The sequence below is a fragment of the Muntiacus reevesi genome, chromosome 2 (assembly GCF_963930625.1).
Source record: "Muntiacus reevesi chromosome 2, mMunRee1.1, whole genome shotgun sequence".
Classification (NCBI taxonomy): Eukaryota; Metazoa; Chordata; class Mammalia; order Artiodactyla; family Cervidae; genus Muntiacus; species Muntiacus reevesi.
This window is the reverse complement of record NC_089250.1, coordinates 23,511,201-23,655,379: the sequence shown is the minus strand read 5'-3', so window position 1 is coordinate 23,655,379 and position 144,179 is coordinate 23,511,201. Positions and strand designations below refer to the sequence as shown.

The 144,179-nt window shown below is 39.6% G+C and overlaps 1 protein-coding gene across 1 annotated transcript; it reads right to left on the bottom strand.

Annotated features, from left to right (window-relative positions):
- Positions 1–28,218: 28,218 nt before the first annotated feature.
- On the bottom strand, positions 28,219–114,917 carry ARMC3 (armadillo repeat containing 3). The gene is made up of 19 exons (XM_065919559.1): positions 114,687–114,917; positions 111,051–111,099; positions 97,275–97,392; positions 91,028–91,153; positions 87,735–87,803; positions 87,320–87,495; positions 85,144–85,338; positions 82,354–82,537; positions 74,044–74,196; positions 73,694–73,799; positions 54,709–54,958; positions 51,089–51,225; positions 50,103–50,271; positions 47,369–47,469; positions 46,637–46,738; positions 46,130–46,225; positions 35,345–35,545; positions 33,125–33,287; positions 28,219–28,460 (listed from the first exon to the last, which is right to left on the bottom strand). Exons 2-19 carry the CDS (start codon positions 111,096–111,098, stop codon positions 28,251–28,253), a joined length of 2,604 nt encoding a protein of 867 aa, XP_065775631.1. The 5' UTR covers position 111,099; positions 114,687–114,917; the 3' UTR covers positions 28,219–28,250.
- Positions 114,918–144,179: the final 29,262 nt, after the last annotated feature.

Below are 144,179 nucleotides of genomic sequence, written 5' to 3'. Positions count from 1 at the left end.
TGGAAGTGGTTAGTTTTACTGCCTTAGGAGGGCAACTACAGAAAAGCAGGGTATAGAGCAAACCCTGATTGTCCTGCTTGTGCATCTCCCCAAAGAGTACTCTTAATGCTCTTGAACATCCATTCACCGATCTTGAACTCATGTTCAAATACATAGCAGCAGCTCAAAGTGCCAGAACTGGTTCAAGCATCTGCTATCGTTGAATCTATAGCTCTCCTGCCTTTGTTTTTTCCGGTACCATCTCTGCATCCCTGTTTACTCTATAGTCTGTTTCACTCTGTCTTTTTGTTAGGGAATCTTACTAGGAACTCTCGACAAATTGGGGGGCTTCCCGGGTGGTGCTAGTGGTAAAGAACCTGCCTGTCAATGCAGGAGACACAAGAAATGCAAGTTCAGTCCCTGGGTTGGGAAGATCCCCTGGAGAAGAAAATGGCAACCCACTCCAGTATCCTTGCCTGGAAAATTCCATGGACAGAGGAGCCTGGTGGGCTATAGCTCATGGGGTCGCAGAGAGTTGGACATGACTGAGGGACTGAGTACGCTGGACAAATTGAACACTGTTGTAGAGTGAGGTGACTCTTAACAACTTTCTCTTCTTCTTATCTACTTAGAAAAATATTTTGGAGAGGGAACAGAGGTTTCCAGGGCTTTGTTGTATTATTGAGACAGAATTATTATTTTGTAACCTTCTTGCTCCTCCTAATCTTCCCTGGTGAGTAAAGGATTATGTCTGTGGGACTTGGTACAAGGAAGAGCCCACTAGAGGGCGCTGAGAGCCTCAGGATACTTCGTCTCTGTGCAGAGAGAAGGCCGGTTGCCAGCCTTGGTGCTGGGAGGCCTCTTAACTCCAGAGGCTCTGGAGCTGCTCCTGGAAGGTCTTCCTTCATCTGTCTGTTAATGGGTTTGACAGAGAAGAGCGCTGCCAGCCCCGAGATGGGAGGGTGAGGAGGGTTATTCAGAGAAGGGAAGGGAGGATGGGCAGGAAGGATGATTTTTGTAGCACTGGGCACTCCAGAGACCTTGGAATATGGTATTTTGGTGGACCATATTGGGAAGCGGGGAGGAGATAGGGAAGGAACCAGGTATGAGCTGAATTAGGAGACCAGGATGTGTGTCCCAGATGCAGGAGGTCTCAGGCATCCTATGGGCCTGGCTCTCCAGATCTCTCTAGGGTCCTTCCAGGCCCCTGTGTCAACCTGCAACTTCCCTGATTTTTCTGTTGTTTTAGAGTCACAACTTGCCTTGCTCACCTCCTTCTGCTGGAAAATAACAATGACCATTTTGACTTCCATGTGTGCCCGACAGAAGCAGGACATGAAGATGGAGAAGGGCATTCTTACCGCTTCCAGCCCTTGAGAATCACACATAGTTGTTAATATGATGGACAGTTTTGAGCCACAAGATGAAGAACAAAGAAGGAATTTTATTTTCCTATTTTAAAATGCTTGAAGGACTTCCTTCGTGGTCCAGTGGTTAAGACTCCATGCTTTCATTGCAGGGGGTGTGGGCTAAAAAAAAGAAAAAAAGTTTTAGACTCATAATAGTTGCTCTTTCTCTGCTGCAGGAACAGTTGTTAGCATCTATAAAGGATAATACCAGTTAATCCTGGCAGCAACCAGATGAAAGTGTATCATATTCATTCATATTTACAAAAGTAAAATGACTCACCTGGAGTCACACGATTAGCAGGCAGTGGAGCCAAAATTATGACCCCAGATACTCGGACTTTGGAGCCTGCCCTTACATAAGTTACCAAAAATCAAAGTCAGTTTGGTGATGGAATTTGAATTTGAATTTAGAACTTCTATCTTCAAATCCTGTTGTATCCTATCCACCACCATTCCACAGAAGTTTTTGCCTCAGAACCTCTTTGCACTCTAATTACTGAAGGTTTTAAATAGTAATTGTTCCTGTAGGTTATATTAGTCACCATTTACTGTGCCAGAAATTACAACTGAAATTCAATTATTTATTGGTTCATTCAAAATAATAGTAACAAACCCATTCATGTGTACAAATAACACATTTTTACCAAAAATATCTAGTTTCTGAAATAATTTTAAATATTAGTGATAAATTTCTAACTATGTGAGGTGATGAATGTTAACAAACTTATCGTAGTGATCATTATATATGTATGTCTATATTACATTGTACATCTAAAACTAGTACAAAATTCCATGCCAATTATATCTATTTAAAAGTTAGGAGGAAATTTCAATTTTCTATTCAGTATAAAGATAATATTATTGATATAGAATACTTTGTGATAATAGAAAAGCACAAAGAAAAGAAAAAAAGCAAAAATCCCTTGAAACCCCACCACCTAAAAGTGAACCATGGTGAATATTTTTTGTATATTGTTCCAGTCTCCCTTAAAGACTATAAATTCCAGACATTGTGTCTTCCAGAAACTAAAACAGTAACTTCAGTTCAGTTCAGTCGCTCAGTCATGTCCAACTCTGCGACCCCATGAACTGCAGCGTGCCAGGCCTCCCTGTCCATCACCAACTCCCGGAGTCCACCCAAACCCATGTCCATCGAGTCGGTGATGCCATCCAACCATCTCATCCTCTGTCGTCCCCTTCTCCTCCTGCCCTCAATCTTTCCCAGCATCAGGGTCTTTTCCAATGAATCAGCTCTTCGCATCAGGTGGCCAAAGTATTGGAGTTTCAGCTTCAACTTCAGTCCTTCCAGTGAACACCCAGGACTGGTCTCCTTTAGGATGGACTGGATCTCCTTGCAGTTCAAGGGACTCTTTAGAGTCTTCTCTAACACCACAGTTCAAAAGCATCAATTCTTCGGCGCTCAGCTTTCTTTATAATCCAACTGTCATATCCATACATGACCACTGGAAAAACCATAGCCTTGACTAGACGGACCTCTGTTGGCAAAGTAATGTCTCTGCTTTTTAATATGCTGCCTAGGTTGGTCATAACTTTCCTTAAATCGCACCAATTAAGAAATTCATACAAAATCAGAGTGGGATATCTCACGGCTAAGCTAAGACCTATAGGGGAAAGTGAATGACTTTTGACCACATATTTCTCCATAAACAGGTCAGAATCACAGACCCATTCTTTACAGTCTAAGTGACCCTGAATTGGACAAGTTATCTAAATTTCCAGCCTCAGGTTTCATTTCTACAGGGAAGATAATAATAGTACCCTCAAAGAATTGTAATTATAATTAAACGAGGAATGTATACAAATGCCAAGAACAGTATCTGGAATGTAAGTATTCAAAATGTTAGTATTATCACCATGTTAAATGATTCTGACACCCTATATATTCCCTATTAAATCATATGCTCCTTTTGGCTTTAATGTCTGCTGTATGTAGGTATTGTTGTTATTGTTTCTTAGTTGCTAAGTCATGTCCAACTCTTTCTGCAACCCCATAGACTGTAGCCTGCCAGTTTCCTCTTTCCACAAGGTTTCCCAGGCAAGAATGCTGGAGTGAGTTGTCATTTCCTCCTCCAGGGGATCTTCCTGACATAGGGAATCAAATCCACATCTCCTGTACACATCTCCTGCATCTCAGGCAGTTTCCTTTACCACTGAGCCATGAGGGAAGTATATTGGTATGTTTATTGGTATGCTTAATCTTAAATAATCAGGCAATTCTGGAGACAGAGATAACACCCATCCTGGCATAATATTTAACTCCACAAGATCATGTCTGTTCTAAGCATTATCATTTGCAGTTTTCTTCCCATACCGGAGTCTCTGATGAAGACATAGATGTTGTGGATCTTCAGGTTGGGCAGAAAAAGATGTGCATTCCTCCTATCATTAACCTGTTATATGGAGGTGAGGACAGACTATGTGATCTGTGTGTGAGGAAGGGACTGACACTTGTTATTACTGCTTGTCCATTAAACAGACAGGTCAGGGGAGCACAGTCTAGCTTTTCAAGCAGCCTCCTTCAATAGTCTGGACACTGGAAATCCTCCAAGGGTGGACGACCAGAGCAGAGGCCAGGAGGACAGCCCTGTATAGAAGTGGTCTTCTCTTTGTAAGGTATTCACTTAGCAGGGACAGTGCTGGGAGAGTGAGCCACCTTTCATAAACAATTGTACACCTTGGCAGTCCGGTGAAGATTCCCACTTGTGGCCTGCCAGCAAGATGAAAAAAGCAGAAATGTTTCCCAAAGACCAATTAATCTACCTAGTGCGTCAAGTAACCATGAATTGTTGGCACCAGGGAACAGACAAAAATAATGAATCTAGTATTTAAAATTTTTTTCAAATGTATTTTTAATTGGAGGATAGTTGCTTTACAATGTGGTATTGATTCACCACGTCAATCAGCCATGATGTACATATATCCCCTCCCTCTTGAACCTCCCTCCCACTGCCCCCATCCTACCCCTCTAGGTCGTCACAGAGCAGCAGGCTGAGCTCCTGGCGTCACACAGCAGCTTTTCACCAGCCGTTTACACGTGGTACTGCGTCTGTGTCAGCGCTACTCTTTTACTGCCCTCTTCTCCCCCACTGCATCCACAACTCCATTCTCTACACCTGCATCTCTATTCCTGCCCCGCAAGGAGGTTCATCAGTACCATTTTCTAGTTCCATATATATGTGTTAATGTATGATATTTGTTTTTCTGACTTTCTCTTTCTGACTTGTTTTTTCTCTTTCTCTTGTGGATCTAATATTTTTGAAAGAATTCCCAAATTATATTCCATTGTTAGCAAGCCAGTTTCTCCCTTTCCTGCACCATGATAGAGTCTGTCATTGCCCCCAGATCTTTCCCCCTCTCTGTATTCATTCCTTTTGCCCTGTGACTTTGCAGTTTCTCACACCAATGGGGCAGAGTGTATTTCCCAAACCTATGACCTTGTGTTTAGCCATGTGACTTGCCTTAGCCACATGGCTAAAAGAATAAGGTAGAAGTAAGAGGATGCACCTAGGTCTTAAGAAGACTTGTGTGTTTTCACTTGCTCTCTTGTAATTCAGCCGTTTCCATGAGAACATGGCTCAGGCACGCCTTCTGGTCTGAGAAGGGGAGCTAAATAAATGCTCCCAAGTTTGATGCCCCTAAGATATACAGTTGTTTGCTACACAACAAGAACTGATGCACTGATCCATCATGAGGCTGCAGTAAGGAAGCAGGCAGATATGATGACAAAAGAAAAGCCTGTTCCCTTCACTGGTTGAACCTGGGGAGTCAGAGAAGTAAGATGGGAAGGTCAATGTCAAGCTACTTACTTTCTCCTTGTTCTTGAGTATGAGGGCTTGGAAGGGTGAGGTTTTGGAAAACCTGAGAACGTCAGGACCCAGAGGTCTGTTTTCCTGGGTATGGTACGGAGGAATCTGTCATAGTGGACACCAGGGAGTTGTCATCCGGCTTTGGCAGAGGGAGATGTCTGGGCCACTGGCCGTAGCATGTGGTGCTCCTGGCTCTCCCAGTCTTCATAAGTGTTTGATGAGGGTCTCGAACTTACTGCACACCCCAGCAAGGGGCTGAAGAAGTCCGTGGGTTGACTGAAGACAGAACAGAGAAACCAGAGAGCACAAGAAATTTGTGACCAGAGACAAATAGCTGGGATCATGGTGCCGCCATAATATTCTCTCCCTCCTTAAAGCCAGATGCCAGCAGCTCCCCAACTGTGGTCCCCTGCAGACCTGTGATCACCCAAGTGTCATCCTGGGGAGAAATGGGGTGGGAGGCAGTGCAGGGGTGAAATTTGCCACCTTGGGCATTTACCTGAAAGATGCTGGATCATCCTAAAAGAAATATCCAACCACAAGTGGCAAACCTTAACTTTTCTCCTTACTACTCTGGATATCATGGGGAATGCACTTAAGAAGAAGTTTAAGCCAGGGAATTCCCTGGCGGTCCAGTAGTTATGGCTCCATGCTTTCACTGCTAAGGGCCCAGGTTCGATCCCATAACTGCAGCATGACAAAGAAAAAAAAAAGTTTAAGCCATACATCAACTATGTACATTTTAGTCACTCAGTTATATCCAACTCTGCAACCCCAATGAACTGTAGCCTGCCAGGCTTCTCTGTCCGTGGAGTTCTCCAGGCAAAAAAACTAAGTAGATAGCCATTCCCTTCTCCAGGGGATCTTCCTGACCCAGGGACTGAATCCGGGTCTCTTGCATTGCAGGCAGATTCTTTGCCATCTAAACCATGGGTGGCTCTCACATCAACATAATATTTCAATTTAAAAACTAAAAAGAAAAATAGTTTAAACCAATTCCTGAGCACAGTTTATTTTTTCTTAGAACTCCCTTCTTGATAATTCTCTGTTTTCTCCAAATGGTAACACATGGAGGGTTTTAGTTTACAAAGCAAGCCTAAAATGCCATAACCCATCCAAGACTTCAGCATACAAACATTTGCTCACCGCTACTAGTTAAAACGTCTTCCTTCAGCTGTTGGCTGTCAGCAGCTCTTTGCAGGCTGGTTTAAGTTGGACAGGACCGATTGTAAGGGAGGGCTGTGTGGTATTACCCATATGCTGTGTAACCGAAATTGCATTTTCACGGCGGAGGGAACAGGAGCGGGATCCCAAGTGGATTTCAGGTCAGTTCCTGATTCTCAGGCCAATGTCCTATATCCAGTTTCCCCTCCCTCGTTTTACATTTCAACAAAAGGCAACAGCGCCTTGCGATACCAGAGTTTATTTGGCCAATGTCATCTGAGTATGCGACAGGGTGATTTGTGGTGGGAGAGATGTGTTAACTGGGCCCAAACTGCTACCCAATACCCCAGACGTAAACCGCTTCCTGCGGGGTTGAAAAAGAGACTGAGGCTTTCAGAAAGTTTACCTTTCATTCTCTGAGGCCTTCCAATTTCTTGGTTGCAGCTGGATGTGCTCTCAGGTCAGAGGATATACCCTGGGAAAGAACAGGGAAGACCAGCCCAGCTGGGGGCAGTGGGAGCAGGGGCCTGCCTGGCTCCCAGCTCTGGGGCAGCTCATGGGGTGCAGGAGCTCAGCCCTGGATGGGGGAGGAATCCTTCCTTCAGGAAGAGCCTTGAACAGCAAAAGGACCTTCCAGTTCCTGTATATTTTATCTCCCCAGCAAGCATCCTTTCACTAGTAGTTATCACAGACCGCCCATGTGGCAGCCACCAAGTCACACGAGACACTCAGGAGCCTTTTGCATTATTTCCTTGGAATTCATTTTCTAGGCAAAACATGTTTATATACAGCAGAGTTGCTCGGCTGTGTACCTGAAATTATCACAGCTTTGTTAATCGGCTATACTCCAATGTCAAATAAGAAGTTAAAAAATAAAAAAAAAAATTAAAAGTATCCTATAATTAAAAAACAAAGTAGAAGACATCAGCAATATTAATAATTATAGCAAATAAAATGAGAAGAAAAAAAAGATCAGACATTGGAGATGAGCAGCGACCCCTACTTCCTTCCCCTATCAGCTCTTGTTCTAAAATGCTTAACTCTGTGACTTTCAAACCAGTGTCCTAGGTTTACATGTGACGGGTAGAGTCCTTGTGACTTGTTCTGAATCCAGTTGAGAGCTGAAGGGATTTGTGAGAAATGCAGATTCTACTTTGAAGGATTCCCCTCAGGGATTGGGAAGGTGCCCTCATTGGCAGACAGGACTCTCCCTGATGGGGAGAGTTGCTGGGGGTGTGGGTGTGAGGGAGTTGCACTGGGAATCATTTGGGTGACTTGCAGGGAGGAAATCCTGCACAGCCGTCGCATGCCTGCAAATTTATCTCTCTGAACTACGGCCTCCCCATCTGTTCCAGCCTCTAATTACAAATGCAAGAAATAGCTAATTTGCAATGGCATCATAAAAAGGGGAAATATAAGTGATTTAAGAGCTGCTCTATGGTATGTTGCTCATGTTTTACACACTCTAGGCAAAGAGAAATTGTGCTCTCCCTGTGTTAAGAGAGTTCCCTCACATCAGCCAGTTTCTTATTTGGCTGAACTGTGGGAGAATTTCTATGAAGGTCTCAGGGCAGAGGACCTGGCCCCCACGACAGGACGCGCCCAATGTGATTCTGCTTAGGAGAGGAGGCTGGCCACTGTGGTTACTGTTTAAGGCCAGTCATCTGCCATGATTTCTGGATTATTTGAGCTCCCTGGGGAAATATATAATGTAGACATAGTGCTGTGAGTCTATCCAGGATCACTATAAATTATTTTCTTTTCAACTGTGCCAGTGATGAAATAAGGAGGGTTTCTCATGAATCATCTCAGTAAGGAGATGGGGAAAGGTAGATGCAATTCCTTTTTCTTTCCTCCTCCCTCCCCTCCCCCTCATTCTCCTCTATCTTCTGTCTCTGATGTTAGAAGACCTTGGAAGTCACCTAGAGTGGCATCCATGTGGGAAAGAGGGAAGAGCACATGGTTTGGAGTCAGGGGTTGTTGTGCTCCTGGCTCCCAGTGGTTATGGAAAAAGGGGGCCAGTGACAACCTTGCTGAACCTCACCTTCTCTTAGGTGTGGATGGAATGAGCAGCATCTGCTGTGCTCCCCAGGTCTCTGCAACCATCAGGTGACTCGCTAGGTGACAGAGCTTGATAAACCAGGAAGTACATGCAGGGGTGTGCCCACTGAGCCAGCCCTTTTATTAGGGAAGTGAGGAACTCAGTCTCCTGCAGTGCTCAGATGAGGGTCTCACTCTTGCACTTGGTCCTGATACTCACCCCTCACCCAGAATGCAAAACGCCCAGAATGGTGCTAACTCCTGGGGGAGGAGGCTGGGTGTGAGGGCAACAGGCTCTGGTGAAGGCCACCAACAAGAAGGCACTGCTTCTGAATACAGCATTACTGACACCTGTGTTCAGAATCAGCATTGCCAAGGACTTAGAAACTTTGAACAAATCAGTTTGCTTTTCTGGTTCGCAGTTTTTCTCTGCTGTCAAATGAGAAGCTTGTACAAGATGCTTTCTAGGAATTCTTCAAGCTTTAAAATTCTATCTTTGTATTGATACTATATCAATATTATTGAATGCCGTGCACTAGTCTTTGATTTACTAACTGTGAATCTGAAACACACATTTGATCTGGGATCCTTTGATTTCTCTAAGCATATTATGAATGTCATCTCCATCTTTATTGGTGGTATATCTGCAGTGAGGAAAATAATGTGAAAAACCTCTTTCTGAAAAAGTAAAAAACAAAATATCCAGTGGATAATTCATATAGTATGTGTCAGTTGCTCAGTCATGTCCTACTCTTTGTGACCCTGTGGACTGTAGCTCACCAGGCTCCTCTGTCCATGGGATTTTCCAGGCAAGAATACTGGAGTGGGTTGCTATTTCCTTCTCCAGGGGATCTTCCCAACTCAGGAATCGAACCCAGGTCTCCTGCATTGCAGGCAGACTCTTTACCATCTGAACCACCAGGGACATTGGTCATATAGGTGTGCTCTAAATAAGAATATTTGGGAGATGGTAGGAAAGAATTATTTTTACATTTGTTAAAGCGGTGAGGAAGACTTTATTTTAAAATTTCTTTAAAAATAATTTTATTTACTTATTTATTTTTGGCTATGCTGGGTCTTTATGGCTTTTTTCTATTTGTGATGAGTAGGGGCTGCTCTCTTGTTGCAGAGCTTGGGCTCTAGGTGTGCAGGCTTCAGCAGTTGTGGTTCCCCAGCTCTAGAGCACAGACTCAGTCGTTGTGGTGCGCAGGCTCTGTTGCTCCAAGGCATTAAGGGATCCTCCCAGACCAGGGATCAAACTCCTGTCTCCCGCACTGGCAGGCAGATTCTTTACCACCGAGCACCAGGGAAGCCCTAAGGAAAATTTTATTCAGGACTGTTGCAATAGAGGAGAGAGATTGGGCTTAACTGCAAATACCGTAATGGTTGCTGGCTGGTTATAGTTAAGTAGAGTGAGTGAATCAATGGATAGAAAGTAACTAAGAGGAGATAAATCAAGGGAGATTCTCACTCAATTCAGTTCAGTTCAGTCCCTCAGTCGTGTTTGAATCTTTGCGACCCCATGGACTATACCACACCAGGCTTCCCTGTCCTTCACCATCTCCCGGAGCTTACTCAAACTCATGCCCATTGAGTTGGTGATGCCATCCAACCATCTCATCCTCTGTCGTCCCTTTCTCCTCCTGCCTTCAATCTTTCCCAGCATCAGAGTCTTTTCCAATGACTCAGTTCTTCACATCAGGTGGCCAGAGTATTGGAGTTTCAGCATCAGTCCTTCCTATGAATATTCAGGACTGATTTCCTTTAGGATGGATGGGTTGCATCTCCTTGCAGTCCAGGGGACTCTCAAGAGCCTTCTCCAACACCACAGTTCAAAAGCATCAATTCTTTAGCCCTCAGCTTTCTTTACAGTCCAACTGTCACATCCATACATGACTACTGGAAAAACCATAACTTTGATTAGATGGACCTTTGTTGGCAAAGTAATGTCTCTGCTTTTTAATATGCTGTCCAGGTTGGTCACAGCTTTCCTTCCAAGGAGCAAGAGTCATTTAATTTCATGGCTGCAATCACCATCTGCAGTGATTTTGAAGCCCAAAAAATAAAGTCAGCCACTGTTTCCACTGTTTCCCCATCTATTTGCCATGAAGTGATGGGACCGGATGCCATGATCTTAGTTTTCTGAATGTTGAGTTTTAAGCCAACTTTTTCACCCTCTTTCACTTTCATCAAGAGGCTCTTTAGTTCTTCTTCACTTTCTGCCACATGGGTGGTATCATCTGCATATCTGAGGTTATTGATATTTCTCCCGGCAATCTTGATTCCGGTTTGTGCTTCATCAGTCCAGCATTTCTCATGATGTACTCTGCATATAAGTTAAATAAACAGGGTGACAATATACAGCCTTGTCATACTCCTTTCCCTATTTGGAACCAGTCTGTTCCATTTCCAGTTCTAATTGTTGCTTCTTGACCTGCATACAGATTTCTCAGGAGGCAGGTCAGGTGGTCTGGTATTCCCATCTCTTGAAGAATTTTCCACAGTTTGTTGCGATCCACACAGTCAAAGGCTTTGGCATAGTCAATAAAGCAGAAGTAGATGTTTTTCTGGAACTCTCTCACTTTTTTGATGATCCAACAGGTGTTGGCAATTTGATCTCTGGTTCCTATGCCTTTTCTAAATCCAGCTTGACTATCTGGAAGTTCTCAGTTCACGTACTCTTAAAGCTTGGCTTGGAGAATTTTGAGCATTACTTTACTAGCGTGTGAGATAAGTGCAATTGTGCGGTAGTTTGAGCATTCTTTGGCATTGCCTTTCTTTGGGATTGGAATGAAAACTGACCTTTTTCAGTCCTGGGGCCACTGCTGAGTTTTCCAAATTTTCTGGCATATTGAGTGCAGCACTTTCACAGCATCATCTTTTAGGATTTGAAATAGCTCAACTGGAATTCCATCACCTCCACTAGCTTTGTTCATAGTGATACTTCCTAAGGCCCACTTGACTTTGCACTCCAGGATGTCTGGCTCTAGGTGAGTGATCATACCCTCATAATTATCTGGGTCATGAAGATCTTCTTTGTATAGATCTTCTGTGTATTCTTGCCACCTCTTCTTAATATCTTCTGCTTCTGTTAGGTCCATACTTTTCTGTCCTTTTTTGTGCCCATTTTTACATGAAATGTTCCCTTCGTATCTCTAATTTTCTTGAAGAGATAGCTAGTCTTTCCCATTCTATTGTTTTCCTCTACTTCTTTGCACTGATCACTGAAGAAGGCTTTCTTATCTCTCCTTGCTATTCTTTGGAACTCTACATTCAAATGGATATGTCTTTCCTTTTCTCCTTTGCTTTTCTCTTCTCTTCTTTTCACAGCTATTTGTAAGGCCTCCTCAGACAACCATTTTGCCTTTTTGCATTTCTTTTTCTTGGGGATGGTCTTTATCTCTGTCTTCTGTACAATGTCATGAATCTCCATCCATAGTTCTTCAGGCACTCTGTCTATTAGATCTAATCCCTTGAATCTATTTGTCACTTCCACTATATAATCATAAGGGATTTGATTTAAGTCATACTTGAATGGTCTAGTGGTTTTCCCTACTGTCTTCAATGTAAGTCTGAATTTGGCAATAAGGAATTCATGATCTGAGCCATAGTCAGCTCCCAGTCTTGTTTTTGCTGACTGTATAGAGCTTCTCCATCTTTGGCTGCAAAGAATATAATCAATCTGATTTCGGTATTGACCATCCAGTGATGTCCATGTGTAGAGTCTTCTCTTGTGTTGTTGGAAGAGGGTGTTTGCTATGACCAGTGTGTTCTCTTGGCAAAACTCTATTATCCTTTGCCTTGCTTCATTCTGTACTCCAAGGCCAATTCACCTGTTACTCCAGGTATTTCTTGACTTCCTACGTTTGCATTCCAGGCCCCCATATAATGAAAAGGGCATCCTTTTTTGGTGTTAGTTCTAGAACGTCTTGTAGGTCTTCATAGAACCATTCAACATCAGCTTCTTCAGCATTACTGGTAGGGGCATAGACTTGGATTACTGTGATATTGAATGGTTTCCTTTGGGATGAATAGAGATCATTCTGCTGAGATAAATCAAGGGAGATTCTCACTAAATCCACCCAACAGATTTCTTGCTAGAAGCAGGCTGGGTGATGAAATGTCAAGAATGGGGAATGAGGAATTTGATTAGAGTTCAAGGGTGAGGGGATTCTTGCTGAACCAACTTAGTAGGATTTTGGCTACAACTAGAATAGGCTAAATTTTGGTTAAGGAAAATAATCTTTGTCAGTGGGAAGAAATAATCTAATTTCTAGGCCAGTGTAATCTTTTTTAGGTGACTATTTCAAATAATTATCCAATAATAAGTTCTCCATAATTGTTTTACAAATAAATAATAGAGGAGGAGATGAGGGCTTAGTGGAAGGATAAATTCCTGTTTGGTTAGTAAGACACAATCCTCAGATCTCTAGTTTGATGAGCCCTCATATTTGTAAGTGGCTTGGAATCTTGGATTGCAAGACGTGGGGTGAAACTAAATCTGAATCAACCCCCAGGACTAGTCCAAACTCTACACTTCTATGTAAATAGTGGCCATTACACAATATTTACTATGCAAAGACAACTGCCAGAATGTTTATTGTCTTGCTCATGTTTCCACCATTTTGTAGAGGAAAAAATTTGAATAACCCTGTATACTCTTGACTGGTGTTCAGAAAGTGCTAAGTGAATATCTCAGTATAGACATATGTCACACAGTCTACACTGCATGTTTCAATACCCTGCGTTCTTCATTACTGATCCATCTCCATGCACACTTAGTTAGGATCCTTGGTTTTGAGAGTTCAATGACACTGCCTATGAAACAGTTCAAAACAGGCAATGTGTTTTCTTGGAACTTAATCCACTATTTTAATTCAAGGTTTGAAATGCAGACAATTTTGAGAGACAGATTTTGAACCGAAGGGCGTCAGTACAGTGGGTATCTGTTATTGCCTGTGCCCTCCATCCAGGCCTCTAGTTCCAGGAGAGTTGGGTTGGGCTGATTTTGGACCCAGTAAGGATCAGAAGGCAGGCACACTATCCCTGCCTTCTAGGAGTTTCTGGTTAATATGGGAACGCTGCTCTGAGAGGGAATCTCACAAGCCTGTGAAAGAACATTCAGAACAGATGAAAGGTTAGCACCAATGGAGAGAAGTCAAAACATAAATCACCAATGGTCAAAGTCTAAGAAATAGTGCGAAAAACATCCATTTCCCTCCGGCATCCTCAGGGTGGCCAAACCTTCCAGAAGCAAAACAGAAAAATGGTAGAACAAAAGAAACAGCTTCCTCCTGAAAAGGGAAATGTTTCCCATCACCTGCAAATATAGAGGAAGGAGAAAAGAAAACCAAAGAACCTTTTACATCTCATTTATATGCATGAGTAAAAGTAGGTGCCCCATCTTTCCCTTGTTTTCCTCCAAAGAAAACAGTTTTCAAATTGTATTCAGAGATTGACTTTGCTGCAGAGATGCAGCTTCATTTTATTCCATCGAAAAATAATTCTTTTCGATTATAACCCTATTTGAAGACAATGTCTTTTAAGCTATTGAACAGAGCTTTTGGAGTTGTGGTGGTTCTGTGGCTTGTGGAGCAGTCTGCCAGTTTTGATGTTTGTATTTTCCTCTATTCGTGTGTAGAGTGAAAGGGCCTCCTTAAGCTGTAAATGACGGGAAAAAGAATAAGCTCTCTGCTCTGATCCACAATCAGCATAACTCCAAGACGGCGTTCTCTGCTTAATCTGGACGTGATTAATTCAGCTGAAGTGGATTTTTTAAATGACTAAAAATAAATTGTATTCCAGTTGCTTCCTGCTAAACCATCCTCAGTTCCTGCTCCTCTCTGTGGATGCGGACAGCAAAATGGGGGACTTCTCGAATTCTGACCTAGCATTTCCATAACACCTCAGTGAATTGGAGGAGCTTTCTGCGTAATTAGCATGCAAATGTGCATTTACATGCAGAATGGCAGACAAGCTCTCACTCTCCTGCTGAGGGACTGATTTTGTTAGAGGGCCCCAAGAAGGTGTGTTTTTCAAGACATGCTTGCGTGACTATGAACACAGGCGTAAATTCCATGTCGGCTATAATTGGGAAGGAACCTTATAAGAAATGAGTTCTGGCCCCACAGCAAGTCAAAATGTCTGTGCCCTGGATTGGTCTAGCACAGACTGGCTGAAAGATGCACACTTCCCAAGGAATGTTCATCTGGGGGGCAATTCCTGCTTTTTGTGTATTTAAAATTTTGTCTAAAGGAATTTTTTTGAGAAGCTTCAGTGATTATCTGCAGAATAACTATATTAGGGGACTTTATTAAATCATGGTATCTCATTTCATTTATTATTTCTAAGTGGCTCCCGTAGGGCAGAGGGAATAGGGCCTTTGTTCTGTCTTCTTTTTGTCCCAGGAAAGAGGTTCCCGGGAGACAGGACCGTCAAGGTTTTCTGTGGTGACATTCTCTTCTGTAAACAGTTCTGCTTGGAGTTTCTGAAATGTATATCTTTAAGACCAGATGTCTAAGCTTTCTGGTTTTGTTTTTGTTTGTGGGAAGACATTTTTTCTGTTGGGGGTGTGGGGACAGTCTGTGGTTGGGGTGATACATTCTGTCATACCTGAATAAGACTGAGTAGGGAGGACTTCCCTGGTGGCTCAGATGGTAAAGAATCTGCCTGCAATGCAGGAGAGCTGGGTTCATTCCCTGGGTTGAGAAGATCCCCTGGAGAAGGAAATGGCCACCCACTCCAGTATTCATGTCTGGAGAATCCCCATGGACAGAGGAACCTGGCAGGCGACAGTCCAGGAAGTCTCAAAGAGTCAGACACAACTGAGTGACTAAGCACAGCACAGGGAGGACTTAGCCTCTCAGGCATCAGGGCAGCTAGAAGCTTCTGGGCAAGAAAGGGGCTGCCTGAAATTGAGTTTCGTGTCTTTTGAGCAAGGGAAAGCTGAGTTGGCTCTGAGATGGGGGTAGGGGTTAGGGGAAAGCTTTGTCCTTGAGTGGGTGTCCTTGGGTGGGGGAGGAGGATGAAAATGTACCACTTCTTAGCATCCAGGATGACGGGTAGCAAAATTATTTTTTAAAATCTTTAAGGGGACAAAGGGTTTTCCAGGGGCCACAGTGATAAAGAAACCACCTGTCAATACAGGAGACACAGGAGATGTGGGTTTGATCCCTGGATCAGGGAGATCCCTTGGAGGAGGAAATGGCAACCCACTCCAATATTTCCTCCCTGGAAAATTTCATGGATTGAAAAGCCTGGTGGGCTACAGTCCATGAAGTTGCAAAGAGTTGGACATGACTGAGTGACTAAGCACACACATAAGGGGACAACAAGCTAACAGTGATTAGTTACCTCTGGTCATGGGACTGTGGGTGACAGTAGCTTTTTTATATATTGGTCTACATTTTTAAAGTTCTCTACATTCTCTACAGTGAGAATGTATTACTTTCAGAATCTTAAACACTATTTTTAAGGCTCTCAGTCCTGGCAGAGGTCAGGAGGTATGGAGCTGGCAGTTTCAGGAAGGTGCAGAGACAGGAATGCAGAGCTGGAACCCTGCCAGTGACTCCCCACACCCTGGCATTGCCGCATGGCAGGGGTGGGGCCGTCTGCTCCCCACCAAGCAAATCTCCCATCCTTCACAAGGTGCTCAGAAAGCTGCCTCTGCTCCCCAGCCAACCCTTGCAGGGCTGTTGGGCCTGCCTTCGCTGGGAGCTGCCCTTGACTGTGGTACCAGCTTCCAGCACATTGATTTATGGAGCTATTTGGTGTCAGGTAATTGCCCATCAATATCCTATTTATCACCCAGCTTGTCACGGGTTGTGGCTGCTATTCCATAAAGCCAAGGCCTCTGAGAAAGGGCCAGTGACTCAGAGCATAGGGAGAGGACGTAGGAAATGTAGCACTTTCAAGTTCTTTTCTCCCCAGTTTGTTTCTGCTGCTCAGCCCTTGAACAGAGGGAGGCACAGCGGCTGCACCCAGGGCAGGGAGCTGGGGGTTGTGGGGAGACTTCTGAACGCCCAAGGCTGCTTTCTGCTGGGAGGAACTCCCTTGTCCCCACCCTTCTCCCCAGTATCCTTCCTAAATAAGTGTGCTCTGTGTGGGGTGGGGTGGGGAGAGGGGCAGATTAGGAACAAAATCTGCATATTCAGCAGGTCATTGCATTTTTTAAAGTCCAGATTAATAGAATGGAAAGGAATATATCAAAACACAAATACTCTAGTTTGATAGAAAAATGCTTTTCTTCTTTGCAGTAGTTTCCATAATGTGTAGAACGAGCAGGTATCTCTTAAAAACAAAATAATACGTCTTATATATGTTCACCAATACTTGAAATTCCACAATTCAAGAGCCATTCATTCAGTTTCAAGTTTTTTATGATTTTAAAAATGCAGATTCTCCTAGAAGGTGTCTTTTACAGCCTGGATGAGGAGTTCATTATTCTGGGAAGAAAGCTTCGGAATTGACAGGCCCTGGAAAGCAGGCTCTGATGAGGGGTAGGGGTGGAAGGTTGGGAGGGAAGAGTGGAAGGAAAGCAGCTTTCCTACCAGAGGGTTTGCCAGGGGTGCACCTGGAGGCGTCAAGTATGAAGGTGGAGGTGCTCCTCACTTTGCAGGCAGTGCTGAATTCCTGGGAAGCCCAACTGTTGTCTGGAGCCCTACAGGTCAGGAAACACTGGCCTTTCTGGGCCCTTCCCCTGCCCTTGAGTTTCAAGGGTTCTGTCAAGGCTCTTGCCTCCTCCAGCCCTTACTCTGCAGTGGGGGGAAGAAAAGGGAACCAGAGTCTCCAGGTGTTTGACAACAGAGTCCCATCTCCTGACACTGAGTGATTAAAAGTGATTTTTCTTTTAAGAAAAAAGAAACCTTTTATCATACTCCTGGGGCTGTCAGAAACCACTGAAGGTTTTGCTAGTCTTGCTTTTAGATGCAAAAGTGAGAGGGCATGCCTGTCCTCACCCTAGCTCACCCTTACAAACCTGGGTGAGGAGAGGAAGGAGGTTTTCCGGTTGGTCTGGGAGGTGTTTTGATGGACTGTTCTCATTATATCCAGGGCAGCCCTCACTGAATGAAAGAGGGCTGTGAATTATTTCTACCTGCAGACTCTGCTTTCTATTGATTATGTCTGAAAATCTGGGTCCCTGGGCATGGCATGAACCAGCCAGAATGGGCGAACCGTTCATCTGGTGCTTTCTCTGCGGCAGACACTGTTTTCTTTTCTTTCTTACTTTTTTTTTTTTTCCTGCTTTACGATTATTCATCCATATAATTCTCTCTGCACCCCAATGAGAATGGAGCCATCGTCATTGCCATTTTTCAGGCAAAGAAACTCTGGGCCAGGGAGTCGCTTGCCTGAGACCATCCCGTCAGTGGGTAGCAGGACCAAGCTAAGAACCTGGGTGTTCAGTGATGGCCTTTGGTTATAACCATGACCCACACTGTCTTCCACCATTCTGTCTGCAGATGGTCATTTCAAATTTTGCTTACATCTGTGTGTAAAGTCTTAAAAAATAATTATAATGGAATACCCTTTCCAGGCATTATGCTAATTATAATGTGCCAACAATTTACATCCGTAATTAGGAGACTGGGGAGTGAGTGATTCAGTTGCTTGAGGAGAGGTACAGATATTACTCCCTGTGGAAACCATATTCCCAAATACCAAGAATAAAAATAGCATACCAACAAATACTGGTGCCCACAGAAGCCTGTCATCCAAATATTTTCAAGGTTCAAGTATTTTAGTGATTAATTATCCCAGTGGCATAAATCTATAAAGACAAGAAAGTAGGCAAACCCACTCAAGTCGGCCCACTTCAGTGCAAGGGAAGAAAAAGTCTTTTCACACTACCTTCCTGGGTCCTCTAGCTTGATCCCTATAAATTGGACTGACAAATGCAGATTAACAAAAGAAAGACAGAGACATCTATTTTTATTTATTTTATTTTTTATTTTTGGTGTGCCTGTTTCTTGGGAATACTTTTTTCTGACAGCTCCAGTTATTGTGACAACTGTGTAAATCTTAGTTGATAATTAAATTGAAATACTTGCTAGTATTTTAATTATAATACAATGGAATTATTTTTTAGTATAAAAATAAATATGAACAAATTTAAAAACTTAAAAGCAGACTACTGATCCTGAATTGAGTGGAGATGGCAAAACTAATATTAGGAAAGCAGAGACTGGAAAACAAATATTTTAAACTTCACTGTGAATGGCAATTGCAATTTGCTGCAGAATAAAACAAAGAAGTTTTCTGTTTTATTTTTAGAAAGATAATAGAAAAACAGAGACATTTATATCAAATATGATAAGTTCCTCCTCAAGTCAAAAAATAATTGACTAAATTTGTCACCTGATATCAGAATTGAACATCAGTCAATAAAAATTTTAAAGATTTTTAACAGAACTTGGCCAGCTATGAAATGGCTCAGATTCTTACACATACATACACGGAACCATTTCTTGATAGATAATAAAAGGAATTATTATTTCACTTATTGAAAATTTAAAGAAACTTGTGAGGAAACTACTAAAAGTGATAATTTACAAAAAGTGGAAGATTTTCAATTACGCTGGAAAACAATTGCCGATAGACTGGAAGACCTTTCTAACAACATCAAAGATCAGTTCATACAAAATTGAAATTTTGCAAGGATTTTTTTTCAGCTTTTAATGGGTTGGGAAATCTAAGAGACACTTCCCAATAAATATTTGGGTATATGTTGTCTCAAATTTGCAACAAATGTTATCAACCCCTGGCCTAAAGTATGGAACTTGTGGCATAGATAGTTTTTAATCTTTCTTATACATTTATTTAATATAAGCCTTATGTTACAAAAGAGCTTTCATAAAGAAATGAAGACACCAAGACAGGTGAAGCCTGAGAGTTTTCATTCTAGGTTTGATGGAGACTAGAATTTGTGGGGAAACACTGATGAGAGAAAAGGATATGAGCTAATTGTAGGAAACTGAAAGTTGTTTAGTCGCTAAGTCATGTCCGACTCTTTTGCGACCCCATGGACTGTAGCCCACCAGGCACCTCTGTCCATGGAATTTCCTAGGCAAGAATACTGGAGTGGGTTGTCATTTCCTTCTCCAGAGGATCTTCCCAACCCAGGGGTTGAACTTGTGTCTCATGCATTACAGGCAGATTCTTTACCACTGAGCCACCAGAGAAGCCTGAGGGTAAGTTATCAAGGTCTGTTTGTTCAGAGTCCTGTGAGTCCCTTGATCTTGGGAGATAAGGACTCTCCTTTCCTCCTGGTATAAGGAGGTTGCCTCTCACACAAGGTTCTCATGACCCCTTCAGGGTGATGGAGAAGGTCAGAGAGACCTGCCTGTACCTGCCATTTCTCAGGTTCCTTCAACTAAAAATATTCAGTTTGCCAAGTTGCTGTATTTTGGAATCACATGTTCTCAGCCCTGCTTTCAGCAAACAACAAAGGTGAAATAATAAAACTTTAAAGCTGAAGGCATTCACAACCAAGACATTCTCAAATTTCCTAAACAATTTAGTTCATGTATTTTTAGTTGTCTTTTTATAGACATGAACACACATTAAAACAAAAGTTTAGTTCCAATTTTTTAAAAAAATTGAGGAACAGTTACTTTCAAGTCTCCTGCTTGGATTAAGGTTTTAATACCCACACTTAGCCTTGGATGTGAAAACATGAGCTGAAGAAACACTTTGAGGTGCTCATCAAAGACTGACTCTGACCTTCTCTGTGGAGGTTTCTGATTCATAGCTGAGCTCTGTGTGTTTCTGCACCCTTCCTACATGGCCTCTTTGACAGTGGTGCCAACTGTACATGAAAAATGATACCAGAACATGTCCTTGGAGGAGTCACTTTCCAAGACCTCTGACTCCAAGGGACCTGAAGTTCAGTCAGTGGAAGGCTGAAGGCAGACCTGGCTTCTCTCCCGGGGTGATTTATGTTAAGGCTCCAGACTAGGTTCTCAGCCAGATGCCATCCCCCTACCCTCACCCAGCCCAGGCCTCTGGGACTGTGCCAATAACTCAGTGGTAAACCTGAAACTAAGCAGACAGTCTGTATTAAGAGATTTTCCATGACCCTCTTCATTTCTTCCTTTCCTTTCTGTGGGATTTCACATTCGTGAGCATATCCTCTAAACGTGATGTTGTAACAGCATCAGACTTGGCGATTCTGAGTCCCAGGGCACTCATTTCATAAAGAACATGTGTCAGAAGAGAGCATTTGAGTTATCCTGTAAATGTTTTTAATTCACCAATAATGTTTAGTTAGCAATCATGAATCCTGGGCCTGGAGGGCAGAGGGCTTTCCTGTTGTTAACTTTTGTGCCACTCATTTTTTTTTTTAATTATTTTTTAAAATGTGGATCTTTTTAAAGAATTCTTACAATATAAGAAAGATTTCAATAAGAAATATAAGAAATATTGAATTTCTTACCATATTACTTCTGTTTTATGTTTCAGTTTTTTGGCCGTGAGGCCTGTGGTATCTTAACTCCCCAACCAGGGACTGAACTCACACCCCTTGCCTTGGTAGGTTAAGTCTTTGCCACTGAACCACCAAGGAAATTCCCCGTGCCACTGCTTAAAGCCAGCTAGGATGCATGTGTGTGTTAAGTCACTTCAACTGTGTCTGAGTCGACGCGACCTTATGGACTGTAGCCCACAGGGTCCTCTGTCCATGGGATTCTCCAGGCAAGAACACTGGATGGGTTGCCATGCCCTTCTCCAGGGCCAGCTAGTATGGGTTCCATATTGTTACTTCTGAGAGGGAGCCTACAGTCCATTTCTAGCAATTCTTAGCTTCCTTTTTATTGATTTTTTAATTCTCCTATTAGCTAGGGAAACTGAAAAACTGTACAAGGCAAGTCTCCCTATCTCATTCAGCAGTTCATTTTTTTCCCTTTCATCCTAGTTCTCAAAGAAGTAAATAATTGCATACAAAGGATACAAACCAAGCTTTCTATTCTATAAGCATCTAAAGAACCAGCATATTTATCTTTCTTCCTATCTGTCTCTCTTTTATTTGTATTGATAAAAAGAGATTATTTTTTTTCTAGAAAGCCAGACAAATGAAATCATACAGCTAGAAAATTCTGTATGCAAGATAATGACTATCATTGATTTAGCAGATACATGACTTGATAATACAGATATAAGTGCATTCATCTGGATTTTTCAAAGTTTTTCTAAAAGTAAAGACTATGAAATGAAAGGAAAATATAGGCACTAATTCAGATTTTTCAAAGAAAGGAACCCGTAAATAAACTAATTGGACTATCACTCGATTTGTATGTCAGATATGTAAGTACTTAGGGAACACTGTTTGTTTCAGCTGTTCTCATCACTGTGATTAATGACTACTTAAAAGTGCTCGATTCCATTTGTATGCCAGCTGTTCTTGTGTAAAACAAACTGGGACTTTCTCAAGATAGAGTCGGACTGTCTGCAGAGCTTGGGAGCTGATACCTACCGGTTAGAAAAGGATGCGGGTGGCTCTTAGCTCATCCTGATGAGATCAGATCCAGATGCTCGTGACTGAAATATATTCCTAAAGTGGATGCTTGTTGCTGGGGGCTTGTAAAATCTAGGGCCTGCCCCACGTGTCGGTTCAGCTTAGTGGAAAGGTTGAGCCAATTGGGAGCTTTATGCATGGTTAGCAAGTTAAAAAGACACTAAGTAGCCTTAACTACACAAACCAGTAGTATTTTCAGAGGGAAATATGCAAGATGAGTCTTTCACAATCACAGACAAGCTGGACCAAGCAGCAGTTAAGAAGTCATCAAGCTGTGGAAATAATGTTATGTCCTTTCCCAGAGAAGCGGCCACACACAGATCACATCCTGGGGGTAGGCAAGGTGTTGGTGATGGGGGCATGACTTCACAATTAGAAGATTGTATATGCAGGATCATGACCATCAACAATTTAGCAGATAAATAACTTGAGAGTATAGGTATAAATGGATTCATCTGTGATTTTCGACATTCTTCTCGAAGTAAAGACTATTCAATCAAAAGAAAAGAGAGGCAGGGCTTCCCTTGTGGCTCAGTGGTAAAGAATCAGCCTGCCAATGCAGGAGCAGGAGACGTGGGTTTGATCCCTGGTTTGGGAAGATCCCACATGCCATGGAGCAACTAAGCCCTTGCACCACAACTATTGAGCCTGTGCTCTAGAGCTGGGGAGCCCACACAAAGCAGCTAGTGAAACCCACGAGCTCTAGAGCCTGTGCTCCGCAATGAGAAGCCACTGCAATGAAAAGCCTGAAAACCACAACTAGAGAGTAGCTCCTACTTGCCGCAACTAGAGAAAAGCCCATGCAGAAAAAAAGACCCAGCACAGCCAAAAATAAATAAATAAAATTACTTAAAAAAAAAAAAGTAAGAGAGAGGCATCATGGGGAATGATTTCAACCATGAACTTCAAAGACAGCAGAAATGCTCACTGCATATTCACTTCCTGTAGAGCAAGTTCAAAAGTAGCTGTGGATCACTGACTGTACCCTCTGCATTGAAACGCAAAAGGGAGTCTGAGATGGGAGTGATTTTCTTTACCACACAACGGCTTTCAAAAGGGTCCATGTGAAAATGAAAACCCTATTGTAGTCTTTAAGGTGAGTTAGTTTAAGACACAAAGACAGTCAGCAAATATTGTTCAGGCTGTCTCTGTGCTGGTCACTCTGCCTGTAAGGTGGATGCTAGACCTAAAATAGCTTTTTATCTTACTGGAAGAGATCAACACTTAATAGCTAACAGTTGTCAAATGCTTACTGTGTTTAGAGCTATACTGAATATGTCCATCCTCATTTATTCCTCAGAGCAACCTTATGAGGTCATTATTATAGCTACATCCCTATTTTAGAGACAAGGAAGCCAAGATATTTGCTCAACATCTCACTATTAGGAATGGCAAAAGCAGGATTCTTGCACCCAAGTCTCTCTGATTCCAAAGACCAGGTGTGGTCTCAGCTGCTACATGGTGGCCATGTGTATGAGGAAAGTGGCAGTGCCAGGCAGTAAGCATGAGGGAAAATGTTAAGATGAGTGTCAATGGCAGTGTCATGGCAGGTCATCAGAAGAGCAGAGAGCATCTTGAGGATGCTTAGGGGAAAAGGTGAGGCTTAATCTGAATTTGGATTTGAATTTGTAGTCCAAAGATTGAAGTGAAGTGAAGTGAAGTCGCTCAGTCATGTCCGACTCTTTGTGACCCCATGGACTGTAGTCTACTAGGATCCTCAGTCCATGGGATTTTCCAGGCAAGAATACTGAAGTGGGTTGCCATTCCCTTCTCCAGGGGATCTTCCTGACCCAGGGATCGAACACAGGTCTCCCTCATTGTAGGCAGAAGCTTTACTATCTGAGCTACCAGGGAATTGAGGATGACTACCATACTTTCTCACTAATGCTCCTTTTGTGCTGCCAGAGAAAAGAAAAAGTTGGCTCGTGAGTCACTGAGTTGATCTATTGTCACTTTTCTTGAAATAACATAATTATAAATGGAATTGACTTTATACGTGTTCATAAAATTTTAAAAATTTTGTATCAAAATGTATCAATATCTCTATTTTATAGATGAGAAATTCCATAAAGCCTCACATACTCGAAGAAGTGATGTAGCTATTGGGAGATAGTTCTCCCTGGATCTCTTCTCTTTTCTGTCTTATGAAAAGAGGCTTCCTGACTGCCCTTTGCTCTAGACCCTGTCTTCAAGGATGCTAGTGAACAAGCCTGGGGAAGATAGTGAAAAGGGTAGATGCTTCCTGCCCACATAAAAATTAGGTTCTCTGAACTCAGGGTTCCTCTCCTGGAACACAACCCATTGTACTTGCAGGCATCCACTTGGGTCTGTCCATGAGACTTGAGAGCAAGGGCACCTGATATGATATGCTGTCTCATGCTGCTTGCTGTGCAATGAAGAATAAAGTCTTTTGTCTCTGACCTGGGTATCTCATGTTTATGCCAACAAAAATGGCAGCACTTAGCTTGCAACTGGGGTGAAACCTCAGACCCTTCACACATCAAAGATAGGGGAATTTATTTACTTTTTTAGATAGGTCAAATTTATCCTCTTTGTTTTTTTCTGTGTGTTTTTTTTTTTTCTTCATTGCACGGCATGTGGGATCTTCATTTCGGACTAGGGGTTGAACCCATGCCCCCTGCAGTGGAAGCATGGTTTCTTACCCACTGAACTGCTAGGGAAGTCGCTGTCCTCATCCTTATTGAGAAATAAGGCAGCTGCTTTGGCATCCATCAGATTACTATCAAGTAGATCCATCTTAGAAGCCAGAGAAACCAAAGAAGACAAAATGCCCTTGAGAGCATCTCTAACAGTTATTCAAGGTGTCCAGTGCTTAGTCGCTTGGTTGTGTCTGATTCTTTGTGACCCTATGGACTGTAGCCCACCAGGCTCCTCTGTCCATGGGGATTCTCCAGGCAAGAATACTGGAGTGGGTGGCCATGCCCTCCTCCAGGGGATCTTCCCAACCCAGGGATCAAACCCAGGTCTCTGGCATTGCAGGCGGATTCTTTACCATCTGAGCTACTGGGGAAGCCCAGGGACTAGGTTAAATACAGTTCTCTCCATGTCCTTACCCTCAAAGTGCTCACCATCTAAAGCAAGGGTTGACAAGCTGGCCTGTGAGCCAAGTCTGGCCCACATCTGTTTTATTAAATAAGATTTATTGTCTAGGTATGATCGACCAGCTGCTTCTGTGCCACAATAGTGGAGTTGAGTTGTAATAGAAACTGTATGGCTTGCAAAGCCTAAAATATTTACTGTGTGACTCTTTAAGGAAAATATTTGCTAACCTCTAATCTAAAAGAAGAGATACATGAAGAATAAAGAATGTCCTCAAATCATGCTAAAGACAGAGGTGTGAACAGAACATTGTGAGAAGAGAATACAAAGCTATAAGCACCTGCATGTACTCACATGACCTCCCCATTCCTCCAGGCACACACACACACATGTCATTTACAGGCATGGTCTTACTTCACCCTTGCAGTAGCTTTATTAGACATATAGATCTGGAGCGTCTCTACAGACAAACTAGGCTCAGATTTAAAGCTTTGCCCATTACTACCTGAGTGAACTAGAGGTAAGTTACTTCTCTGCGCCCCACTTGCCAAACATGGGTAATATCACCTATACGTCAAAGGGTTCCTGGGAGGATTCAGTGAAGGCTTAGAAGAGCCTCTGGTACATAGGAAACAATATGTAACTATTCATTATCATTTATCTCCATTTTCCAGATGAGTAAATTGAGAGACAGAGAGGTTGAGTCATTTTTTCAAAACCACATAAGTAGAAAAACGTAGGTGCAGAACTTATCCCCAACTCTAACTCACAAACCTGGGCTTTTTGCCACTATTATTATATTGCTTCTCAGTAAATAAAGGCTTATTAAATTTATAAGGAAAATCACCACAGTAACATTTCTTTACCTTTTCCAACAGTGCTACTTTTCAAATTGTAATTTTTGGTTTATTGGCATATAGGTCCTTTGTACTGTGTGAGTTCTACCAGGGCCTTGCTTGAATTTGCTATATTAATATATTCATTCCTGACACTTCAATGACTGTCCTTTGAAGTCAAGTCTACTTTTATTATTAAAATAATGATGTTTCTGGCTTTAAACGTATAAGTCTAAGCAAAGCTTTTGCCAATGGTCTATCTAAAAATATTCAGGTAATTTTAGATTAAGAACAGTACTTTTAAATACTAAACTCAAGTAATTTGATACTATTGTATTGCTCTAAAAAATATTCCCCCAAAATATGCCCAATGTGATATTCTCCATATAGTTTTCATATTGTCAGTTTATCTTACCTGTATTATTCAACTGGGTTAAAACAAAAAAGCAAACAAACCACCAGTGAGTGATTTATAGCCTTTCTGGGAATGGTTCTAAAGGGAAATGTATTTCCTGAAACTCCTTACCTCTTATCTTCAGATATCTTCAGATTACTACCTTTGGCAGACAAATAGTATGTGGAAATCTTGCTGAGAAATATGTTACTATTTAAATAATTTTATGTCAATAAAAAGTCAATATCCATTTGATTTGACACATCATTTTGAGCTTCTAGAAAATATTTTCCATCATTGACAGTGCTGCTTCTTTGACAAGGAAATGATATATCTGAAACTTACTAAAAGTGGAGGACAATTATTACCTAGAACCTAAGTGAGAGAGATAGTATACCAAAATTATCTCTAAGATGAAAAAAAAGAATGTGTTTGCTCTGTACCAGACTAAAAAATGTCATGTCTACCTGAACAACATCACAGTGGCTCAGCTTGGAACTTTTCCCTCATTCCATTTTTATGTTTGGCCATTGGCTTATGAAAATTCTTTCCAGAACTTGCCAGGAGGTTGTTTTTCAAAGATGTTATTTTCTATATTACATTTGTCATCTGTATGAAGCTCCCAAAGAAGCTGGTCTTTGTTCCCCTTGAGAAGCTGCTCTGTGCTTTTATCTAGTGGACCCTGTCATCAATCATGTAACTGACAGCATTCCCCTCTGCACTGGCTGTTAGACAGCCGAGTCAGATTTTCACTTACCTCTAACAAGTACGCAGGATTTTCACAGAATGCGTTTTGATTCTGAACTTAGTCAGCCTTGTCGAACTTTCTTTTATATACTTACGCCTGTTGCTCATTTGTTTTTCACCTTGTTACATCTTATATATCTTTGTAATCCATCAAGAGAGACTTGGAAATGCTTTGATGGGTATGTATCCTATAATCTGTGCTCTGGCTCATGAAATTGGGTGATAAATATAATTATCGTACCATTTTAATGTAAGCAACTTTATTTTGAAATAAAGAGTTACACATTCTTTGAAATTACACATTGGTTCACGCAGAATAATCTTCACCTTAATTTCTAAAATCAAACTCACTTTTAAAAGCCTTCTAGTAAAATGATTAGACGGGTTAGCTTTAGACTTCAGGCATGATAAGGAAAATGTTTATACTATATCAGATCCATTTTCTCTTGCCATTTGGAATGTGTGCTTGCTCCCCATTTTGTGCTCAGTACTGACAAAACAATCTCTCCCCAAAGATTTACCCTATTCTTATATTTCAAAACTTTTCAGAAAAGAAGAATTTTTTAAGTTACATGACTTTAATTTTTAAGCCACGTGAATTTGAAATCATATTTTTTAACCCCGCATTAAAATGTGCAAAAAGAAAATCAGAATTTTTGACTGAAGGTATGTTTCCAAGTCAACACAGACAAGTACCGTGTATGAAAATAGTTTTTAGGAATATTTTCAGTTCAGTGAAGTATATGAAACAGTGTTCTTAATGATAAATTTGGAAAAATATAAACCAAAAATTTTAGAAAGGAATTTGTGATACTAAAATAGATCTACAAATGTACAAAATATTAATACTCTTACTTTATGGTAGTGAGAGGAAGTGACTGAAGACATGAAAGACCACTGACTTTATTTAACCAGGTCTTCCTGGAGTGTCCTGAACATGAAGCATAGCAGTCACAGGGCACTCTCTTTCTGTGAACAGTGACTGTGGGCTTTTCACACAGGATTACCAAAGGGCAGAGATGCTCCTCAGGTAATGGGAGGGGTGGGGTGGGTTAATTTCAAGAATAAAAAGCTTTCCTTGAGCATAATATGATCTCATCAGACTGCTTGCCAAAAGCCTGAAATCAGAAGCACAGCTGAGTCCAATCCAGATGACCTCATTTTTACACAAAGAGAGCATTTCTAAGATTTTTATTTAAAGAACTAAAATCCACTGGTGAACTTCATAGAAAGATGTATATAATGCATTTCTTGTTTGAACCCCTTCTGTGTTCATTTGGAAATTTAGAGAAATCTGTAATGATCCGCCTCGCGACTTCTTAACTTTATCAGGGACCCTGGATGGAACATGAGGTCAACTATGTAAACTTCCAGGGGAGGGAGTGCCCCCATCACTCCCTTTCGGGATTCGTTCATCAGCTTAACTTCATTCCAGGCTCTGCCGTACTCCCCGCGAACAAGAGAGCAGCCCACGCCAATTTTATCAGCCAGAGCCTGTGGGAGAAAACATGAGATCAACCAAGAGTGAGGAGGGGAGAGGCAGAGAAAAAGCCTTGGTTGAAAGACCCACCTTGCTTGAAGGTGAAATATACATTCTTGCAAAGGAAAAAAAAAAAAAGTGCTTAGAAAGGAGGCTGGAAAAACGTACAGGGTTGTGACAGGAGTCAGTAAAATGCGTTGTTTCCTTGTACCTCAGGATTCTGTGGAGTTGAAATTTGTGTATAGGTCCTGCTGGGAAGGGACATTTTTCAGGCAGGTATGCTGCATTGTATCAGCACAAGATTGATAATGTAATTGGAGAAAAGCTGTTCCACAGGCTTTCAGCGCGACTGTGTCTATCAATCTTTCCATGCTCCCGGGCTGTTCTTTGGGTGTGATACGCAGTGGGATTGAAGACAGGGATCCGATTGGGGTGGGGTGGGAGGGACCCGTTTGCTCTGTGTGGTGTAGGCTGGCGGAACCAGACCAGCAGAACTGTGAGCAACTGGTCCTTGGGCTGCCTGCTGCCCAGTCCTCAGGAGTCACTTATGTTCCTTGGAAGCTGTCTCTTCCTTCAATTTGTCCTGATTTTAAAAGCACTTTTTGAATAATCTGGAAAGTTCCTAGTCCCATTATAGGTGATAGAGAGCTAGCTGGGTTTGAATTTCAGTTCAGCCACTGACTAGTGTCACCTTAAGGAAATGAATGACTCACTTCTTTGTGCTTCTGCGTCTCCATCTGTGGGATGATAACAATGGTGTAACCATCTTCCTTGTCAGGTGGGTATAAAGTGAACTCATGCTGTGAATGCTGGCACACAGTAAGGGCTCAAAAAACATTCCTAGTACTAGAAGGCAACACTTGGGTTGACTCGATCATCTCTGTATGTCTACATTCATGTCATTATTGATTGCTTACTATGTAAAGACTGCTACCAGGGAGTCTTGGGTGAACCAAGATGATGGAGGTATAGTTGTTATTTTTAGGGCCTTACATTCCAAATAGTCTGATCAACAGTCAGTGGTAGCATAACAGTATCTGGATGTTTGGTACTCCTGTGATATGTAATAAGAAATATATATTTGGTTTTTATCCAGCTCCTGGCAGAGAGCTCCTAAAACTCTTGGAATTTCCTAAGTAATGAGATTCATAAGGTGTCTTTTGTTATGTGAGTGAGGTGACTTTTGGACCCTACCTAAGGATGGGAGCTGGTTGCCAGGAGAATCAATTGTGTGAGTGGAGGGTTGGAACGTTCATTCCTGCCTCCCTGACCTCTAGGGAGGGAAGAGGGGCTGGAAGTTGAATCAATAGCCAATGGCCAATGATTTAGGTAATCACACCTATGCTATACATCATTCATTAAAAACCCCAAACTCTTGGAGAGCTTCCGGGTTGATGAGCAGTGTCTTCAGAGAGCATGGAAGCCCAGAGCTCTTTTCTCACAGCCTGCCCTATGTGTCTCTCCTACCTGCCTGTCCCTGACTTATACTCTTTTATAATAAAAGAGTTATACTCTTTTATAATAAGCCACTGCTCTAATAAAATAATAATAATAATATATTTCTCTACTTTCTTTGAGCCACTCTAGCAAATTAATTGAACCAAAGGAGGAGCTTACTGGGACCTTCAGTCTACAGTCTGGTCACTCAGATGCACAGGTGACAACTTGGGCTTGTGACTGTCACCTGAAGTAGGCAGTGGTAAGGGGGGAAGCGCTCTTTTAGGACTGAGCCCTTAACCTGTGGAGTCTGGGTAAAGAGTATCCAAATTGAGTTGAATTGTAGGACACCCAGCTGGTAGCAAATAATTGCTTGGATGTGTGGAACAAGCCCCTGATCCCCTAGAAATTGGTCCTAGAATCATTTTACACTCACAATAGGGTAGACACTCAAACACACACACACATACAAATATAATCATCTTTTCCAAAATAGTATTTAGTGATCTCTTATTCCATATCAAGCCACTTTAAATCACCAAAACACCCCTGTGGAATACTATCATATTCCCCATCTTTCAGAGTAAGACTGAGGTCAGACAATTTTCCTAAGGTCACCGTAAGTGTTAACCTAACATGAAAGCCATGAAATCTATCTCCAGAGTCTGAGTCCTTGTAGGACCTTAGTTCTCCAACCAGGGATCGAACCCAGGGCCCCAGCAGTGAGTGCACTAAGTCCTAGCCACTGAACTGCCAAGAAATTCCCAGAGTCTTGAGTTCTTATCCTCAGCTGAGTTGAACCTGGAAGTTTCTGTTTACTTCGTAAAATGGGAAAAAAGATCATTTATTCATAGGAAGATGTGAAAATGGAAAGGCTTAGGAAGGAGGTCAGATGTGGGGACATGGCTGCTCAGGAAAATAAGAAAAGTCCATGGCTAGGAGCTGGAAAAGGTGGCCAGACAGCATGCAAACTACCATCTTGAATCCTGAATTGGCTGTGGCAAACCCCATGGTCATGTTCTGCAGCCTGAGTGTCATCGAGGAAAGGGCAGGCAGTTGGATAGGTCCAGGGTGGGCAGGCAAGGCAGAGAAGTGGAAGGATGGGGGGCATGAAGATGAGGGAAATCAGGGAGCAGGTTATAAGGTCTGTGGACAATTTATCTAGGCTGCCATGGAGGAAAGGAACTGGAAGAAAATGTGTATTCCCCCTACAGTATGTGTAGGGGGAATGAACGATTTAGGAGGAATAGAAGGATGAGACATTTTATCAGTGAAAAATGTAAGAACCTTGAGTTCTGGGTCAGGACCCCAACGTTTAAGACAAGGGTGGAGGAAAAGAAGTCTCCAAAGGAGACTGAGATGAAATGACGAGAGGACAGAAGTTACTGAAGAAAGTGGTGCTGAAGAAAGGGAAGGATCAATGACAGATTCTCTGACATATCAAGCAAAAGAGACACTAGATCATTATGATCCTTGTCAGGAGGGAGCAAGGGCCAGAGTGCAGAGAGCTGAGGATAAAAGTGAGATCAAGGAGTTGAGATCACTCAGAATTTTTGACCAGGAATGAGAATTATCTTCAGACAGAAGCAGTGTAGTAGGTTTTGGCTCAGGTAGGCATGGGTTCAAATTCCAGCTGTATCTCTGGGTAAATTCCTTGTCTAAGTACCAATTTTCTTGTCTTTAAAACAAAGGTATTAATTCCAGCCTTTGGCCTATTTGAGACTGTTCATAATTATGTTTATCAAATGCCTGGTACATAAACTCAAGATGACAACTGTCATGTGATGGGACTGTATACAGGAGTGGTTGTAGAGATAATGAAAAAAGATCTACATTTTCTCTTTAGATAGAGTGGACTTAAGTTTAGATTTTAAAGGAGAAACAGCTGGCAGAGTGAAAGAGATTTAATATGGGAGAGAAGAACTGATAGAAGAAAAAATCCCAGGAAATAGCAAAGACTGGCATTTTGGGCTACAAATAGAATTAGCTTGAAACTGGAAGCAAAATGCAATGAAGTTTGTAGGTATTCAGGAGAAGACTGGAATTTTATACATTTAAATCTATGGTTCAGAAACCATTTTCTCAGCCCCTATTATATTTCAGACACTGAATACAATGCAGGGGGAAAAAGATCACCCCCTCCCTTTAACCTCTTCTGGCTATAGTGTCCTCATCCCCGTGAATGATGCCATCATTTCCAGTTGCCCTAACCAGAGTCTGGAAATCATTTTCTTCTTCTCATGCACTCTCTCAGACAACTGTTAGGCAATCAGCAGCTTCTTTCAGTTTTATCTCCCGCATCTCCCTCTGAACTCACTGCTTGTTTGCAGCCTCCTGCATGGCTTTTGTATCTGTCACCCAGACTTCTTGCTCCAGGAACCTTCCAGCTGGTCTTCCTGTCTTCCGTCTTAGCCACATTCTAATTCATTCCCTGTTCTGTAGCCTGAGTGGTCTTTCAAAATCATATTACCATGCTCCCCTTAACTTTCAGTGGCCACTCACAGATTTTAGAATCAAGTGCAAACTCACATGGTGCTTTATTGTCTGGTCCTTTAGCCCATCCAACCCCTCCCTGCTTTTCTGAATCCAGACCTACTCTCCATCCCTCAAGTGGATCACTGACTCTCATACCTATTATTTTGAATAGAATGTTTAGAACATCCTTGTCTTTCCTTCTTTCCTGCTGGAGTCCTATGCAGCCTTTAATGCTGAGGCCACATATCACTTCCTCCCCTGAAACTTTCCCTGAAGTCACCTGAGAACCCACAAGTCTGGCTTCAGACCCTCTTGAGTGCAGGGATTGTCACTTTATTATCCCTATATTCCCGACCTTGGAAGAGGCCCTGGTCTAGAGTTCAGTTCAGTTCAGTTGCTCATTCATGTACAACTCTTTGTGACCCCATGTTCTGCAGCATGCCAGGCTTCCCTGTCCATCAGCAACTCCTGGGACCATGCTCAAACTCATGTCCATTGAGTTGGTGATGCCATCCAACCATCTCATCCTCTGTCGTCCCCTGGTCTAGAATAGGTGTGTCACAAATATAGAATGAATATGCTTCTAACAGTCTGGTGAACTTACATGTGTGTATGTTTATACACATACATATATATGCCAAATATAAGTACATCTAAATGATAGTATTAGTATTACATAGTTAATTGTTAGCAACTGGCTCACTCCACAACGATGAAGACAAAACATTTTTACCTAATTGGAAATGAAGCAAAACATCTTAAATACCTTGAAAAGCAAAGCTCGATGGTAGAAGATTCCTTTTTTGATCAGTCCAATTGGTACAACATTGGATTTAAGTTGAAATTTTAATTCACTTATATGAAGCTCCCAGCTGAAATCCTGTAGTTTTTCTTTTGGAATCTTACCGCCCATTTTTTCAGCCACATACCTGCGTCAATTGCAGTGAGATTGAATCAGTCAAGTTTAATATTTCACTGTCTTCTGTGTAATTATACTTGTAAAACATGTTTTCCCTCTGATTTTTGTTTTACTTTATGTATTTACTATAAGTTAAGATTATGCTTGGGCTTCCCTGACAGCTCAGTGGTAAAGAATCCGCCTGTAATGCAGGAGACACAGGAGATGTGGGTTCGATCCCTGGGTCAGGAAGATCCCCTCATGGAGGGCATGGCAACCCACTCCAGTATTCTTGCCTGGAGAATCACATGGACAGAGGAGCCTGGTGGGCTACAGTCCATGGGGCTGCAAAGAGTCAGACACGACTGAAGCAACTGAGTGTGCACACGTGCACACACACACACACACACACACACACACACACACAGTATTATGATTACTCTCTTCAAGCTGTCACATATAAGCTTAAATTCTAACAGTTTCATTCAGCAGGAGAAAAGAAATGAATGCTAATTTTCCTAATGTTTATACCAAGATAAAGATCAATATCACATTACACTTGTATCAATGCAGTTTTTGAATGTTATCTTACTGTTGGAAAGTATTTTCAAATGTTTGAATCTGAATTGTCCAGACATATGGTCCTTCTTTTAAGGAATTTAGCCTCATCCAAACACATAGGACCACTGCGTACCATTAGGTTCACAATTATTTTCAAGTTTTATCCTCTTCTTTTAAATTTTATCATTATTATTTTTTTAATTTAGAGAAAGACATATAGTGTTTACATAACACTGAAGTTAGAGGAGGGAAGAAGATGCACAAAGGAAAAAATAAGTAACAATTACATGAAGAGGTGAGTTGGGGGTGTTGTGCTTTGCCTGAGAGTTTCTCCTAAAAGTAGGCTCTCACTGAAGATGTCACTCAGCATACCTGCAAAAATCCTTTGTCAACTGAAGCTGCTACATCATGGAGTAAAGGCAGAATTGCGCATCGTTAAGAAAGAATTTCCTCTTGCTGTTTGTGGAACCAACAAAGAAGATCAGTGGTGAAAGCCAAGAGAAAGGATTGGGCAGAACACTGACCTGCGTTGTCAGCCAGCCAGGTATCCCACTAGGAGCCAAATGCATGGGGACACAGCTCTGTATCACCCTCTTGGTGTGGGCTCAGATTAAAAAAAAAATAGGGAATGATGAAAGCAGTTTCTGATAGGAACAAAGTGTGAGGAAATTTGACAAATGTTGAAGTGAGCTAAGTCAGAATTCTGCTTGAGTCATCACTTCTCAAGGACACCAGGAAAACTTCAGTAGCCAAAAAAAAAAAAGTTCCCTTCCAGAGCCAGCTGACAAGGAGTCAATGATCTGGCGGCTGTGTTTCTTGCAGTTGTCACATCCAGGTTTGGTGCCTGCAACTCACTTCTATTTGGAGAAGGTACAAGCTCTCACAGAGACTGCAGCTGTTGCACAAGTCAGGAGCTCACGACTGGCTGGTGTCAGTCAAGAAAGTGAGCCTCCATTTCTAGTTAAGTCTTAATCCCTGTCAGCTATAAGGTCAAGTTCTCAGTCTTCTCTTAGTGGAATCAGAGTAAACGCTCTCATTTAGGAGGCAACCTCACTGGATTATACAGAGCGCTGAACCATCTCTTAGAATACCCAGAATCCCACTTTAGAGCAATGTGAGACACAAAATACCGAACATATAACATAAAAATAGCAGATGTCCATTTGTATTAGGAACCAACTTGTGAGTTTACAAATAATTCACAATAGGATTCCTTCATTTATAACATCTTTAGAATCACCCTGAAAGATGCTTTTCATGGTTTAGCAGGAGAAAATGACAGAAACATTTTTCTTTAAGTAATTTCTAGCTCCTAGTTCTGATTCTTGGTAGAAATATTATCCAAAATAGAAATGGAGGCTTTCTTTCCAAATCTTTGGGTTTCTGCTTCAGAGTCAGAGTGCTGTTAAAGTTCCATTTTATTATGGTGTAGTTGTCTGAACAACTACGGCTAGAACAATGCAAATCACTAACATCGAAAACATTTTTCAGAAACTGAAAATGAGTATGTATACACAGACAGCTTACTTTGCAAGAACCTCAATCTGTTCCTTTATATTGGTGATGGGAAGTATGGATTTAGTCACTTCATACACATAAACACAGAAGTCAGGATCAGAGGGAGGAAACCATTCTTTCTCAAGGCTTCCTTCTCCAGTCAGTTTGGGTGCTACTGCCACCTCTTCCTCCTCCTTCACTTTTTCCTCTTCTTTTTTCCCTCTGCCTTTCCTTAGAGAATAAATAACAGCAAACAAAATAACAGAGTGAATAAGTACTAACTCTGCTCTGAGTTAATCTGAAGACCATCATGGAAATATAGTATTTGCTATATACATCAATAACCATACCCTACTTATTTTTCAAATTTTCCATGACAAGGATAGGAGTTTTACAGTCTCTATATTTGTGGGAGAAATTATTTTTCAAGAGAATACTACATGATTGATACATATTAAGAAAATCATATATTGCTTTTATGCACCATTTCTTATCAAGATATTTGGTACACTGTAGGTATGCAATAAATATTTATTGAATTGGGAGAAAAATAGGTTGCCTCCTCAGGGAGTCTATGCCAGTCTTTTATCATCTCTTGCTTCAGCTGAGACCTTCCACAAGAACAATTTGGATCCCAATTTTCACAACATTATCCAACACATGGGGGCTTCCCAGGTGGCACTAGTGGCAAAGAACCTGTCTAAGAACCTACCTGTCAATGCAGGTTTGATCCCTGGGTCAGGAAGATCCCTGGAGGAGGACATGGCAACCCACTCCAATATTCTTGCCTGGGGGATCCCATGGACAGAGGAGCCTGGAGGGCTGTCCATAGGGTCACAAAGAGTCAGACATGACTTAAGTGACTTAGCATGCACACCTATCCAAAACATGGTAACAGGCAAAAACAAAATAAGGATGGCAGGGAATTTTCATGCCATGTAGGGACAAAGACTCATGCAAAGTTTATCTAGTGAAATGTACTTAGGGAAAATAGAATATACTTAGTAAACAGTAAGGATACTATTTACTCTCAATGAAAAGTTCCAGACTTAGAGAAGTTACTAGTTAACATAGAAATTTTTGTTTAGTACAGATACAAATTATTTCTGTTCAATGAAAAAGATACTCCCAAAGGTTACAGTTTATTGTCCTGTAAGATGTTAGTCATCCTACAAGTGTTTACAATGTAGCTCAGCAATCTTTTTCTAATATTCTTTAATTAAATTGGATATAAATATATATATTCTCAAGTGATCTTTGAACTAGTATTAACATCTCACTAATTCTCTCATTATTAATGAGTTGAGCAAACAATGACTGGAGTTCTCATTCCCAGTAACAGGAAGTAAGTACACTTCACCCTATCTCTCTTACTGAATATAGTCCTAAAACCTGGACAGGGTACATGCAATAGCTATTTGAAAACTCTGAAAAGTAATTCATAGCAGAAAGATCAGAAAAGACCAACATTTTAATGACTACTGAACTGATGGTGAGCTTATCTTTTAATTTTCCTCCACTATTCTCCAAGCTGAAGTAAACATCACCCCAAGTCTGGAAGTGGGCATCAGCACGTAGAGACAGCTCAAGGAGAAGTTTACTTGAGAAACAGGAAAGAAAGAGAATGGAGGAAAGCCCTGACTTTGATTGTTTTTTCTTATTTTTATCCATTCTCTTGTGCTGCAGCCCCTAAGGAATCTTGTGATGGTGGTGGTAGTGCTGACATTAAGGTCCCTAAGAATCTAAAACTACCTTATTCATGCTCAGCCCTCCTGCTGTTTGGCTGTGGATATGAATGCTGTCATGCCAAGAGTGTTGCAACACAGGGTAAATAATTTTTTTTTTTGGCTTAAAGACCAAAAGGGAAGCTCCAAGGAAACAGAACAGACAAGTGAGGTCATGGAGAAGGCGGAGCTCAGGAAAGCAACCCTATAAAAGTGTTTGTGAATTCCTAGGCTTATTCCAAGCTGTGTGCGCGTAGTTCTGACATACACATATTTTGAAGATGGAACTATGGTATAGACCACCACCCAAGTCCCAAATGGATCTTAGTTGGCACACATGCAGGGCTGATCCAAATAGCACTGCAAAGCCTTTGAAAATGGGGCAAACAGTAGAATGACGACTGGTTGGAATTTGAAGACTGAAAGCAACTGGGGCAATTGACTGCTAAAACACACACACAAAAGAAACATTCTTAGAATGTGTCTGAGACCCATAAATAAGAACTGTGGGACTTATAACATATTGCAATCTAATTACTCAACATATGAAGAGCCAGGAAAATCTCACCTCATATGGGAAAAGGCCATCAATACACATCAATGCTGAGATGATACAGATGTAAAATGTCCCAAGAAGTAAGGTCAAACACTCTTGAAATGAACAGGAAGTAAGAAAGTTTTAGAAAAAGAAGATGTAAAAATAGAATTTGGAGCTGAAAAATACAATAACCAAAACTTAAAAATCACAACTCTCTGAATAGATTTCGAATAGATTTCATAGCAAAATGGAGACAACAGAGAAAATCTGTTGAGAAAAGAGAAAAGAACTTGAAGATATGTCAATAAAAATTATGGGATATGGATAACACAGAGAACAAAAGATTGAAAAAGCAATTGACAAAGTCTCAGGGACTTGTGGTGCAATAAAAAGAGCTAATATTAGTATCATCATAGAGTCAGAAGAAGAGGAAAAAGAAGGCAGTACAGGGGAAGAAAATTGAATAAATTAGGGCTAAAATGGTTTCCTCAACTTGGTTAAAGACATAAATCTACATAGTCAAGAATTTCAGTGAATGTGAATAAGGTACACCCAAAGAAATCTACTCCAGACACATTGAAATCAAACTACTGAAAACTAAAGACAAAGCGGATGATATAGTTGCCCACATAGGAAATCCCAAAGAATCTCCTAAAGAAACTCCAAGAACTAAGAAGTGAGTTCATCAAAATCTGAAGATATAAGAACAACACACAAATCCATCATGTTTCTATATAGTGAAAACAAACATGTAGAAACCAAAATTTAAAAAAAAATTTGCAGCACTGACAATTATGCCAAGAAAATGAAATCCTTAGGTATAAACTTCTCAAAACATGTACATGATTTGTGTGCTGAATATTAAAAAGTGTTGTCAAAAGCAATCAAAGAAGATCTAAAGGCATGATGAGACGTCCTGTGTCCATAGATTTAAAGATTCAATATATTAAGATATAATTCTCCTCAAATGATTAACATAACATATTAACATAACAGAATCCCCAACCCCCCACAGGTACACTCAACTATTTTGACAAAGTGAAAGTGAAAGCCGCTCAGTTGTGTCTGACTCTTTGCAACCCCATGGACTATACAGTCCATGCAATTCTCCAGGCCAGAATACTGGAGTGAGTAGCTATTTCCTTCTGCAGGGGATCTTCCCAACCCAGAGATGGAACCCAGGTCTCCCACATTGCAGGCGGATTCTTTACCAACTGAGCCACGAAGGAAGCCCAAACATGTTGTAAGTTTCTTTTCTTATAATGTCCTTGTCTGGTATTAGCATTAGAATAATGCTGGTATCATGATTTGGGAAACATTCTATTTTCTGGAAAAGTGTGTAGAGTTGGTGTTAATTCTTGAAATGTTTGGCAGAATTCACTAATGAAACCATCTGGGTCAGAAGATTTCTCTTTTGGGTTTTATGAAATCAACTTTTTAAATAATTACATGATTATTTAGCATCTATTTCATCTTTAGTAAGTTGTGATAGTCTGTAGTTTTTGATGAACTGGTCCATTGCATCTAAGTTGCTGATTACAATTCTCATAGTAGGATTGACATAGTTACATTTTTAAAAAGCCAGCTTTGATTTCATTGACTTTCTCTGCTGTTTCTCTGTTTAAATTTCATTGATTTCTGTTCTTTAGTATTTTCTTCCTTCTAATTGTATTGAGTTTATTTTTCTAGATTCTTGAACTGAGAATTTAGATTATTGATTTACAACCTCTCTAATAACATGTTAGTGAAGTAAATTTCCCTATCAACATTGCTTTGGCTGTATTTTCATTCAACTCTTTGTATTTTTAAAACCTTTTGAGACTTCCGTTTGTCCCAGAGATTATTTAGAAGTGTATCACATGTTTAAAGATTTTCTTCTTGTCTTTCTGTCATTAATTTCTAGTTTGATTCTATTATGATCAGAGAGCATATTCTGTATGATTTAAACTACTTTAAAATTTCTTTGCTATGCTTTGTTTTATGACCCAGAGTATTTATTATAAATGTTCCAAATGCAAAAAATGTGTTGGTGATGAAATGTTCCATAATATGTCAATTAAATCCTACTTATTTTGCTGTTATTCAAATTCTTTATTTCCTTGGTGATTTAAGTCAAGTAGTTCTATCAGTTGCTCAGAGGGGCATGTTGCAGTCCTCAACTACAATTCTGGATTTACCTATTTCTCCTTTCTGCTCTATCAGTTTTTGCCTCATGTATTTTGAGGCTCTGTTGTTTGGTGCATATATATTAGATTATTATGTCTCCTTCTTGGATTAATTTTACTATACATAATGTCCCTCTTTGTCTCTAGAATTTTTCTTTACTCTGCTGTCTACTTTAATATATATTTGAAAAGCCATTTCTGCTTCTTAAAAAATTAATGTTTACATGGTATCTTCTTCCATCGTTTCACTTTCAATCCATCTAGATGGATAAATTTGAAGTGAGTTTTTTTTTTAAATAGCATGTAGTTGAATCATAACTTTTAAATACACTCTGCCAAATCTGCCTTTTGATTTGTTCCTTTGTTTTTCTTTTCTTGCCTTCTTGTGGGTTACTTGAACATTTTAAAATTATCCATCTTGATTTATTTATACTGTTTGTGAGTGTAGCTCTTTGTATTGGTTTGTTGTTGTTATGGTAAGTACTATAATAGACATATTATATATTACTCATCACAGTCTGCTGGTATCCATATTTTATCACTTTGAGGGAAATACGGAAATGTCACATCCTTGGAGGTCTCTTTACTTTCTCCACTTTTAAATATAATTTTCTTGAGTATCAGATATTATTATAATTTTTGTTTCAATCATCAAATATAATGTATAAAAATAAAACTCATGAGGAAATAGTATATTGTATATATTCATATTTCAGTTCCTTCTTTCTTCCTAATCCTTCCAGATTCTTTCAGCATTTTCTTCTCTTTGGAAGAACTTCCTTTAGTTAGCCAATCTGTAAGGGTAGGCCAGCTAGCAATAAATTGTTTTCCTTCATCTGGAAGTGTCTTTCTTTCCCCCTCTTTATTGCTGAAGGTTAGAGAACACATGGTTGATTCCTTTAGTACTTGAAAAATGTACTGTTTCCTCCTGAGAGAAATCTGTGCATGCCTGTTCAGTCGCTCAGTTGTGTCTGACTCTTTGCAAGTCCTGTAGCCTGCTAGGCTCCTCTGTCCATGGGGTTATCCCAGCAGGGAATACTGGATTCAGTTGCCATTTCCTCCTCCAGTGGATCTTCCCAACCCATGGATCAAACTCTCATCTCCTGCAGCTCCTGCTTGGCAGGCAGATTCTTTACCACTGAGCCACCTGGGAAGCCAGTCATTTAAACAGGTGTTCCTATAGGTAATTGGAATTGCACCTTTATGAAGTCTGTATTCCATGACTCAGATGGGCTTTCTTGGATGGAGCTATGTCACATGAGAAAATTGCCTCCTATGCTATGCTAGCAGATAGGGAGGAAGGACTGGGAAGCCTCTGTGTGACTTCTATTAGCCTTTGTTTATGTGTACCTTTTTCCTGCTGATCTTGCATTGTATCTTTTGCTATAGTAAATTTTAGCCATGATTATATATTTAAAAGTCCTCAAATGGAGCTAGGCTAGTGTAGACAGGTAGATCTCCTAAATTATGTATTCATAAATATAGAGTATTCTGTTCCACTAGCAGTAAATTAGGGGTGGGAATTACCTTTAAGTATTACTTGAAGCATGGGGTGTGAGGGAGATCAACTCAAGACCATTTGAGTTTTCTCTTTAATTTGGAGGGGGAAAAAATACAAAAATAATCCAATCAGCTGCTATTGGAGAATTACACAAAACTCTAATTATAACAAATACTAAAAAAAGTTTTATATTTTCTAATTCAATATTTTGATGATTAGTGATGTTGAGCATCTTTTTACATGCCTATTGGCCATTTGCATCTCCTTTTTGGAAAAAGTGTCTATTCAAATCCTCTGCTCTCTTAAAGTCAAATTGTTTTACTTATTTGTTTTTGTTACTGAGTTTTATTAATTCTTTTTATATTTTGGATATTAACTTTTTATTGGATATACAATTTGCATGTGTTTTCTTCCATTTAGTAGGTTACCTTTTCATTTTGTTGATGGTTTCCTTTACTATGCAGAAACTTTTTAGTTTGGTGTAGTCCCAGTTGTTTAGTTTTGATTTTTTTGCCTTTGCTTTTTAAGTTAGATCCAAAAATTTATTGCCAAGGCTGAAGTAAATAGCTTATCATCTTAAGTCTTTTTCTAGTGTTTTATGGCTTCAGGTCTTACATTCTGAGTTAATTTCTGTTTATGGTATAAGATAGGCATCTAGTTTCATTCTTATGCACGTGGCTGTCCAGTTTTCTGAGGGAAATTATTTTAGAGCAAAAATGTTTTAGGAAGTCTCTGTGATGGGAATCAAAATGATTTAAGTACCAGAAATGTTAAAGTTTATATGCTGTAAAGATCTAAAAACTGCCAAAGATGAACAGACTGGAAGGATATGTATTTCATATCCTTCTATTTGGAGACAGAGAAACATGCTTTTAAGTTTGTATAATAAACTCATGTGCAATCAGATTAAATATTTATGAAAACCAGTCTGAATAAAAAATATACTATAGATAGAACTTATAATTCCTTTCATGAATAGGTATAGTAAATATTTATTGTAAGGAGAATGATCTTTACAAGGAAAAGCTTTGGAGGGCATTGGACATGTTGGTTTCAGTGAAACCTAGGTAAGTATCAAGAGGGTGTCTTAATAAACAAGAAATAAATTAGTCACCTCTCCTAGGAGTGTTGCGCCATAAAAGACAGTGCAATTAAAACCTCTGAAAACAGAAATAAGATGGTGGCTGGTCACCGATGAGAATTTCTTGCTCAATGATTTTAATTTATATGATAATAATATTCATCAGGAAAAGGAAATCCAGATTTTCACTTTCCTTGTCTGGCACCTCACACACAGTTGTCTCCCATCTCATCTTTCCTCTCCCTTTCAAAAATTCCGCCAGTTTGTGAGTCTATATGTTTCATGATTCTTCACCAGTATTGCTCAGTCTTTTTTGTCAATGTGACAATATTCTCTGTGACATTTTCAGATGAGTAGAGTTAAAATATTTTACTCTATATCTAGGGGTCCAAAGTTTTAACAGTCACAAGATGAGAAACAAAAAAGATAAACAACAAAATAAATCATGAAAGATAAACAACAAGATTATAACCAGTCTATCCCCTAGTGGACCAAGGGCTAAGAAGGGGTAAAGAGCCTGAACACATGCTGATCACTTAAATAAGCCAGGTGGATTCTTCCCCAGGACCGCAGTTGGGGAGACCATAGGGAGACACCTGCCTCAGAGCCAGTCAATGTCCTGTCAAGCATGTGACGTTAAGACGGTCTCCCTCACAAATACACATAAGAGATACAGACCATACCTGATCATTGTTATGCTTTAGAATTAAAAGATGGTCTTGCAACTGGGGCCAGTTTGGTCCCATGACAAATTAGAGTCACATATAAGCTACAGTTATGGTGGTAATCAAAAGAAAGTCAAGGTAGATAACAAAGCAATTGTAAAAAGGTGCTGTGTAGGTGGAGAGAGAAAGAGAGGGAGAGAGATGAGCAGACCCTATGGTTATTGACTTGACTCCTAGCTTCTTTTGTGTGCTGGATTTTGGGGTTCTTTACAAGGCTGGAGTGGGTTTGGGCTCCTTGCAACTGGTTCATCTGGTAGTACTAGCATTTGTTGAGTGTCTACTCTTGGCTGGGCTCTGCTCTAAGCCCTTTACATTATGTTTCTTAACTTATTTAATCTTCTCAACACACTATGAGGAACAAACTGCAGGGTTTTTTTTCCTCCATTTTGCTGATGAGTGAGTTCATCCAGAGAGAAGGTAACCTATGTGTTCAAGAGACACAGTTTGTAAATGTGGACCTTTTCCTGAAAAAGTTCAGATTTATAGTGTCTTGAATAAACATGAATGCCTTAAGTATGCTAACCAAGCACTGTATTAAATACTGGGGATGGAAAGAGAAATTATTTGAGTTAGAACATGTTCTTGTCCTCAAGGTGCTCTCAGTCCACTGGAGGAGAAGCAAGAGAAGTCAAGAGAGGAGAGAAAGGAAACAGAAGAGGTGGGGAGGTGATGGGCAGGCAAAAACAATGAGGGCTGGGACAGCAGGAGCAGATCAGAAGCAGAGATCAGAACAGTGAGCCACAGAGACTGACAGGAGAAAATAAAGTCAGAAATTGAAAACACAAGGCTCTGAGGTCTGCTGAGGAAGGCAGACAATTCCTTAGGAGACCTTAGGGGACAGTCTCGGTTTAGAAGGTAGATGCTCAAGTGTTTATGTGTGCACCAAATAGCCTCCAGCACCCCAATGGTTCTCAAGGGCTTAAGTCATCTCTAATTGAAGGGTCATGGAGTGGGGCAGGAGGTCTGAGTGGTTTTCTGAAGAATCCAGGAAAGAGCTCACATGAAAAAGAATATACATAAAAAGATGTCAACATGTCAGTCAGTCAGTTCAGCCGCTCAGTCATGTCCGACTCTTTGCAACCCCATGGATTGCAGCACTCCAGACCTCCCTATCCATCACCAACTCCCAGAATCTCAAATTTATGTCCATTGAGTTGGTGATGCCATCCAACCAGCTCATCCTCTGTCGTCCCCTTCTCCTCCCGCCTTCAATCTTTCCCAGCATCAGGGTCTTATCAAATGAATCAGTTCTTTGCATCAGGTGGCCAAAGTATTGGAGTTTCAACTTCAGCTTCAGTCCTTCCAATGAGTATTCAGGACTGATTTCCTTTAGGATGGACTGCTTGGATCTCCTTGCAGTCCAAGGGACTCGCAAGAGTCTTCTCCAACACCACAGTTCAAAAGCATCAATTCTTCACAGTGCTCAGCTTTCTCTATGGCCCAACTCTCACATCCATACATGACTACTGGAAAAACCAGAGCTTTGACTAGATGGACCTTTGTTGGCAAAATAACATCTCTGCTTTTTAATATGCTGTCTAGGTTGGTCACAACTTTCCTTCCAAGGAGTAAGCATCTTTTAATTTCATGGCTGCAGTCACCATCTGCAGTGAATTTGGAGCCCAAAAAATAGTCTGTCACTGTATCCCCATCTATTTGCCATGAAGTGATGGGCCCAGATGCCATGATCTTAGTTTTCTGAATGTTGAGTTTTAAGCCAACTTTTTCACTTTCCTCTTTTACTTTCATCAAGAGGCTCTTTTCTTCTTCGATTTCTGCCATAAGGGTGGTATCATATGCATATCTGAGGTTATTGATATTTCTCCTGGCAATCTTAATTCCAGCTTGTGCTCCATCCAGTCCAGTGCTTCTCATGATGTACTCTGCATGTTAAGTTAAATAAGCAGGGTGACAATATACAGCCTTGTTGTACTCCTTTCCCTATTTGGAACCAGTCTGTTGGTCCATGTCCAGTTCTAACTGTTGCTTCCTGACCTGCATACAGATTTCTCAGGAGGTAGGTCAGGTGGTCCCATAACTTCCCACTCTTGAAGAATTTTCCACAGTTCGTTGTGATCCACACAGTCAAAGGCTTTGGCATAATCAATAAAGCAGAAATAGATGTTTTTCTAGAACTCTCTTGCTTTTTTTGATGATCCAACACATGTTGGCAATTTGATCTCTGGCTCCTCTACCTTTTCTAAATCCAGCTTGGACATCTGGAAGTTCACAGTTCATGTACTATTGAAGCCTGGCCTGGAGAATTTTGAGCATTACTTTACTAGCGTGTGAGATGAGTGGAATTGTGTGGTAGTTTGAGCATTCTTTGGCATTGCCTTTCTTGGGATTGGAATGAAGACTGATCTTTTCCAGTCCTGTGGCCACTGTTGAGTTTTCCAAATTTTCTGGCATATTGAGTGCAGCACTTTCACAGCATCATCTTTTAGGATGTGAAATAGCTCAGCTGAAATTCCATCACCACCACTAGCTTTGTTCATAGACAGCATTTTAAAATACATGGAACCATATTATAATGGTTCCAACCAAGTCAAGAATGTGATCCTGTTTCCTTTCCTTCTTCTCAACGCTTCTTGAAGGGTCACAGGTTTCTGTGAGCAAGATGGGAAGGGGACATGGAAGTAAGAGGCAGGGGTAAGGAAAGGCTTACACTCCAGTCATTGCAGCTCACTACCTGCAAAGGCAGCCACCAGGGGAGGGTGGAAATGTTCATTTTACATTGATTCCTACACATGGCTAGACTTTTAAAGGGCTGACTGGATACTGCTATTTGCATTGTCATTTCTGAATTAAAGTGACTGTAGGACTTCACAGTGGTCAAAGTGCCCTGAGTTCTCACCCAGAGGCAGGAGAAGAAACTCCCTTTGAGTAAGTTTCAAAGCGACAACAAGAGGCACAAATAAAGGTAATTTTAATTACACTTTGTGAGTCCTGCTTAGTTCTGTATCTTATCCCATGAGAAGAGCTTCCTAGTTAAAAGCCACCTTTCCCTTTCCCCAACTCTGTCTGTAATTAAAACTTGATGGGATTGCAGTTAGAAGGCTACAGTAAGGTGTTTCCTACCTTGATCCTTTCTCTTTAGTGGTGCTTTTGCTAACAGCCGTATTGCGTCCCGAAGTAGGTTCTGATTTCTCTTCAGTGGGAGATCCAAATCCAGCACTAAAATGAAAACTATTTTCTTTTGTCATTTGAAAAAACCACAACCAATGTCAATCATATGAAAAGAACAATATGCTACATTTGCAAGACATTTTATAGGTTATAAGGCATTTTCACTTCCATTTTTATGTTCGATTCCAATCAATGAGAAGAAACAGGGCACCAGGCATTATTCCATCTACAGATAAGGCTGTGAAGCCTGATCACAGACCATGAGTCATGGGCTCAAGATCTTACTCTAGGTTCACAGCAGACAGAATGTCAAGCCAAGTTTCTTGGTTTTCATCCTGAAACTGTGTGGCTGTGAGAAGAATAAAATTAAGCTGCCAAAACCTAAAATCTAAATTTCCTTTTTACTCCCAAATTAAGGGAGAGAATTATTTGAGTGTAGACAAAACATCATTTTCTTACTTGGTCTTTTCTTTACTTGCTCTTCTTAAAGAAGATGAAGAAGAAATACTTCGTCCATAACCAACGTCTGATGACTTATCTTCCGTAGATGGAGGTGGAGAACTAAAATTTTACATATTTGAAATTACGTACAAATTAAAATAATTTGTCAATATTAACTTTGTTCTATAAAATAGATTTTTTTTCTGAAAAATCATATTTGGAGCTGACTTTTTAACAGTGACACATTATTTTAATAGCAGAAAGGAGAGGTAAAGAAAAGATAAAATGAATACTATAAAGCTTTTCATGACCTAGAACTGGAAATAATTTTTAAGATGTGTCACATAAAATATATAGCTTCTACTACTTTTTATTTTTTTAGAAAAATTGGGCATCAGTGGTATTCTTGCATCTAGTTCTGGAGATTTGTAAACATAATTCATCTTGGTTTGCTCCTGTCTGTTTATACTTTCTTCAGTTACTTGATGTTGCCAGAAGGGTAAGAATCCCTGACTGCAGAAATACATGTGGAGTTGAGTGGTAATGTGGAGTCAAAGGAAAAACTATGGTGGTGAATATTCCATGGTCTTTACTATGTTAGGCTATGAATTTACAGACCAGTATTTACTTTCATGGTGGTGCTAGACACAGGAAGGAATAAAAGATACCATACTGGGCACCTTTATGTATTCACATGACGATAGACAAAAATTTTGCTTCCCCATATCCCTGCTCCCCATAAAGACTCACACATCAGAAGATCTACTGTTAATTAAGAGTATAGCACGTTGGTCACTTGGTTCTTGTAAGCAGAGATCCTTCAAAGGCAAAAGTTTGCTGCCAGGATTTATCTGTGGTAGTTTAAGAATTGAAAAGTAATATCTGCACGGGTTATATATTTTTAAAAAGTATACTGATGTAATAGGTTCTCAATTATTTCAAGTATCTAATTTCACACACACACACACACACACACACACACACACACACACAGAGAGAGAGAGAAATAGGAATCTGAAGCTTGTGGATGTCTTGTCTTGTCTTTGGGCAAGATATACTCTCCAGTACCCCCCGCTCCTACCCCAACCCTGCAAGTCTCTATAGCTTGATACTCAGCTGTTTCACACCATAATGATCAGACTGGCTCATGGAAGTATTTGAGTTTGGAAATCCATCTACATATATAAGGGAGAGTTTGTTGTCTGTAATAGTAACTAATTATTCGACAGATCACCAAAAATGTTGTAAGGATGACTAAAAGCAAGCTAGGTGAAGCCCTATACTAGCAATTTTATCAGCCTGGTGAAAAGGTTTAGACCAGATCATCTTGTGAGGTCCTTTTCTAATCAAGTAATAGATACCCCTCTTAGTCATGATTCTTTTAAAGTAAGACAGAGCATGTTATTATTCTGCCCAGAACTCTGTCGTATTTACCCATTTCATTCAGAGTAAAGGCCCTCATCTTTACAGTGGTCTACAAGCCCATCATGAGCTCCTACCTCTGTGATTTTGTCTATTATTCCACCCCTAGTTGACCCAGCTTTAGCTATACTGACTTTGCTGTTTCCTTAAATGTGCCAACTGTGTTTACTCCTCACGCTTTCTGCACCTCCACCTATAAAACTCCTCCATAACTAAGTCCCTCACCTCCTTCAAATTTTTGCTCGTATGTTACCCTTTCAGTGGGGCTACCTGACTTCAGTACCAAATTATGACTGTCAACCCCAGGATCCTCAGCATGATAGAGCCCCTTGTCCTTCTTTGCTCTCCTCCCCAGCAACTATAGTGGTTCTCATTTCGATCGTGTGATACAATTTGTGAGATATACCGTTTGTCATCTGTTTCCTCTCACTGGTACCACGGGAGAAAAGATCTTTGTCTCATTTGTTCACTGACATATTTAAAGACTGAAATATCAGAAACTTAATATTTAGAATTAATCAGAGCAGGGGTCCCCAACCTCCTGGGCTGTGGACCAGTATCCCCTGTCAGATCAGTGGTGGCATTAGATTAGAAATAAAGTGCACAATAAATGTCATGCACTTGAATCACCCCCAAACCATCCTCCCCTATCCCTGGTCTGTGGAAAAATTGTCTTCCGAGAAATTGGTCCCTGATACCAAAAAGGGTGGGAACCGCTGAATCAGGGAGTTCTCCCTCATAAAGAAACTGTCTCATTAAGTTTTGTTCTTTGTTGTTGTTGTTGTTGTTTTAACTCATGAACACATATATTTGCCACAGTTTTTGACCTGTTCCATGGCAACATTTTTCCAACAAGTGCTCTTTGGTGGTTTTTCTGCTCTTTCCCTCATTTTTCTTAAAGCATCTTTGTACTAATAATGTGGCATCTGTTCTTTTAAAATTGCTCATCATTGAATGAGAGCAGTAATTTCTCGGTGGTTTGTGTGTATTCTGGAGGGTATGGTGGTGGCAGTGCTGGGAGAAGCAGAAGGAAGGGATAAAGTGTTAGGCTAGCTGTTCTGATTACTCAAAATGTCTCTAATTCTGTTACCACGATATAGCATTTCCTGCAAATATGGCTTAATTAGCTGTGATTCTTTTACGACCCTGTGTCCTCTGCTTCTTTGAACCAAATTGGTCCAAGAAGGTTTCTGCCACCAGCCCTGCTCACCCCAGTTCCCCAGGGCCTGTCCACCCAGGCCCTGGCAAACCAAGCACATGGCTTTTGAACGTCTGAGTTGTCCATCCCCTCAGGAAGCACTGATTTTGGATGGTGCTCTCTGAGATCGGCTACCACTCCTGTCCATCTCTGTGCTTTTCCCCATTCTCATTCTTCTTTCCATATAGCTTCTGCTTGATCCCAGGGACTTTTAAATGTTTGAAGTCTGCAGATCATACTTGTTTCCTACTTCTGCCTAAAATGGGATTTGTAGGTTTTTAAAAATTTCTCCATTTTCCTTACTGCTTTTGGTTTCCAGAAGTAGAAAATGCTGATTTAGACAGTAATGTCAAAAAGTCTTCAAGATTCTAATGTTTAGCTTCCAATTTCTTTCAACATTAACACTGAACTACACTATAAGTTGTTTTAAAATCATAATAATAAGTGCAGCTAAGTAAAAAATAATATTATTCTGCATTACATGTTATAATTCAGTATTCCAATATGGTTCATTTCAATGAGATTATAATTAATAAAATGAAGACTTATAATTTCTATTGTTAACATTATAATTAACACGGAGCCCCAGAAGCAATATAAAAGAAGTTGATTCTTTTTTATTTTCTCTGAAACTTGACATTGGCATTAGCAAGCTAATTTAAGTACAAGTAATTAAAATCTAGTTAAAACTGTACACAAATGCAAAATCTTATAGCCAAAGTTTAAGGATGAAGTTCTGATTCCCAAGTTTCTGTCTATAAAAACAAAAATTATGTTAGGTGGTTATAAAATTGCAATGTAATGGCATCATGATGAAAGAACTGATCACTATATACTAAAATACAAATTAGTGCTGCCACTTACCCGACCATAATCATAGAATCCATCACTAATTATGTTACTTGATGACAAATAGCCAGTCTGGCTGTATTTCAGAGACAGGTAGTTGTTGAGCAGTTTGTTATAAGCTGCCTCACTGAATTTATTTTTTCGACTTACTGATACATTAATTTCTTCAAGGATATCTAAAGCCCTGTCAATAAAAGCAAAAATGACATTATTTGCCTTATATAAGCAAGCCAACATTAAGTTCCCATTTATGTACCTCACACTAGGATCCTGAATGAGATGGAAAGGTTAAAACTATCCCACCCATTTAGATAAACTAATCCTGACAGAGTTATAAAGACAAATCTGCCCTTTTTGAGAACATATATGCCATGTAGTAACTTACATTCAAACAGTTTGAAAAAGACACCTTCAGAAGAAAAACACTGTTCATTTAAAGCAAAAATTAGTATTGGACTCCAATTTTTTTCAGCTAACCAGGTGATATATGCAAAGAATAAAAATGGTTTATTTCTAACCATTTACACAGACAAGTGTAAACTTGTCTATGGAACCTTAAAACCCTATTGACTGTGATGCTAAAGGCCAAGTGACTCATAGGCTGTTGATAAGGAGAACCAATGCGGTGAAGCTGCTTAAAGGCATAATTGTAGTGGATAAGTTTGACGGGGCAGAAAAAGATAGATGATAGCCATAGCTTGACTTGTTTAAATTCAGTCTTGAAAGTTGAGAGAGCAAACCAGGGGAAAGTGAAAGAGGAGCATTTTTCAAGATGAAAAAGTGGAAAAGGAAACATTGAAGATGATTTTTTAGAGGTGGTGAGGGAGGTCTAGGACCCCACTTCTGCAGACAGTCTCTTCAGAGGGACTGTGACCCACAGAGCTTCTGAATGACACCCAGCAGCCTGAGCATGGGCATGGAAACTCTGCTGCACCCTCCTCCAGCCTGAAGAAAGTGTGTGTCCTTGGTCTGAGCCAGACCCTCCAGGCCGTGCCACCCACCCGAGCCTGCACAACTCCACGGCCATGGGCTCGTCCCCGGCACAGACCATCACGGCCCAGCTGGCGTTCCTCCGGACCTCCTCATTCTTAGAACGCAGGAGTTCTACCAGCGGCTCCAGCCCACCTGCATTTCTCAACTAGAAGTAGAAACCAGAATTTTACACATTAAGAGTATAGAACATAAACGTGTATGCTTAAAAAAAAATCTCATTATTTGATTGTTGAAAGGGTGTTGAGTATGAAGGATGTGTCCATGTTTAGAAAACCTTAAGAGCCCAGTTTTCTGTTCAAAATCAACAAGAGGCCACAGTAAAGTAATTGAGGGAGGGACTTTCCTGGTGGTCCAGTGGCTAAGATTTTGTGCTCCCAATGCAGGGGGACTGGGTTTGATCCCTGGTCAGGGAACTAGAACCCACATGCTGCAACTAAAGTGAAAGTGAAGGTGAAGTCGCTCAGTCGTGTCTGACTCTTTGCGACCCTGTGGACCGTAGCCTACCACTCTCCTCCGTTCATGGGATTTTCCAGGCAAGGGTACTGGAGTGGGTTGCCATTTCCTTCTCCAGAGGATCTTCTTGACCCAGGGATCAAACCTGGGTCTCCCACATCGTAGGCAGATGCTTTACTGTCTGAGCCACCAGGGAAGTCCAAAGCCAACTAAATAAATAATTTTAAAATGGATATTAAAAAATAATGTATTTTATTTGGAGAAAAATTATAATACTGTGATGGCTTTTGCCATACAACAACATGAATCAGCCACAGGTATACATGTGTCCCCCCCACCGTGAGAGAGGTCATTGTGATTTTACACAGGGCAGAGATGGGGCAAAGAGCCTGTCCTCCTTCCCCTAAAGTGCAGTGTCCCATGTTCATTCACTCTGCTTCTCACCACTGCTGGTGCATTTGGTCCTGTGGTGGACAGAACCATGGGCTCCCAGAGATGCCCTTGTACCCTGGAGGGCTCTGGCAGATGTGGTTACGTTAGGGATTTGAAGATGGGAAGATTGTTCTGAATTATCAAGTGGACCCAATTTAATTACAAGAGTTCTTTTAAGAAGAGGGAGATAAGAGTGTGTGGAGTAGGGAAAGGAAATTTGTAGAAACAGATATTGCAGTAATCTGCTTGGAAGATAGAGGAAAGGGCCACAGTCAAGAAATGGAGATGGATGGTCAAAGCTAGAAAGGGTCAGGAAACAGTCCCGTCTAGTCTCCAGAAGGATCGCAGCTCTGTTAATATCCTAACGTTAACCCATAAGACCCATTTTCAGACTTCTGACCTCCCAACTGTGAGATAACAGAATCATATCTGGCCACCTGATATGAACAGCCGACTCATTGGACAAGACCCTGATGCTGGGAAAGATTGAAGGCAAAAGAAGAAGGCAGCAGAGGATGCGATGATTAGATAGCATCACTGACTCAATGGACATGAATTCAAGCAAACTCCGGAAAATAGTGAAATACAGGGGAGCCTGGCATGCTGCAGTCCACAGGGTCGCAAGGAATCAGACATGACTTAGCGACTGAACAACAACAGTTGCTTTAAGCTACTGAGTTGTGGTCATTTGTTATGGCAGCAGTAGAAAACAGACATGGTCTCCAAAGCTGGGCAGGAGTAACCAATGCAGGTAAGTGGCACCCGTGTCACCAGACACTGTGACCAAGCCAGCCGTGTGGCCAAGGCAATGCTGAAGCAGTTCTTCAGAGGACAATCCATTCTATCATTCATATTTCTTCAAGGAGTGAAAAAGAAAAAGAAGAGAATCAGGGAGAACTACATTAATTACCCTATTAAAAGAAATCACTCATGTATAAAATTATTCAGATGGGGGGGCGGGGAGAAAAGATTTGACAGAGCACTTGTCTCCTTGTCTGAAATGTAATACTGCGCTATCTAAGCCTGGAGGACAAAGGAATATTCTACAGGTGTCTCTGTGTAGTATTTGAAAACAGGAGCCCTTATGAGACATGATCCACTTCCAATCATGTTCTTCTCAAACACAGGGGCTCTGATGGAGATTACACATTAGCACAAGTAACTTGGGCAGCTTTGTAAAATTTACTTGAAGCATCTCATGCTTAGCAAGCCAAATTTCTGAACATCTTTATTTCTGAGTATAATACAAGATAGCAATCTGACTCCATGTGCTCTTTTGGCAAATATCTAACTCATTCATGAATTTCTCCACTCATTCCTCCATTCATTTATTCATCCACTCATTCATTCAACAACTGCTTATCAAGCCTATACTGTGTGCCAGATATGTATCAATGACATTAACACAGGGAAAGGAAACTTCAGTTCCCTTCCCTAAAGCCTCAGGGAGTTTATGGTCTTAGGTACAAAAGCTAACGCAAGACTGAGTTCAGGGAAGGCATGCACAGGGAGTGGTGGGGTCACAAGAGCAGGACGTTTGAGTCCCTGTTTGAGGACTGAAGGCAGGCCTCATGGAGGATGGAATGGCTGAGCTGCATGTTGAAGAAGAAACAGGCATTTATCAGGTGGACAAACGTGAGACTAGCTTTCTGAGCAGAGACATCAAGGAAGTATAAATAAGAAAACTGAGCATGCTGACGATTACAAATCGTATGGTATTTCTAGAGTGTAGCGTTACACCTGGGAGGTGAGTTCAGGCTGAGGCAGCACGGGTGGATCGTCTCAAGCCTTTACATAACTGTTCCCATGGGGGAGTGGCACACCACTGGGGACTTGCAGTGATGTGATGAGGCTCATATATTGAAAGGTCAGTTTGGGGACTTCCCTGGTGGTCCAGTGGCTAAGACTTCACTCTCCCAATGCAGAGGGCAAGGGTTCAATCCCTGGTCAGGGAACTAGATCCCACGTGCTGCATCTAAGAGTTCACATGCTGCAACTAAGACCCAGGGCAACCAAAGAAATATATGCCAGTGCCAAGTCACTCAGTCGTGTCTGACTCTTTGTGACCCAGTGGACTGTAGCCCACCAGGCTCCTCTGTCCATGGAATTCTACAGGAAAGAATACTGGAGTGGGTAGCCATTCCCTTCTCCAAGGGATCTTCCCGACTTGGGATCAAACCTGGGTCTCCTGGATTGCAGGCAAATTTTTTACCGTCTGAGATGAATACAAATGAATTGAGTCAATAGGAACAAAGAAGCGGGGGGTAGGAAAAACATCTAAGAGACAGAGGAGATTTGTCAGTTGTCTGAGCAGACAGCACTGTGTGAGGGCAGGGGCTCTGGGCTGAGAAAGATGTTTTCTCACAAGCCTGACTTCCCGACCAATCATCTCTGCTTTACACACATTAATTCTTTTTAGACCCACTTCCTCCTCTGTAAAATGGGGATGACAAATGTACCTATTCCTTTTTTTAAAACTGAAGTATAATTGGTTTACATACTACATGCATTACATATAGTTGGTTATTTATATTAGTTTCAGGCGTACAACGTAGCAATTCAATATTTTTATAGACCATACTCCATTTACGTGAGTGCTCAGTCACTCACTTTCTTGGCTGCATGGGGTCAGTTTGTTTCCCAACATCTTGCATCGAGGGATGGATGCGGTGAAACACTTGAAAATGTTTCAAATGAATGCAGGGTAGGTATCGACCAGAAGAGAAGTGACGCAAACGCTCACCTCTGTGCGGGCGTCCGCGTCACACGCGGTTGCAGCAACGGTGAGGGCGGCTTTGCTCTGCACGATGGTGTTGGCCGACTGCAGCGGGCTGAGCAGGGCGTGCATGACGTCATGGCTCTGGATGCCCAGGCGCAGGGGCTCCTGCATGGCCATGTTCGTCAGCACCGTGGCTGCGTTGGCGATGGCTCCGTCTCGTTTGCTGGACAGGGTGTTGATTAATGCGTCTATACCATCACCTTCCGCAGCAGCTCTGGGTCAACAAAGGAGAAATGAATGCTGTTCACCCCACTTCAAGAACTGATCTTTGGAGCGTACAGCTAAGCTTATAAAACAAACGAGTGCATAAAGACAATTTTAGAAAGAAATTAATTTACGCGGGCGATGAACCTGGCATTGAAGCGCTGGGGATTTAAATGGAGTCTGGGGTGGGACGGGGGATGGGGGGTAATGTCAAGTTATGAATGAGTTTAAATAATCCTTTCCCTACATCTGCAGCTTTGGGTTATAGAAAGATGCATGATTGCTTCTTAGAAACTCTACCTCAGCTGTTCATTTTTTAACTCGGTAATACTTATACGATCCGGAAATTCCAATTCAATAGTTACTGAATTCTATTAAAATATTTCTAACCAGTAAGAAAACAAAGCTTAAATAGGAGGAATGAGTGAACATGGAAATTTAAGATAAAATTCTTCAGTTTGTCTTCTTTTTAAACAGAACTGTTAACTGTAGGTAGATGTTAACACGTTTGAAGGCAGCAAATCATTTTGATGGGCGAATGTTGCTTTTACAAATTAAACATCAAGATCAAAGTCATGATATTGACAAAAAATAATTTTAGTAATGTAGGCATATCCAGTTGTTAAATTTCCTATTTCTAGTATAAAAAGACTACCATCATCCATTAATATATTATTAACATTTTCTCACAATTAGAAATCCTAAACCTTCTTATAAAAACACTATACTTTCTATAGTCCTTGCTTTGTAATCACTCAAAAAGCTCATAAAAGAGTATAAATTAAAAAGACATAATTTTAACAGGTGAAAGATTATTTAATTATGTTCTTTAATGTTTGGAGTTGCTTCACGTATGATGTTTCAAGCAATAAGATATATAGAGCATCCTGGTTTTAAAGGAAGACCCCAAATTGTATTAAAAATCTGTTTAAATCATCATGGGAATAGAAGTAATCAAGACAATAAAAGTACACTTAAGACTGCAATAATACTAACATCTCTTTCAGGTTATATTTGACACTTTAAAAATTTAGGATCATATTAATAACCAAAATTGAAGGGAAAAAAAAAAAAAAACCCTGAGGCTATATAGTTTAGCTCATCACCCTGCATTCTGATGAGTTCAATTTAATTTGGCTTTGTCACCTAAATTTGCTGATAGTGAAGGAGAATTGACATGTCAAAACAGAAGTCATCACAATTATTCATCAGAGAGCAGAATACACATATGACCTCAATAAGGAGACTGGTAGCTCTAGGTAAAAGGAAGCTGTGATTAGGCACAAACTAGCTCTGAAGGAGACTCAACTGCAGCCATTGAGCAGGAACGGAATGACATCATTCTGGAGAATGAAGGGTTCCTTGGTGTTGGCCTTGAAGGCAGCTCCCACCCTGGTTTATATAAATCCATCCAGAAAACACACCATGTTGATTGTCACCAAGGCAGAGTGAGCACTCAGCTCCATGTTTCCCCTCTTCCAGTCCCTGGTGTCTGTTTAACCCTCTGTGTCTTTCTCCCAGTCTTTCTCTGGGAAAGCATCCTTTACAATTTGGTTTGATGACAGGTAGCCAAAATTTGGGAGGAAGTCCAAGAAAAATATCGAGAGGAAGGCCCTGCATCTCACTGTGACAGACTGAGGGAGAGCATTTAATTACCTTTCCTTAAGTATAAAATAAACACTCTTAAGATTATTTCACATTACATCTCTCTCCTATTATTGGCATGGTGGTCATTTGATTTTATGAAGAAGGGAAAATTTGAGGCTCTAATATAGTCTAAATTTGGTGGAACTTCTCATATTCAACTTATAGTAAAAATTGACATAAAAACTACCAGCAGTGACTTAAAATTATGCATATCTTCTAATTAGTATATGCTTCTTGTTTAGTTGCTAAGTTGTGTCTGACTTTTTGTGACCCTGTGGACTGCAGCACACTAGGCCTCCCAGTGCTTCACCAGTTCCAGGAGCTTGCTGAAACTCATGTCGATTGAGTCAGTGATGCCATCCAACTATCTCATCCTCTGTCACCCCCTTCTCCTCTTGCCCTGAATCTTTCCCAGCATTGGGGTCTTTTCCAATGAGTGAATTCTTTGAATCAGGTGGCCAAAGTATTGGAGCTTCAGCTTCAGCATCAGTTCTTCCAATGCTTAAACCTCAAATTATTTTGTTTCCTTTGACTTGTTTTTCATGCAGTTAATGTAATCCGTTCCTTAAACCAAATACTTTGTGATTCTTAATCATTATAAACACACCTTGGTTAAAATGTACTTAGTGGTTTTAGATGTTCACTTTTTAACACATCTTGGAGTGTAAAGAAAGAGCACACAATGGTAACCATGAGAGAAGCCAGAAGTATTTTAAGTAAATGCATTTCAGTAAATTCTCAAAGGCTTTGTCTTTTGTGTGTATCAGGGAGTTTATAGAAAATTTAAGTACATACATAGGATCATACTCCACCATTTTAGTTTCTCCTGGGTCATGGAGACACAGGGATTTTCATCAGGCGTGCCTCTGCTCTCAGTCTTTCTGCCTGGATTCTGCTTCTCTGTTTCTCCTGTACAAAAGCATGTCTGGCCCTGGTTCATTTATACTCTACCTTCTGCTCTTTCTTTGCTCTTTATGGAGGCAGTAAAGGGAAGTGCATTTTTATGTACTAGCTGTTTAAAAAGCTCAAAGATTCTAGACACAGTGGAATATAGCTTTTACTAAATTGAACATAACTGCCAGCACCAAATCATACATGCACAGCTGGGAGAGCAATGTAATAGAATGTATACATATCTGCCCATAATTTGCTATGGGCAGTTCTAAGGGCAAAATGCATAAATGAGATTAAATTATGATATGGAAAATCAAGCTATTAGTCTTACTTAAAAAAACTAATTTCAGTTATAGAAATGGAGTGCAGAATTTGTACTTTAAAAAAAAGAATTGCATTAATTTTGTATCTTTCAAACCCAAGACACTATGTCTTATTTCCCCCATGTCTAACATATACACAAGCCAAATCCTATCCTATTCTAAAACACAATTTTAGTTTCCTAGATGGAACAGCATAAAATGGATAGGGCAAAAGTCAAACTACTTTGTTACAAAATACAGAATTACAGGGTCATATGTCATTTCGACAGTCGGAACCTATTTTCTGATATTTACTATCATTAGTCTCCATCCGGTTGGACTTTAATCAAATAAGAGTTTAAAATGTAAATTGAAAAGTTTAATCAAACTAAAAACCAAATATGGGGATGTATGAAAACATGTTTATATCATATATGTAAATAGAAGTGAAGTTTGACATGTCATGTCTGTCAATTTATTACCAAGTCCTATTTCCCTCCTCTGTATTTCTCAAATCCCTCCCTTTCCTCTATCTCCATCTCTCCCTCTGAATCCAATCCAATATCCTTTCTTATGGATTGATGTAAGTTCTCTCCTAACACACTTTCCCCCTCATCCACTCCAAACTTTTCTCCATCTTACAGTTAGTGATTTTAAGAATATATATATACACACATATATTTATACATATATATATTTGGCTGCACTGAGTCTTACTTGCCACATGTGGGATCTTCTTTCTAAACCTTAGTTGCAGCACATGGGATCTAGTTCCCTGACTAGGGATCAAACCCGGGCCCCCTGCATGGGGAGCACAGAGTGCTAGCCACTAGACCACCAGAGAAGTTACTAAAGTGATTTAAACTTCTTTCACTTTTATATTTTTATTTGGGTATAATTGGTTTACAATGTTGTGTTAATTTCTACTGTATGATGAAGTAAATCAGCTATATATATACATATATCCTCTTCTTCTTGAGCCTCCCTCTCACCCCTCCCTTCCCATCCATCTAGGTCATCACAGCACGGAGCTGAGCTCCCTGTGCTATACTGAAGATTCCCACTAACTATTTGCTTTGGCACAATGGTAAAGAATCCACCTGTCAACGCAGGAGACGCAAGAGAAGCAGATTTGATCCCTGGGTCGGGAAGATCCCTTGTAGTAGGGAAATGACAGGCCACTCCAGCATTCTTGCCTGAAAAATTCCATGGACAGAGGAGCCTGGTGGGCTACAGTCCATGGGGTCACAAAGAGTCAGACACAACTGACTGACTGAGAATGCAGCCAAGTATATTTATGTCAAACCTCATCTCCCAGTTCATCTGACCCTCCCTACCCCACCTCATGTCCACACATCTATTGTCTATGTCTGTGTCTCTATTCTGGCCCTGGAACTAGGTTCATTTGTGCCATTTTCCTAAATTCTGCATACATGTGTTAAATATATAGTATTTGTTTTTCTCTTTCTTAGCCATAAAAGGGAATGAAATTGGGTCATTTGAAAAGATGTGGGTGGGCCTGGAGTCTGTCAAAACAGAGTGAAGTAAAGTTACTTTTTAAATAATAATAAATATAATCATATTTCCCCTCTATTTAAAGCTTCCACCATTCCCCACTGCTCAGGATAAAGCCCCAGATGTCTCATGTGTCCTCTGGGGCTGAGCATGAGTTCTCTGGGGCTGAGCATGAGTTGACCCTGTCCCCTTCACCCCCACGCTCCCTGCCAGCACTCCCTGTTGCTGCATCCCAGGCCTTTCTGGCAACCTTGCCAGGCTCCGTGTCACCTCAGGGTGTCCTCACACTCTGGTCTCCCTGACTGGACATTTCTTTCCCCGATAATTCCCATTCATCTTTCAAAGTTCAGCACTAATATCTCCTCCTCAAGGAAGCATTTCTTGACCCCCATACTAGGTTAGGTCTCTTTTTCACATGAGCTCAGAGCATGCATTTGCTAAACATAAAAGTTTCTTTTTGTTTTAAAAAATGAGATTTTGGTACAAACGCTCACAGTCAGAGAATAGTAACCATCTCAAAATATTATTTCACGGCACATGTTATGGAAAGGAATTCAACACAAAAGTTTTTTTTATATTAAGTCTTCAAGCCCCACAGTGAAAAAGCACTTACAGCAGGGGCGCTGAGAATACTAAGGAAAATTTCAGTTGCAAAATAGCATTTTACGCCTCCCTGTATTTACTATGCTGTTTCATGTCTGTGTGCCTTTGCACTCATGCTCTCTTTGCCCCAAACGCCTTGCCCTATTTCTCCCACACCTCTGCCTGAGGACCACTAGCTCACCCTGCAAAACCGGCTCACTCGCCCCTTCCTAGGTGAAGTTACCCGCATCCGTTACTGCCCCTCCTTATTAATCACCCCTCCTCTGTGTCTAAGCCTGGTACCTACTTCTCAGGCAGTCTTTTTATATCCCCAGTGCTGAGAAGATCAATATATTTTAATTGACTTGAATCACCTCAAGGGGAGTGATGAGAACCTCTGCAGGTGTTGAGAAACAGAGGGAAAAGTACTCAGCTCAGTTTTAAGTTCACAAGGAGGGAGAGGACTCAACAGTATGGGGATCTCCACTTGTATCACTTAAACAGCTGCTCTTGAAAGCAGGTTATTTCCTCCTCTCCCCTGGGCTTCTCTAATTATACAGTGAAGTCATTTTTATAGGAGTGTAATAGATGAATCTTGCACTTGACACAGTGTCTTTGGGATCTACTCCTTTCTGGTATCAAGGGATGTGGACATTCTGTCTTTGCGGACACGGTGGACTGTTTATTTGGGCTCTGTCTTCGGAGGACATGATTTGGTACCTCTCGGATGTTGATTCTTGCTGCTGTTGGGAGGCTCACATTTAACCCATCTGCAAAGGCTGGTTACATGAATCAAGGGTGACCTTGGGCCGCACGGAAAATCTGTTTAACAGAGCCCACATACCGGGGAATATGTGGAACCCGATGGAACAGATGGTAATATTGGCAATCAGAACCTTGTTTGTTAACAGTGATTACAACCATTCCCACCAGCACGGCTTTTCATATGTCTCCGTGAGGTTTGTCACACCAAAGAAAGACATATTGGTGGCAGACACGCTGCGAGTGGGGCGGGGAGGTGCATGTGCAGCAACGACTGGGGGCTGGCGAGTCTAATCGCGGGTTCCCGCGAGTCTATACAGGTGCGAGGGGGGCGGGGCGCGGGCCGCTAAGATAAACAGCTCCTGGTTATCACAGCCAGATCTGGAATGCTGTGAACAGGATTCCTGACTCTCATTCCAGCCAGCTTTTCAAAGGTAATGACCCGAGAAGTCGAGGGTGTTCGTTAAATTGATCGATTTCTGAGTCCCAAACAGCCGTCACCCCGAGGCAGCCCCACAGCTGCAAAGGACAAAGAAATGTGCCCCCCAACTCTGGTTGAACCCTAGGATTGACAAAAGTAGCCAAGAGATTGTCTCTTTTTAAAGAAATATTTAAAGACGTTTATCGTGTAGTAAGGGACTGAATCATGATTAAACTGCAGGCAAAAATCTTAAAGAGTGTAAAGTAATATTATTATTAAAGCGAAACCCATCCATAAAAACAAATGGAGGAAGCTTTGCCTCCTATAGCAAAATAAGAAAAAAAAAAATGTTTTTTTAAGTATGTGAAATCAAATTGTTTCCATCATACCGAGGTGCCCTAGCAAGTACAATTTGGGGGCTTCCAGAATATGCTTTTAACTACAGTTGCTGAGACATCAGGATTTTTCAAGAGAAAACTGCTAGTTGCAAGGAGTCGAGTACACCCTAACCCGGCCCCTCCACAGAGAACACACAGGGTTTTTTTGTTGTTGTTTTGTTTGTTTTTACCAATTACAAGGCAGTCAGTCAAGGTGCAGGGAAATCAAATGTAATTTTCTTACAAGTGACAAGGAATCTTTATTGACCTATCTGTTCAATCAGGATACCTCACTTCCATATATGCCACCTTCTGTCTCAAAAAACTGGAATGCCTGCCAATAATAAACTAGATGCCATCAGGAAAGAACAACTGTCTTCATTTAACATGGCTGACTTGTCTCCTGATAAAATAGGGATAATGGTTAAGGTGTTAGAACATTCATAATCAGTCCCTTCTGTAGCTATCAAATGTTTCTGTTTAGCCTGGAAGTCAGTCTGTTTACATATCTGGATGTAACAGGGGCCACAATCCCAAAGTAATTAGGGATACCACGTTGTTGATTTTCTTAACTAAATAATAAGGATATCTCTAGTGTGACTGCACATAAAAAAAAAAAAAAAAGAAAGAAAGAAAAAACCACTGGCCATTGCCAGGACTACCCTCAGCTCATCAGCTCTAAAGACGCTTCTTCGGAGAGACCCTCTTTGATGAGCTGTGTCATTCCTGTGACTCCTTTCACAACCCTGGTGTCATGCATGCCCCTCTCTATGATAGCATGCTGTTTTATTTAATCCATACTGTTATTGCCTCTGAAATTACCTTAAAATTAATTACTCATGTGTTGTCTGTCTTCCTGTCCAACCTGTAAGCTTTATGGAAGCAGTTTCATGGAACCATTGTCATGTTCCCTACAGTACCCCTACAGCCTAGAGCAGTGCCTGGCACACAAAGAACACCCAAGTGACAGTGAAATAATTTACACAAGAAACCAAAATTCACAGATAATAACTTCCTTAGCCTTTGGGATAAAATGATAAAAGTGGTAAAGAGTGATCCCATCTATTCCTAGTGGAAATTTGTGTTGCAGGCTCCCTGGATCAAGGGTAATCACTTGGACGTGCAAAATAGAATCCAGATTCCATTTTTATTTTGTTTTTGTTTTATAGTTAAGAAAGATAAAATTTAGTGAGAGAATTGCTCAGGGAGCAAGTCAATCAACAGACACAAAATTAAAACCATGGTGATCTGACTTTTAGTTCACTACATTTTTTTTTCAATTATTAATATCTTAAGCTGTAAACAAATATTGTATTTTCGGGGGGGGGGAGTCAGCATCTATTTGGTTTACTTCATCATTCCTTAGGAAATGAGAAATAAGGGAGACCATTTTGACGCACAGCATTTTGGGAAATTCTTACCTTTGAATACATTTTTTTTTTCTTGTTTCTTAATCTCTTATAAAGAGAAAACAAGGATGAGAGGAAGTTAAGTGATAACGGGGAAAGGAACCTGGGAGAAAGGTGGAAGGAAGGAGGAAGGAGAGGAGGGGATGGAAACTCACTTCTCCAAAGGTGCCTTCAGTCTGGTGAAATCCAAAGAGACCAAGAAGGCAGAGGGAAACATTTTGGTGAGAAGATTTGGAGAAGCTCAAACTCAGGGAGATAGTGAGCAGGAGGCAGAGAAAGAAAAATCATGAGTTTTCTCTGGAGGTAGGTAGCTGACTGGCTTGGCATATAGAGTCCATCCCACCTCTGTGACCTTGAACAAGGACTGTTCTGTTTCCTCATCTGCAGAATGGACGTGATGATAAGACTTGATACATCATAGGGAACGCTTCGAGTATTTACTGATACATTCCATTTCAAGTACTTAGCTCAGTGCCTGGCCACACATTCCAACTATCATCATCATTTCATTATTGCTATCAACATCATCATCACCACATCACCAACATTATCACATCATTACCCACACCTACTCTGAGTCACAAGGGCAGAGATTTTCCTATAATCCTGTCTCCATTTCTGGGATCATGGGAAAATAGCATCCTATTTACAAATTTGCATCTATGTATGAACTTTTCATTTTCAGACAACTTTTCAGCTAGACAGTCAAATCTCCAACCCCTGCAGGGCTGGAGTTGAAGCAATTTCCTCAAGCATCACTCCTAAGTCTTTGTTTAGGCAACAAATGAGCAATGAAGGCTGTTTTCAGAGGGATGGAAAATCATGGGAAAAGATTAATATAAAAAGTCAAGGATGAGTAAAAGTGGAATTTATGTAGGTATAAGCATGGCTTCAAATTGAGAGAGAAAAGGATCATACAATATAAAGTTATCCAAACTGTTTGATAATTTCCTCTTAAAATAAGTTACATTGGAAATTAAGCCTGAAAGAGGTACTAGCAAATTTAAAATAAGGTTATGCAAATGTCAGTCTTTGCTTTCCAGGTAATAAAAGCAGGATAGATAATTTTCTAATTGAACATTTCGTGGGATTCATCTAGCCTCAACTGGTAGCTAATAAAATTCAAACTGTGAAGGTCGACTAGGCATCAACTGACACAAAATGGGGATATGGAATTGACTTGTTTCATTGCAAAATTCAGCTTTTCATTTTATATATTCCTTAAAATCAGAGGTGTTTATCAATATACAGTTAGCAGAGAAGGAATCTAGGTACTAAGATGGGTAGAAATAGAAAGTATCCACTCAGTAAACTTGGATGGAAATAAGGAAAGAATACTGCTTAAGTTTACCATGAAGGTGCCTCCCATGTATTTTATCTGTTAATTTCAGAAGGCTTTCAAGATAGTGAATAACACTTTAAATAAGTTTTTGAGGTATCATCCTGAATACAAAAGTTTGATACATCCTTACTACAAAATTAAACTTTGTAAAAGGAACTAATTCAAGTTATCTTGGAGGATTCTCATCTTATGAGCATTTTAATTTAAAGGAGGTAGCATCTGACAATAAAGTGATATAAGTAAGAATTTTAAAATCAAATAATTTCTATTATACAAAGTCAAGAGCAAAAAATTCACCTCTAGAGTAAGTACCATAACAACAAGATTAATTTATGTCTGTTAAGCGTATTATAGTTATCCTATATGGTTATGTAGCACAGGTGATATTCAGCCACCAGGACAATGAATGTGTCAAAATATTTTGAAATGACTTCACCTTAAAAGGAGACAAAGACAAGCATCTATTAACACACAGCAGTAGAATATTATGTTAAAAGCACCACAATGGAATGATTTCCAGATCACAGTCTTTCAGTAATGTTTTTAAATATTATTTTAAACACACTGAAGAATATTTCAGATTAAGTCGATGTGCATTTTCACTAAAATACAGAGCAAATCTCCCATTACCTTTTCTGCCCCTCCCCCAACATCTTCCTAAACTGCCACTAGGGGTCAGTATGAAGACACAGTTACTCCACTGTTAGAGGAAAATGGACTGCTGAAAACATTTTCCCCTGTGAAAAGCCCTAACAAAGACCATAACTGCACAGCTTTAGCATTACCAAGTCCAGCCCATACATCACGTCTGTAACATGAGTTTGCATTTTTCCTGAGGCTGCATTTTAATGTTGTAAATCACAGTGGATTATTACTATGGTCAATATTTCTTTGATTTAAAAAAAAAGTATTGTAAATGACAAGATTACTTATTCCTAAGTGAATCTGTGTGGATTGGTCAAGAAGTATGATCTAGAACAGATGTTAAAGTTTATTTTCAAAGGGTGATGGTATGCATCTCTAGCCATCTGGGAGATAAATATATATATCTTCCTGGAGGGGAATGGCAATGTGGAAGTGAATCTTGTGATGTTTTGCCAACTTTAAGAGAGGTGTTTTGTCCCCTCCTTTGAAATGACCATCATCATTCACTGCACTACAGCCTCAAGTGCACAAGAAAATACAGTACATCCCCTACATAGGAACCTTCAAGTTGTGAACTTTCAAAGATGTACATGTACCCAGAGAAAGGAGGAAGAAGACGTAATTGAAGAGCCAAAGAGATTCACGATGCAGGAAATGGCAAGAGGGTTTTCTTTATTTGAGGAGACACTGTTAGCTTTTGAGACACAGGACCCAAATGTGGAACGGTACACAAAGCTTGCAGCAGCCATTAGGAATGCAATCCAGTGCATCAATGACAAGAGAAAAAGCTACTACCCAGACATCGCTGGATTCTTTTTTCTAGTGGGTAGATAGAACTGAATCCAGCAAGGAACCAAAACCTGGGCTGATTCAGGCATGAATGAAACTGCAGCTTGCCCTCCATCTCCTATTGCTGATGATCCTTCAGCTCTACCAACCTCCCCTTCCTCCTCCAGTCAGTAACTCTTCTTGCCTGTTCACTTGATGCCAGTCCCTGTGTGCCAGCCGTTGTAATGTACTGTACTTTTCAAGGGGCTGTACTGTGAGATTAAAATTGTTTTACTTTTATTTTTTACCTACTATTTGTGTGAAAAGTATTATAAACATATTACTGTATTGTACTATATAGCCAATTGTTAGTTGGGTACCTAGGCTAACTTTGTTGGATTTATCAGCAAAATGAACTTATAAACAAATTGGACTTACAAATAAGCTCTCGGAATGGAACTTGTTTGTATGTAGGAGACTTACTAAAGACTAGCACTAGTCTATACTTAAATCTGCAGAATAAAAGAAAGTAAAAGAAGTATTTGTAGAAATAAATACATAAGTACACTACCTTCCACTCACCCTATTTATTGGGTCGGGGGGAGGATTTTTAAAAAAGCTTTGAAAAGTGGTTTTCAAACACTAGAGAGATTTAACATTCTAAGAAATTATTCAAGGTCAGGCCCTTCCCTGAAAATACTGAATGGATAGAGAGTTGGGTCATCGTGAATAAATGAAGTGCTATGTTTTCTTGATGTTTTATATGTGGCACATCTTTAAAAGATTTTCTCTATATATTACATGACTTTCTTAGGCATGTTCATGTGTGCTTGGTCACTTCAGTCATGTCCTACTCTTTGTGACCCTACGGACCGTAGCCCACCAGGCTCCTCTGTTCATGGGATTTTCCAAGCAAGAATACTGGAGTGGGTTGCCTTGCCCTCCTCCAGGGGATCCTTCCAACCCAGGGATCAAACCCAAGTCCCTTCTCCTTCACTGGCAGGTAGGTTCTTTACCACTAGCATGACCTGAGAGGCCTGTCTTAGGCCTAGCACCCTGATAAATAATTCTACTAGATATTAAAATGATTCAGTCACTGCTTTATTTCTGTGTTAGTAAAGAGAAATATGAACACTGGTAATACAGAATGACAGGTCATCCATATACAATGAGGACACTGAAAAGCTCCCAAAGCACTCAACATGCACATCTGTATAATTCGGGGGCATTCTGTCTTCCTGTAGTCTCTTTGGGGTGTTCTCCCTACTCATCCCCTCACTTCCTTTGTTGTGGTCCTGACCACAGGTCACATGATAGCAGGATGGTCCCTAGAGAAGAGTTGTCTCTGATAGTGTGGAAGCAGCAGTGGCCCAGCAGTCCAATCAAAAATAAAAAAATTTTTTTTTAAAGTAACCACTATATATGCTGCCTTGAGTCACTGCTGTTGTGGGAAGGGCTATTAAAAACAAAAAATAGGGCTTCCTTGGTGGTCCAGTGATGAAGAATTCATCCTGCAGTGCAGGGAACAGCAGTTCAGTCCTTGATCTGGGAAGAACCACATGCTGGGGGACAACTAGGCTGTGGACCACAGCTGCTATGCCAGTGCTCTGGAGCCCGTGTTCTGTGACAAGAGAAGCCACCGCAATGAGAAGCCTGTGCACTGCAACTAGAGAGTAGCCCCCACTCCTCGCAACGCGAGAACCCACTCATAGCAATGAAGACCCAGTGCAGCCATAAATAAATTAATTATAAAGTTAAAAAAATTAAAAACACTAAAAATAAGGAAATGGAGATAACAAATTCTGCAAGATTTAAGGAAATCACCTGGTTTTTATGGAGATACTGTGAAGTAAATATGAAGAATCAAGAGTGAATTAGTATGATCTATATATATACAACAGCAACTTGACTGAGCATTTTCTATAGCAAAACCATAGTTTCAGCTGACCTCTCTATAAACATTAAAGTAACTGTAGTTATTACTTTTTATACTTTAATCTTATTCATGTTTTATTTCTTAAAAAAATTGTATCTTTTGAAAAATGTCTAGTTGGCAATTGCGTTATTTTCTAATCTTTTCATTGTTTACCAGTATCCAAAATTTACTTACTGTTGGCATTGGGAAATGAAAAGCACTGAACACTTCTCATTGTTGGAATGACTGAAAAACTCTAATTCTGATCAGATCCAACAGATGGCAGTGATGCTATAAATTAATAGTTTAAGCTATTCTAATATAGAGAATCTGCCCCTCAGGAAATGTCAACTAAGAACAAACGCTCTCGGTAGTTACATAAATAATGTAAAACTTTGATATGACTAATTGAATTTAAGAAGTACAATGTAAATATGTAGTTTAGCTGAAATAGTACTTCTTTCAAAAATAAACAACTTTCTCCTTTCTAAAAAGTATTATAAATTGAGAATTGTCAAAAAGATCAACAATGAACCAAAAAAGGATAATGGTGTCCAAATTAACTAACTGGTTTACATTTTTAATGCTTTTTTAAACAATTATTTATTTATTTGGCTGCACCGGGTCTTAGTTGTGGCATGTAGGACCTAGTTCCCCAACCAGGGATTGAACTCAGGTCTCCTGTATTGGGAGCTCAGAATCTTAGCCACTGGAACATCAGGAAAGTCCCCTGGATTGCATAATTATATAAAATTCATTGTTGTTTCTCTGTTTCCATTTCCACCTATTTCTTTCTATGGCGGTTGTTTTAACCTCACTTGTTACTTATTCACTTAAAAATGATTTTACTTTTTTCCCTCCTATCACTTTAAATAAGTGACTTTGGCTCTTCTGGTCCTCTTTTCCTGTACCCTCAAGCTTATTCTTATTCATTGCCTTTTGTCCAATTTGAGTTACTTTATTCTGCAGATAATACAGAATGAAAAGTATGGCTAGAAGACTCTTAGAACTAAGTTGCTTTCCACTTTGTGAATGAGATTCTGTGAAAACAAACAACACAATACAGATGATCGCTTTCTATTTTAAGTTATCGGCATTGGTTGATAACTTCTTTCACTGTCATTTTCCTTGTGATTGTGTTGTTGGTGTGCGCCCACTCCCCCACCCTACCCCCCAAATGCTATTATGGGATGGGGACTACTCTAGATGCTTGTTGTGTGTCAGTGAATTAAACAGACAAAGGTGCTGGGAGCTGGTCAGAGAACAGAATGAATGAGCTGTGTGTTGCTAAGAAAATGCTAAGAGCTCTGAGAAAAGGGCAGCAGGAAAGGAGGCTGGAGAAGGTATGTGGGTGGTGTGCTGTGACCACAGTGGTCACCATCGGCCTTCTTGGGGTGGCATTTGTGCAGACTTGAGGGGGTGGGGAACTGCGTGGTAGGCATTCATGGAGTAGGAGAACATTCCATACAGAAAGGATGGTCATGCAAAAGGCCTAAAGCAAAACACTCCTGGGAGGTGAACGGACTTTCAGAATAACTTTATTGTCTATTTTACTCTTCATCATTTTACTCCCTGACAGTAGCTTGTTTGTTTATAAGTAAAAGGGTTTGTGTTTCTTGAATTATTGTTTAAATTACACTTTACTTATCCATAACTCAAAAATACCTGGAGACTTCACATATCCAGAACACACATGAGAACTATCAGAAAATGAAAGAAAAGAAAGAAATGGCCTATGAGGACCAAAACACCACTTAGAGATGTGGCCTCAGGTCCTCCATTATTATCTTTTATACAAAATTTGATAAAGCTAGGTTAACTGGTAGCCAAGCTTTACACTGACTGAAAAGAAGGGATTTCAAGAGACCGTTAGCAGGGTTGGCCCTACCCATCAATTCTAGAGCCAGCAGTGAACATTAACACGGCCAGCCTGTGTAAGGAGTCAATAAAATGTATCAGCCCAAAGGCGCTCCAACCTGGAGGCTATCCTCAGCAACTGGGCAAGCATCCACCTTCCCTAAGGAGCCTGAGTACACTACCATGAGTGGATGATAGCCACTTACTCAAAATGATAACCACAGTGCATCCCCTCTCCTCTCCCAAGTTTAATGACCATACAATCAGAAATTTGGAAGGGGAGGATTTTAGATTTTTATTCAAATTCATTATATATTTTAGAAACCCTTTATTGGTTATAGAATTAAATTTTCAAGTGTCCAGAAGACTTTATCTAGGAAGCCACATTCACTGACAAAAACAACTAAGTGAGATCTTTTGGTACCAATTAAAGTCATACTTATAATTAAAGTTGAAAATCTTCCACAAAGAGGTATGGGTGGTCTGGTGGTTTGTCACTGCTACCAAATTTCTCATCATCATGTTTTTATTTGTCTCTGTTTTTGGTTCTTAGAACTTTGACATTCATTCATTGTCATATTATTTTATTACATTTCAATGTGTTTTCTTTTGGAAGAAAGCAAGATATATGCAAATCTGAATTCATGTATTTTATAAAGTTTTATGCATATTATAAAAATGTTTTTAGATTATAAAAATACTTTGACTTAAAAGCATTTGTCAATTTTTCAAGAAAAAAAAAGTCATCACAAAGTATGCTCCTCCTTCCTCCAGTTGGTTTTCTCTTTTTACTTTAGAAAATTTTGATTTACCCTCAACGTACATAAAGGAAGTTATACCAGGATCATATGTTGTTATAACAAGCCAGTGATCATCTAATTCATGAGGTGAGTCTCCAACTCCAGAAGGTGCCCTGAGTTTAAGAACCAGAAATCCATTTTAGGCACCTTGAGATATGAGTGTAGGGGAAGGGGTTACATTTTAATAACAAAACTGGAATTCTCAGCCCTTCACTGCATTAAAAAAAAAAAAAAAATTAGGCTACCAAATATCAAGTATCCCAACAGCTACTAAACATACCTGGAAGACATCAACTCTGGGTTTTTGCTTTATTCTCTTACTATTAATACTTAGATGTGGTGGAAAAGCGACTTTCTAACTATTTCAATTCCAGTTACCCAGCAGCAGAGCCAGGGACTCAGCCTTCGATCCTGCAGTACATTGCTAGGAAAGGGGATGAAATGGACTGTTTCCAAAAACTGATATTGGAAACACTCACCCATGCCGAGTTTGATATAATTTTTTAAAGGTCATTTGAGTAGGTACTACAAATAACCAATCATTGTTGTGGTCTCTTCTGTTGTAGTTAGCTTAGGAGACCCTAGGAGACTGACTGGAAGGATTGGCAATGGGGCTTGCTTGTTTTCATTCCTTTTGATTGACGACAGAATCTTTTTCAACCCCAGTTCTCAGAGTTTGGCATAAACAGGTCAAATCTGACTCTGTATTTTTCTCAAAACCATTAATTTTCAGTATCTTTTAGCTCAAAAAGTCCAAAGTAAAAGCTACACAGACCTCAAAAAAACCACTTTCAATCAAGTCCCATTTCCCTTAGCAGACATAAGTTGGAAAAAGAAATCAGAATGTACAGTACATGATAGGTTAAAGAAATAACAGCAATTAAAATTGATAAGAAAAACTAAGTAACAAAAGTAAAGTTGATTATCATAGAAGAAAAGTCAGGCACCATCTAGTCCTAATTGACCTCTCTGTGGACAAAATGGAACTATATCGGCAGATAACAAAAATTTGATAAATGGAAAATTGAGAGAAAATCTGAAGGCAGCTTCTTTGAGTATTACTTATCATCCTGATTGTCTAGGATGTTATATAAAACTGTGAAACGAGGTAAGCCAGGCAATCTCACGTCAAATCAAGACAGCTATACACTCTAGAGGCCTTTTAGAGTATTTTAGACAATATATAAATCTAAATGCACTGGAGATTGAAGCGTTTTGGTGTCACTGATAAGATTTTTGCACTGGTGGGACTATACTCGAAAAATCATTGAGTATGCTGTTTTCAAATTGCTACTTACTATGCCCTGATATTCCAGACATGTGTGTGCTTTCATGCACATGATGATGCACGCTGAATTTAGGAAATTATTGTGTCAAAGATTGTAGCTCTTAAAGGAACACAGTTTTGTTTTGATGCTTATGCATTTTGGCCACATATTGGGCATTGTTAGATTTTTAGTCTTTCCATCAAGATCTTATTAAATATTTGTGTGTGAGTAGAGAAAAAGAAAGAAAGGGTAAGAGATAGATGAAACATATGATGGGGTGGAGGAGGATTTATTTCAAATAAGGAAGGGATAGTTTTAGCAGCAATGCCAGAAAACCATAATATGTGAATGTTAAAAACTGACAAAATGACATGGTTAATTTTATGGGTCAACTTGACTGGGTTAAGGGGTGCCCAGATAGCTGGTGAAACATTGTTTCTGAGAGTGTCTGTGAGAATGTTTCTGGAAGAGGTCAGCATTTGAATGAATCAGTAGACTGAATAAAGATTCCTCTTTTCAGTGTGCGTGGGCATCATCCAATTCATTGAGGAACTACACAGAACATAGTGGGGGCTTCCAAGGTGGCTCAGTGGTAAAGAATCTGCCTGCCTATGTAGGAGACGCAGGAGACACAGGTTTGATATCTGAGATGGGAAGATCCCCTGGAGGAGGAAATGACAACCCATTCCATATTTTTGCCTGGGAAATCCCATGGACAGAGGAGCCTGGCAGGCTACAGTCCATGGAGTCATAAAGAATTGAATCATGACTGAGTACACATGCACAGAACAAAGAAGGAGGAAGGGTGAATTTCTTGAGATGGGGCAACCATCATCTGCTTTTCTTGGACATCAGTGGTCCTGGTTCTCACACTGGGACTGACCATCACCACCATCTTTCCTGGTTCTCCAAGTCACAGATGGCAGATCCTGAGACTTCTCAGTCATCATAAGCTCATGAGTCAATTCCTATAATAAATCTCATTACACACACACACACACACACACACACACACACATCTTCCATTGGTTCTGTTTCTCTATAGAACCCTAATACTCATACCATATTTAGGGAGGGTAAATAATTGTTTTTTACTCTTCTTTATTTATTTAGATTATTCATTGAGGTTACATTGGTTTGTAACATTATACAAGTTTCATATTTCTACTTCTGTATACACTATGGTGTGCTCACCACTAAAAATTTACTTTCCATTGTCACTGTACAGTTGATCCCCTTTACCTGTTTTGCAGTCCTCCTGCCCCTTTCTCTCTGGTAACTGCTGCTCTTTTTTTTTTTTTTTTTTTTTTTGTATCCTCAAGTTTTTTTCTGTTTGGTTGGGCTGTTCATTAATTTTGCTGGCTAGTTTTTTATATTCCCATAAGAGTGAAATCAGATAATATTTGTCTTTCTCCATCTGATTTATTTCACTCAGCATGGTATCTTCAAGGCACATCCATCTTATTGCAAATGGCATTAATCACTTTATTTATGAAAGTTTATTTATGTATTTCCTGTACAGATGATAAGATTGCTTCTAGAAATTCTTACTGTTTTATAAGCAACCTTATCATCTGTAGAGGAAATAGCAAGCCTTTGGAGTCCAATAGATCAGACTTTCATTTCCAGCTCCTCTATTTGAATGAATATGTGTACCCAGGAAAATTAGGGAAACCTGCAGAACCTCTGTTTCCTCAGTTAGTAGATGGATTATCCCGACAATTAAAATTTTAAATGAATATAAATTACATGCCACGGTGTTTGGAATACAGAGGACATTCCTTTTCAACTTTTTCCATAGGTATTTACTGACGATACATTGTTTTCAATGGACTTTTAAAGTGTTTCTCGATTTTATCTACTGTTTGTCCCTTTAAAAACTGATTCTTTAAAATTTTTTTCTTGATTTACCAATATTTGTAGAATGTTGTCTTTAGCATTTCCCAGCATTATCCAATTTTCTTTGTTCTGGAACCTTCTACAAGGCTTAGCCTCTTACCTACATCAAATGTCCCACCTGTTTTCCCAACAAGCCCAGAAACCCTCAAGATTTCATGATGTTTTTGGAAAACAGGCCTATCTGCTGACTCTTATTTTCATAAGGGTTCCTAAGGAATAACCCAACATGGAAGCATCTGAAAGGACATGTAAACTGCCTTGAAAGGCAGGAGATTACAATGAGCTCATCTTGGCCTGTTAAACATCCTGCGAGTTGTGTTGATTGAGTCTTTTTGTACTCACTTCGCATTAGCAGGATTGGAGGTGGTCAGATTTGCCAAGGCAAGGGCAGCAGCTTCCCTCACTTCTTCACTGTCACTTTTTAGCAGCTGAATTAACTGAGGGATTCCTACAGAAAAAGAAAAGTAAAATGTGACTGTACAGATATCCATGTGAACTAGAAAACAGCAGCCTAAACATGTTCAGTGGGGAAGGAAATGGCAACCCACCCCAGTATTCTTGCCTGGGATATCCCATGGACAGAGAGGAGCCTGGTGGGCTACAGTCCATGTGGTTGCAAAAGAGTTGGACACAACTTAGAGACTAAATAACAAAAACAACATCTTCAAAGTGGCTTCTCCCAGTGTGCTTACCTTGATTATTGAAAAATTCTTTGGTGCCCGAATTCTCACACATTGCTGAAATAGCTTGGGAAGCGGCAATTTTAGTTCCATCGTTTTCAGAACCCAAAAGGCTTACAAGACATTTTTCGACTTCCAGTTCATGAAAAAGTTTTCTATTTTCAGCTTTCATAAACCAAAAAGGGTAAAAAATATCAGAATTTTGTTACAAAAACTGTGCAAATATAAAGACTTCTCCATCCAAAAATGATGGGAATTCAAACTATTTGTTAGCTTTAATCATAGTCTTAAGCTAGACAAAATATATACTTATTTAATCTTTAGAACATAGTGAATGTGCCAAATGAATTATGGGTATTGCACTTTTTTCTTATTCTATTATATGGTATGAATACTATGGCAGACAAAATTCTATAATAAGAAAGAGGCAAGTTTCAGACTTAGTAAGAACTTACTTTCACTAGTCATGTGCTGTATTCACACACGCTGTCTTCTCACTGAGCACAAAACCTGTTTATTTTAAATACAAAGTCCAATATTTGAAGAATGCCTAAAATGTATAAACCTGTAAGCTAGATGCTCAAGAGAAGAGCAGAGAAAGTAAAAATGAGTAATAAAGTGTGATTCTAAGGAATTAAATTCCTTAAATTCTTAAGGAATTTATAATCATCTTTTTTCTTGTTACAATACATGCTGACATAGCAAAAATGAAAATAACTGCTAAGTTGTCATAAACATAATATAAACATAGTACAATTCAGTCTGCAAACAAATAAAGTACCTGCCATGATGTTCACTCCACTATAAAACACTAGATTGAAAACCAAGGTATTCTTAATGTTCTTTTTGTTCCTGGTGCTTTCCTGTCAATTTAGTTTGATTTTCTAGTAAGTGACAGCCTCATTACTGTACAAAAGCAAATACTACATTGAATTAAATTCAATGCAGTATTTAGAGTATATAGACTATTAAACAATTTTTTGTTTTGTATTCTGTATTTAATCCTAAGTAAATTATTATTTATTAAAAGCATATACTAGGTAATATTTACATTAAATGAAACTCAGTTTTAATGCTATAATAGAAAAACACAAGTTGGAAAAGAAACAGTTTACAAATAATTTCTTGCTAATTACAGTTTCTTAGAAAATTTTGTCATAAGTTTGATTCTCATTAATAGATTGCCAGGAGAAATATCAACAATCTCACATATCAGATGATACAACTCTAATGGCAGAAAGTGAAGAAGAACTAAAGAGCCTCTTGATAAGGGTGAAAGATAACAGTTGAAAAAGCTGGCTTAAAATTTAACATTCAAAAAACTAAGATCATGTCACCAGTCCCATCAGTTCATGGCAAATAGAAGAGGAGAAAGTGGAAACAGTGATAGATTTTATTTTCTTGGACTTCAAAACCACTGCAGATGGTGACTGTAGCTATGACAAACCTAGACAGCATATTAAAAAGCAGAGGCATCACTTGGCCGATAAAGGTCCATATAGTCAAAGCTATGGTTTTTTCAGTAGTCATTGTGAGCATTGGACAATTAAGAAGGCTGAGCACCAAAGAATTGATGCTTTTGAATTTTGGTGCTGGAGGAGACTCTTGAGAGTCCCTTGAACTGCAAGTCAGTCCCAAAGGAATCAATCAATCAATCAAGTCAAACCAGTCAATCCTAAAGGAAATCAACCCTGAATATTCATTCGAAGGACTTATGCTAAAGCTGAAGCTCCAGTCCTTTGGCCACTTGATGTGAAGAGCCAACTCATTGGGAAAGAATCTGACGCTGAGAAAGAGCAAAGGCAAAAGGAGAAGGGGGAAGCAGAGGATGAGGTGGTTAGATAGCATCACCAACTCAATGGACATGAATTTGAACAAATTCCGGGAGATAGGGAGGAGAGGGGAGCCTGGTGTGCCTGGGGAGCCTGGTGTGCCTAGGGCAGCCTGGGGTCACAAAGAGTCACACATGACTTAGCAGCTGAACAATGACGACAAGTCTTTAATAAAGTCAATGTAAATGATTAAAATAGAAGGATGTGTGATATATGCTCTTAGAATGTTAATGTGCAAAAAAAGAATCAGTCAGTCACTTCAGTCGCTCAGTCATGTCCAGCTCTTTGTGACCCTGTGGACTGTAGCACCCAGGCCTCCCTGTCCATCTCCATCTCCAGGAGTTTACCCAAACTCATGTCCATTGAGTTGATGATGCCATCCAACCATCTCATCCTCTGTTGTCCCCTTCTCCTCCTGCCTTCAATCTTTCCCAGCATCAGGGTTTTTTCAAATGAGTCATTTCTTCACATCAGGTGGCCAAAGTATTGGAGTTTCAGCTACAGCATCATTCCTTCCAATGAATATTCAGGACTGATTTCCTTTAGGATGGACTGGTTGGATCTCCTTGCAATCCAAGGGACTCGCAAGAGTCTTCTCCAACACCACAGTTCAAAAGCATCAATTCTTCATCACTCAGCTTTCTTTATAGTTCAACTCTCACATCCATACGTGACTACTAGAAAAACCATAGCTTTGACTAGATGGACCTTTGTCGACAAAGTAATGTCTCTGCTTTTTAATATGCTGTCCAGGTTGGTCATAACTTTTCTTCCAAGGAGCAAGCATCTTTTAATTTCATGGCTGCAGTCACCATCTGCAGTGATTTTGGAGACCAAGAAAATAAAGTCTGTCATTGTTTCCACTGTTTCCCCATGTTTGGCATGCAGTGAGGGGACCAGAGGCCATGATCTTAGTTTTCTGAATGTTGAGCTTTCAGCCAACTTTTTCACTCTCCTCTTTCACTTTCATCAAGAGGCTCTTTAGTTCTTCGCTTTCTGCCGTAAGGGTGGTATCACCTGTATATCTGAGGTTATTGCTATTTCTTGATTCCAGCTTTTGCTTCTTCCAGTTCAGTGTTTCTCATGATGTACTCTCCATGTAAGTTAAATAAGCAGGGTGACAATATACAGACAATATACCAGAAAAAGAATATTTTGGTAGAAAAAAATGTTGATATTAACTTAGATTACATCGACATGTGGAATTAATTACTTGTGCATATTTTAATTAACATTTTTTCCCAGAGATATCTTCAGAAATTATAGCAACTAGGTTTCCACTTTTAGGTTAATACATGATTTGTCTTCTTTCAACAATGTTTTTTTAAAATCGCCCTTTTTCACAGAAGCAGTGTCATGGTCAGATGTCACTATCTTTGCAAATACCCCTTTGGTCTTTGTTCATCTGATACACAGATATATGCCGAGCAATCTGGCCATCACTGGCACAAGGGAAGTCACTAACACTTCTGCTCATTTGTCTTAAACCAATCATGAACCATGTCCTGTAATCCTATCATTTTAATCCTTTGCTCCTTTTATTTAAAATTGGAATTCAGTCAGGCCATGACTGTTTCATTAAAAAACTAATACTTAAATCTCAAGTATGTGGCCCTTAAAATGTTTTAAAATATATGTAGTCCTTATTAGTTTTCCCTGAATAACCAAGATCTCAAACTTTTCCAGAATCTCTAAGTTAAAATGTCAGATGTATAATTAAGACTTCCATTATGGCACTAAATCAACTTTGCTAAACAGAACCTCTGAGTGGACTCCATCAGGAAAACTGACCAAAGGAATTAATTTGAAAAGACTAACTTTGGAGTATGTGGTTGTTGCAATAAAAAAAAAAAAAAAAACACAAAAAACAGTGTATATGCAATTATAGCAACAATTTTTAAAAAATAATTTAAATACTGTGGGCAATTAGTTTCTCAACCCTGCTGGGAGTGTTCTCAAAATCCAGCTGTGCTCACCAAACCTCAAAAGTGCTAACTGCAGTGTGGCTATAATAGATTTAAAAGATGAATTAACATATTAACCAACTACCTTCTTTGAATTGCTACACTGAGAAGTGTTTACATTTTAATTACACTGATAATAAAGATGGCGAGGTAATTATATTACTAACAGCACCATGTCCTTTAAAACTACCGTCGGTTCAGTGTCACTAAGACAAAAAGCACGGGGTTTTGCGTCTGAGGATGAATCTGTGTGGTGACGCTTCTCTTCCCCGTCCTCAGACGCTGCTGGTGGCCGCCTGTGCTCTTGCTGAGGTGTCAGCGCCCGTTCGTAAACCCCATGGCAACATGGTGATTAGCGCCTTCCTCCTCCTGGTGCCAGGTCAAAGGCACGCTGATTTAGGGTGCATGTTAGAACTTTACTCAGCAAACAAAACTTAGAGTGTGTATTATGTGCTTTTGTTTGAACTGTGTTTTTGACATTCAGTGATGATTCTAATCCTAACCCCTAGTCTATAAAAATTTTTTTGATGATGATGGAAAGTAAAAAAAGAATGTTATAAATGAATACTGATCATTACATTGTTCTTAAAAACAGTATAAGGAGCTAAATTTGTAAAAACCTACTTATGAATGGAGTTAAGAAAATATAAACTGGACTACATCAAAATTTAAAACTTCTATGCATCAAAAGATACAATTAATAGAGATAAAAGGCAACCCACAGAATGGGAGAAAATATTTGCAAGTCATAGTTCTGATAAGGAATTAATATTTAGAGTATATAAAAAACTCCCACAATTCAATAACAAAAAAATTTAAACACATTTAAAAATGGGCAAAGGATTTGAATCGACACATCGTCTCCAAGATGTTCTAAGTGGCCGTTAAGCACATGAAAAAGATGCTAAAAATCATTAATTATCAAGGAAATGCAAATCAAGACAGAGAGCTACTACTTCACAGCTGTTAACATTAGTATATACATTTTTAAAGACAGAAAATACCAAGTATTGGCTAGAATGTGAAGAAATTGGAAACTTTGTGCCCCATTGATAAGACTGTAAAATGGTGTAGCTGCTATAGAAAATAGTATGGCAGTTCCGCAAAATAGTAAACATAGAATTACCATATGATTCAGCAATTCCACTTCTGGGTATATACCCCAAAGAATCGAAAGTGGGAACTCAGAGAGGTATTTGTGCATCTATGTTCATAGCAGCGTTATTCAGTGCACCCAAAAGGTGGAACCAATCCAGTGTCGATTAGTGGATGAATGGATCAACCAATGTGGTAGAAGCATACAGTGGCATACTTTTCAGAGTTACAAAGGGAAGGACCTCCTGACACATGCTGCAACATGAACGAACCTTTGTTAGAGGAAACGCTGGCTGAAAGCGCCCACCCTGCAGGCACCATAGTAACCGCTTCCGTGAGTTATTTTACAACAGGAGGTTCTCATAAGGAACGTGGAACTAACAAGCCACCACCAATTGGAAGAATTCGGGAAATGTCAAAAGGAGACACCACATGTCCTACTAACCTCCCAGAATCCTTCCTGCTGGCATCCATCTTGACTGAGCAATGTGTAAGCCACCAGGAAGGACCTGAGTCAGAATGATTGGCCAGAGACAACCCAGAAGCTAATCCCATCACCGTAAAACCCGAGCTATATGGCAGAACAGTTCTCTTGGGGTCCCTTGCCCTGTTGCTCTCCACTGGGGTGCCCCTTTCCAATAAAGTCTCTTGCTTCGTCAGCATGCATGTTTCCTTGGATACTCCATTTCCAGGTACTAGACAAGAGCCCATTCTTAGGCCCTGGAAGAGTTCCCCCCTTCTGCAACACCTTGAGGACATTATGCTGAATGAAATAAGCCGATCACAAAAGGACAAATATTGTATGATTCCACTTATAGAAAGTACTTACAGTCATAACTCAGAGAGACAGAAAGAATGATGGATTCCAGGGATGACAGGGAGGGAGAAGTGGGGGGCAGTTATTGATTCATGGGTACAGAGGGTCAGTCTTGTGAGATGAACCTTCCAACCGGTGGTTGGATGGTGGTGATGGTAGCACAACAGTGCAGAGGAATTTAATATCATTGGACTGTACTCTTAAAACTAGAGGTAAAGAACCCGCCTACCCATGCAGGAGACAAAAGAGATGCAGGTTTGATCCCTGGGTTGGGAAGATCCCCTGGAGGAGGACATGGCAACCCACTCCAGTATTCTTGCCTGGAGAACCCCATGGACAGAGGAGCCTGGCAGGCTACAGTCCATAGGGTCAAAAAGAGTCAGACACGATTGAAGTGACTTAGCATGCATGTACACTTAAAAATGGTGACGATGGAGAAATTTATACTACGTGTATTTCACGGTTTTTCAAAAAGGAAATGCTTTCCTCTCCTTTTCTTCAAACCTGCTCTTCTTCTCCAGTTCCCCATTTCTGTGAGTGGCACCATTCCATGTCCAGCTGTCCAGGCCAGAAACCTGGCCTTGTCCTTGGCACCACTTTCCTTTCCCCCCACCCCACACAGTCATTTCAACAAGCCCGTACGGACACTCCCAGGGTGTCGTGGGATCTCACGGCAAATGCCTCCAAGTCCATCTTGACCCCCATGGCTCTATTTCAGGATCCCTTCTCTCACCTAGGTCACAGCAGCAGTGCCCTTTCCTGATCTTTCCATGAATGGGCGCACACACATCTAATCTCTTCTTCACTTTGTAGCAAGAGTGCTCATTCTTTAAAAAGTGAAAAACTGCAGTGTTCCCTCCCTTCTCTAAGTCATTTGAGTGGCACTTCTTTGCTATGAAAATAAAGTCCAAAGCCCTTCAACTTGGTTCGGGATGCCCATTAGCATTTGATGCCTCATTACAACTCCAGCCTTATCTCTCAGTTTCCTGCTGCATTCTATTCACTGGCCATTCTGAAAACTTCCAGTTCTGAAACTTACCACATTCTGTCCCTCCCTGACCTTTACACACTGTTCCTTCTCCTCAGAGCACTGCCGAGCCTCCCCAACCCCACCAGGACCTTCTCTGCACAGCCAGTTCCCATCGTCCACTCTACATCCTCCCTAGCCAAATCACCTCTTCCAAGAAGGCTCGTCTGATCCGAGTCTGGGTTAGGTGACCCTCCTAGGGGATCTTCTTTGCCCACCATCAGGCACATTGAACACAGCATTATGATTGTCTGCTTACTTGCCTGCCTTGGATTTGTTGACACAAACTGGGGGCTTAATGAATCATTAATAAACAAATTCATCAACAGCTCCAGAGAGGCTGTAGCTCACTCACAGACACATCCCTAGGTCACTGCAGCACCAGGAGTGTTAATTAGTAGTAGAACTCAAACATAAGAGCTCTCCATCCAGTGCTCTTGTCACAGCTGTATCATGTGAAGGGTAATAAACCCACTAAACTCACTATCACAAGAGAGACTGCAACCCAAAGAGACCTTATATAACAATTGTAGATTTGACACTGCCCGTGTCTTTCCACTGCCCTCTCGTCTGGTCTCAAGTAACTAAGAAGGCCTGGGATAGACAGAGAACAGAACTGACCAGGTATGACAGGGCCCAAGTTCCTTTTGGGAGAATTCTGAACTAAGCAATTTTGCCAGCATTAATTTTATGGTCTGTCTTTAGAGTAGGCCTTTATGATACAACTGATGAGGTCACTCTCTCTATTGACTTTGTACTGAGCAGTGAACTTCAGCATACTGCATTAAATCTGGGCTTTGAAGAAATCCAGTATGGGTGGAAAAGGAAATGTTCTTCATAATACACACATGGACATATATACAGATGTGAGTATATATGTTTAGAATATAAATCACTTAAACCAGTCAAAGCTGTCATCATTTATAAGAGGAGTGATGTGGAAGGGGAAAATAAAATCACATCCTTTATTAAATAAAATATGCCAAATATACATAAATTGAAACTATAATTTCATCTTCAGTGCTCATGATGTAATTAATCTCTCATATTTTACAGGTTTATGTCAACATAGCTTGCCAGTGAAATGAAAAGTGTATTTTGTATATAGTATGAGCATATTATTTTTCATAGCTATATTACATGGCACAGCCAGACTCCAGCTGCAACTCAAAATTACTGTATAGATATCATTCCAAATGTGGATTTATTGAAATGAAATTTTCAGGATCACAAACAGTGCATGCATTCTGTAAAATTTCAAAATCAGGAGAAATCAAGGCTTAAAACTTAATTTAGGAAAGAGCTGTTTTTTTAAAGGTATAATTAAATCACATCGAGTTTATTATATCCTTGGTGAAGCAACCTCTATCTTCACTTATGGGCATTGTGATGAATTTCAACCTTCAATATTAAGTATAGCACTATCCTCAAATGCCCATTTAAAAGAAGACAAATAAAAAATAAAAAAATAAAAAATTTAAAAAAATTAAAAAAAGCAGACAAATAGTTTAGCATTTTTTAGTACTAATCGGAATCAAGAATACAGGAGGAAATAGGTATGCTTAGTTTATATAAAATGAGACATACGGTCATAAGCGGCTTTAGCAATTGCTCTTGCTGCGTTCTTCTGAATTTCAGGAATTGTAGAGTTTTCTGCAAATGACAGGAACTTCTTAAGACCCCCTGTTTGCTGAATCAGCACCATAGTATCCATATCTTCAATGCAATTGGCCACCACGGAAAGAGCTTCTATGTGAAGGTCATTCAATTCCTAATGATAAAAACAAACACAACTTTAGAAAACTGTAGTAAAAGCAATTCACACTTGCCAAATTTTACAACAAGAGGGAACTCCGATCAGTCAGAATATAATAAAATTAATTTTGTTGTGACAGAGGCCCAAGGAAACAGTTCTGTTTATTAACATAACATCACTCTCCCTAGCCACTTGTCCCATCTCTTCTCATTTCCCCTAGTTTAAAATATTTCATAGATAAAAAATAATTGCTGGAAACTCCCAGTAGTGGTATCCCAGTGAAGTTGCTCAAACAGCCTTTCATCGACAACAGCTTTATTTTTTTAGTTTTTTTTTTGATTGGAGTGTAATTGCTTTACAATGCTGTGTTCGTTTCTGCTGTACAATGTCAAGAATCAGCTATATGCACACATATATCCTGGACAGTAACTTTAAAATCTAAAAAAAAAAAAGAATGGTTTTTGTTAAAGCAAACAGAAGTTGAAGGGAAGTATATTCCTTAAAACCTCCAGTTGGTAGAAGGAGTTATGGTGAGTGGGCAACTTTCTTGCCTGAGGAACCTCCAGAGTCCCCACAGCAGCAGAAAATTGCAACCTTATATCTGAACAGTTAGAAATGTAAGGTAGAAATCCTTAAAGTGAAAGAAACACAGCAAGGATGCTCCACCGCCATGGTATTCTGTACAGCATTGCTTCTGATCAAGGAACTCACTTCACAGCAAGAGAAGTGGAGCAGCGAGCACATGGGCACAGAGGTCACTGGCCTTCCCAGGGCCCCACCATCCTGAAGTAGCTGGCTTGGTACGGGGGCCTCTGGGAGACTCCGCTACAACAGGGCTGTGTGTGCTCTGAAACAGCATTCAGTATATGGTGCTGTTGCTCCCACAGCCACCGTTCATGGGCCCAGGAACCAAGGAGTGGACATATAGTGGCCCCGCTCACTGTTACCCATACTGATTCAGCAGCAAAATTTCTCTTTCCTGTACCCACACTCATAGGCTCTGCTGATCTAGAAATCTTAGATCCAAAGTGATGGATGCTTCCATCCAGAGACACAGCAGTGAGTCCAGTCCACTGAAATGAAATGAAATGACAGCCACCTGGTCTCTTTGGGGGCCTCCTGCCTCTGAACCAATAGGTGAAGAAGAGAGTTACTGTGTGGATTGGGGTGACTGATCCCAACGATCCAAGGGAAACTGGACTGCTGCTCCACAATAGGGGTGAGGAAGAGCATGCCTGCAATACAGGGAGTCCCTTATATCATCTCTTGGTAATACTATACCCTGTGATTAAGGTTGATGGAAAACTATAATGAGCCAATGCAGGCACAACTACAAATGGTCCAGACTCTTCAGGAATAAAGGTTTGGGTCACCACATCAGGTAAAGAATCAAGATGAGCTGGGGTACTTGCTGAGGGCAAAGAGAATATGGAATGGGTATTGAAAGAAGGTAGTTGTTATTTATACCAACCACAACCATGTGATCAGTTACAGAAAAGAGGACTGTAATTGTCATGAGTATTTCCTTATTTTGTTATGAATGTGTGTGTGTATGAAATATCTTTTTCTTCTCTCTCTTATCCCCTCAGGTAACATGAGATGTACTGACTTTATAATATAGTATTTTTAAAGTATTTTATTTTTAAAATATCTATTTCTTTAGTTGTCGGTGCCGGGTCTGAGTGGCAGCACTCGGGATCTTTGTTGCAGCATGTGAGATCTTTATTTGCGGCATGTGGGATCTAGTTCCTTAATCAGGGATCGAACCTGGGGTCCCTGCTGTGGGAGTGTGGGGTCTTAGCCACTGAACCAAAAGGGAAGTCCCTGTAATACAGTATTTAAGTAGGGGTAGTTTTATATCTTAGTATTTAAATTATGGGATGTGAAGGAGAAGAGTAAACATCACCCAAGGACTTTATACTTTCTCCTCTGGGGAAGGGGAAGGTGTGTTTTTGGTTGTACACAGGACAGTTGTATCATGTTAAGTGGAAGCTTTCATGATCTTTTATTGTTCTTATTTGGAGATTAATGATTTAGGAGCTCTGTATGGATGCCAAATTGACTAGCGATGGATTTGTGAAAACAAATTGTAAAATAAATGATTTGTGAAAACAAATTGTTTGTAATACAAACAATTTTTTGTTTTAACTTAGCTAGGACACAATATCCAGATATTTAGTCAAATGTTATTCTAGGTGTTTCCATGAATGTATTTTTTAGATGAGATTAATATTTAAATCAGTAAACTCACTAAAGCAGATTACTCTCCATCATATGTGGAAAATGACTCTTCTTGCCTTACCCTAGAGAAAACTAGAGCAGACAAAGGGTAGAAGACCAATTGCAGGTATTTCAAGATAAGACCATAAACAAAAATTTAAAAATCTTAAATCTTCTAAATCAGAAGATTAAAAAAAATTATTTTAGAATGGCCACTAGCATTAGGCTGATTTAACTATGCTGGTAAATATGTAGCAATAAGCAGATTAGTCCATTATACTTAATATCATGCTTAAATATAATAAAATTTCAATTTAAAAAATATTCCATAATATGCATTTATAACAACACTTAGGAGAGATACATCTTCTCATAGAGCATTCAATAAAGGTTACAGGTACCTTAGTTTCTAGGATCTTAATAAGCTGATCCACTCCTTGATTTTCTCTTAGCATGGCCCGGGACTCCTTATCATTTGTAATAACACCTAAGGTTTTGAGAGCCAACAACTGAATAATTGGATATTCTGACTTCAAGAGATCTAATATAGGAGGGGTGGCATTTAGTTCTTGAAGTGTTGCTCGGCACTGAAAATCCTGCCAGGAAAGACAAATGTTTAAATAAGTGACTTTTAAAGCAAAATATAGTCTCAAGAATAGAGACACTCTATTTTCTAACAAAGAACGTAAGTTATGTTCCCATCTTTACTTCAGATTCATTTCCAAAATAGCTCACAAACAAATATAAACAAACCCTCAACTGACAACACCAAAATATTCATATTAGCCCTACAGACATTGTCAGTAACAGGAAATACACATGATCCATGACTTCTCAGAAGCTACTATTTCTTTGTTTTGGGCCTTGTTCAGTTGCCAAGTTGTGTCCAATTCTTTGCACCCCCATGGACTGCAGCACCCGAGGCTCTTCTGTCCTCAACTATCTCCATTTCCAGCTTTGCTCTCCTCTATCCATCCCGCAACTGGCCCCTAATATTAAGCTTTCTTTGGACATAAAAATTGTAGGTTGTTGCTTATTATGGGTTGACTAGTATCCCCTCCAAATGTGTTGAAGTCCTAGCTCCCAGAACCTCAAAATGTGACCTTATTTGGAAATAGGATTGTTGCAGATATAATTAGTTAGGATAAGGTCATAGTGGAATAGTGGGTATTTAGTGGTGTCCTTATAAGACCAGTGTCTTTATGAGAGGAGGAGAGCGAGCCAACAGAGGGAAAGATTGCAATGACGAGGCTGCAAACCAGGGACCGTCAAGGATTCAGAGCTGCTGTCAGAAGCTAGGGAGAGAAAAGGAAGGATTCCACCCAGAGTCTGGGACAGCACAGTCCTGCTGACACCTTAAAGTCAGAAATTCAGCCTCTAGAACTGGGAGGGAATAGATTCCTGGTGTTTTAAGCCAGTCTGTAGTACTTCTTTACAGCAGTCCTAGGAAATGAATACACTGTTATTAACTAGTACTTCTGTTAGGAAGAAAAGGGGAGCTAAGTCTTAATAAGGAGATTTAGGATGAAACACACAAACACATCTGCAGGATTATTTAGGCCCGTAGGATGAAGAACAGTCACCAGAGGAGGGACACTGCTGCACTTGCTCTTCAGTAAGGGTAGGGGTAACACCAGTGGGTATCCAGCCACATGGCAAGGACATGCAGGGGCCAGGAATTCATGCTTTTGGGTGCCTTTTGTGATGAGTCCCTTTGTCATCTTTTGCTATTAATATATATTTTCTCTAGATATCTGTCTCTCAATGAACCTTCCCTCACCTTTGCTTTGATATCTCTTCTTTCACATTCTATTAATGGCTATTTAAAATGGTGTCTTATACTTGCAGTTGATCTAAGGCTTATCAAATGTGTGTCGGAATTGTTCAGAAACCTGAGCAGGAAAAGAAGCAGAGAAGGCTGTGCAAAGTGGCAGGGAGCTGACCTGCTGGTGATGTGAGGGTGTGCCTGTTGGGTTGGGGAGTGAGAGGTTGTGGGGGAGCGGCCAGAGGACAGGACAGGTGTAGGCGACGGGGTGGGGGGTGGGGGGAAAGGAAACCAGCATGCTACAAAGGAAGGTAGCATCTTGCAAATGTGAGCAATGAGTTTTGTTCAGCAAAACTCAACTCACTAGGTTTTCACCAACAAATAAACCTAATCCAAAATCTTAGTAAACTGCATAGGGTGCAATAGGGTACAACCCACTGGACCACCAGGATTAGATCAATAGGTAAGCCCAGGTCAAAAATAGTTCAACACTAATATTAGATTTCCTGTTTGGGAAGAAACGCATCTTACCTAGCATAAACCCACCATAGTCTGCAAGCCATTCTGTTCTTTTAAAATTAGGTTATGATTCTAAAATGCCCTTTCACGGAGGACAATTATTTTGTGGAAACTAAAATTCTCAACACTGAACTTCATTTTATTTTATTCTCTAAATGATAACTACTAAATAGTACTGAGATGAACTGATGAATCAAAACTGGAGCCTTCTAATAAGCTTTTTCCTTTTTTAATGGGAAAATAAATTCTATAACCAGTTTTTATCAAAACACATTTTTAGAAGTTAATCTCACCTGGACCAAGTTGTAAATGCACTCGATAGAATTTTTCTTCACATCTGGGTCTGGGCTACTTAGCAGTCTGATGAGAGGCTCTAATCCACCTTGTTCAAATATTTGCACTTTGCTGGTATACTCTACAGACATGTTTGCTAGGCAAAGACTAGCAAATTCGTGGATAACGACTTCTTCTGTGTATCAAAAACAAATAACACAAGTATGTAAAGGCTTATGCAACCATTATTTTAAAGCACACTTTGAAAACCAAAGCTCCACAAATCTTACTTTGGTTGGAGCCCATCTTAGTTTGAGAGATTTTAATGATAATTCACAATTGGTGTTTCATAAACTATTTTCAATAGACACTTTAATCGGAAGTGGATAAGAAACCATTCCCCATTTTTTAAATAGATGTAGGTTGCAGAGTTACCTTCTGGAGCCAGCCGAGCAATCACAGAATTCATGACATCTAACTCTCTTAACAGTTTTTTAACATCATCTACAAAAGAAGAAACAGAATATTAATGTTTAATAATAATAATAATGGCAATGTCTGTGGAATAGTTCTTTATGAGATAGGTTCTAATACTACCTAATTTTACAGATAAGAAAGCTGAAGCTCTAAATCACATAGCAAGTAGGTCTGTCTGACTTCAGACAGACTCTAGCCCATGTTCCTTGATTGCTCAGTTGTCCTACTTTCCAAAACACTAGGAAAGATAACCATAAATGTGCAAAAGTGCCTAGAATACCATCAGTAAAGTTGAGTTACTGTGCCCTACACTTGCTTATTATGTAACAGTAATTATTTTTTTGTTTTTTGGGGGAAGATACTAAAAATATTTTAAAATTTAGATTTTTAATAAAGCTAGTACAGAATGCCAATAAGAATTAACCTCAGCCTTTTTTCTTAAGTACATCTTTTATTCATTCCATTTGATTATCACAAATGCCAAAAGTGTTTAGTTATATTGACTTTTTAAAGTTCACTTTTGTCCTATTTATAGGAGCCTAATTAAAACTAGACAATTACGCCTCTCATTTCTTTCTTGCTCTCCTTAACCCCCTTTTTCTTAGAAATAGACACAGCTGTTACTTCAGTTTTGCAATTTCTCTTCTTGGTTGATTATCTCTTCTGTCAGTCAAAATTAGCACTACCAGAAGTTTGGAAAAGTTCACTTTGCAGCAGCTGAAGCATATGGTCTAGGGGATTCACCACTGGATATATATGCCTTTTCTTAGACACCTTTTCCTGTGGGACTCAGGGATATAGCTGTTTCTCAACCAGTCAAAACTTCTTTCTCTCTGTTCTGTTCAAAATGACTCAAAGAAGGCTAGTGAACTTAGGTACATGAATAGGGTTTCAGTACAAAAGAATAATTGAGTTTTGGGGAAGTGTAGGAAAGACATTCTATGCTCTTGGATTAATTCTTAGTCACAATTTTTTGGTTGCATAATATTCACCATCTAATTTACTCTTGATCATACATACTCTTTTACATCAACCTTTTTCCTAAGACAGTGAGCTCTTCTGATTGCCTTAAGTAATGTAGAGTCTGGGCTTACAAGGCTACTTCTCACAAGGATCCTGATGAAAGCTCCCTCTTCAGCTGACTTAATTAAATGAATCTCGGTTGCATTAAACTAAATATAGGGCTAAGACTTCGCCTTCCAGTGCAGTGGGGTTTGGGTTTGCTTCCTGGTTGGGCAGCTAAGGTCCCACATGCCTGAGGCCAAAAAACCAAAACATAAAACAGAAGCAATACTGTAGCAAATTCAATAAAGACTTCAAAAATGGTCCACATTAAAAAAAAAAAAAAACTTAAAAAAATAAATACTAGCTGGAAGGTAAAAGAAGATAGAAGCTCCTGGTTGATAAAAAGGTTTAACAAAGTAATTTGAGTGCCTATCTTGGATGGCCCAGGCATGGCACAGGCACATAGCTCAATCACTCTAGCCAAAAAAAAAAAAAAAGAATTTATTTGAAACTGCCAAAGGGGAAGACGGTTTTCATAGCAAGCCTTTAGCACCTGAAATGTTGGAACATTCTGTTGGTTCATCCACTATAAGCATGTGGAAAAGTGTATGAAGATACAAATTTTTGAAGAATGTATTTTTATTCTTCAGTTATTTTAAGACTGTCATCAGTTATTTCAAGACTGTCCAAAGATGATGATTTAACCATGCAGCTTCAGAGGTGTATTTATTTATACATTAGTCTGAAAACATGACTTCATTTTAGGTCAAATGACCAGTTGCTCATTTTTTTTTTATTCCAAGTCTCCTTGGACACATATGAAAAGTGAAACAACAGTTATTAATATAATATATAATAGTGTTGGCTCTCTTAGCAAAAAAGGAGGTTCACAAGCAGTTGAGGATGCGGTGTGTCTTATCCATATCACCAGATAGTTCAAACAGAAAATCAGCTAAAGTGAAATTGTTAGTTGCTCATTTGTGTCTGACTCTTTGCGACCCCATGGACTGTACTCTGCCAGGCTCCTCTGTCCACAGAATTCTCCAGGCAAGAATATTGGAGTGGATTGCCATTCCCTTCTCCAGGGGATCTTCCCGACCCTGAAATCGAACCTGGATTTCCTGCATTGCAAGCAGATTCTTTATTGTCTGAGCGTTAACCCCAATAATTGTTTGATTTTTTCACCTACTTCATAGAATCATAGAATTCAGTATACTTGAGACTCAAACACTCAGTGGAGACCCTGAAGACAGCCAAGTTCTTTCCATTCAAGCTTTGCAGTTGCAGACTGCATTGGTCCTAGCACTGGTTACAGCCTAGTCAGCCAGCTTACAGATTGTGGTTTGACAGTTCTAAAAGAGCCATCTCATTTAGCATCCAAATGTAAGAGTATTCGTAACATTTGGGGGCCACAGACTCCCTTAGAAACTCATGAAATTCAATGTAAAAACCTGCTCAGAAAAATCTGCAAACAAATTGTAGGGTTTCACAGATGATAAACTCCTCATATAATGGAAAGATAAGAGTACTAAATAACATCAATAATAGAAACTAAGAACATAAAGAGGAAAAAAAGTCACAGGGACCTAGATATTACATTAGAAAATGTAAATGTAAACAGGAATTTATAACTCTCCTTTCTTCCACAAAATCATTTAGAAGGAGAACCTGACTTAGCGTGGACACTAATGTTAAAAATCATAAGAGATTTACTGAATAGAAAGTCTACTGAACTATTAGAGAGTAAAGTTGTAATTTTAGCTCTTGTCCCAGTTCTGCTACTAGCCATCTGCATGACTTTGGGCAAAGAACCCAATCCTTCAAGGGACCCTTCTGTGTTTAAAATGAGTTGCATAGGAGGCATTATGAAGCACCTTTGGTGTATAAACGCTGTGGTGTGTACACAGAATAAAACAGGAGAAGTTTAAATATTTTCCCTTTTTTGTTGTTTATAAATAATGTAATATGCCACATTCAATATGGCAGAATTAGTCTACTGAACCCCCAGAGATGGATTTATAAAATAAACTTAGGGAGGGGGGATCGGGATGGGGAATACATGTAAATCCATGGCTGATTCATGTCAATGTATGACAAAAACCACTACAATATTGTAAAGTAATTAGCCTCCAACTAATAAAAATAAATGAAAAAAAAATTAAAATGAATCCCTTAAGGTTAAATTTAAACAAGGATAATGCATCAAGTGAGATTACTTGATTATGATTTTAAAAGCAGATACTTACTATTAGAAGCCATAATTCCAAATATCATAGTAGCATTTCTTCTCACAATTTTGTCTTCATGGGTGAGTAGCTTAGTTAAAGGTTCCACAGCTCCAAGTTCAAGGAGGGTGGCTTTATTTTCCTCACCTACCATCACAGGTAAAATAAAATCAGAAATGGATAGCAATCTTATCAAAATTCTTCCTTGTGTCATTCCAGTTAATTTGCCATTTGCCTTTCACATTCCTCTGCTTCTACACATATTTCTCTAGGATAAACTTTAGAGCAAAGGTATACTGGATGCTTGTTGCTGTCCTTTCTCTGGATGTTTACAAGTCATCCTTTTTGGCTTCCTCCTTTGGTTCTCTTAGCTCATACTTAACCATCTGAGGGGTCTCCTCTGACCATCCTAACTACTGTCATCACTACATACCAGTCTTTCTGATTGCTCTTTTTCCTGCTTATTTTCTTCATACCACTTAATGATCTCTGTGATTGTTTGCTTCCTCTCCTGTAACTTGACTTTCCATGAAGACAGATACCCTTTTTTGTTCTATTCTTTCATAACTGCAGTGGCTAGCACAGTGCCAGGCATGTAATGGGCACTCAGTAATACTTACCGGTGTAATTGACACAGAGAATCTCCACCTCAAGTTCAAGTGTGTGTGGTGGAGTTTAGGGTGTTTATTTTTCACCCAACAGGCTTGCCTGCAGCCATCATGGCTACAGCAAGAAGCCCCAGAACCAGAAGGTCACTGAAGGCCAGCATCGAGCCCAATTGTAGAAGCAGATTATCCACACCCTGTAAGTGGGATATCATTCTGCAAAGTCTGGAATAATGTTTAGGTCCTGATTAATTTCAACTTTGCAATTTCTCCAGCTATGAAGACACATATTTCATTTTCAAAATTAATTTAAGAGGAAAATATTTCTTTACCTTAGTTTTGTCAGAAAATGAAGATATTTTGTACCTGAAGTTACAGGTTCATTCTGATAACACTGTTCTCAAAACACAGACTGTATCTTCCTATAGTCTGTGGACTTGCCTTGTGTCTAAACATTTAAATTTGTCACTTGAAAAAAATGTTTAAATATGCATTGTTGATTAATACAAAAATCCTTCTCAAATTTTCCATAATTTTGTATTTTATTGAGGTTCTAAAATTAATTTTTTAGATGAAAACATTTTGTAAAAAAAAAAAATTTTTTTTTTTCCCCGCTGTGCCACACAGCATGTGGGATCTTCCCTCTCACTAGGGATCAAACCTGAGCATCCTACATCAGAAGCATGGAGTCTTAACCAATGGACGGCCAGGGAAGTCCCAAAGAAATTTTAATTTAAGGATAAACTTTAGAATACTTAAATAAATGGTGGCTTCATAGAATCAATGGAGAAATATCCCATCTTTTACAATTTTCTAACAGAATTTTTGTATAATTGGTATTATTTCTTCCATAAGTGTTTGGTAGAGTTCAGCAGTGAAAACATCTGGACCTAGGTTTTCTTTGTGAGATATTTAACTACAAATTTCCATTTCTATAATAGATAAGGGGCTATTCAGGCTATCTATTTTTCTTTAGTGAGCTTTGAGAGATTATGTCTTAAAATGAATTTGTCCAATCCATCTGAGTTGTAGAATTTATTAGTTTTATATTGTTCATAATATTTAATTATCCTTATGATATATGTCAGAGCTGTAGTGATGTCTCCTCTCTCATTCTTCATATCAATAATTTGCCTTATATCTTTTTATCAATCTGACTAGACATTTTTATTATTCTTACTCGTTTCAGAAAACAGTTTTTCATTTTATTGCTTCTGTCCATTGTTTTTCTGTTTTCTGCATTGATTTCTGTTCACATGTATATTATATTCTTAACACTAATGCCTGGGTTTCATTAGCTCTTGTTTTTCTATTTTCTTAAAGTGGAAGCTGAGGTCATAGATTTGAGAGACCTTCTTGTTTTCTAACAGTCATTTGGTACAATAAATTTCTAAGTACTGTTTTAGTAGCATCCTACAACTTTTTATATGCTGTGTTTTCATTTTCAATTTGGATTTTCCTTTTGATTTCCACTTTCATTCTTAGGTTATTTAGAAGTATGTTATTATTTTCTAGCTATTGGGTGATTGTCCGGAGTTCTTTGTGTTATTGATTTTTAATTAAATTCTAATATGGAGTAGCATATATTTTATATGATTAGAATTTTAAATTTATTAAGGCTTGTTTGATGGCCCAGAATATAATCTATTTTGATAAATGTTCTTCTGTATGCACTTGAAGAGAGTGTATACTCTGATGTTCTTCAGTTCAGTTCAGTCGCTCAGTGGTGTCCGACTCTTTGCGACCCCGTGAATCGCAGCACGCCAGGCCTCCCTGTCCATCACCAACTCCCGGAGTTTACTCAAACTCATGTCCATCGAGTCGGTGATGCCATCCAGCCATCTCATCCTCTGTCATCCCCTTCTCCTCCTGCCCCCAATCCCTCCCAGCACCAGGGTCTTTTCCAATGAATCAACCCTTCGCATGAGGTGGCCAAAGTATTGGAGTTTCAGCTTCAGCAACAGTCCTTCCAATGAACACCCAGGACTGATCTCCTTTAGGATGGACTGGTTGGATCTCCTTGCAGTCCAAGGGATTCTCAAGAGTCTTCTCCAACACCACAGTTCAAAAACATCAATTTTTCGGCGCTCAGCTTTCTTCACAGTTCAACTCTCACATCCATACATGACCACTGGAAAAACCATAGCTTTGACTAGATGGACCTTTGTTGGCAAAGTTAATGTCTCTGCTTTTTAATATGCTATCTAGGTTGGTCATAACTTCCCTTCCAAGGAGTAAGCATCTTTTAATTTCATGGCTGCAATCACCATCTGCAGTGATTTTAGAGCCCCCCAAAATAAAGTCTGTCATTGTTTCCACTGTTTCCCCATCTATTTGCCATAAAGTTATGGGACCAGATGCCATGGTCTTAGTTTTCTGAATGTTTAGTTTTAAGCCAACTTTTTCATTCTTCTCTTTCACTTTCATCAAGAGGCTCTTTAGTTTTTCTTCGCTTTCTGCCATGAGGGTAGTGTCATCTGCATATCTGAGGTTATTGATATTTCTCCCAGCAATCTTGATTCCAGCATGTGCTTCATCCAGCCAGGCTTTTCTTATGATGTACTCTGCATATAAGTGAAATAAACAGGGTGACAACATACAGTCTTGACGTACTCCTTTCCATATTTGGAACCAGTCTGTTGTTCCATGTCAAGTTCTAACTGTTGCTTCCTGACCTGCATACAGATTTCTCAGAAGGCAGGTCAGGTGGTCTGGTATTCCCATCTCTTGAGGAATTTTCCACGGTTTGTTGTGGTCCACACAATCAAAGGCTTTGGCATAGTCAATAAAGCAGAAGTAGATATTTTTCTGGAACTCTCTTGCTTTTTCGATGATCCAGCGGGGCAGTTTGATATGCCTTTTCTAAATCCAGCTTGAACATCTGGAAGTTCACAGTTCATGTATTGCTGAAGCCTGGCTTGGAGAAATTTGAGCATTACTTTACTAGCGTGTGAGATGAGTGCAATTGTGTGGTAGTCTGAGCATTCTGTGGGATTGCCTTTCTTTGGGATTGGAATGAAAACTGACCTTTTCCAGTCCTGTGGCCACTGCTGAGTTTTCCAAATTTGCTGGCATATTGATGTTCTTAGAGTGTTCTAAAAATATAAACTAGGTTAAATTCATTTGTATTGCTGTTCAAATCTCTTATATCCATATAGATTTACCATCTACTGGTTCTTTCAGTTATTGAGGGAAGAGTATCAAAATCCTCAGCTATAATTGTGGATGTCTAGTTCTCTTTGCATTTCTAGCTTTGTATAATTTGAAAATCTGATATTAAGTACTTAACACAACTGCTTAGGATTTTTCATAGCATGTTGATTAATTGGTCCCTTTATTATTATTACAAAATGGTCATCTTTATCTCTGATACCATTCCATTTTTGTGGTAGTAACATAGCTACTTCAGCTTTCTATTGATTAGTGCTAGCATAGGTTATCATTTTGGAGAAGGCAATGGCAGGCCACTCCGGTACTCTTGCCTGGAAAATCCCATGGACAGAGGAGCCTGGTAGGCTGAAGTCCATGGGGTCGCTAAGAGTCGGGCACGACTGAGCGACTTCACTTTCACTTTTCACTTTCATGCGTTGGAGAAGGAAATGGCAACCCACTCCAGTGTTCTTGCCTGGAGAATCCCAGGGACGGGGGAGCCTGGTGGGCTGGCATCTATGGGGTCGCACAGAGTCAGACACAACTGAAGCGATGCAGCAGCAGCAGTAGGGTATCATTTTTCCTCCCTTACTTTCAAATTATTTGTTTCATTATATTCTAAGTGCATTTTTTGAAGGCAGAATGTAGTTTAATCTTGCTTATATTCAATAAAACACCCTGTCCTTGTTAATATATACAGACTATTTACATTTGATTATTGATATGGTTAGGTTTAAATATACCATCTTGTTACTTATCTCGTATGTTTCATTGTTGTTTTTCTTTTCTTCATTTCTGCCTTCTTCGTATGAATTGAAATTTTTATGATTCCATTTTACTCCTTTGTTGGCCTATTTGATATCATTGTTTTGTTATTTTCATGGTTGCATTAGGGTCTGTAATATATATCCTAGCACAGTCTTCTTTCAAGTGGTAGTATATATTACTTCACATGCAGTACACTTATATAGTATACTTCCACTTTTTTTTTTTTACCTTTCTACCTTGGTTCTGTTGTGCTGTATCTTACTTTTACACATGTTTCAGACTGCTTAATATATGATTATTATTTTTGTTTAAAATAATTAATTTGTTTTTTAAGTGATTCAAATAATAACCAAAAAACCTTATATGTTACAATTTCTAGTGTTCTATCTTCATTCTTTTTTCCATATTTCCATCTGGTATCATTTTCCTCCTGCCCAAAGGACCTACTTAATATAGTTAGTAGTGTGGGTCTCCTTGCAAAGAGCTATTTCAGTTTTTGAATGTTTGAAAAAGACTTTATTTCACTTATGATTTTGAAAGATATTTTTTCAGGGTGTAGAAATCTACGTTGAAAGTTTTAATTTTTTTTTTTTTTTTAGTACTTTAAAGACGTTGCTCCGCTGACATTTTTTAATTAAAAAATTTACTTATTTGTTTATTTGGCTGTGCCGAGTCCTAGTTGCAGCATACAGGATCTTTTAGATGCAGCATTCACACTCTTAGTTGTGGCATGTGGGATCTAGTTCCCTGACCAGGGATCAAACCCAGGTCCCCTGCATTGGGAGCACAGAGTCTTAGCGACTGGACCACCAGGGAAGTCCTGAGACTTTCCTTGTTTTTGATAATTGGAGAATGTCCCTGAATTGGAGTTTGATTTAAAAAATCATATTTAGACTGAGTCTCTAGGTTGGGGGCAAATAACAGAAATGAAGTACTCTTTTCATTATGTCAAGGGCACGTGTTATCTCTGTTGATGCTGACTTTGATCACCTGGCAGACGCGGGGCTTGTCGGGTTTCTGCACGACACACTTTCCCCCGTGTGTCCACTGTGTGCTCTTTGGAAAGATGTCCATGCACAGCCCCTCATGAGTGGGAAGCTGTGTCCCATCTCCTCGAGGGCAGAATATCTGCATAAATTTTTATTCTTCTGCATTGGAGATTTGTCTTTTCTCTCCTGTTTATTTACTTATTCAATCATTTTTTAATCTGTATGATATTTATTTTTCTTCTTTGGGCTATAAATATAGTATTGCATGTGTGCTCAGTTGTGTCCAACTCTTTGCAAATCCACGAACTGTAGCCCACCAGGCTCTACTGTCCATGGCATTTCCCAGGCAAGAGTACTGAAGTGGGTTGCCATTTCCTTCTCCAGGGTATCTTCCCTACCCAGGGATTGAGCCTGCATCTCCTGCATTGGCAGGTGGATTCTTGACCACTGAGCCACACAATTGTTCCAGCTTTGATCCTCAGGAGCTCTTTCAGCGCCTGTGACATTTACAGTTTTTTAAACTGCAATAAAGCCTTCGAAATGACTGTTCTACCCTGACTAAATTGCTCTTTAAGACTAGGGTAGGAACATAGGGAGATACATTATTTTCAGGTGATGAATTAAATGATATTCTGGTTGTCTGAAAGAACTCATGAGACAAGAAGTAAGTTAAAGACTAGGGAGAAAAGTGCCCATTATGTAGTAAATATTTTAAGAAACTAATGAAATAGAAAGATAAGTTGAAAAAATCCAAACCTTTTAAAGCAAATCTATAAATGGCTTCACATGCTTTAGCCAAAATTTCTTCTTCAGGAGAATTAAGCATTAGTACCACAGTTGCGACTTTTTTGCTTTCAACTGTTAATGGATCAAACTGAAAGGCAGAGAGAAAAATATCATAGCCACATATGAGTTTTAAAAAGACATAAAACATGAACGGTGTCTTGAAACTTAAGGAGAACATAATCTTACAAAAAGATTGTGGTCACTGCCCACAAAGTGCATTGCAAAATTTTTATTTAACAAATGTCACTGATGGAGAGTTGTCAGCATTGCTGGCTTTGAAATTCCTGGAGTATGGAGGGAAAAGAAAAGTATTTTGGAACCTGGAAGATGTAGTCTCTCAACTTAGCCATGGGAAATCAAAAAAGTTACCTAAGTTGTTAGAACTCCAGTGTCCTTCTCTGAATAATGGGTATAATAATACCTATTGTGGAGGATTAAGGAGCAGATTAGAGATCATCTCTGTAAAGATTTAGCAAGTTGTCTGGCACATAATAGGTGATCATTAAATAACATATCTTAGTATAATTCTTCATCAATACACAAGAATCCTTGATAACCTGCTCTATTAGATACTCTGGCAGTTTCAGGGATCAGTACCTACTGTCTAACCACTACACCATTTCTTGAAAAGCAGGAACTACATTTATGTGAAACAACTAAAAATTTAAAGAAAGCAGCAGATCACCAAAGGTAACACTGGATAAAATCTGGAGCAAGGAAAAGGTAATATAGTATAAATAAAAAGTATAGGACTGTGAGAAGTCCTGTACCCTGCTGTGAGATCCTGAGAATTCATGTTTAGCTGAAATGAACAATAAAAAACTCATGACCCCTATGGATTTTCTTTGGTCAAGGAGAAAACAAATTATTATACTGTTTTCTTCTGTTTTCAGAGACCATGGAGGAGGAAATTCTGTTTATGTTAAATTTTTAAAAAATTTGAATTTCAAGGCTTTAGCTGCTTCTTTGTGTTGACCCCTTCTAAATGGACATCTTAATGTGTTTTCAGTTCAATTCAGTTCAGTTCAGTCACTCAGTCGTGTCTGACTGTTTGCGACCCCATGGACTACAGCACGCCAGGCCTCCCTGTCCATCACCAACTCCCGGAGTTTACCCAAACTCATGTCCATCAAGTTGGTGATGTCATCCAACCATCTCATCCTCTGTCATCCCCTTCTCCTCCCACCTTCAATCTTTCCCAGCATCAGGGTCTTTTCCAATAAGTCAGTTCTTTGCATCAGGTGGCCAAAGTATTGGAGTTTCAGTTTCAACATCAGACCTTCCAATGAACATTCAGGACTGATTTCCTTTAGGATGGACTGGTTAGATCTCCCTGCAGTCCAAGGGACTCTCAAAAATCTTCAACACCACAGTTCAAAAGCATCAATTCTTCGGTGCTCAGCTTTCTTTAGAGTCCAACTCTCACATCCATACATGACTACTGGAAAAACCATAGCCCTGACTAGATGGACGTTTGTTGGCAAAGTAATGTCTCTGCTTTTTAATATGCTGTTTAGGCTGCTTATAACTTTCCTGCCACGGAGTAAGTGTCTTTTAATTTCATGGCTGCAGTCATCATCTGCAGTGATTTTGGAGCTCCCCCCGCAAAAAAAAAAAGTCTGCCAATGTTTCCCCATCTATTTGCCATGAAGTGATGGGAAGGGATGTCATGATCTTAGTTTTCTGAATATTGAGCTTTCAGCCAACTTTTTCACTCTCCTCTTTCACTTTCATCAAGAAGCTCTTTAGTTCTTCACTTTCTCCCATGAGGGTGGTGTCATCTGCATATCTGAGGTTATTGATATCTCTCCCGGCAATCTTGATTCCAGCTTGTGTTTCATCCAGTCCAGCATTTCTCATGATGTACTCTGCATATAAGTTAAATAAGCAGGGTGACAATATGTAGCCTTGATGTACTCCTTTCCCTATTTGGAACCAGTCTGTTGTTCCATGTCCAGTTCTATCTGTTGCTTCCTCACTGCATACAGATTTCTCAAGAGGCAGATCAAGTGGTCTGGTATCCATCTCTTTCAGAATTTTCCAGTTTGTTGTAATCCACACAATCAAAGACTTTGGCATTGTCAATAAAGCAGAAATAGATGTTTTTCTGGAGCTCTCTTGTTTTGTTCGATGATCTAGCAGATGTTGGCAATTTGATCTCCGGTTCCTCTGCCTTTTCTAAAACCAGCGTGAACATCTGGAAGTTCACAGTTCACGTGTTGCTGAAGCCTGGTTTGGAGAATTTTGAGCATTAATGTGTTTTGGGATGTAACAAAAATTGATGTTAGGTTTTGAGTAGAAGATGGAGAGAGATTACTCTGAATAAGGAGACATAATTGTGTGAGGTTAGAAGAGTAGAGAAGATAGAGAAGATGGCAGAAAAAATGACCTGAAAGGACATGACTAGGATAAAAATACCTCTTGGAGGGAAAACAGTTGTTGGATTTTAGGGCAACATTATCTAACATATGAATTGAAGCTGTTACACATTTAACTTAAATGGGAAATTTAAGTTAAAATGCAGAAATCAAACACTGGGAAATTAGGAAAGCCAAATAGAAAATGCATTACTGTTTTGGTTTATTTTAATTAGGGTCTTCTATCAAGTGAGATGACAGTATAACACTGTAAAGATCATGTAGTCTTTTCAAAACAATTATGTATTACTCAATACTCGCTTAAAATAATAATGATACTTCTAGCTTTTATTTAAAAAACTAACTATCCCTAATAAAAAATTATTAAACCTTCTAAATATTAAAACAAAATGAAGCTGAAGCTGTTGTTTGCACATGTCTAACTCTGTGCTAGAGCTGAAACAGTTATCAAAGTCTCAAGCCTCTTAGACTCTTTCTGGAAGACAGATCTTCAGTAAATATCTGCTATGTGCACCAGGCTTACAGGTCCTTATGGATTCCAGTGACATGAACCACTGAGAAAAAATGGCCTCTAGGAAAGCCTAGAGCCATGGCTAGTATGCTGTCTGCAGCACTGACCATGAATATAAGGGCCTGGAAATTCACAGAAATTTTAAGGAAGAACTTCTAAAAGTACCTGGAGATTGAGGCTTGAGAATTATCTTAGTTAGGTATTAAAGGGTAACCCCAGAATTTCAGAGCACTTGGGGTCATCACTTGCTCACTAACATTTCTTTTTTTCATATTTTTTTGGCTGCACCTAATCTTAGTTGCAGCATGAGGGATATTTTGGTTGTGGCATGTGAGATCAAACTCAGGCCCCCTGAATTGGGAACATGAACTCTTAGCCACTAGACCACCAAGGAAATCCCTAACCACATATTTTTTAATCTGAAAATTTGGGAGTTGGATTATATCTCTCAGTTCTTCCAAATATATAATTCTAGGATTATATGAAGTACAAAAACATGGCAAGACAATAAATGTTGCTTTGGGCAAGGGAGAATTCATTTGAAATGGGGTAGATGGACAAAGGTCTGTAGAGGTGGTGGAATTTTACATGTGATTTGAAGAATGGATACAACAGGCTGAGATAAGGTAGGCTGAGATAAGGAGAAAGGACATTCTATTGGGGGAAACAACACCAGGAAGGTTTAAAATGGAAATGAATGTTGCATTTACGGTACATAAAATAGGAGCTTGACTAAGTAGAAAATATGTAATAGGAAGCAGAAATATTATTGAAAAATAAGGACATATAAGGCCTCAGCAATGACCTAGATCTTTCTCCCCACCACGCCCGCCCTCGCCCCAACACTCTAATGGGAATAATCAGCAGTTCAGAGGAAAGGCTTGTGACTCGAGAAATTTCAGTTCAGTTCAGCTCAGTCGTGTCTAACCCTTGGCGACCCCATGGACTGCAGCACGCCAGGCCTCCCTGTTCATCTCCAACTCCCAGATTTACTCAAAGTCATGTCCATTGAGTTGGTGATGCCATCCAACCATCTCATCCTGTGTCATCCTCTTCTCCTCCTGCCTTCAATTTTTCCCAGCATCAGGGTCTTTTCAAATGAGTCAGTTCTTCACATCAGGTGGCCAAAGTATTGGAGTTTCAGCTTCAGCATCAGACCTTCCAATGAATATTCAGGATTGATTTCCTTTAGGATGGACTGACTGAATCGCCTTGCAGTCCAAGGGATTCTCAAAAATCTTCTCCAACACCACAGTTCAAAAGCATCAATTCTTTAGCACTCAGCATTCTTTATAGTGCAACTCTCACATCCATACATGACCACTGGAAAAACCATAGCTTTGACTAGACGGATCTTTGTTGGTAATGTCTCTGCTTTTAAATATGCTGTCCAGGTTGATCTTAACTTTTTCTTCCCAGGAGCAAGCGTCTTTTAATTTCATGGCTACAGTCACCATCTGCAGTGATTTTGGAACCCCCCAAAATAAAGTCTGTCATTGTTTCCACTGTTTCCCCATCTATTTGCCATAAAGTTATGGGACCAGATGCCATGGTCTTAGTTTTCTGAATGTTTAGTTTTAAGCCAACTTTTTCATTCTTCTCTTTCACTTTCATCAAGAGGCTCTTTAGTTCTTCGCTTTCTGCCATGAGAGTAGTGTCATCTGCATATCTGAGGTTATTGATATTTCTCCCAGCAATCTTGATTCCAGCATGTGCTTCATCCAGCCAGGCTTTTCTCATGATGTACTCTGCATATAAGTGAAATAAACAGGGTGACAACATACAGTCTTGACGTACTCCTTTCCATATTTGGAACCAGTCTGTTGTTCCATGTCAAGTTCTAACTGTTGCTTCCTGACCTGCATACAGATTTCTCAGAAGGCAGGTCAGGTGGTCTGGTATTCCCATCTCTTGAGGAATTTTCCACGGTTTGTTGTGGTCCACACAATCAAAGGCTTTGGCATAGTCAATAAAGCAGAAGTAGATATTTTTCTGGAACTCTCTTGCTTTTTCAATGATCCAGCGGGGCAGTTTGATATGCCTTTTCTAAATCCAGCTTGAACATCTGGAAGTTCACAGTTCATGTATTGCTGAAGCCTGGCTTGGAGAAATTTGAGGATTACTTTACTAGCGTGTGAGATGAGTGCAATTGTGTGCAGTCTGAGCATTCTTTGGGATTGCCTTTCTTTGGGATTGGAATGAAAACTGACCTTTTCCAGTCCTGTGGCCACTGTTGAGTTTTCCAAATTTGCTGGCATATTGAGTGCAGCACTTTCACAACATCATCTTTTAGGATTTGAAATAGCTCAACTGAAATTCCATCACTTCCACTAGCTTTGTTTATATTGATGCTTCCTAAGACCCACTTGATTTTGCATTCCAGGATGTCTAGCTCTAGGTTGGTGATCACACCATCGTGACTATCTGTCTCATGAAGATCATTTTTGTATAGTTCTGTGTATTCTTGCCACCTCTTCTTAATATCTTCTGCTTCTGTTAAGTCCATACCATTTATGTCCTTTTTTGTGCCCATCTTTGCATGAAATGTTTCCTTGGTATCTCTAATTTTCTTGAAGAGATCTGTAGTCTTTCCCTTTCTATTATTTTCTTCTATTTCGTTGCATTGATTGCTGAGGAAGGCATTCTTATCTCTCCTTGTTATTCTTTGGAACTCTGCATTCAAATGGGTTTATCTTTCCTTTTCTCCTTTGGCTTTCACTTCTCTTCTATTCACAGTTATTTGTAAGGCCTCCTGAGACAACCATTTTGCCTTTTTGCATTTCTTTTCCTTAGGGTTGGATCCCAGGGTCTTGATCTCTGCCTCCTGTACAATGTCAGGAACCTCCATTCATAGTTCTTCAGGCATTCTGTCTATCAGATCTAATCCCTTGAATCTATTTCTCACTTCCACTGTATAATTGTAAGGGATTTGATTCAGGTCATACCTGAGTGGTCTAGTGGTTTTCCCTACTTTCTTCAGTTTAAGTCTGAATTTGGCAATAAGGAGTTCATGATCTGAGCCACATCAGCTCCTGGTCTTGTTTTTGCTGACTGTATAGAACTTCTCTATCTTTGGCTGCAGAGAATATAATCAGTCTGATTATGGTGTTGACCATCTGGTGATGTCCCTGTGTAGAGTCTTCTCTTGTGTTGTTGGAAGAGGGTGTTTGCTATGACCAGTGCGTTTTCTTGGCAAAACTCTGTTAGCCTTTGCCCTGCTTCATTCTGTACTCCAAGGCCAAATTTTCTGTTACTCCAGGTATTTCTTGACTCCCTACATTTGCATTTCAGTCCTGTATAATGAAAGGACATCTTTTTTGGGTGTTAGTAAGAAGGTCTTGTAGGTCTTCATAGAACCGTTCAGCTTCAGCTTCTTCAGAATTATGGGTTGGGTCATAGACTTGGATTACTGTGATATTGAATGGTTTGCCTTGGAAATGAACAGAGATCATTCTGTCATTTTTGAGATTGCATTCAAGTACTGCATTTTGGACTCTCTTGTTTACTACAATGGCTACTCCATTTCTTCTAAGGGATTCCTGCCCATAGTAGTAGATATAATGGTCATCCGTTCCAGTCCATTTCAGTTTGCTGATTCCTAAAATGTCAATGTTCACTCTTGCCATCTCCTGTTTGATCACCTCCAATTTGCCTTGATCCATGCACCTAACATTCCAGGTTCCTATGCAATATTCCTCTTTACAGCATCGGACTTTACTTCCATCACCAGTCACATCCACAACCGAGTGTTGTTTTTGCTTTGGCTCCGCCTCTTCTTTCTTTCTGGGGTTATTTCTCCACTGATCTCCAGTAGCATATGGGTACCTACTGACCTGGGGAGTTCATCTTTCAGTATCCTGTCCTTTTGCCTTTTCATACTGTTCATGGGGTTCTCAAGGCAAGAATACTGAAGTGGTTTGCCATTCCCTTCTCCAGTGGACCACATTTTGTCAGAACTCTCCACCATGACCTGTCCATCTTGGGTGACCCCACATGGCATGGCTCATAGTTTCATTGAGTTAGACTAGGCTGTGGTTCATATGATCAGATTGGTTTGTTTTCTGTGGTTGTGATTTTCAGTTTGTCTGCCCTTAGATGGAGAAGGGTAAGAGGCTTATGGAAGCTTCCTGATGGGTGAGACTGACTGAGGGGGAAATTGGGTCTTGTTCTGATGGGTGGGGCCATGATCAGTAAATCTTTAATCCAGTTTTCTGTTGATGGGTTCAAGAAATTTAAACTTTGCTAATTTATCATTCAGATGTGAAAAAGATAGGTTCAGGCATTTTCAAACTCAAGTATATCAACTGTAATTTCAAACAAATTACTCAGCAAATATTCCAGCCAAGTTTGGGGAGGACAAAATAGAAACAGAATAGTGGCATATCCTAAATTGATAAAATCAATAAACTGAATTATAACAGTGGTCTGAATCACAGCATAACTCTGAAGAAAGGATTTCTAAAGTAATGATGGCATGATAAGAAAGAAAAAGTTAACAATGATTGCAGTTAAAATTCTAGATTTTTTTGGTAAAATTTCATGGATTTTATCCTGGAATTTTAACGTTTTTTGTTAATTGACTGTTTTCCCATTTGAATGTATTAATAAGTTGCCTTGAGGCCTGATCTATATGCCCAGGATGTAGAGGAATACTTGACTTGTCTATGGTATGTACTCAATATTTGTCTGAAAAATGAATGACTTTCTTCAGGCAAAGGGTTATATTATTTCTCTATCCCTATTACCTAGAACAGTACCCTGGATATAGAAATACTCTGTAAATGCCTATAAAGGAATGTATTAAAGTGCCTCTGGAAACTTCTTTTTTATGCTTGTGGCCTTGAAGTGCCTTCCTTGAGTGTTGTACTATCTACTGAAGCCAGAAAAGAAGATTTCAGATCTGAGGTTCAGGAAGCCATCAGTGGGCTCCAGGGACAGTTTGCCTCTCTGAAATTGTGGGCAGAGCTTTTGGTGTGCGTTCTTCAGGGAGAGAGTCCATAGTCACCATTCTATCCTCCTGAGGCCCCCTGACCCTGCACTGCACCCTCGAGAATCACAACCTCAGATCACCTTTTACCTAAGACAGTGCCCCTGGCATCCTGGATGGTTACTACCTTCCCTTACATTTTTGAACTTCCACGTCAGAGACTTCTGATATTTCAATATTTTTAAATTTAATTTTGGAAGCATGTGAATGAACAGACTATGCTAAACTGTGGATCTGTCATGATCTCCACGGAATGACTACAGCTCTCAAAGGAGCAGGGTATGTGGAAATGCATTTAAACATCTTTTAATTCTCCTTCCATGGATCAGAAAACACTTTAGTATTTTGCCATATCTTCTGGTTATCCTTAAGAAAAAGGTGATAGGGGCCCAAGAAGCTTAAAAGGAAGTTTGAGACTGTGAGAATTACCATCGTAAGAGCTGTCAAAGAAGAAATATCAGTGTTTGGCAGAGAGTGGAGAAACTTGGCATGAGATGCATTTCTCCTACAGAGCCCGCAGCGCTATAGTAGTCTTTTATTAGAAAAGGCGCCGAGAATAAGATGATAGCTGTAACAGAATGCCACATGACTAAATAAATAATCCTGTGCTGTAATTACAGATTCCATCTGCTTTCCCGTGAGGAACTCATAGCGAGTCACCAACAAGCTGGTTGTGAAATCATAATTTCGCGCTCTGTATGGAATAAATGATGAACCAAAATTATTTACAAAGAGGATGAGAGAAAGGGGAACCGTTTTGGCTAAGCTTTGAATTTTAAGTCCAGTCAATTAGAGAAGCCATGGACTGGTAGAGATGCTGTTCTATCTCTGTGAAGGAAACAAGACCATTTAGGATAAGACTACCCAACAGAAGAACAGTGATGGAAAGATCCCAACCCTGTGTTGACTATGTGGCTCTTGAGCACTTGAACTAATATGACTGAGGTATTTAATTTTTCATTTTATATTGTTGATTTTCATTAATACAATTTCAATTATTTAAATGTAAATTACCATATGTGGCCACTAGCTTCCATGATTAGACAGCACATGTCTAAAAGAACATACAATTATAAAACTGGACTCAGTGAAAAGAGATAAATCATGACAGTTGAGTGATTTTTATGGCGCCAGCAAGTGCAAATAAAAGGCTTTTTTGATTTCTTTTGGAATGTGTTTACGGAGTCGGTGGTCTCCAATCATGAGGAGCCAACTGCCCAGGGAAAGGGAGACAGATAAACAGAAGGAAGCCGACTGCACCACCTTGGCACAAGTTTTTAGTACAGACTCTTTAAACATCAGTTAAAATCTGCCAAAGAGTAAAGGTTAAAATGAAAACCGCTAAAATGGCCTCTCATTTGCTTTACAACCTGAGTCATTATGAGGCTGGTGGAAAGGGTCCAGAAAAACAAGCCCCAGGAGACATCTCGTCTTCCATGGAACTGGATTTGGTTGCCCAGATAGGAGAGCAGGTTCTGCTACTGCCAGTGCCTCTGATTCAACACCCACCATACTTGGTTCCCACATGCACTTAACCAGAAGAGAAGGCATTGACCTATTAACATAAATGTCTACTTAACTTGACACTTAACTACTAATATTCTAGCGCCAGATCACAGTCTGTGAGTTTAGAATCTGTGGATTCAGTTGTCTCTGAAATGTAAGAGAATAAAATTTCCATGCTCTTAAACTCAGAGACCTGACCATAAGTCATCATGGCCATGCTCTGGGCGTCTGGGAACATTAGCGGCTGGCTGGTCTTTCAAAACTGACATCCCTGCCTCTTCAGAGAGGTTCAAGCAAACTTCAACAGTTTTGTAGGGTGATGGACAGCACCGTCAGCCACATCATGAATAATTACATGTACGAGTTCTCATCTAATGCCTGGCACTGTTTTAAGTATCTTTCACTTATCTAACCTTGCCCCACTGCTGTAAGTGGTTATGAAGTGGTATCCCACGAAGTGGACATCATCACATCCTCACTGGGGAATATAGAGGTCAGGAGATTTGCCCCAGATCACAGTTGGTGGGTGATGAAGCAAGGATTCAGACTTTGACAGTATAACTTAGTCACAGAATATCACTGCTGTTATTGTTCAGTCACTAAGTCAGATATGACTCTTTGTGATCCCATGGACTGCAGCATGCCAGGCTTCCCTGTCTTTCACTGTCTCCTGAAGTTTACTCAAACTCATGTCCATTGAGTCGGTGATGCCATCCAACCATCCCATCCTCTGTTGTCCCCTTCTCCTCCTGCCTTCAATCTTTTCCAGCATCAGGGTCTTTTCAAATGAGTCAGCTCTTCACATAAGGTGGCCGAAGCATTGGAGTTTCAGTTTCAGCATCAGTCCTTCCAATGAATATTCAGGACTGATTTCCTTTAGGATTGATTGGTTTGATCTCCCTGCTGTCCAAGGGACTCTCAAGAGTCTTCTCCAGAATCACGATTTGAAAGCATCAATTCTTCAGCACTCAGCCTTCTTTATGGTCCAACTCTCACATCCATACATGACCACTGATGCCCTACCAAATATTGCCTATTGTGGTCATTTTTGCTAGTAATTCTTTCATGCACTCAATCCACAGAAAGTCTGCTTTTTATTAAAGCATCAAAAGCAACCTTCCAGCCAGACTTGGAAATGATTTGTGAAAGCAGAATATAGTTGTATTTGTTATGCAAGCCATAACTTCCCAACATCAAGGCATCTTCTCAGCTAGTATTCTCCTTTAGGAGAAGAAATGGAAAGCAATAAACCATAAATGCACATGTCAGTTATGCTTCAGCAGTGAAAATACTAACAAAAGCAAAGGGAGCTTTTTGTTTTAATCTTATCACTGAACATCCTTTTTTTTCATCCCCATTTGCCCATCTTAACCAGTAGATGAAAGATTAGTAAAAATAAAAATATTTGGAAACAGTGTTTTAGAAGATATAAAGGAAGCAAACTGCCATGGCCTGACAGGGAAAAGTTTATTTTCTCAAGCAGTTATATATCCCTCTTTTAAATCTGATTTTTCATCTATAATTTATACAGCAAACCCTTCACAGACTTTGAAGAGGTATACCTTGGAACAAGTTCCAAGTTCAGATAGTTTAAGCTGTGCTATAGCGTTTTGAAATAGCCATGAAATTAAAAGACGCTTGCTCCTTGGAAGGAAAGTTATAGCCAACCTAGACAGCTTATTAAAAGGCAGAGACATTACTTTGCCAACAAAGGTCCATCTAGTCAAAGCTATGGTTTTTTCCAGTAATCATGTATGGATGTGAGAGTTGGACTCTAAAGAAAGCTGAGCGCCAAAGAATTGATGCTTTTGAACTGTGGTGTTGGAGAAGACTTTTGAGAGTCCCTTGGATTGCAAGGAGATCCAACCAGTCCATTCTAAAGGAAATCAATCCTGAATATTCATTGGAAGGACTGATGCTGAAGCTGAAACTCCAATACTTTGGCCACCTGATGCGAAGAGCTGACTCATTTGAAAAGACCCTGATGCTGGAAAAAATTGAAGGCAGGAGAAGGGGACGACAGAGGACAAGATGGTTGGGTGGCATCACCGACTCAATGGACATGAGTTTGAGTAAACTCCGGGAGTTGGTGATGGACAAAGAGGCCTGGCATGCTTCAGTCCATGGGGTTGCAAAAAGTCGGACACGATTGAGTGACTGAACTGAACTGATAGTGTTTTGAAGCATTAGAATTTATAATATAGAAAAGCAATTAGGTATTTAATACTGCTCTATCAGCTTTATTAACATAAAGTCAGAGTAGGGGAAGGATGGAAGGACCCTCAGGATAGTCAGGGACCACTGATCACTGTTCCACATGCCTTCAGCAGCCCTCAAGGCTACTGTGACCCAAGGAAACAAGAGCTAGATTTTTGTTAACTTGAGGATTGGAATTGTTTCTCAGTCCTTGACTGTGCTCCTCAAGGATTGGAATAGAGAGGACAACACCAGCAAGACATTATAAAATTATGAAATGTATATTAGGCAAATATGTCTATTGTTTAATAGTCCCTTAATTCTAATTTTAATCAGAAAGTATTTGTCCTCAAGTTCTGTGTTCATTACTCCACTTTCTGGTAACAGGATGTCAATAATGCTATTTTGCAGTAAAAATAAGAGTAATGCAAACTAGATGCAATGATTAAAATAAGAGAATTTAGAACATTTGAGCATTATGTCCAAAGGAGAGCAGCCAGACCGATGAAATTTATCAGGAGACCACACTGACCATATCTGCAAAACTTTCCTAGACCTGGACAGATATGTTATCTGTACCCTTTGTTGCCAGCTACATTGAGGTATCATGCATAAAAAGTTACATAGGAGTGTGTGTGTGTGTGTGTGTGTGAGAGAGAGAGAGAGTCTAAAGGATTCTTTGGATAACAGATCTTATTTACTGAGAGTTTACTAGGCACTGTGAACTTCATGTATTCTATTTCATTGTAATTAATAGAGCAACCAAAATAATTTGGATGTGACAATTCTCATTTAAGAAATTAAAAAAAAAATAAGACTGAAATAACTTGGCCAGACTTAGCAACTTCACCAGAATAACAGAGTTTATGAGAGGCAGACCTGGGACAGAGTTCACATTTGTAACTGCAATGTTCCAGTGTTGTCGGGAAGACTCCTGCATTAACATCAGGTTCCTTCAGGCTGTAAATCTTGTGAGTCTGTTGACTATACATACTTTTCTCCCCATTCACCTTTTATTTGAAGAAAACCACACCAAATGTCTGTTCCAAATAAGATTTTAAATTGAAAATTGTCCTAGGACATTTTTAACACAATCTTTCAGTAGTTCATAAACTTTAAAGAGAAATGATAAAACCCTGCTTTAATTTTTTTTATTATAGCCTTTTTTCCATTTTTTTTTTTACTGTGCCTGATCTTAGTTGTGGCATGTGGTTAGATGCAGCATGTGACTCTCAGTTGCAGCATGTGGGATCTAGTTACCTAACCAGGCATGAAACCCAGGGTCCTGTGCATTGGGAGCATGGAGTCTTATTCACTAAACCAAGGGCGGTCCCTACTATAACTTTTTAATTTAAATATTGTGATCACATTCCCATGCTATCAAACATTAAGTGACATCATTTTATCAAAATGGAATAATTTATTTAACTAAGTTTTTATTTTAAAACAATTTTGTCACTTCTAATTGTTTACTTCTGTGATTGCTACTGCTATGTAAATAATTTTTTGTGTAATACATGCTTATTTACCATGACCACTTTAAACCATCTTACATCTTCTAAGATCACCTCATCCCAACTGCCAACCTGCTGGACATTAAGCTTGTTGAACCTTGCTTTTGAAAGGGAGAGACAAAGGTTTGTGTTTTGAGGAATGCGTTATTCGAGAGAAAAATGCGTTATTGAAAGAGAAAAAGGTGATGAACACAGACTTTTTTCTCCATAGGACTGGAAAACACAAGACTTCTAATGTCCAAATGGTCATCTAAAGACAACCTTACATACATACCTAGTAGCTATAGCATTACCTTCATTCATTTTTTAAAAATCCACTTAGATAATTAACATCAATGAGAGACTGGCAAATGTAAATTTAAAGTATTTGAAAAAACAAACCAAAACTATTTGTTCATTAACTAGGCTTATAAACATGCCATCCACATACTGGAAAAGCTAATAATTACTCTCTAATTGTGCTAATTATGTAATGACAATGTTGTAAATGTTTGTTTACATAATGTTAGATTTCTCTGACTAATCTTATCATTAGTCAGACTTTGGACTTCTGCCACTGTGCACTCATGTATATACTGGTACATGCCAAACTGTTTCAACAATTTATTTTTAAAACTGGTTAACATGCTGCTAGTATTCAAATCAGAAACTTACCACATCCTTGGGAGGGGGCTCTGCTTCCTTCTTTACCTTTTTACCCATTCTGGAAAAAATACCACAAATGGTTAAAATGTCATCTGTACATTGTACATGCACAAATCTGTTACCTACATACCTAGGAGGAAATGTACTACTTCTTCTAAATGTTACCTAAAAAGAGACTACGCAATACACATAGAAATGATTGCACATATACAAATATGTTTCCTACATCCCAAATTTCACAATTTTAAAGGAACTTATTGCTAAGATTGTTGGACATTAGTCCTGGCTTCCAGTTTAGAAAGAATAATACATTAATTACATAAATTTTACTTACATAACAGGTAATGATTTACTATGCTTATAGCTCACTTGGTAGGGTTTGGGAGATTAAATGCAAATTAATTTTGAGACCTGCAGGGATGTTCTGTCACAAAGGAAGGGATTTTTGTCTGCTTTCTTGCACTGATCTATCCCAAGCACCTAGAACAATGTCTGATACATACTGACCAACTGACATAAAAATCATTAACTCTGTGACTAATTATTTTCTGAATGTTATCTGAGCTCTACCAAGTGAACATTTGTGTCATTTTCCTAGATAATATATTCTATATATTATATTCTATATATATTCTATGTCTCAATTTTAAAAAGTAATTGAGAATCTGAAAAGATGAATTCTAAGGAAATTGGGGTTACTCCTTGCAAAGAACCTTTCCCACCTGCCCTTTTATGTCCAGTCTTGTGAAGGAAAAAATTAATGGAACAGTATACATACTTGATGGAGAAGGCAATGGCACCCCTCTCCAGTACTCTTGCCTGGAAAATCCCATGGACAGAGGAGCCTGGTAGGCTGCAGTCCATGCGGTCACTAAGAGTAGGACATGAGTGAGCGACTTCACTTTCACTTTTCACTTTCATGCATTGGAGAAGGAAATGGCAACCCACTCCAGTGTTCTTGCCTGGAGAACCCCAGGGATGGCAGAGCCTGGTGGGCTGTGGTCTATGGGGTCGCACAGAGTCGGACACAACTGAAGCAACTTAGCAGCAGCAGCAGCATACATATTTGATATACCACAGAGGAGTAACTCCACCTGGGTACAGAAAACTTTCCAAGATGCTGGTGACTGTTAAAGTAACCCATTTCTCCAATGAGAGTTTGTGGGGTTATGCTTGCTATTAGGACAATTTCAGACACTATATTCTAGTCCAGTGGTCTCCAACCTCTGGGATCTAATGCCTGATGATCTGAGATGGAGCTGATGTAATAATAATAGAAATAAAGTACACAATAAATGTTAACACACTTGAATCATCCTGAAACTGTTCCCCCTACCCTGTCCTGGCTTCCATAAAACCCGTCCCTAGTGCCAAAAAGGTTGGGGACCACTGTAATCTAATCTCAAGGAAATTACTATAGTCTCAAGAGAAATTCTGGGAAGTAGGATATCTTTGGAGAGAATCTACAATGTCAGGGTTAGTTCAGATGGCTCACCAAGGGACAAAAGCAACTCTAAGCACTAAAGACATGGAACATGATTGATCACACACGTTTTAAAGTCAAATGTTCATAGAAATTCATAGCGACTTCTGAAAGACAACTATTCCAGGTCCCTACCTTCCAGTCACATTCATTTCAAGATCTTTGAGGCCCTGGGGAAGCCTATGCTGGGATGCACTACGTCACACTATATCTAATATGTTAAAACATTAAAACATTTCTGTACCCATAGCCCTCACTGAATATAATTTTCATCATTAAAAGTTTTGAAAACTTGCATATGAAATTACTCATCTGTTTGTACACCTGGAAATTGTTGCAAAATGAGAAAGTTATTTTATTTTCAAATCTAATATTGATAAAATACAATATTAACTTTTGAATTTTCTTTTCATATCTTAGGACCAGTAGTTTTTTTCAGATCTCTGACATCTTTCTCAGATACTTGAAAACCACACAGATCCTAGACTTCTGCTTATAATGTTTCAGGCAGGCACATAGACTATTCTGGACAGATGAAAATCTTTCCTATGATTTCTTTAGGAAAAAGAGTTCCCATAGCTCTTTATAACCAATTCCAACATATAGCAGTCTTTGCTTTACAAAAGAATTCCTTATGAATAACATTCAAGAAGCAATTAAATTACACCTGTAGAAAGTTACTTGATGTCATCTGATTTTTCACTTGGGAATTTATGTTTCCCATCTCAGGAGAGTGAATTTGAGTAACTGCATACTGAAAAATACAGAGGCTGTAATAGCCTAAACATACAGGATTACAGAGATAGAACTTGTCCTCAGCAGCATGGTTAAGTAGGAAGCATTTCTTTCTTTTTTTCTTTTTAAACCATTTTGGGTATAATAGTTAATAGGGGAGAAAATACACAGCTGACAGAGTCCAGGGCAGTGAACCCAAAAGATGACTTTCAGGTTTTGTGTTTTGTTTTTTTTTAATTTGTAAATTAAACATTTCACTTCAAATCAACATGATGCAACTAAATTACCTTGTTTTATTCTTAAAGCTACGGAATGTCAAATTAAGAAAATAAATCCCTTTGATTTTTGAAGCAACCTAAACCTGTTTTTCCTGACTATTTTACCACTTCCCCATTGATTTTTATTGTGCTAAAATACATAACACATAAAGCTTATCCTTTTAACTCCTTTTAAGCTCATAATTCCGTGTCTACTGTTTACTTATACAGGTATCACATTTCATCACAGAGAATTTGGAAAACAAGGAAGGGCAAATGGAATTTTTTAAAAAAATCACTCAGAAATAAGCTCAGGAAGATCAGCACTATTTGGATATGACTCATTTTGGTGTGTATTTTCTATAGTGATTTTACTTTCCTACTTGGATTTCTATCTGCAATTCTCAACTTAGCTTCCTGGGGGCATTTTCTTTCTAAATTCTCAAACTAACAGACAAGTTCTTGAAATCTCAGTCTCCATTTATTGCTCCAGTCATCATCACTGGATCAGCATGCCATTTAAAACAATATTTTAATGCCCATCATCCAGCCAGTCCCTAATTGTTGAGCATTTGTTTTCAACTTTTTAAAATTATGTGCAGACTGCAAATGAACATTTTTAGAGGTAAAATGTTCATCCTCACCTAAAATTGTTTCTTTAGTTTAAATCCCTAGCATAAAATAACAGGGCTAAAAGGTATGAACTTCACGGCATTGGACATGAAAACAAATGTTTTGAATGTTCATAGTCTTGATTATTGGAATCATTTTTCCGCGAATTTACTGATCTTCTTAGAGAACTTTCAGCTTTATGCTATCTTAAACGTTTTCTAACGAGATTTTTTTTTCTTTTGAGAAGGTGTAGAACAACAGAGGACCCACTTTTTGAGTTGCTCAGAGTCAGGTAACGGAATCGTAGACCCTCAGATACCCACTCTGGACCTTAGTTTTGTCACCTGTTGAATAGGACGCTGTTGGCACGCTTATGAAATCCACTGGGATCCCAGTCTAATTCGGCGGGCATAGGGCAGGGACCCAGGGGTCCTCCCAAGGTCTTCCCTTAGTTGCCCCGGATGCTTCTACACGCGGGGCACTTTCTCTTTCCCCAAGTCTTGCCCTGGGCCTCTCCAAACCCCCAGGATAGCGGTGCAGCAGCCCAATCTCCTTTACCTGCAGGGAGATCCAGCCGGGCAAGGGCTCCTCTGATCTGGCGAACAGTTCCAACCGCCGCCAGCGCGCGCCTGCTAGTCCACTGTTGTGACTGGTTGCTAGGCGACAGGGAGCCGCACCTGCGCAGTCAGCGCCCGCGAGCCCCTGGGCAGTGGAAACGACAGCTTGGCTGCCACATAGCCCAACCGCGTTTAGAGGTAGGTACCCGAGAAGCCATGTGCATCCTCGGTGTCTGACTCCCAGGCTTTGCAGGCAGGATAGACACTGGGCATCTTCCCCTTCTAGTTGTTGAAAGCCAGCCCAGTGACAACGAAATCAGGAAGCAGAGCCAACTCCACTTCTGTCCAGAGAACTGGCTATGAATTCACACACTCCTAGGTGCAGATGCGTTCTCCCAGTGAAGCGCCTCGGCCAGAGTCTCTGCGAGGTGACTTCTAAATGCCGTCTTCATAAAATGCCCTTTGATTGACCTTAGCAAAAAAAATCTCTCCCATCATCATCCCAAATTTCCTTCATGCTCCTTAAAAGTCAAATCTCTTTCTCCATCCCACTTCCCTGTTTTATCTTCCTTTAATTTGCATTTTTATAAACATCTTATATATGGAACCACACAAAGCACTACCATTTCGGTCTGGCTTCTTTAATTCAGCAAATGTTTTTGAGATTTGTCCATGGTGTTGCATGTATCCGCAGTTTGTTTCTGTTGCTGAGTAGTATTGCACTGCATGGATGGACCACATCCATTTGTTGGCTGATGGACATTTGGGTTCTTTCCAGTTTTGGACTATTATAAATAAATATGCTCTAAATAGTTATACACAGGTTCTTGTGTGAACATATGTTTCTTCTTCCTTGGGAAAATACCCAAGAGTATAATTTCTGGGTCTTATGCCATGTGTATGTTTGATGTTACCAAAACTTGCCAAACTGTTTTTTAAAGGAACTATACTATATTTGTATTTCCATCAGCAATGAGTCAGAGATCCATTTGCTTTATGCCCTAAAACACTTGGTATTGTCAAGCCTTTTAGTTTTAGTCTTCTGTTTGGTTATGTAGTATTATCTCCTTCTGGTTTTAATTTGCATTTCCTTTATGACTAATCATGATAAGCTGATTCTCCATACTTGTTAACCATTTCAGTATCTTCTTTTGTGAAGTATCTGTCCAAATATTTTTCTACTTTTAACTGGGCTGTTTGTCTTATTATTGAGTGGTAAGAATAAACTATATATTCTGGATGTTGCTGTTGTTTAGTTGCTAAGTCATATCTGACTCTTTTGCGACCCCATGGGCTATAGCTCGCCAGGCTCCTCTGTCCATGGGATTTCCCAGGCAAGAATACTAGAGTGGGTTTCCATTTCCTTCTCCAGGTGCTCTTCCTGACCCAGAGACTGAACCTTTGTGTCCAGCATTGCAGGCAGATTCTTTTACCACTGAGCCACCAGGGAAGCCCATATATTCTAGATACAAGTTATTTATCATATGTTTAGTTTGGAAATATTTTCTGCCCTGGTTCCAGGAAAATGAAATTTAGAGACCATAATCTAAGCATTAGGGTTGCTCATTGCTACTGAGTTGGTCATTCCTTCTAGGCCTTCTCAGAAGCCTAGTGAGGCTCTGAATTCAGCACATTCATAAACCGGAATCCACACAATGGTTGTAAGAGAGAAAATATCATTGTGTGTCTGTCGTAAGCACTCTTTGGTTCTCTAGCCATGGCTTCTACTGGGATCTTAAAATTGTCATTTTCTGTCTCAGAATCACTGAATATATTTAGAAGTAATTCACCCACTCCACATCCCTTGCAGCCTTTTTGTCAACTATACTGTTCTATAGCAGTAGCCCCTTGGTCTGTCAAAACTGTCTCCAATAGGTACTTTTTTCTAGGCTACCACAAGTGACTCCCAATAAGACGTCCTCTCAAAATAAGCAAATCTGCCATTTTCAAATTCAGTCAAGTCAAGCAACCAGTTCAAGATTTATATCTTTGAGCTTCTAAGATCAATAATCACTTCTGGTTTCAATTACATTGTTTCAGACAACAAAATCTATTCTAGTTAGGGAATTAGAGATTTAGAGAATTAGTGCTAAGACTGGACAAACAGGTTCTAGGCGTAACATTGAGAGATGACTTTCAAAGCAATACTGCAGAGCATAATTCACAGTAACTATGACATGAAAACAACTGAAGTGTCCACTGACAGATGAACAGATAAAGAACATGTGTATCTATGCACAATGGAAGATTATGCAGTCATAAAAAAGAAAGGACTCCTGCCATTTATGCCAAAATGGATGGACGTTGAAGGCGTTAAGTGAAATGTCAAAGACAAATATGATATTCTCTCACTTATAAGTGCAACCTGAAAGCATTAGAACTCATAGAAACAGAGTAGAATGATGATTTCCAGGGGCTGAAAGACCCTGGAAAATGGGAGGCTATTGGTCAAAAGGTATAAATTTTCAGTTATCAGTAGGTTCTGGAGATGTGATATACAGTATGATGATTATAGTTATCCACACTGTATTGTACCCTTGAAAGTTGCCAGAAGAGTAAAGTTTTAATATTCTCACCAAGAGTTTCTGAGCTAAAAGAAGAATTGAAATTTTGGGTGTAAGTGCGGATATAAAATAATTCTTTCTGTGTAAATTTGAAGGTTGGCTTGTTAGCTTAAGGAATATATTAACCAAATTTTGACCATCTTAATGAGCCTGGTCCAAGATTGGAAGGACCCCAAGAAATATTGTAATGTACACTGCCAACAGTAATGAATTCAAAGGAAAAAATGATCACTCACTGATGTTTAGCAAGTGTTAGAATTGGAATTGTAAAAAATTAGTGAGATGAGTAGAGCAGTATCTTTATTCTAGAAGAAAAACTTCATTAAAATTTTGAAATAATATGAAAACATTTTAAAGGATTAAACATCTACTCATTATTGTAAATTATTTCAATGTTACATTTGTCAAAGAAAGTTGGGAGTTTTAATGCTTAAAAATTATAAACCTATGAAGTAAAATTTTGAAATATTAAAGATCAGATTATCTGATTACAAGCAAAAAAGCCGTTTTCACTCATTAAAGAAAAAGTATCATCTATTATTTGCTGCCTTTTCTTATGTAAACATAGTTGCTGACCAAGGTATAAAGAATATGAAAGATTTAGATCAGGAATTACATATAGCAGTTTCCAGCTGCAAATCAGAAGTATATATGTGTGTGTGTGTAAAATATTTACAGAAACAAATGCAATTTTTCATTTAAAAGTTATACTAATATTTCTACTAATTTTTTCTTATTGTAAATATGCAATATATATATAATATGATAATTTTTCTTCACCAAGCCCATATTGACTCTTTAGAGTCCCTTCCAGTTCACATCAATGTGGCTTACATGTATTATCATTTTCTGAACGTGCCATGTTGTGGAAAGGTTTGAGAACCACTGATCTAAAGTCTTCTGACCAGCCCCATGTTGGACTTACAGGACTTTGTCCCCAACAGTCTGGGTCCAGTAACTTGACATTATCCATATGTGGAGAACTCATCAAATAAGTTTGTTAAACAGTTTATCAATATAATAAGAGTTAGTCCCACCTCCCCTAAATCAGTGAACTTTCTTTCCTGGTGTTAAGGTACTTGAGCAACAAGTTAACTATCAGAACATTGTAGGTGAATAAAAATGAGGACTAGGGAAGATGAGAGATCTTGATGGATTTTTCCTACCCTATCAGAGTCAACAATTCTTTTGCATCTGGATTATTACTGATCTTCAGACTAAAGCATTTTTCTCCCATGGGCTTTGTTACGGTTGACATAGCTGTTTCCATGGCTACTAGACATTTTGTCTCCTCATATTATGTATGTTTAAAAATCAGTGTCTTGGAAATTCCTTGGAGGTCCCATAATTAGAACTTGGGCTTTCCCTACCAGAGTCCCAGGTTTGATCCTTAGTTGAGGAACTAAGATCCCACAAGCCATGTGGTCAAAACAAACAAAAAAATATAATGAAAATCTGTGTATTGTGATTGTCATGCTTCATCCATAAGTACTGTGATTTTGGAAATTAATTAAACCTCATAACACCATTGAATCTCCCATGTTAATGACTTGAGAATCTTGGCATAACAAACTGCATTTGACTCAGTAGAAATGTTCCAAAAAACATGTTTTTTAAAGGAATTTTTGAAATCTAATTATACTTTGAGAACATTGAGAATTCACTATTTAGAGAAATCTGAGGATGAATCATTTTTTATAGAAAAAGAAGAGACCTTCAGTAAAAGAAAGCAATTATCTGTTATTTATCTCTTAAAGGGAAAGGTGTAGTACATCTATAAAATATTAGGTAATTTATCATAATATGTTCCTTTTCATGTATTCTTTGGATTCATTTCCATTCAAGTTGAATTAGATAGTTGATTGTTGTAAATCAATTGAACGTGGTTAACGATAAACACTAAACATGTAAACTTCTATTTGTAACATTCAGTTCGGTGTTAGCAGTGTAAGGAAACCCAGAAACAGTATGGTAACCCTTCACCTTTTCTAGGGCTTATACATAGATAGTTTGCCAACATGTACTGTAAATAGTTGCTATTTTTCTCCACAGTAGACTGCCACACGGCAGTTTCTTCCACCACATTGTGCTATTTAAAAGTTATCTGCTTTTTTGGCTGCTGTTCAAGGGAGTTCTTTGCCTGTAAATCCGCTTTATCTCATGCTAGGGTTGAAGAGAAATCTTGGCACAATTTCAGTGCATTTGTCTTGTTGTACCAGGAGAAAAACATGAAGGGCCCCAGAGACTGACACTGTTCTGCAAATGATTGTGAAACAGTGGGGAACCCTGTTGGCCATTCAGAAGGGTAATGCTACTAAGCACCCACTGAGACAAATAAGATCCCCTCATGGGAAAGGCAGCCACACCATAAAAAGATCACTGAAAAGCTCAAAAGATAGAGTTTCAAAGTAAACATCACTTATTGTGTACTTGAGTTGAAGCCTTTAAAATCAGCTTAACTTCGTGGACTGGTTCCATATGTAGTAGTCATCTAGTTCTTAGTCTAGTTTTTACATTCTTGGACTATGAACTCAAGTTTCTATAATTTGCACTATGGAGATATCTGCCTATTTGTTAGAGGTTTAAGAGAAAAAAATAAGATGCATCCCACTTAAAGAAAGTCTGAGACAACTATCCATTGAGATAACATCTCATTCTGTGAAGGATGCCCCAGAACGGTTCCCGCACCACTGGTCAGTGCTTTACATGGAATGTGTATCTTGTGCTTGTGTATACACAGTTAGAACTACTGTCAGAGCAGCCGTGGACATGCAGACATTTCCCCTAGTTGGCTTCTGGCACTCGGCTTGTATTTTAAAAGAAGTTGAACAATTGTGTCTGTTTAAGGAAGCATGCCTTGAACTGAGAATAAGTGGGTTGATCTAAAATACAACCCATATCAAGCTCGCCAGAATAAACTATGTTGAATATAATGTGGTTTGGGGGCTTCCCAAGAAAACCAGTGCTTTAGTAGGAGAAGCTCTCTGAGCTCGCCTCTTAGCCTGTTGTGGTCAGCTGTAAAGTTAGTACTTCTGAGACCAGGCTGTTGGGTCTGATCCTTCCTTGGCTTTCTTAACCAAAGTAGCCAGAGATTTTATTTATTTATTTATTTTATTTTTATTACTTGGAGGCTAATTACTTTACAATATTGTAGTGGTTTTTGCCATACATTGACATGAATCAGTCATGGATTTACACGTGTTCCCCATCCTGAACCCCCCTCCCACCTCCCTCCCCATCCCATCCCTCTGGGTCACCCCAGTGCACCAGCCCTGAGCACTTGTCTCATGCATCCAACCTGGGCTGGTGGTCTGTTTCACCCTTGATAATATACATGTTTCAATGCTATTCTCTCAGATCATCCCACCCTCGCCTTCTCCCATAGAGTCCAAAAGTCTGTTCTATACATCTGTGTCTCTTTTTCTGTCTTGCATATAGCATTATCGTTACCATCTTTCTAAATTCCATATATATGCGTTAGTATACTGTATTGGTGTTTATCTTTCTTAGCCAGAGGTTTTAGCTGGATCATGATGGTAAAGAAGACAGAACACCACAGAATTGATGCCTTCAAACTGTGGTGCTGGAGAAGACTCCTGAAAGTCCTTTGGACAGCAAGGAGATCAAACCAGTCAATCTTAAGAGAAATCAACCCTGAGTTTTCACCGGAAGTTCTGAAGCTGAAGTTCCAGTATTTTGGTCACCTGATGCAAACAGACAACTCATTGGAAAAGTCCCTGGTGCTAGGAAAGATTTAGGGCAGAAGGAAAAGAGGGCAGAGGATCCATTCAGAGGATGAAATGGCTGGACAGCATCATCGATGCAAGGAACATGAACTTGGGCAAACTCCAGGAGTTGGTGAAGGACAGGGAGGCCTGGTGTGCTGCAGTCCATGGGGTCACAAAGAGTCAGACATGACTGAGCAACTGATCAGCAACATGACCAATACATGATTACTGTGAGAAAAGGAGATCTAGCTCAGGCTTTTCCAATGGCAGCTGGTAACTGTGATCTTGACCCAAGAAGTGTTCTTGGACCTGAATTTGGGAGGCCTTCTTATTTGAAGGGCTGAGCCACCTGCATGGATCTGGCTCCAAGGCAGGAGAGATAATAACTTTATAGAGACCATAGCTTCATAGAGCTTCACAGAGATCAAAACTAGCCCCCACAGTTGGGCAAATGGGTAAACCAATTTATTGAAATAAATATCTTTATACATAGGGATATAGATATCTCCACTACTGGTCCTGCTTCTCTGCTTCCCTAACTGATACACAGGAATACTTCTATCAGTTCATAAATGGTCTTTTATAGCAGTTCTTTCATTTCCGGCCATGGTTTTAAAATTTTGGACCTGTCAGATTTCCATACTTTAGAAGAACCTCATAGCTTTTGTTCTTCAACTGTTACTCTTATCTTCTACAGTAGTTATGAATTTACTGGTTTATTATATTTATCTTGCCTTATTTCTAGGCTTTGTGAGGCATGGAATAAGGCTTAGGTGTGAGCTCAATCTGTTATAACCAGATACTTTCTTAGTTATTTTTTTCTAAATAAAGTGTCTGGAGTCATTTATTTTTTAAGATTTAGAAAAATATCATCTTTATAGTTAAGCCTCCTTAGTTTGGTCAATATGAATTTGTGAAAAGTTTAAATATAGAAATTTTGAAGGAAAAGACTGAGGACATAACTTTGTGCATCTGAAAATGACCAGGAGGTAGGTTGATGTAATATCAGACTTAAAGAACCTTCACTACATTCTCAAAAACAGACTTGAATTTCTTCCTATTTAGGAGAATATTCTGCTTAAATAGCAAATATCTTCCTATCAGAAAATTTTATTATCTGATTTATCTTAATTCTTTCATGTCACACTAACATAAGTTTGGTTTATAGGAGAAAAAACACTGGAAAATCTATTGTATGAAATTCTGAACTTTCAAATTAACAAAATATCTTGAACTAAAGGATTGCCACACAATAGACTTCCTAGAGTAATCTAAATTAGCATATCAATTGTTAGAAAAATGAGCTCGAAAAATGAATTTAGCCCAACTTAATTCTTAAATGAATTAAGTTGAATAATCTTTTTTCTTTACTAATTATCACTCAACTTTTGAATTAATTTTTATATTCTTTTTACACCACGACTAACATCCAAGGATAAGGTATATGAAGCACTTTAAACTGTAAATCACCAGAAAGAGGTAGGCAAAATTATTGTAATCTCTGGTTTAACCAAGCTGTACTGTAGTGGTCATTGTTTGGGAGTATATCTGGTAATATTAAATCTTCCTTGTCTATACCATGAAGTTTTAGCAACTGAAGATGAAATAAAGTGTGCTGATGGGATTTGTAGACTAAGATCTCCCTAAGCCCTGATTTGCTTTTTCTTGGCCTTTCACGTCTTATAGTTAGAAAAAGAGTGAAACCTGTTTGTTCTGGGCACCAACCTACCAGATCTAAGATGCAGTGCAGTGATGAAACTACGTTTGCTTCATTGACTACACTAAAGCCTTTGACTATGTGGATCACAACAAACAGTGGAAAATTCTTAAAGAGATGGGAATACCTGACTACCTTATTTGAGAAATGTGTATGCAGGTCAAGAAGCAACAGTTAGAACCAGACATGGAACAACAGATTGGTTCCAAATTGGGAAAGGAGTATGTCAAGGCTGTATATTGTCACTCTGCTGTTTAACTCATATGCAGAGTGCATCATGTGAAACACTAGACTGGATGAAGCACAAGCCGAAATCAAGAATACCGGGAGAATTATCAATAACCTCAGATAGGCAGATGACATCACCCTTATGGCAGAAAGTGAAGAGGAACTAAAGGGCCTCTTTATGAAGATGAAAGAGGAAAGTGAAAAAGTTGGCTTAAAACTCATCGTTCAAAAAACAAAGTTCAGGGCTTCTGGTCCCATCACTTTATGGCAAATATACAGGGTAAAAATAGAAACAGTGACAAATTTTATTTTCTTGGGCTCAAAAATCACTGCAGATGATGACTGCAGCCATGAAATTAAAAGATGTTTGCTCCCTGGAAGAAAAACTATGACAAACCTAGACAGCGTATTAAAAAGCAGAAACATCACTTTACTGACAAAGGTTCGTATAGTCAAAGCTATGATATTTCCAATAGTCACTTATGGATGTGAGGGTTGGACCATAAAGAAAGCTGAACACTGAAGAACTGATGCTTTCTAACTGTGATGCTGGAGAGGACTTTTGAGAATCCCTTGGGTAGCAGGGAGATCAAACCAGTAAACAGGAGACAAGTCTGGCTTTTGTCCTTGTTCTTAGGAGCTAACTTTTATACCCTTGGAATGTCCCAAGTAGTAGGAATGTGTGACCCCTCAAACCACACCCAACAGTTTATGCTAGTAAATGACTCATGGTGGGCATTCTGATAGGTTATGCAAAGAGATGACTCAGTGTGGGGGTACTTAATACATCAAAAGTCTTGAAGTGAGGACTGGCCACCCCAGAGGAACCAGTCATATGATTAGAGGGTTGGGACTTTGAGCCATGTGATACTCGTCTGACTCCAAAAAGGGGAGAGGGCTGGAGATTGAGTTTAACCCTGTGTGCCACAACTCAATCAACTTGCTTGCTTACTGCAGCCTCAGTAAAATCTCTGGACACAAATATGGACATGGAGGCTTGAGTCTGGAGCCCTCTCAGTCCCAGATTCTGCCACATGCACCTCTTACTTTGGCTGGCTCTTTGCTATAATAGAATTGTATAATTGTAATTGTGCATATAGTACTTTCTTGAGTTCTGCTGAATCATTCTGCCAATTTATCAAACCTGAGGGAGTCTGTGGGGACCCCTGTTTGTAGGCAGCTCGAAGTGAAGGACTTCCATGGTGGCTCAGATGATAAAGAATCTTCCTGCAATGTGGGAGACCTGGGTTTGATCCCTGGTTGGAAAGATCCCGTGGAGAAGGAAATGGCAACTGACTCCAATAGTCTTGCCTGGAGAATTATATGAAGAGAGAAGCGTGGTGGATTACAGTCCATGTGGTCGCAAAGAGTCAGACACAACTGAGCAACTAACATATATATGTATATATATATGTCTGAAGTGAGGGTAGCTCTAAGAACCCCCAAACTTCCAGCTGATGTCAGACATCTTGGGCAGACTTGGTAGTCTGGAGGACTGTGCTCTTCACCTTGAGCTGAAGTGGATGGACTTAAAGATTTGCAGGAGCTAGAATCCAAAGGATTTGGTGATTGATTGGAAGTTGGAATATGGACGTGGGAGGTGTCATGGATGACTCCCAGGTGTCAGACTTGGGCAACCAGGTGCCATTCGCTGAGTCAGAGAACTCTGGAAGAGAATAGTTTTGTCAGGGAAATGGCCCAGGCACAGCTGGACTTGCTGCTTTTGCAGTACCTATAAACCATGTGTTTGGAGGTGTTTACTATGAAGCTGTATTTATGTATCTGAAGCTCAGAGGAAAAATCTGTGCCATATAGATATAGGAGTTGTTGGATATAGAAGGTATCCGAATTCATGAGAATGATAAGCTTACCTAGGAAAGAATGTGTGCAAAGAAAAGTTCTAGTACAGCTTTAGCTATGTACTCTGCTTAGATACATCAATCCTTTAGAGTTTTTATCAGGAAGTGTAAAGGCTAAGGTGGGACCAAAGGTAGGTGGAAGAACGAGAGAAAGTAGAACTTCCATCATTTTTTATACATGTGGTTGCCATCTTTCTCTCCTTATTCTCCTTGCTCCTCAGGCTGGAAGTTAAGGAGGGTTGTAGTGGAAATAGGTGGGTTTTAGGCATTGTCTGTGTTTATCTGGCGATCAGATTCCTGCTGCCATTGAAAACTGCCTTCACAGAACTAGATCTCCACTCCTTTTGCTAAATACAAGTGGTAACTATGTAGCTATCACTGACTTTTTTTCCCTCAGTCTGTTCATGTTTTTACTTATTGTTAGTCTCAAGTTCCTTACATGTAGAACTAGAAAATAAAAGCCCTCTTTCCCCTATTGTTAATATTTTGCTTTAATGTAGTACGTATCTAACAACTGATGAGTCAATATGAATACATTATTATTAACTAAAGTTAATTTACATTAGGGCTCACTCCTTGTGTTGTACATTCTCTTAAGTTTTGACAAATGTATAATGACATGTATCCAACATATTAATACTATCATATAGAATAGTTTTCACCACCCTAAAAGTCCCTTGTGTTTCACCTATTTATCCCTCCCCCCAATCCCCTGGCAACCGTTAATCTTTTTACTGTCTCCATAGTTTTGCCTTTCTCAGAGTATCAAACCATGAAATGACATGGAGGAAATTTAAATGCATGTAGAAAATGAAAGAAGCCAATTTTTAAAAGCTATATCCTGGCACTTTTCTGGTTGTCCAGTGACTAAGATTCCATGCTCCCAATGCAGGGGGCCCAGGTTTAATCCCTGGTTGGGTAACTGGATCCCACATGCCACAACAAAAATGTTTGCATGCTACAACTAAAGATCCTGAGTGCCACAACTAAGATTGGGTGAAGCCAAACAAATAAATAATAACACATAAATTATTTTTAAACAGCTGTATACTGTGATTCCAGTTATATCACTGACTTTTTTTGTGAGGTGATAAGAGGTGTTAATTAACTAGATGGAGAAGATCCTTTCATAATGTAGACATTTATCAAATCTCCCTGAAAGTAAAAGTGAAAGTCACTCAGTCGTGTCCAACTCTTTGTGACCCCTGTATAGTCCATGGAATTCTCCAGGCCTGAATACTGAAGTGGGTAACTGTTCCCTTCTCCAGAGGATCTTCCTGACTCAGGGACTGAACCCAGGTCCCCTGCATTGCAGGTGGATTCTTTACCAGCTGAGCCACCAGGAAAGCTCAAGAATACTAGAGTGGGTAGCCTATCCCTTCTCCCGCAGATCTTCTAGACCCAGTAATCAAACCAGGGTCTCCTGCATTGCAGGCAGATATTTTACCAGCTGAGCTACCAGGGAAGCCCATCAAGTCTCCGTGATGGACACTTTAAATATCTTAAAATTTTATATGTCAATTAAACCTCAACAAAGATGAATTTAAAAAAAAGTGAATTTAGAACTCTCATTATTTTGTCTTGTGATTTTCTTTTCTGGGAAGTGAGGAGATCTATTTTGCACATAATTATTAAGATTATATTAACTTATTTTATTACTGAATGTTTAAATGCCCTCATTCAACTGGGCAAAGAGTATCTTAGAGATACTCAATCAAACAGCAACTTTCCCAAAAGTCTTGTGGAGAATTAGAAAGGTTTCACTCCCTGGCTGATCTAGTGTTGCCAACCCATTTTCTGGCAAAGCCGCAAGATCCTATTGATGATATGGATTTCCATCACATTCAGATACATCAGGGGTTAAATCATTTTCTGTGAGATAGAACAAATGATACAACGCGGAATCCTCAGCCTCCTTCCCTCGACACCAATATTATAAAATGATTTCACTCTGTTCAGAATAGGTTATGACAAAATAGTCACTAAGCTATGGGAAGACTGGGTTTTCGCCAATACCATTTTCTATCTTTAACTACTTAAATAGCTCTGTGGTCAACCGGCTCTCATTATGCTCTTCATTTGTCAGGTGCTTGAAAATAGCCTAGACACTTTTTCCCCCCAAAGAAAGGCACCCTGCCGGGAAGGATGTGCCAGGAAGAAAGAGAGAAACATTAGGCTCACAGCGGGAGCAGGGCGTTCTATTTCCTGGGAGAGCCGTTTTGATCTGTGCTGTTGATGAGACTGCTCTCTGCTTGGGAAGAGCCTTTGAGGTGTCAGCTCTCTTGTCCCAGGCAGAAGGTCCTAAAGCAGAGGACAGAGATGTGTGACTGTTGTTTTTTGTGTGTGTTTTTTTAAAATATACTTTTATTTATTATTTTTGGCTGTGCTGGGTCTTCGTTAGTGCGAGGGCTTTTCTCTAGTTGCAGGGAGCAGGGACTACTCTTCCGTTACACTGCGCCGGCTTCTCACTGTGAAAGTGAAAGTGAGAGTTACTCAGTCGTGTCTAACCCCATGGACTGTAGCCTTCAGGCTCCTCCATTTATGGAAACCTCCAGGCAAGAAATACTGGAGTGGGTTGCCATTTCCTTCTCCAGGGGATCTTTCAGACCCAGGGATGGAACTTGGGTCTCCTATGCTGTGGGCAGACTATTTACCATCTGAGCCACCTGGGAAGCTTCTCTTGTTGCGAAGCACCAGCTCTAGGGCATGTGGGCTTCAATAGCTGTGGTTTGTGTTCCCAAGCTCCAGAGCATATTGGCTCAATAGCTGTGATACATGGGCTTAGCTTCTCTGAAGCATGTGGGGTCTTCCCGGATCAGGGATTGAACCCATATCTCCTGCATTGGCAGGCAGATTCTTTACCACTGAGCCACCAGGGAAGCCTGAGATGTGTGATTTAACCTCTTGCTTGCCTGTTTGCTTCCCTGCATTCATGCTTATCCTCACCCTGACCCTTTCTGTGTACCACCCCACCCCTAATCTGGCTCTAGAAAGACTTTATATCTGTAAATCTCAGAGGTAGCCTTCCAAAAACTTTTTTCCCCAGAAAAAAAATACATTAAATGCTTGAATGCTTGTTCTGGCCTCTCATGCTCCTCGTTACGCCAAGTATTTCCAGAGCATATGTTGTATACCCAGTTCTTCTTATGCCAAGAGAAAATTTTGTCTGATCAAAAATGTTTACGGTATTCACAAACTCCACGAAAGTTGATATAACTGAGAATAATTTTCTCATTATTACCCCTCTCATATGTAACGTCCATGTGAAGAAAAAAAGTATCTTAAAAGTCCAAATCATCTTATATTTGAAACTAAAAGAGAGCCCGGACAAATATAGATACAGCCAATTTTTTTTATGTAGTCAGGGATATTCTTTCTCCAGCTTACTTTCCTGGCATGATCCTGTGAGGATTTCTTCATATTTTAGAGGGTCCGTAATCTGATTCATGGTCACAAGTGACAATACCCTCAGCACCCAAGATTGCTTTTCAGTGCATCAGCAATATCTCTTCCTGGTTATATATGTAGATCCAGTTCAGGGAAAGAGGGAAGGAAAGCAAGGTCTTCGTATTTGTCTTGATATTAAAAGAAGCTCTAAGGGGATCATGAGGGACTTTCTGTGGTTTTCTTAATGTTCCATCTCATGATCTAGACTCTAGTTAAACAGCTGTGTTCTTCATGAATACTCAACCAAATGCACTTGGAATTTGTGCATTTTTCTGTACATTTTATGTCAATAAGAAGTTTATTTTAAAAAAATCTATTCATCTAATCTGCTTCCAGAAGTCTGAGAAGCAGATATATAATCCTCGGCGAATCTACCAGAGCTGGGTTGTCCAGTGTGGTATCCAGGGGCCATATGTGGCTCGTCCAAGTTGAGGTGTGCTGTTAAGTGTGATATACACACTGGATTTCAAAGACATAATATATAAAAAAGCAAAATATGTTATTAAAACTTTATATTGATTATATGTTACAATTATTTGGCTAAATAAGATATATTATTAAAACTAATCTGACCTGGTTTTTTTTTTGCCTTGTTGTATGGCTACTAAGAAGTTATATATGTAGCTCTCACTATATTGTCTTAGATATATTCTCTTAAATTTCCCACTGGGCTGGCTATGGGATCAATTAATATAGATCTTGGCTTCACCCACTCATACTTAATTTTTCCAATTCCCATTGAAATATCACAGAATATTTTATGTTCTAGGGGGGAAAAGAATAATTATTTACTTTGATTTGTAAATTTGAGTTACATCTATACACATTGTACCTGACCTTTTAAAAAATTAACACTCAACTGAATTATGAATTAATAACAGTGAATAGTGTAAAATGTTTTCATGTTAGAAATAGTAAAAGAAACACATCTAATATGGGCAAATGTGCAGAGTCAGTGTTCAGAAAATCGTTAGTCCAAACCACTATGGCTAAGGGAAATAAATACATCCTTTCTTGGGTTTATAGTCTTATCCTTTGTCTGCTATTTCTGCTTTCTGTTGGGTATTTTTTCAGGATTGATATTCGAGCTGTGAAAAGCATTCTTCCATCAGCAGAGTCTGGCACAATGGCAGGCTCTTCAGATAGCAGGGTTGGCATTTTTTAAATTCACTCTGGATTTGTTAAGTGGTTTGCAGCTGAGAAGCTGGATGCACTGACTTTCCACTGTATGAATTTTAAAAATGCTCAGAGACAAGCATCTCCTGAAGAATTAAGATATTCTGTGGGCCATGTAATCAGCACATTATCAAAATATATGCTGTTTTGATTATTATAGTAATCTAAAAATTGCTAATTATATAATAGCATGCTAACTGAAACATAATTGCAGACAATACATTATTTGATGTGTGTTCCTGTTATTGGCAAACTCTGGGACTTGTTACTGATTATTCCTGGGCAAATCGAAATTTGTCCCCAAAGTGTTAGACTCAGTCAAGGCTAGAAGCACTTAAGCAGGCTTAGAAAAATGACAGTTTTCTCCCATGAGAGTCACTGGGGAAACATCTATCAATGAAGGGCATGAGAAAATTGGATACAGTAAGCAAGAGCGAGGAAGATTTGCAGTAAATGCATTCTTCTCTTCGCAGAGGTTCTAATCCTCACCCTTCACCTGTCCAGCCCCACTGAAAGAGCTCGCAGTTAGAACTTTTGTTCTTTTTATGTATAACAATAGCCATTTTTTAAAGTTTTTTTTGTTGTTGTTGAGGTAGACCATTTTTAAAGTCTTTGTTGAATTAGTTGCAACACTGTTTCTATTCTGTGTTTTGGCTTTTTGGCCACACGTCATGTGGGATTACCAGCTCCCCGACTAGGGATCGAACCTGCACTCCCTGCATTGGAAGACAAAGTCTTAACCACTGCACCATCAGGGAAGTCCCTGACACTAACCAGCTTTACATTTCCTGTTGTTGTTTGGTCACTTAGTCGTGTCTGACTCTTTGTGACCCCATGGACTGCAGCACTCCAGACTTCCCTGTCCTTCATCATCTGCCAGAGCTTGTTCAAACTCATGTCCATTGAGTCAGTGATGCCATCCAACCATCTCATCCTCTGTCATTTCATAGCCATTGGAAAACCCAAAGGCTCAGCATTGGTAGGATGAACTTACTCTTTGAAAGCAGCTGGAATATCAAATTTCATTTGACATTACACTTGACACAAGGATTGCTCTACCTGTGTCACTGTAAACAAGGTGTTCAGAACAAAAAGAGTGGGGAAAATAAGAAAAGGAGGGAAAAAGAGTCTGTCAAGTTGGGGAGGGAGGAGGAGGGAGAACAGAATGGTGCATCTTCTGAAAGTCAGAAAAATCACTGAGATGAGTTTATCTGATGTTTTATCTAAATGGCATTATCAATTGTAAGCCCATCCAAATTCTTTGGAAATTTTTCTGACTGGAAAAAGCAAGTAGAATGATAAAATACCTGTAGTGAAGTAGTGCTGATAATTTGACTTTGGAACCTCTTAGGTTAGGAAATTAAAATGTATTTTGATAATAGCAGCTCAGAAGCCATGTCTTCCAGGCTGCCTCCCCAACATATATTCCTTGTTACCATTGTTCTAACAAGACCCCAACTTTCCCAGTAGCAGGGTTTAGGTGTGACTAACCTCACCCTCAGCTCCAGGGTGAGCCCTGATTGGCTTTAGTAATTCAAGATATCCTATTTCTTATGAGAATTATTTAAAATTTTATTATTTTGGCCACACTGAGCAGCATGTGGGATCTTAGTTTCCTAAGATTGAACCCACACCCCCTGCACTGGAAGCGCAGAGTCTTAACCACTGAACTGACGGAATTCTCAAGATATCCTATTTTCCAAGCCATAGGGCTTGGTTCAGGAATAGACATGTGATCCAGCTGGTGCAGTGAGATACAAGAAGAGATGTTTAGGAACTCTCTGTGCAAGAACTATGTGAACTTCCTATAAGGGGCTTGCCCTCTCCCCGGAGAGACAGGATCAAACTAGCAGTCCCAGCTGTAGTTGGCAGAAATCTTGAGACCTTTACAGGAAGTGCCCTGAAAATGAAGTTGACTCTATGACACACACAGAGGAGATGTAACAGGATCCTTGATAGCATCTTCATTCAGTAAATCAGATTTTTTGAGATACATATATTGTATCAAGTACATCAGATATATATATAATATGTATATATTGCTTCTTTTTAACATTTTATTTTGAAATAATTTTTAGACTTATAGAAAAGCTTCAGAAGTATTCAGAGTTCCCATAGACCTCTACCCAGCTCCCTAATGTTACTACTGCTTAAAAGGTTATAATTTCTATCTTTAACTTGTCACTGTCCACCTTCAAACAATATTACACCATTTCACATAGAGTGTGAGTCTACTCAATTCCTTCCATTCTTCGTGTTCTTATCATCATACACTTGATTTCTCTACATGGTAAAATCCACAGATGTGTCCTCACTGATTTTGTTTTGTATAGTCAATTATTTTTTTAATAAGGGGGAAAGTCATTAATATTTGCTCACATATTTTCTCTTTTCAGTATTCTTCATTCCTTCATGTAGAACTGAGTCTTTATTAGTTTTATTAAGGATCATCTTTCAATGGCCTGGAAAACTTTTCTTTAATGTTTTTTGTAGTGTGGTTTTGCTACCCATTAATTTTCCATTTCTCTGTTTGCTGAACATTTCTTTATTTTTGTCTGTCTTTTTTGAAAGATATTTTTCCTAGATGTAGAACCCCAGGTTAACGTTTTCCCTCTTTAATCACTTTAGAAATGTTTGTCTTCCAGTTTGCATTTTTTCTGATGACTCAGTGATATATATCTTCTTCCTATATGTAATATCTTCCCACCTCTTATCCTCATACTGATTTTTTTATTTATTATTTTTTCAAAATATTTATTTGTCTGCATCGGGTCTTCATTGCGGTATGTGGGATCTTTAAAGATCAGCATGTGGGATCTAGTTCCCTGGCAAGGGATTGAACACAGGCCACCTGCATTGGGAGCACGGAGTCTTAGCCTTTGGACCACCAGGGAAGTCCCCCTCATATTTCTTTTAATATTATAAGTATATCACGGTTTCTCAACAATTTGCTTATGATTTTTTTTCATTTGATTTGAAAATTTGGGAGCTGTGATTTCTTCAGACATCTTTTTCTTCAGATGACTTCTGTTTCCCCCTTGCCCCTCTTTTTCCACACTCCAGTTACAGGAATCTGGACCACCTGATATTCACTGTCCCACAGGGTGTCAACGCTCTGTTCATTCTCATTTTTTATTTCCCATTATAGTTTGTTACAAGACATTGAATATATTGAATAATTTCCTACTCTGTTCATTTTTTTTTCTTTTTTTCCTCTTCTTGTTTCATTTTGGGTGGTTTCTTTTCTCCAGTGCTTTTAAGTTCATTGATCTTTTTTTCCCCCGAATGTCTAATCTACTGCTAATATAATCCAATAAATTTTTTATTTTATATATTGTATTTTTCACCTCTGAGAGATTCCATTTCATTCTTTTTAAATATATTTTTTTCTCCTCACTATGTTTCTGCTTTCTGTTAGATACTTGAACATATTTATGATAGTTGTGTTAAAGGCTTTTTCTGCTGATTCCATCATTGCTATAATTTCTGGACCTTTTTCTACTTTTTGCCCCTTTATTGACTGGTTTGCTTATTGGGTGCTGGATATTGTGAGTATTATGTTGTTGAGTATCTGAATTTTTTTTTGCTTTTGTGAAGGGTGTTGGGCTTTGTTTTGACTACAGGCAGTTATTTGCAAGTCACTTTCACCATTTGAGGCTTGTTTATTAGCTGTTTTCAGGTATGTCTAGAGTAGTCTTTAATCAGAAACTAATTTAATTCTACTACTAATATGTAACCCTTCTGGAATCTCTACCCATTGCTCCAAGTGTTCAGCGTGGTCTTGGCATTCTGCAAAGTCAGAACCTGAATATCTCCCAGCCCTGCATGATGCCTAGGAATTGCTCAGCTTATAAAATGTGCAAATTTACACATTTCTCTGTCTCTGTCTCCCACGTATCCAAGTTTCCCTGGAACTCTGTCTCTGCTGGTCCTCTCTCTGCACTCTGGTCTGAAAGAGGCTGCTAGTTCCCAAACACGCCATCTCTGTTAAGCTGAGGAGCCTGCCCCACAGCTTCCAGATTCTAAATCACATGATCTCTGTGCCCGTCCTAACAAACAGATGGCTCGTTCCTGCTTCTTCCCCAGTATGTCAGTGCCAATTCAGTTGTGTTGTTGGAACTTAGAGTCCCTGATGGCTTCGATGTAAAGAATCTGCCTGCAGTGCAGGAGACACAGATTCGATCCCTGGATTAGAAAGATCCCCTGGAGAAGGAAATGGTAACCCACTCCAGTATTCTCGCTTGGAGAATTCCATGGACAGAGGAGAGAGTCTTTGGACAGGACTGAGCGACTAACACTTTCACTTTCAAATCATACCTGGGACCCTGGCTCATGTTTTACTTTCAGTCTCTGAACTCAGCCTTTGGGGGAAAGACTTTTACTTCTCCAGCTCTGACCCTTCTCTCAGGTACATGTGGTTTACTGTCCCCAGACTGTAAGGAGTTTGCTGTCTCTGCCCATCATTGACTGAGGTGAATGGGGATGTTCTTCCACCAGGTGTCCCAGCTCTCACCTCCCTGGACCTGCTCTGAAGTTAATACATACTGGAATCCATGCAGGTTGAAGCAGTTCTTGACTAGAAGAGGTTTATATTATCTACAGAGTTGGGATATACTGGGATCAGCATCTGGGAAGGTAGCTTCACTCTCTCCCTGGGTTCCTAGAATATCTAAAATCAAACAAGACTCACCACTCAAGGGAATCCATTTCTTCCTGAGCCTGCCCTACCCATGAAAAAAATTATATTTTTCCATTAACATTCTTTTGACTTTATTTCTTGCAAGTGAATGCCCTAACTTTTTAGGCACAGAGAGCATTCACAGCTTCCCTGCCCAGAGTTACTCCACAATGAAGCTGACCTGCTGGACACGCCCTGGTGTGTGTGCATGCTAAGTCACTTCAGTCGTGTCCAACTCTTTGAAACCCCATGGACTGTAGCCTGCCAGACTCCTCTGCCCATGGGACTCTCCAGCAAGAATACTAGAGTGGGTTGCCATGCCCTCCTCCAGGAGATTTTTCCGACCCAGGGATCAAACCTGCCACGTCTCTTACATCTCCTGCATTGGCAGGCAGGCTCTTTACCACTAGCACCACTGGGGAAGCCCTTGGAGAACCTCAGATCCAATTACTTCTCCAATGCTGAGAGAAAGAGGTAGATGGACCAATGATAGGGGAAGGAAAATCCTAGTGCTCAAACATTTCACAAAATATGTCAACAACCTAGACAAGAGGATGACCTACTTTATAGTCAAAATTTTTCCAGTATGTGAATCATGGGACCTCCCCTACCCTTTTAAGCTTCTTTTCCAACATAATTGTATAAAACATACTGTATCAAGTGACAACCCCCAGTAGTAGACAATAGTGTATTTCTGTCAAGAGGGAACTGTTGTAATATGGTCGTGTTCTATGAAGCTGGAGATACGATTCTAATTACCTCATTTTTCTTTTACTTTCTTTTATTCAGTGGCACACTTATCACTCCAGATCTAGATTCTCTGTGGAAGGAACTGATATTGTGCTCCAGAGTGATTTTCTCTGTTTCTCTCTACCTTTATCTTGGTAAGAGGCAATAGTCTGTCTACAAAAGTCTGTTACTCCACTATTACATTTTAGAAACCAAGACCTCTTAGAGACGTCTAATATGTATCACTTATTATCAGAGCTGCTTTATTACTGAGGGCAAAAAAAAGAGAGAGAGAGATAGCTGACCTAGGCCCCTGGCTAGCTGACAAAACCCTAACTGATTTTTCTTTTCTTAATTTAAAAGATGGCAAAATGATTTTTCTTTTTTTAATTTAAAAGAAGGTGATTTATCTGTGATGAATGGTCAAAAAATAAATGATCAGAGGCCATGTACAATCAATTTGCCCAAGAGTCTGGGTGAAGCCTGGACAAGCACACAGACTGCAGAGGATTGAATCCTGGCTTTTAAACTGAGTTTATGTCTAACTTTAGGCATAATATTTTATCTCTCTGATCTGTAAAAGGAAATGATAATTTCTAACTCACAGATTTGTAAGGATAGTGTGAGGAAAGTTTTTGATGCATCTGTTGCACGGTATTCATTTTTTTTCTGTTAGTTTTTATTATATGTTTGCCAAAACATAAATTGTTTTGAAGAATCCTGTGCATGTGTGCTAAGTTCCTTCAGTCGTGTCCAACTCTTTGCGACCTAATGGTCTGTAGTCCATCAGGCTGAAGAACAACCTTATACTAATGCTTACAAAGCTTAATTTTTATCCTTTGGGGCAATCAAGTTGATGAAAAATGTATAATAAAAATATTTGATGTAGAATTTTTAACTAATTTTAACATTAGTACTGAAATAGAAAAAAGTTATATGTTGACCAGAGAGATATTTAGAAAGTACTCAAAACCAGAAGAAACCATGAAGTATTATTTTAAATGTTTTATTACAAGTTTTTTCTTTGTTTTATTACAAAGGGAAATAAACATGAAAAGAGCAAATCTCATTCATAAACATTTGCCCAGAGACAGCAATATTTAAAGCAGCAATAGATAACTTTATCAGAAGTTTTGTGGAACATTTTTTCCCACTGACTTCAATTATGATTTCAAGAAAAAAAAGTTAGTAGTATGTCTTAAATTTTGTTTCAGGCCTATTCTATTTCAAGTTCATGCCATCTGTGTTTAAGACTGCTAGACCCAAATAACCATCAATAGTTACTTAGGAGCCAGTAAATAAACTATGGTACATCCACACAACAAATGTCTACAGTTGAAAAGGACTCCTTTGTGCTAATATGGGAAACCTCACCCTAATATTAAATGAAAAAGTGAAATGTAAAACCATGTAACACCTTATGCTGGGTGGCAAGTATATAAATCTGTATCTGTTGTATGCACAGTAAGTCATACAGGGAGAATACAGAGGAAGCTCCCTTGCTTCTTCTATGGAGGAGAAAAGGGTGGATAGGCACAAAAATAGGAGTGAGATTTTGTAACATATATATGTTAATAATATTTTGATTTTTAAAAATGTGATAGAAACCTATGAGAATATAGCTAAAATTTTTAAGGCCATGAAAATGACAGGAAAAAATACTATTTAGTGGAAAAGAAGGTTCTGGAGAAGTACACACAACATGATGCCATTTTTGAAAAATTGCAAGTTTCTATGTTCATATACACAGAAATATGCAGTGGAATTTTCACCAAAATTGTAATGCATGGTAAAATTTCAGGTCATTTTGGCTTTCATAGTTATACTTTTCTAAATAATTTGAATATTTTTTATTTAAAAACAATAAAATGGGACTTCCCTAGTGGTCTAGTCGTTAAGATTTGGCGTTTCAATGAAGGGGGTGCCTGTTTGATCCCTGTTCAGGGATCCCACATGCCTCAGGGCCAAATATCCAAAACAAAAAAACAGAACAATATTGTAACAAATTCAATAAAGACTTTAAAAATAGTACGCATAAAAAATTTTTTTTAATTTTAAAAATAAAAGCAGTTAAACTATTAATAAAGACTGATAAAAATCCGAAAATCGTAGTCAAAAAGAAAAAAAAAAAGCAGGAGAGAAAGAAAAGAGAATGGAAGAAGAGTTGAGAAAAAAGTGTGGCTGTAAAAATTCATGTCTTCAATTCCTTCAAGTCTTTGCTCACATTTCCCATTGTCTGATCTCACCAGTCTGTTAACAGTGTGATCTATACCCCTCTGCCTACCCATCGATCCCCCTTATTCAGTATTTCTATTTTTCCATAGCATGTATCACCTTGCAGTGCAGTATTTTAACTTATTTAAGTACATTTTTAAAAGCCTGGCATTTAGGAGATGTCCTATCAATGTTTGTTGAGTGAATAAATGAGATCTCCACTGAAGGTTGGTGTTCCATTGAACTGAACAATAAAACTTGCTTCAATGAGTGACATCCTTGTTGCAGAAGGCTGAGAGTTTTCATCACTTTGAATTTGCAGTTCAGTACACAAAAACATAGTTTGTTAAGTCTTTGAGAAGTGGTTCAAGGATAAGAAAGTTTGTAAATACATTCTGTACATTCTTATAAGTCACTAAGGAAGTAGTGGTTGAGTTTTCAAACAAGAAAATTGAGTCACCTGTTCCCTTCCTTTTCATTCTGTTTTCCGTGGTTCCTATCATCTTTCTCTTATTTTCTTATTTGAGCTGGATTTTGTTCTTGTGTTTGGGGCCTTAGCAACAGGAGGTCGTGGGGAGGGTGAAGGGTATAGGATCCGAATGGGCTTGGGGCTGGAAATTGACACCTTAAGAGCAGTGGTCCTGTCTTTCCCTGGTGGTCCAGTGGTTAAGAATCTACCTTGCAGTGCAGGGCACACTAGTTCAATCCCTGGTCCAAAAAGATCCCACATGCTACTTGGCAACTGAACCGGTGCTCCACTACTACTGAGCCCAGATGCCACAATTACTAAAAAGTCTGTGTGCCCTAGAGTCTGTCCTCTGCAACAAGAGAAATCACCTCAGTGAGAAGCCCTCACACTGCCACTAGAGAGTAGCCCCCGCTGGCTGCAACTGGAGAAAGCCTGAGCATAGCAACGAGGACCCAGTGCAGCCCAAAATAAGTAAATAAGTATTTTTTAAAAGAGCAGGGGTCCCCAACCTCTGGGATCTGATACCTGATGGTCTGAGATGAAGCTAATGTAGTAATAATAGAAATAAAGTGCACCTGAAAAAGATACAAGAATAAGAATGGTTGGGCAGAAGGAGTCCAAAGTGAGGCTCTTGAGAGAAGAACTTAGGAAATGTTCTGAGTCATCATTTTTTAAGACACGTTTGCAGAATATAAATTCCCACAGCTATTAATACATTTTATGTAAACAAAAAGGATTCTGTATTCAAATCAGTTAAAGAAACACCAAGTTAGATGGTGTTTCTTTACCACAAGACTTCCCAGAGCCTTTAAGACACTGCCATAAAATGTGTATCTCCAAGAGGAGCCTTTCTTTGCAGCCTTTCCCTTTTCTCTCTTTCTCTTTTTCTTCTGGAACCCATTTGTCTGCAGATCATCTTGCAGGACAACTCTTCCATTTGATAAAGGGCGCTGTTTAGAACTGGTCCCAGGTTCCTGGTCCCAGGTTTGGGTTCATATCAGGGCTCCAAAGCCAGAGGGTCGAGGTAAGCCTAATCTCCATGGAGTGGCAGCAGAGCAGAGTGGACAGGTGGACTTGAAAGCCAAATAGATCTGGTTTGGAAGGCTCCCAAGACCACTTTTGAGTTGGGCAGTTTGGAGCAAATGACTTAATCTTCTGCAGTCTTGCATTTCTTCCTCTATGAAATAGGCCTCTTCCTGCCTAGGGTAGTCAAATGAGATTATTACAAAGCACTTAGCATAATGCTCATCAGAGTGAAATTTTAGTAAATGGTAATAGTTGTATTTAATTTTGGGAAGGGTCTAGGTTTTTTTCTTTCTTTGGTCATCCTATGTGACATATGGGATCTTAGTTCCCCAACCAGGGATTGAACCTGTACCCCCTGCACTGAAAACTTGGAGTCTTAACCACTGGGCTGCCAGGGAAGTCCCAGGGATGGGTCTAGGTTTTGTTTGTTAGTGTTGACGTTCTTTAGGCTGGTTCAGCTCTTCACTGGGGTGGAGTGTTTTGCAACTCAAGGGGCATCCCCGTTTCCAAATTTGTCTCTTGACTTGTGGGGTCTGCAGTGGCAGAAATCATTTCAGATCCCCTCCCGCCCCCCACCCCCAACCTATGGGCTCAGGCTATTGCTTTCCTCCAGATCTGATTGGAGAAGCTCAGGCCAGAGTCCTGGTGAGCTTGCAAGTGAAAAGAGGCAATACCTCCTGCCAAGAGGTGCTGCGGGAAGCTGTCACTCACAATATCTTTATTTCTTCTTCCTTTATCCTGCCTTTACAGGACATGCAAAACATCAACACAAAGGCTGACCTTTAGTTAATGTAGCAAACTATATTAGAAAAGGGAGTTGAGCAGATAATTATTTGTTACATGTTGCCATTTTTTTCATTACAATGTTGAAGATTCACTTTACATTAACTAAGACTTTTTATAATTACATAGAGAAAATGAATAGTCTTGTGATAATGCGGCATCTTTTTGGGCCCAGTGCATTAGACTGCTGATACATGAGGGACTATTTATTATCAGGAATTCATATTACCGATAATAATCATTATTGAAAACATAGCTTTCGTAGCCTTGTCTAGATAACCCTGCATGGGTAGTGACAGCCTATCAAAGCATCTGATTTACATGTTAATTCAATCTAATTTTTCCTAAACTGCCTCGTTCTTTTTTAATGTGTGGCTTATCCAGAAATACTTGCTTGCATATGCTTTTCCTGCTCATATTCGGGTTGTTTACAGCTGCCTAATAGGATCCGGGCAAATGGTTGTTTCCCATTTCCTCTAATAGGGGACTCCTAGAGTTACCTACTGGACAAGTCCAGATATTTTGTCCAAGTTTGAAAGAGGTGGGTGTAACTTGCTCTTCATGTGCTTATGAAAATCGATATGAATGCTTTTTTAAAAAAAATCCACAGGGATTTCCTCTTTTCTCCAAAAGACATCTTTATTCCTAGCTTTCAAGCTGATTTTTCAGTCTTTTAAGCATTTAAATCAATTATAATTTCAAATAAGAAAGAAAAAAATGTGTTTAAAATCAAATTATTTGCCAAAATGAAAATCCAACTTGGATCTGAACTCTCCTGAATTGTTCACTCAATCAACAAATATTTATTGAGCACTGGCTGTTGTGCTCATTACGTAACATGCCAAGAGTGAAATAAAGATAAATTAATCATCATCACTTTCCTCAACAATCCTATAGTTTCATGAGTGAAACAAAACTTAGATGCAACTGTCTGTAGCAACACAAAGGGATCACAGGGATGAAAGAGGAAGAAAGGAAATAAAGTGCCATCCATCATAACTCAGACAAGGAAGAGATTAATTCTTCCTGCAGGAGGATTTGTACATGCTGAGGCGTATCCCTTCCAGCATTTTCTTACTCTTTCCATCAATTCTTGGTAATGCCTTCACTCTATGCCATGATTGGGTTAAAAATGAGAACTAGACATCTCACAGTCCCACATGCTTCTGAAGGGACCCTGAGGTATATATTATATGAAGTGAAGTGAAAGTGGCTTAGTTGTGTCCCATTCTTTGCGACCCCATGGACTGTAGTCTGCCAAGCTTCTCTGTCCATGGGATTCTCCAGGCAAGAATACTGGAGTGGGTTGCCATTTCCTCCTTCAAGGGATCTTCCTGACCCTGGGATCAAACCTGGGTCTCCTGCATTGCAGGCAGATTCTTTACCATCTTAACCACTGGGGAAGCCCTACAAGAACTTTAAAAAAATAATAATAATAATCAAAGTATTGATTTTTAATCTAAAAGTTTAATTTTTTGTTGCATATATTAACTTAGAAATACCTCTCTTCTACATTAATATCTACAAAAGTTTAACCTAAGCTTTGAAACACTAGAGAAGTAATTTTCTTAATACTACTAAAGGGCATAAGAAAGATGATCAAGGCCTGACACAGGAGATGTAGACAACAACACAGGCTGAAAATGTTTGCAAACAGATACTCTAGAACACAGCGCTGTCATGAAGGAAACTCGGAACACATGAGTCACTTCCTCACCCAGGAGTAGGAAGGCCAACATCAGCCTGCTGATGAAGAGCAAAATTTAAAATAACCTAACTAAATTGGGGAAGTGGTCAGAATTCTTTTTTAAGTTCGCTGAAGATAAATGCAGGGTGGTACCTTCAGGACAGGGAAATGAACTCTGCAAAAAGGAGAGGAAAAGTGACTGGTTACAGGCAAGGATGTCTAAACAGGAGCCAGCAATGAAAATAGATAAGCTGGAGTCAGTCATAACAACTTTTTCAAAACTGGGTGGTGTTGTTAGGATGCGAAAACAAGAGCCTGGAGGGTCAGTGAGATCCCCTCCCTTTATACTTGTTTTTCTCAAACTTGCCTGAAGCACAGGGTCCGTTCCTGAGTTCTGTAGTTAGAAGGACACCAAGAACTTGGGGAAGATTCTCTCCCTAAATTCAGCCAGGATCAGAAAGTAAGACCTATGCAAACCAGGGTCTGAGATTATTCAGACGAGAAAGTCAAGAGGTAACTTGACTGACTGGTGTCATTCATACAAAATTCGGCTGTTCTTTAGTTTCACTCGGGAGGAAACAAACTGTTTTGGCTGTAATATGAATATGTGGAGTTAAATATTCAGAGAACTGTCTCAAATGGAGTCCAAACCCTAGTTTAGGCACGTTTTTCTCTAACCTGAAAGTCCTCCTTTCATGGAACTGGGGAGGGTGGTGGTGAGAGACCTACACGGGGTGGGCATCCTTCTTTTCCTGGTTTGAATTAGCTTAACCTTGGTAGAGATTTGCAGCTATTCTTTTCTTTTTCTTATGATTTTTAATGCATTCTTCCTCTGGGGTAGGGCTGTGGTCCTCCTGGCTCCTTGCTTCCACTTTCATTCCATGCTATTGTTTCCTCTTGCAAAAAAGAAAATTCACTTTTATGACCTTCTTGGTTTTCATTTCTACATCCTCTTCTGTCACTGTCGTCCATCAGCTTCTTGGTCACTCCCTCCCCTTTTTCAAAGTCTTGGCACCTGGCCTATAAACCCTACCACCATTCCCACTAGCTTCACTGCACGTGTGAGAGTACATTTGATCAAATGGCCACTCACTCCGCAAGTTCTCATCTCCAGTACTTTACTCCAGGTCATCCACTCCAGTGCACATGTACTGACTGGTGTCACGTCACTCGAAACTCCTCCATCTTCAGAATCTCTGATGCAAACAATATCTGCACATCACTTCCCCTTCTGCTCAGTTCCTCCCCTGACATCATTCTTCAGCCTCATCCAGACTTCAGTTCCTTGCACCGGTTTTAGGTTCACAGGGGTTGACCTTCTCCTGTCTCGACTTCCCTCCTCCTCCAGCAGAGATACGGTTTAGCGATTTTATAGCACTTTCACTAATGCTCACTACTCCCACCCTTTTAGTTTTTTGTTTCCCTTTTCTGGCAAAATTTCATCCTTGATGAACCCAGTGATCTACATCCAGTCCCCAGGAGCTGAAACTTCCCAGGGAAGTCACATGAGAGCAAATTGGTTTTAGTGTCAATGCCTAAAATTTCATCTCAGATGAACCCACTCACTATGTTTCTCTGATTAACTCACTCTCTTGTTATTGTTGTATAGTTGCTAAGTCTGACTCTTTGTGACCCCCATGGACTGGAGCCCTCCAGGCTCCTCTTTCCATGGCATTTCCCAGGCAAGAATACTGGAGTAGGTTGCCATTTCCTTCTTCAGGGGATCTTCCCAACCCAGGGATCAAGCCTATGTCTCCTGCATTGACAGGCTGATTCTTTACCACGGAGCCACCTAGGAAGCTAACTCACTCTCCTACTTTCCACAAAAACTACTGCAGAGCTTCTCCCCACCCTTGTGACCAGCTGCCCAGACACACACAAACACACACACTCACCCTTCCCTCACTCTCAGCAGAAAATCTGCCTGCTGTGAAAATTAAAGCAAAACCAGGAAAATTGAAGCTGTGATGGGAGGACTCTGTCATTGTCTGGATACCAGACATTCATAACTCTCCCTTCCCCACCCACCTCCTCAGAAACTTAACTCTCCAACAACTGCTCCCTCAAAGAGAATCTCTCACCACACTGAATCTTTGTGTTATACCCAAGGGCCTCACAAGTATTCAGCCTCTCGTACCCACTCAGACATTTTTCCAACTGTCCCATCACAGCCAAAGCACTTGAGCTTTCTAGCTTCACAGTCTCCCCTTTTATCTCCTATGTGTTCCCAACTCCTTCTTCTGGTGGCCACTCAGTTCTCCATTAAAACCAGTCTTGCTAGGGTCAGCATGAGCTTCATGTGCCTAGATTCAGTGGACATTCATAGTCCTCATCTCACTCCATCGCACAATAGCATCTAATACGGCTGCTCCCGGTCTCATTGTTTGAAACGTGCTCTTTCCTGGGTGTGGGGAACACAGGGCTCATTTTCTCCTTACCTCTCTGGCTGCCACCTCTCCTTCACACACTCATCCTCCTATACGTGGTCATTCAATATTCAACACACAGCGTCAGGTCCTCTCTCTCTCTCTCTCTCTCTCTCTCTCTCTCTTTTTTCCCCCCACTGTGTTCTCTTCCTACAAGTACTGATCAATCAGAGTTTGTGGATGACTTATGAATGTCCATATCTGCAACCAGACATTTCATCAGAGCTTTAGACCCATTTATCCACCTACCAATGTGTCATCACCATGTGGATGTCTCAAAGGTACATCTGCACTTCCAGAATTAAATCATGACCTTCCCATCCACCAGTCCATTGTCCTCTTCTACTTCCCTTATTTCAGCAAAAAGACACTCTCATCTTTATTATTGTATAAGCAACAGGTATCTAGGAATCACCGTTAAGCTCCCTTTCTTCCTCACTTACACACTGATTCTAACATCTGGTCCTGTTGGTTATACCTCCTAAATATCTCAAATCCATTCTCCACCTTGACCCAAGCCACTACCACTTGTCTATGTAACTTCGGTAGCCTGTTCCTGCAGCTACCTAACTCACTGGACTCACCTCTGAAGAACCACACTTTCCCCCTCTCCTCCACTCAGAAACCAGAGTGGTTTTTGGGAAACAATTCTGAGAATGCCTTTCTTCTGTTTAAAACCCTTTCAGAGCTTCCATTGCTCTAAGAAAAAAGCTGAAACTCTTAAAACTAATGTAATTTTGGATCATCAATTGTACTTGAATTA

Coding starts and splice junctions, on each gene's coding strand:
- ARMC3 (XM_065919559.1), bottom strand. CDS start 111,098: ATGGGTAAAAAGGTAAAGAAGGAAGCAGAGCCCCCTCCCAAGGATGTG. Junction 87,496..87,734: donor TGCTCGGCTGGCTCCAGAAG/GTAACTCTGCAA, acceptor TTTGATACACAG/AAGAAGTCGTTATCCACGAA. Junction 47,470..50,102: donor GATTCTATGATTATGGTCGG/GTAAGTGGCAGC, acceptor AAACTACCACAG/ATAAATCCTGGCAGCAAACT.